The sequence below is a fragment of the Triturus cristatus genome, chromosome 6 (assembly GCF_964204655.1).
Source record: "Triturus cristatus chromosome 6, aTriCri1.1, whole genome shotgun sequence".
NCBI lineage: Eukaryota > Metazoa > Chordata > Amphibia > Caudata > Salamandridae > Triturus > Triturus cristatus.
This window is the reverse complement of record NC_140589.1, coordinates 327,306,347-327,450,525: the sequence shown is the minus strand read 5'-3', so window position 1 is coordinate 327,450,525 and position 144,179 is coordinate 327,306,347. Positions and strand designations below refer to the sequence as shown.

Below are 144,179 nucleotides of genomic sequence, written 5' to 3'. Positions count from 1 at the left end.
CCGTTTCATCTCCTTGACAGGGTACATGGTGAACAAAGGTCGCTACGAGGTTTAGGAGATTTCTCGCACATGCGCAACTCACTCTGCGCCTCATGAGACAGTGGCCACTTCGGCGTGTGGTGACAGCGGCCATATTGGATTTAGGCCCAGATGCCAATTTAAGCGAAACAAACACAAAAGAATAATTCATTCATAGAAATGGTGATTCTAATGTTAACCCCTTGCTAATCCCTCTATGTGATTGTATTTATCTAGCATATAGCGACATTTAAAGCAAGTATATTCACCTTTTTCGATCCTCCTCGAGGGTGCAACATCACAAAGCAACATATATCATATGCAGTATTCTATTACCACATATACTATTGTTAATATGCGTACAGATTTTAGTTATAAGAGTTATTTAGCCATGCAAATAGCAATCCCATGTGTAGTTTAAGTTTTAATAATGTTGTTTATTATACATGCAATACTCGTTTAATAATATTATAGTTAATAGATTATATAATTAGTATTTTCATGCAAAAATAGAGGAGGTATACAACATTTTGCACTACCTGTTCCATCACAGCGTTAGCGTGGCGATATATTCCAGCGATAGCAGGCGATAATTATTTTCGCGCTAAGCGCGCTCTGCGATGTTTATCGCAGTTTCTTGCTAATATGGCCCTTAATTTGTGTGGTAATGATGGCCATTTATTTAAATCATGCTCAAAAGGCAAATTTTCATATGCATCTACTGCAGGTTCCCAGAGCAAAAATACCCTTATGGGGAAGGAATCATCTCAGGTTTTAGGAAGGAAGAATTTATCAGATTCACAAATCATTGCTGCTGTAGACGACATTGAATTAAATCTTAACCAGAATCCTGACTTGGAGGAAAATATTGACGGAGAAAAAGAAGAGGAGATTCTACAGCCAGGTGTAAGTGCTTTTCCTAGTATTAGCAGCTACGATTGTACAGGAAGAGCTGGAACGTTTAGAGGCAGAGAAAATGAAGCAAAACATATTAGAAAAAAGAGAAAGGCATAGAAAAGATCAGGCTATTGTAGTTTTAGAAAAATTACCTTTAGAGAGTGAGTCTGTGCCTAGCAGTGGTGAAACTGTAGAAGTTATTGTGTCAAACTCTGAAGAGGTTTCTTTTGAGTCAAAAGGAGGACACCAGCAATATCGTTGAGAGAGCAGTGGAAAACATGCGTCATGCAGCGGAGAAGGTAACAAAAGTACAGGAACATTCAGATGACACGGAACATAGTGGATGGTTGTCGTAAAAGGCAAATAAGAGGAAGGCACGCTCTTTAAAACAGGTAATAGACGCCACACATGTATCTAAATCTAAAAGGTGTCAGCATTCTTTAGACAGTAGAAAATTGGGGGCAGATTAGATGCCCTAATTTGAGACCTCTCTGATTCCGAGGAGGTTCCAGAAAGTGACACTTTAGTGGAAGAGGTGGCAGCGAATCAAGTAATTGAGTTGGAGGATACCCCTAACCTAGAATCATGTCCGGTAGAGATATTTGTAGGGGATGGCATCCTAAATGGAGGTCAGATCAGTTTTCTTTATGTCTGTCTCAGCTACAATTGCCACATGCAATGTAAGAGGCATGGGCAGTGGGCTTAGAAGACAAATGGTAATAGAAAATTGCAAAAATGTGCAGGCTGACATTATATGTTTGCAAGAATGTCATTTACCCTTTCGTTTAAAGTACACTGATATGTGTGAACTATGGCATAAAGGACCATCGGCATGGTCAGGAGGTAGCAATAAAAATTATGGTGTAGTCATACCTTTACAGAACAAACATTGGCAAATACTGGAGGAAAAAGTCATATCTCCAGGTAGAGCTTTAATTTTAACAGTATTAATGGACGGTATTCCTCTAAAGATTTGTAATATCTATGCTCCAGTGCAAAAACAAGACAGACATGAGCTTTTTGATATGCTTCAACCCTTTTTAACAGGAGCAATGCCAATCATTTTAACAGGTGATTTTAATTGTATTATTCATGCAAAAGACAGACAGGGTCTTCAAAGTTCACATGCATTGGTTATCTCTTCCAAATCACTATTGACTATGGTACACGATCTGAGCATGTACGACGTGAGCAGAAATTTTTCACCTCCTGGAACAAATTTCACTTGGGAAGCAGACAATGGTAATACTAATTCCAGATTGGACTTTATTTTTGCGTCTAATCAGGTATGTGCGGAAAACAGTCTATTGCAACCAATTCCTTTTTCTGATCATAAAATGTTAAGTGCAACTTTATCTTTCAATCAGGACAGTCAACGAGGACCAGGTTTTTGGAAATTAAACTGTAACCAGCTTCAGGATGAGATCATAATTAAGAGGTATGAAGTTTCTTATGCTAAATGGGTAAAGCAAAAACACCGCTTTTCATCAATTTTCCAATGGTGGCTGTGGGTCAAACAAAAGAAACGTTCCTTCTTCCAGTCACAAGGAAAAGCAAAGCAAAAAGAGAAATGGGAAGCCTTTCAGAAACTACAACGTAGATTAGTTCTTTTGACTCAGTTAGAAAAAACAGGTACAAATGTTAAAGAGGAAGTGAAGCAAGTTAAGAATTCAATTAATGAGTGCTTAATGCATAAAGGGAAAGCTACTGTTTTCAACTCTAGAGTCAGACATTTTAAAGAAGATGAAAAATGCACTTCTTTTTTCTTTAAGAAAGCCAAAACTTTTCAAAAACTGATGACTGTCTTGCAGAACAAAGATGGTGTAAGAGCTTCAGGAGTGCTTGCTTGTAAATCTGTAGCACATGATTTTTACTCTGACTTATACAATTCTTCTAGAGTTGAACCTTCGGAAGAAGTCATTGAAGGCTACTGTGCCGACTTGCAAGGAGGTTTGACCAAGGAGCAGCAGGATTTCCTGGGCAGTCCTTTTGAAGAGGAGTATTTTTTAAATGCATTGAAGCCAGCACCTGAGAGATCCAGCCCAGATTTAGACGGTTTGCCTTGGGAGTTTTACTCCTGATTTTGGCATTTATTGTGTGTAGACTTCATGGTGATGGTAACAAGTAGCTTTCAAAACAAAAGTTTTACGCAAGACTTTACTTTAGGAGTAATCACTCTAATACACAAGAAAGATGAGGAAACAGACCTCCAAAACTGGCGACCTATCTCACTGTTAAATGTAGGATACAAGTTAGTAACAAAAATCTTTGCACGACATTTTAGTATAGTCCTGAAATCATGTATAGAGTGATCAAACATGTGCCATCAGAGGAAGATCCATTGTTGGTAGCCTTACAATTATTATAGATATCATATTTTACAATCATGAAAGGAGTATCCCAATAGGAATTTTAAGTCTTTACTTTCAGAAAGCTTTTGACAAAGTTTCTCATGTCTTTTTGTTTAAAGTACTGGAGCAATTTTCTATTTCAGCACATATCATAGACATGATTAAGTTGTATTCGCAAGCCTTCAGTAAGATAAATATTAATGGCTTCTTAACGGACAGCTTCCCGATCCAGTCAGGGGTAAGACAAGGTTGCCCTTTATCTCCTGCTCTGTTTGTATGTGCCTTGGAGCCTTTCCTATGTAAGTTATGGAAAGACAAGTCCAATCATGGTGCTTTTGAACCTGGTGGTGCAGAGATACCAGCAAAGGTGGTGGCCTACATGGACGATGTTTCTGTTTCATGTGCAGATTCTCAATCTGCACGGAAGGCAATTCAACAAACAGGTAAATTTCATGATGTGTCTGGTTTACAATTAAATACAGACAAAAGTGTGTGTTTGACTGTTGGAGTATGGGATACTTTGTCACATTTACCTATTCCAGTCACCACTGACCCACCAAGATTCTGGGAGTTTGGTTTAAGGGAAAAGATCCTGACGTCAAGAATTGGGAGGAGGTAATTATGAAGATCCAAAAGAAAATAGATCTATGGAAGTGTCGTAGACTTACTTTAGAAGGCAAAGTTCTAATTATAAAGGCTGTTCTTTTGCCTATTCTTTATATTCGACACTAGTTTTCCCTCCTAAACCCCATGCCTTTACAAAATGTTGCAAACTGATTTTCACATTTCTGTGAAATTCCAAAATGGAAAAACTCGAGAGACTATGTCTGTAGGTCTTGCAAACATGGAGGTAAAGGAATGCCAGACTTACATACTTCCTTGTTTTCTAAATACTTCTCTTTTAGTATAAAAAAAACTGAAAATGATTTAACATCTATAGCAAGTTGTTTCACAAAATACTTTGTTGGAACCACGTTACGCGTTTTAGATTTGTATAAAGGCTCAAACAGTGCCCCTCTCTCTCAAACCCTGCCTCCCTTTCATGCCATCCTCCCTTCTTTACTTAAAATGCCAAAGTTTCATTATTTGCCTAGAGAGACTTTTATGAACTCAAAAAAACTTAAAGCTGAACTGGTAGCAAACGAGCAACCTATTACGATAGGGTCCTTATCATAAGCTCAATCTGTTAAAACATGGACATTGGTCAATCATAAAGAGCTTACCCATAATCAAAAAGATATAGCATGGATGAGTGCACATGCCTGTTTACCTGTTAAATCTTTCCAGCACCGTAGAGGCCTTGCTCGGACAGCTGTTTGTTCTAGAGACTCTTGTTTGGTAGAAGAAACTATTTATCATCTCTTTTTGACATGCCACTTTGCACGTGAACTTTGGCAGCATTTAAAACCTTTCCTAAAGTACATGGCTGATGTTCCCATTTTGTCCTATGATATGGTCATCTATGGTGCAGCTTTACCAAATCATGTGTCCAAGTCCATTACTGCTTGGCGAATAATAAACTGTGCTAAAGAATCTTTATGGGAGTCTAGGAACATTTTGCTTTTTAAGCATAAAGACATTGACTCAATTGCTTGCAGAAATTTATGTTTGGACAAACTGATGACCTATGTACATATAGATAAATCTCGTTTAGGAGAACAACAATCACTAGAAATTTGGCAAATGGCAAAGTGGCGAGATTGGATAACTTAAAGTTATGTAAATAGTTTCTTTATTAGCATGTTTAATGTCTCTCTCTTGGTCTTACACCCTGCCACCGGCAATTGGATTGACATTTATATAGGCATTAATAAAGTACCCCCTTTTTAAGGGGCTAGTTATATATGACCCAGCCACTGGGTAATTAAGATTGGCATTTATATTGGATTAAAAAAACTATAGTTATACGTTTTTTTAGAAACGTTTAACATGTAGGCCATAATAAAGTCTCCCTTTAAGGGGTTAGTCTTTTCTGTCTTGAAGGTGCTAGGACATATTTTAACAATGTTATTTATATAGAGTATTTAATAAATACCCTAATGAGGGATGTAGGTCATAATAAAGTTCCCCTTTTAAGGGGTTAGTCTTTCCTGTCTTGTAGCTACCAGGAGATATTTTAACAATGTTATAAATACCCTAATGAGGGATTAGATTTTTAGAATTTAAAATGTAGGCCAAAATAAAGTCCCCCTTTTAGGGGTTAGTCTTTTATTTTTCACCCTGCCACTGGGTAATAAAAATTGGCACTTGTATAGTTTATAGTTTTAACTACACTTAAAAAAAATATTCGTACAATTTTCCATACATAGAGTTTATTTTTAAATTTGAGTATGCCTTGAAAGGAAAAAGCCTTTAATGTTTCTGTGAACATATATGAACCTTTGTATGTTTTTCCTCTATATTCAAACGTTTTGGCTTTTTATACAATGTACATCATGTAAAATATTTTTTTTTGTACATGTACCTTTAATTTCAATACAGCTTTTCAAAACAAAAAAAAAAATCTGTTCTTATCAGTTTAATATCTGATACGTCCTCTATCTGGGGACCATATATTAAATTGATTTTTGGAACAGGGAGATGGAATAGGAGCTTGCTCTGTCCACTCCACGCATCAACCTGGTATTGCAGTACCTCCAGCAATGGTGCACTTCCCCACCCGGGGAAAACAATGCTGTTGAAAGATAGATGAGAAAATGAAAGTAGCGCTTCACAACCAAACCCTGTAAAGTGGCGCTACTGTGTTTGCGTGAGAATAAAGCCAACCTGGTCACCATGTCTTCCTTTATTTATTTTATTTGTCATGTTTTTTTAAACTTTATTTTTCCTTCTTGTTAGTAATGGGGGTCTCTAGTTGGTAATGGCTGGCCACTGTCCAAGTAGGGACCCTTCTTCCTAAGTCAGAGTAAGAGGGCTACACCCTTTGATAACCCCTCCTCAACCCTGTGGTAACATAGCATGAGCAGCTAGGCTTATCTCAGAGGCAGTGTGTGAAGCATTTACGACCATACACAGTAACACAGTGAAGAACATTACAAACAGACACTACACAAGTAGTTATAAAAAATAAGTATCTTTATATATAGACTTAACATAAGACCAATAACGATAAAAAGCCACAATACTGTAAAATAGGATTACTCTTGAAATGCTGCAAAAATAGTTCAAAGTGTGCAAAGAGGAGTTCAGTTCAAAGCAGTAGTCTCTGCGACCCTTTTACTTACAAAGTACCTGGATTCCGTAGCAAAACCACCAAAATGTCGCAAAGAAGCTGTAGCGATGATTTTCTGCACACAAGGCCGGCGATGTGATGAATCCTTGCCGTGAGGGAGGAGACGATGCGCTGATCTGCTGATGCGTGCGGGGACAAGGCGACAAACTTCTGCACGCTAGGCCGTTGATGCGATGACTCCTTGCCGTGAGGGAGGAGACGAGGCGACGATCCTGTTGCGTGTGCGATCGGGTTGCGATGCGAAGAGATGGCGCTACGCGAGGGAGTGACGATCGTGATGCGATGCGATGAAAATGGCGGACGCCCGGCGTCCGCGGTGCGATGTCGTGATGCGATGATCTTGATGCGATGATCTGTGGGGTTAGCGAGCACTTGGCAGCCCGCAAACATGCGATGATCTTTGGTAGCGAGCACTCAGCGGCAGCAGTACAATGATTTTCCGGTGCGCTTTCAGCTGTGGCGGCTCGCAAATGGGCGTTAACGACATATTTCAGCACTCTCTTCTCTGGGGCCGATTCCGATCCGGGTCAGAAAGCACTCCGACCGAGTCGGATCCGGAGTGTATTCTGACCGAGCCGGACCCCTACAGTCCAACCGAGCGAGTACGATGCGCACGTATGCTGTCGGACTCGGCTCGGTCGGACTCCAATAATAGTCAATGGGAGCCAGTTGTACGACACGTACATGCGCTCCAATGACTGAATGGGTACGTCTCGAACAAGTGCGCCCCCTACAGTGGGTACACGTCGGTGCCATGCCTGTGTTGGGGAGACCCATAGGTCTCCCCTTGTGTCCGAGTCATAGGGCTGCGGTTGTCAGGGGGTCCGACGCGGATATAAACTTCACTAAAAGATGTATTTTAATATTTTGAGCTCAGGCATACTAAATTCGTTTTTCTACCATGTTCCTTGGGTCAGTTAGGACTATAGAATGTAATAGTCAAACTGCCCATTCTGGCCTATGGACAACAGGTAGTGGGAGAGCTGCATGTGAGTCGCTTGGACACTGCAGCATCGTTGCCGTGACAAAAGCACAGCCGTGTGGAAGACGAGGTGCTGATTCCCAGCTCGCACTGACAGCTGTTTTTTTCTCTCACTCTCTTAATCTTTAACTCTTTCGCTCCCCCTTCTTTTCAATTCTGCTCCCTTAGTCTGTTTCAGGATGTCGTAAGGAGGTCATAAGGAGGTCCTAGAGCAGACATTCGAAGGCACTTTTGCATGAGCTTAACAGTCAATCAGGAGTTCATGTCTGGTGAGAAAAAAGTTGAATATGTTCAGAGCTGATTTTGTACAAATACATTTGCAAAAAATTTTGCATATTGAGGCTAGTGATTTATTTTGTGTAATTGCGCTACATGCTGGCAATGGGTGGGATGTAAGTTTTCAATCTGTTGCATGTTTAAATCATTTTTGGTCAAAGTTGGAAACTGAAAGAGGGAAAACGTATTGGCTTTTTTCAATGTTGATGGTTTAACTGATCTAAGTTCTAAGATTGTCATTATAAAAGTGTATAATGAAACTGAGTGAGCATGATATATTGATGTGGCTTAAAGGAAATCGCGAAAATGTTCAAAATTCGGAAAAAGTGCGTGAAATTTTGGGCATATGGAATAGGTCCTGGCGAATTTCAGTCAAGCTAAGATTGGATCAGTCTGGGGTGGGGGGCCTCCGTCTTTCATGTTGGGGTCCCAATCGGATTTTGTTGTTCTATGCTGGTCAACCAAAGTTGTGTAGAAGGTGCGGAGCCAGGGAACATGTCTGAATGCACAAAACTCATCTGTTCTAACTGTGGAGGTGAAGGGCATGTGGCCAAAGACTGTGTTGAGAGGCGTCTGTGTAATCTGTGTGGTAAAGGCCACCTTTATCGAGGTTGTCCCTCATCCTTTGCCAACAGATTGAAAAACCCCCAGAGAACTTTCACCAAGTCTGGCACTAGTGATATCATGGCTGGATTACAGAGCACAGTATTAAGTGATACAACTGTTGATGAAGAATTGGTAAGGGTAGAGAAGGAGAGCACAGCTGCTGATTTGGCACACAACACACCAGTTTTTGAAAAAGAACGTGCTAAAGAGGTGGAGGGACAGGATGTTCTAGCAGAGGGTCAGACTCCCCACCGTGAGGGCACTGAGGGAGGAGTGGGTAGTTCCCAAGGTAATGTAGCCTGTAAAGCTTTAGACAACGGTGATGGAATTGATGCACAAGACCTACCAGACATAATTTTTGCAAAATTGTCCTCTGATGGTGTCAGGGGGGACCAAGACGCTGAAAAGGTTCCTGAGGCGCACGTGCAACTCATAGAAACAGTGAAGGGAAAATTCTGGAACCCATTGTCCTCCAATGGGGAGGATTCCATGAATGAGGCTGAAATTGATTCTCTCCCACCCAGTCAGGTCCAGCAAGATTCTGAGATGGTGGTTGGTGAGGGAGAGAAAGACAGTGAGGGTATGACACAAATTGAACAACATATTGCAGAAATTGAAGGTCAGCTGGTGGCCAAAAAACTGAAGTTGGAGCGGAAAATGGAGAGACAGAAGAGCTTAGAAGAAGGAGAGGCAAAGGAAATCGTGAAAAAGAAGAAATTACAAGCGACATCTGCAGAAGGAGACATGGATTCATCTCTTGATACAGGCACCATCAAGGGTAAGGTGAGGAGCGGCAAGGGTCAGGATGCAGGGTCCACAAATAGGGTGCACGCTACTGACAAAGGTGAAGGGTTGGTGAGCCAGCAATCTCGGATTCCAAAAAATGCTTTACCACAAAGAGTACCGGTACCTGTGGGAGGGAGTGTAAGAACCATGAGGGGGAGGAAGCCTGCCTTGGAGAAGGGAGAGGGTGCATCACAAAAGAAAGAGAGCAAATCTTTAGGTAAGTAGTTAAGCTCAGAGAGTAGCAAAAGTGGTTCAGGAAAGAACAGAAAGTTGGGAGCACAAAGTAGTGACATAACCAAAAGTGATTCAGGAGAGAAACGAGATCAAGAAGTTGATACTTCTGGACTCCCAGGTAAATAGTGAAGATGATCTGTTCATGGTTGTTGTCTACTCCGTCTAACAAGTAAGTATGGCTAAAGATTTTCATTTTTCACATTTCTGCTTAGTTTTACTAATGGCTTTACAGATTGTTTCTATTAATGTCAGAGATGTATGTAGTGCGGAAAGGAGGGATAAAGTGTTATTTTGTTTAGGAGAAATGAAGAGGGTGGATGTTTGTTTGTCTCCAAGAATGTCAGATTGCTTTCAGGAAAGACTACTCTTGGTGGCGGCAAGCTTGGAAGAAGGGCCTTTCGTTTTGGTCTGGAGAAGACAGCAATCGGAACAGTGGAGTGGCAATTTTGGTGGCGAGCAGGAAGGTGAGCATTATTGACTCCACAGTTCTCAAACCAGGGAGAGCACTAAGAGTTTAGGCACTTTCCCAGGGAGCTCCCTTTATTTTACTAAATACATATGCTCCTGCTGATAAGGAAGAACAAATGCATATCTTTGAAAATGTTTTCAGAAGTGCATGTTTGACCAGAGGGAGTTTAATTTGGGCAGGAGATTTTAACACTGGTTTGACATGTAAAGATACAGGGAGTAGACGCCCTAAAGATAAAACAGGTCATGCTCTCAAAGATATTGTGGGTGACTTTCATCTAACTGATGCTTTTTTACAGGCAAATCCTGGGAGGAAGACTTGGACTCAGGCTGGGGGAGACGGGAGTGGGGATGAAGTAGGTTTTTTTACCTGGCATGGACCAGACTTATTATTGAGGTCCAGGATTGATTTTGTGTTTATCTCAAATGACTTGAAATGTTCAGAATGTGCACTTGAGCCGCTTTTCTTTTCAGATCATATGGCACTAAGGGCAGAAATAGTTTTGGACAATGTGAGAATACATGGCAAAGGTGTTTGGAAGTTGAATGTCTGTCTTTTAAAGGATTAAAGGCTGAAGAGGCTCTTTTCTGAACGTTTTGAGGGTTGGAAAACTTTGAAAGACTTTAATAGTTGGACTGATTGGTGGTTATGGGTTAAGGTGAGAATTAGTGATTTGTTTTTAGAGAGGAAGGTAGAACGCTGGCAAAAGACAGGGTGCGCTATTTGAATGTGTTACAGGGACGCTTGCAGAGATTATATGGCATGGTCAGATTGGGCATGAATGTAGTGAATAAAGTGCGAGACTTGGAAGAAGAGATTGAAAATATATACTTGCAGCGTCTGGATATAGTTAAGTCCCTTGCCAGAGATGAATGGATGGATGGAAATGAAAAATGCTCACACTATTTTTTTATGAAAGTGATAGAGGAACAAAGAGCGGCTGATGGATGGAAGGACAGTCAGGGACGGTTGCAGACTACTAAGGAAGGCATGGGTGAAATGTTGACGGAGTTTTTTGAGGACTTGTATTCTGAAAAAATTGTCAGTCCCTCCGAGTCAGCGGCTTCACTGGCAGTGATCAAAGACACACTGACCTTGGAGCAGAAGCAAAGCCTAGTGAAAGACTTCAGTGGAGGAACTTGATATAGCTATGAGTGCCTTTGAAAATGGAAAGTCGCCCGGTCCAGATGGACTTCCCATTGAGTTCTATAAAGAGCTCTGGCCGATTTTCAAGGACTCAGTACTGGAAGTCTGTCGAAAGCGGAAAGTTCTTTGTGAAACTCCCAAGAAATTCTGTGAAGGAATCAATGTTTTATTGCACAAGAAGGGTGATAGAGTTGAATTGAAAAATTGGCGGCCGATCACCCTGCTCAATACGGATTATAAATTGTATATGAAGCTGTTGCCTCGGAGGGTGGGTGAGATTATTTCTGATCTCATTTCTCCAGACCAAGTGAGAGCTGTTAAGGGGAGGCGAGTTTCAGATTGTTTGGCTCTCATTAGAGATTCTATTTGATTCCAAGTAGACAGGAATTCCCCTTTGGCATTGTTGAGTCTTGACTTTGAAAAGCTTATGATAAACTTTCTCATAACTTTTTATGGCAAGTATTGGCAGCAATGGACTTTCCTTTATTGTTCATCCAATGGCTGCGATGGATATTGAGGCTTCTACCAGTAAAGTGTTATACAATGGTTGGTTCTCCAGGGAATTTAATGTGAAGAGTGGAGTGCAGCAGGGGTGTCGTATGTCTCCCACACTATTTGTTTGTGCTATTGAATGTCTCAGTAAAATGATTCAGGGGGATACACGCATTTCTGGGGTACATATATCTGGGAGCGGCGGACAATCTGTAAAAGTACAACTATATATGGATGCTGTTACACTTTTATGTACCAATAGATTATCTGTAAGAACTGCTTTGGATAAAGTTGACACTTATTGCAACAGTTATGGCTCTAAACTCAGTCTTAATGCATGCTTTATGGGAAGTGGGATGAAGATCTTTGTCCAGAAATTAAACAGATGGAGGATGCTGTCACAGTGCTGGGAGTCAAGTTTGACATAGAGGGCCAAGGAAAGAAGAACTGGAAGGAGAAGATTCCACAAGTTTCCAGGACTATTGGATTATGGTCATTGAGGGCCTTTTCTTTTGAGGGGGGGGGGGGGGTAGGGGGGGCTTGTATTAAGGACTGTGTTATTGCCCAGTTTGTTTTACTTGGCTGCTGTGTTTCCTGCACCGCGATGAGTACGAGTGATCCTGGCACGGAAGTTCGCGCTTTTCTTCTGGAGAGTCGCAATGGAGCCATTGGCTAGAGACATTCTGTACAAGCCAAGGAGTGCAGGGGGAATGAACTTACATGATCTGCGACATATCCTTCATTTGTATTTTGTTTTTGTTCATTTACACATGTTTTTCTTTGCCTAGTCCAAAGCGGGAACTTTTGTGAAATATAACCTAGGTTTTGTTTTAAGATCCCTGAAAATGTGGACACCAAAAGATGTTTCCCCCCTTGCCTTTTCATCGCCTGAATGTTATGGTTTTGTAAAAAAAAATTTGACTTCTTATCAACCTGCAAATGCTAGAATCTTTTTGTTAGAAATAGTTTAAGATAGTGTCTGCTTTTGTGTCCAGCAGGTCACCGGTGACTACATTGCCAGCCATGGCAGAACCTTTCATTTGGATATGTAGCGGCCAGTCCCAGCCGCGGAAGTGCCCCGCCATGTTTGTTGGCCCCGGGGTGTGAGAAAGACAGCACCTACATAGCAGGAGGTATTCCGTGCTGTCGGCGGAAGAATGCAGCCGTTGCTGATCGTAACCTGCCACCAACCCACTGAGGTATTTCAAATGAAAAAGAACTTTGATAAAGAGACGTACCCATTAGTGGTTATTAAAATTAAACTTCAAGTACCAGAGGGCTGTGCGGGCCACGCCCATTGTGGCAAGATACATTTAAATGAAGGACTATGAACTGTCTCAGATGCAATTGAAACGCCATTGAGAAAGGGAAAGAATCCTGAAACGCGTCTGGCGTAAAGACATGTCGGTGGAAAGTGTCGATTGTGCACGTCTGCAGCCGTCAGTAAATTATGGAGAAAGTTTTACCTGTGTGGCACTTCCTTCTTTGGGGCAACCTTTCATTTGGATATATATATATGTTAGATCTGGGGGTCTCTAGTTGGCAGGGTAGGTACCACTGTCCAAGTAGGGATCCTTGCTTCTAGTCAGGGAAAGGGGGATACACTGTTAAGATAACCCCTGCTCACCCTCTAGGTAGCTTGGCCTGAGCAGTCTAGGCTATCAAAGGCAATGTGTAAAGTATTTGTACCAACACTCACAGTAACACAGTGAAAACACCACAGATTTACTCCACACCAGTTTTAGAAAAATAATGTATCTTTACTAAAAACTTCACAAGACCAAATACTACAGACAAACCAACATATAATTCAAAAAGGTTACTTTAAGGATAGTTCAAGAGTTTGCAGAAAAGTACTCCAGGATGGCAAAATCAGTGTCCTGCACAGTGCGACTCTCAATGCACAAAATGCGACACTTTCGTGCCCAACAGTACCTGTAGTTGCGATAAGGTTCCCAAAAGCTATAACAAGGAAGATGGCAAAGGCGATGCGATGCTCCTGAGATCCTGGGGAGGCTTTGCAGCAGCCCTGCTTCACGCAGCAGAGGTGGATGCGCCGGCTCCGATCTGTAGGGGGAGGATGCGATACCTTTGGCTTTCGTTGCGTAGGTTTCTTAGGGGGAAGCTTCACGCACAGGTTCGATGCGACACTCTTCGATGTGGTGCGATGCGTGGCGCAGCGTTGCCTTCCGGCGCCGCAACTCTCGATGCGCCACGGAACGGGACTCTGCGTCGACGCACGCAGCGATTGGAGACTTTTCACGCACCGGCAGTGGTGCGGCCCGCAAACTGGTTCTGCGACAACCCTCGCAATGGCAGGAAGCTTCACGCTTCGGGACGATGCTCGACGCACTCGGCGATGCGGAGACCCTGCGTGTTGCGATGGTGCCGCGATGAAATTTTCCACGCACTCTCGTCTTGCGACACGCAATCGGATGATGCGTTGGGTACCAGTCACTCTTGTTCACGCTTCTGCTTCCCAGCTCCCTCAACACAGCAAAACGACCTCCTGAAGCCCCAAGACTGGGCAAGCACTCCAAGGCAGGTCAGAACTCTCTCAGCAGAGTTCCAGGGGAGCTGGTGGTGAAGTCCTTTTGTTCCTGGGACTTCTTAACAGGGAGCCAGCTCTTCTCAGGCCCTTGGAGATCAGAATCAAAAGAAGGGGACACAGCAAAGTCCTTCCCCTCTCCTTGGCAGCAAAGCAAAACAGCAAGCAGGCAGTCTTCTCCTCTTCAGTTTCTTCCAGCTTTCTCCTTGGCAGAGGTTTTTCCACAGTGATCTAAAGTTTTAGGTGTCTGGGGTCCTCTTCTTATACCCCTCCAAGTCTTTGTCTCTTGTGTTTCAGTGGGGGGATTCCCCTGCTCAAACCGGTTCCTGGGTGTGCTCTGCTCTGGAGCACCTGGTTCCTTTCAGAGTGAGGGGCAGGGTCGTTAGACGCTCAGCAGGAGGTGGAGCCTTCTTTGTGCCAGCAGAGGCAGAGTCCTCAGCCTGGCCAGCAGGGGGTGGAGCCAGCTTTGTGTTTGTCAGGGGCAGCCCTATTCAGACCCAGGGACTACTCCTCCCACCCATCTAAAGCAGATCTCCCTATTCACCCTGCTGCTGACTCATCCAGGCTCCTGGAGCCACCTAGCACATCACCTGACACCAGTCAGCCAACCAGCACACAGGAAGGTTAAACAGGAGAATAGCTACTTTCTAAAAAGTGCTATTCCCACACAGTGAATTTAAAAACCATCTTGCTAAAAAGATGTATAATTAAATTCTGAACACAGAGATACCAAACTTGGATTTTCTATCTTGCCCCTATGGGAAGATAGGCATGTAAACAGCCTTCCCCATTCTATCCTATGGGCAAGATAGCCTCTCAGCAGTGAAAAACGAAAATGGCTGTAATTCACTACCAGGGCATGTTACACACGTCAGTACATGCCCTACCTTTCAGATACACTGCACCCAGCCCAGGGGGGTACCTAGGGCCACCATAGGGATGCCTGACATGTACAGAAAGGGAAGGATAAGGCCTGGTCAGTGGGTGCACTGGCCAGGTCGACATGGCAGTCCTGGACTGCACATAGGCACTGCAGGCAGGCCTAAGACATCATTTTAGCGCTACTCCTGTGGGTGGCACAATCAGTGCTGCAGCCCACTAGTAGCATTTGAATCACCAGCCCTGGCACACGCAGTGCACTTTACTAGGGGCTAACAGGTGAAACAAATATCCCAATCATGGATAACCAATCAATACAACAATTTACCAAGGGAGCACTTGCACTTTGACACTGATCAGCAGTGGCAAAGTGCCCAAAGCATCTAAACCAGCAAAATCGGAATCCAGCATAGCATCAAAAATACAGGAGGTAGAGGCAAAAAGTCAGGGGTAACCACGCCAAAGATGCCAGGTCTAACACGTGTCCCCTCCAGCTGAAAGTGGGGAGAACTACCCACCCTCTTGGGAGTTCTCATCGCTAAGGCGGAAAAACCTGGACAGACCATCAGCGTTGGCGTGTTCTGTACCGGGGCGGTGTTCCACCGTAAAGTCCATCCCCTGTAGGGAGATGGACCACCTCAACAGCTTAGGATTCTCACCCCTCATCTGCATCAACCATCTGAGGGGCCTGTGGTCCGTCTGAACCCGGAAGTGAGTCCCAAACAAGTAGGGCCTCAGCTTCTTCAGCGCCCAGACCACAGCAAAAGCTTCCCTTTCAATCGCACTCCACCTCTGTTCCCTGGGAAGTAGCCTCCTACTAATGAAAGCTACAGGTTGGTCCAAGTCCTCATCATTTAGTTGTGAGAGCACCGCTCCCACTCCATGCTCAGAAGCGTCTGTCTGCACTATGAACTCCTTGGAGAAGTCAGGCGCCTTGAGTACAGGTGCTGTACACATGGCCTCCTTCAGGGCATCAAAAGCTTCTTGGCAGGCACTGGTCCAAATCACTTTCTTCGGTAACTTCTTGGAAGTTAGTTCTGTCAAGGGAGCCACAATGGTGCCATACCCCTTGACAAAACGGCGATAGTACCCGGTGAGTCCTAAGAACGCTCTCACCGCTGTCTGGGTTTTGGGGGGTTCCCAAGCCCGGATGGTATCTATCTTGGCTTGTAGGGGCGCCACCTGGCCGCTTCCTACCTGGTGTCCCAAATACACCACCGAACCCTGCCCTATCTGGCACTTACTGGCCTTGATAGTGAGGCCTGCACTATGCAGAGCCTTCAACACTGCGCAGAGGTGTTGCAAGTGTTCTTCCCAAGTGGAGCTGAACACAGCGATGTCATCCAGATATGCGGCGCTGAATTGCTCCAGCCCGGACAGTACCTGGTTGACCAGTCTCTGGAATGTGGCAGGGGCGTTCTTCAACCCAAAGGGCATGACACGGAACTGGAAGTGCCCCTCTGGCGTTGAAAACGCAGACCTCTCCTTGGCCCCATCAGTTAAGGCAATCTGCCAGTACCCAGAAGATAAATCAAACGTACTGAGGTAGTTGGCAGCTCCCAACCGATCCACGAGCTCATCAGCTCTGGGGATGGGGTGTGCGTCAGTCTTCGTGACAGCATTGAGCCCACGGTAGTCCACACAAAACCTAAGTTCTGGAGTGGCACCTGGCGCAGCAGCTTTCGGTACAAGTACCACTGGGCTAGCCCAGGGGCTGCTGGAGGGCTCAATCACCCCTAGCTCCAACATCTTAGAAACCTCCTTCTTGATGCTGGCCCTGACCTTGTCAGCCACCCGGTAAAACTTCTGTTTCACAGGCATGCTATCTCCCGTGTCCACGTCATGGACACACCAGTTGGTGATACCGGGGGTCAGGGAGAACAGAGATGCAAACTGACCCAACACATGGCGACAGTCCCTCTGCTGTTCTGGGGTCAGGGTGGGCGAGAGGACCACTCCATCCACTGACCCATCTTGCTCCTTAGCTGCCAGGAGGTCAGGAAGAGGATCACTATCCTCCTCCATACCTGCATCTGTAGCAAGTAGCATTGTTATTTCAGACCTCTCAAAATGGGGTTTGAGGCGGTTCACGTGTAGGACCCTCATGGGGTTCCTGGGAGATCGCAAGTTGACCAGGTAGGTCACCTCACTCTTGCGCTCCACCACCTCATATGGCCCAGTCCACTTGTCCTGGAGCGCGCAAGGCTCCACTGGCGCCATCACCCACACCATCTGCCCAGGTTGAAATTCCATCAGAGTGGTATGCTGGTCATACCACCTCTTCATCTCATCCTGGCTGGCTTCCAGGTTCACCTGAGCGAGGGCCCGGAAGCGCTGTGTCTGGTTGCGGATGGCCAGCACATAGCTGAACACATTCTGAGGGGTTTTCCCCGGGGATTTCTCCCAACCCTCCTTCACCAGACTGAGAGGTCCTCTAACAGGGTGCCCGTACAAAAGCTCAAAGGGACTGAACCCTAGAGACTTTTGTGGTACCTCCCTGTAGGCAAATAATAGGCATGGCAAAAAGACGTCCCACTTCCGTCTCATGGGCTCTGTCAGCCCCATGATCATGCCTTTCAGGGTCCGGTTGAACCTTTCAACCAACCCATTTCCTTGAGGGTGGTAAGGAGTGGTGAACTTATAAGTTACCCCACACTCCTCCCACAGAGACTTCATATACCTGGAGATGAAGTTGGTACCCCGGTCAGATACCACCTCTTTGGGGAAACCCACACGGGAAAAGATCCCTATCAACGCACGGCCCACCACCGGGGCTGTGGTTGTCCTGAGAGGGATAGCCTCCGGGTACCGGGTGGCATGATCCACCAGGACCAGGATGAACCTGTTGCCTAAGGCGGTCCTGGGGTCCAGTGGCCCCACAATATCTATTCCCACCCGCTCGAAAGGGGTGCTCACTACCGGAAAAGGCTGGAGAGGGCCTTTGCATTTTCCTCCAGCCTTGCCACTTGCCTGGCAAGTCTGGCATGATTTACAAAAGGAAGCGACGTCCGTCTTCATCCCGGGCCAGTAAAAGTGGGTGGCAAGCCTTTGTCGGGTCTTGTCCTGCCCGAGATGTCCTGCAAGCGGCACGTCGTGAGCCAGACCCAGTAGGAAGTCTCTGAACCCTGCGGGTACCACCAGGGTACGTGATCCACTGGGCTCAGCAAACCTAGGCTCACTGTACAACAAGTCATTCTCCCAGTAGAGAAAAAAGTTCTTCGGATCAGCACCTGCTGCCTGGTCTGCAGCCTGGTGCCGCAGACCTTCAAGAGTAGGGCATGTCTTCTGCGCACGGCAGAACTCCTCTCTGGAGGGACCACCCTCTTGCTGCCAATGGGTCAGCTCAGGTATGACTCCCAGCTCAGCGACCTGTTCCCCTGTAGGCTCCAGGGCATCCCCCGTAGGTTCTGCTCCTTCCTGGACCGTGGGAACAGCGGGGGTGGACGCACCACGCCCCTTGCCCTTCCTCTTTCTGGCAGGGACCTGGGCCACTGTTTCAGGCTCCAGGTCTGCTTCACAACCCTGTCTGGCTGCCATGGACCGGGTGGTCACACAGACCCACTCAGGCAAACCCAACATCTCCAAATGAGCCTGGCGTTCCACCTCCTTCCACGGGGAACTCTCCAGGTCATTACCTAGCAGACAGTCTACTGGCATGGATGGACTCACAACAACTTTGAGAGGACCTGAGACCCCCCCCCACTCAAAGGGAACATGTGCTACCTTGCAAAGGCGCACAGAGTTGTCAGCTGACACTACTGGGTGAAGTACGTCTGGAATGATCAGCTCCTCAGGGACCCACTGACACCTGACCGTAGTCACACTGGCTCCAGTGTCCCTGAGAGCCTCCACCCTCCTCCCATTGATGGTCACCCACTGCCTGTACTTCTTAGTGTTATCAGGGACAGGGGTTTCCTGGACCATCTCTGTGTCTCCTAAAGAGACAAGGGACATAACTGCTAAACCCTCCAAATCACTAGAAAGTAAATCCCCCCCAAAAGCTACACTAGCTATACCCGGTGTTGGAGCACCAGTGGGTGCCTGGGATTTCTTGGGACACACAGGAGACTTGTGACCCAATTCCTGACAGTGATAACACTTAATGGGACCCTTTTTATCCGACCTGCCCTTAGGGGGCCAGGTTGGTTTGGGTTTTGACTTGGGGGGCTGGGACTGGTTACCCTGGGAACTATTTTGGGGCCCTTGTGAGAACTCCTTTTGGTTACCCTTGTCCCCCCCACTCTTCTGCTGGGGACCCTGCCCACCTTTGGCAATGGTACCCACAATTCCTCTGTGGACCCTGGTACTGCTCCAGCGGTCCGCCTCCTTAGCAAGCTCAATGGGGTCCGTCAACTTGCTATCTAAAAGATGCTGGCGCAGCTCTGGAACACATAGACTACTCAAGTGCTCCCAACTAATTAAATGTAACAACCCCTTATAATCAGTTACTTTGCTGCCCTTCATCCAACCTTCCAGTGCCCGCGAGTACAGATTCACACACTCCATCCAAGTCTCAGACTCTTTCTTCTTGGAATTTCTAAACTGCAGTCTATACTGCTCTGGAGTAAGTCCATACCTGAGACATAGGGCCTCCTTCATATTGGGATAGGTCATGGCACCTGCTAATTCTAAGGGCTCTAGAGCACTCCTCCCAGAAGCCTCAAAATGTTTCCACAGGCCCGCCCCCCAATGCTGTTCAGGCACCCCATTCATCCTCAATGCAATTTCATACGATGTGAACCAGGCATAGATATCCTCACTCCTATTGTAATTCTGTACTAAATCTTTGGGGATATATACTTTACCCCCCTGCACTGGCTGTGCGCTGCCACCATTTGAACCGGACTCCACCTGCTTGGCCTTGATGTCCAGTTCTCTCATGCTCACTTCATGAGCCAGAAGCAATTTCTTCTCTTCCAAGGCACGGGCATTCTTGCTCTCCTCCGCCGCCTTGTCCTTCTCTACTTCCAATTGCTTCATTTTCATTTTCATCATTTCCATTTCGTGGTTTCTCACCCTTTGATTCTCCTCCAGCTCCTCTGGCGTGAGCCCCCTACTGGAATGGGAGCTGCTAGCCCTTGAGACTGGTCTGCCCACAGGCAGATCTTGGGGAACAAAACCCTCCTCTTCATTTGCATCACTTTCCTCCTGGGCCTCCCACCAGGCCTTCAGGACTCTTTGTAGCACATCTTTTCTAGCTCCGCTTTTAAAAGAGCAACCACGGTCTTTGCAGAATTGCTTGAGATCTTCAACTTTGTATGAATATAAATCCACAATGGAAAACTCCAATTCTGCCTTCTCGCTTGTTGCCACCTGAGACATGATGCTCTTGAAGAGTTACTCAAAAATAGAATCAAAAATATAGTATGTGGTTGTCTATTGGTCTGCACTTAAACTAGTGATGTACACCAATTACTGTGGGTCAAGTACAAATACAAGTTCAATCCTCACCGCTGACCACCAATGTTAGATCTGGGGGTCTCTAGTTGGCAGGGTAGGTACCACTGTCCAAGTAGGGACCCTTGCTTCTAGTCAGGGAAAAGGGGATACACTGTTAAGATAACCCCTGCTCACCCTCTAGGTAGCTTGGCCTGAGCAGTCTAGGCTATCAAAGGCAATGTGTAAAGTATTTGTACCAACACTCACAGTAACACAGTGAAAACACCACAGATTTACTCCACACCAGTTTTAGAAAAATAATGTATCTTTACTAAAAACTTCACAAGACCAAATACTACAGACAAACCAACATATAATTCAAAAAGGTTACTTTAAGGATAGTTCAAGAGTTTGGAGAAAAGTACTCCAGGATGGCAAAATCAGTGTCCTGCACAGTGCGACTCTCAATGCACAAAATGCGACACTTTCGTGCCCAACAGTACCTGTAGTTGCGATAAGGTTCCCAAAAGCTATAACAAGGAAGATGGCAAAGGCGATGCGATGCTCCTGAGATCCTGGGGAGGCTTTGCAGCAGCCCTGCTTCACGCAGCAGAGGTGGATGCGCCGGCTCCGATCTGTAGGGGGAGGATGCGATACCTTTGGCTTTCGTTGCGTAGGTTTCTTAGGGGGAAGCTTCACGCACAGGTTCGATGCGACACTCTTCGATGTGGTGCGATGCGTGGCGCAGCGTTGCCTTCCGGCGCCGCAACTCTCGATGCGCCACGGAACGGGACTCTGCGTCGACGCACGCAGCGATTGGAGACTTTTCACGCACCGGCAGTGGTGCGGCCCGCAAACTGGTTCTGCGACAACCCTCGCAATGGCAGGAAGCTTCACGCTTCGGGACGATGCTCGACGCACTCGGTGATGCGGAGACCCTGCGTGTTGCGATGGTGCCGCGATGAAATTTTCCACGCACTCTCGTCTTGCGACACGCAATCGGATGATGCGTTGGGTACCAGTCACTCTTGTTCACGCTTCTGCTTCCCAGCTCCCTCAACACAGCAAAACGACCTCCTGAAGCCCCAAGACTGGGCAAGCACTCCAAGGCAGGTCAGAACTCTCTCAGCAGAGTTCCAGGGGAGCTGGTGGTGAAGTCCTTTTGTTCCTGGGACTTCTTAACAGGGAGCCAGCTCTTCTCAGGCCCTTGGAGATCAGAATCAAAAGAAGGGGACACAGCAAAGTCCTTCCCCTCTCCTTGGCAGCAAAGCAAAACAGCAAGCAGGCAGTCTTCTCCTCTTCAGTTTCTTCCAGCTTTCTCCTTGGCAGAGGTTTCTTCTTAGTTCCACAGTGATCTAAAGTTTTAGGTGTCTGGGGTCCTCTTCTTATACCCCTCCAAGTCTTTGTCTCTTGTGTTTCAGTGGGGGGATTCCCCTGCTCAAACCGGTTCCTGGGTGTGCTCTGCTCTGGAGCACCTGGTTCCTTTCAGAGTGAGGGGCAGGGTCGTTAGACGCTCAGCAGGAGGTGGAGCCTTCTTTGTGCCAGCAGAGGCAGAGTCCTCAGCCTGGCCAGCAGGGGGTGGAGCCAGCTTTGTGTTTGTTAGGGGCAGCCCTATTCAGACCCAGGGACTACTCCTCCCACCCATCTAAAGCAGGTCTCCCTATTCACCCTGCTGCTGACTCATCCAGGCTCCTGGAGCCACCTAGCACATCACCTGACACCAGTCAGCCAACCAGCACACAGGCACACAGGAAGGTTAAACAGGAGAATAGCTACTTTCTAAAAAGTGCTATTCCCACACAGTGAATTTAAAAACCATCTTGCTAAAAAGATGTATAATTAAATTCTGAACACAGAGATACCAAACTTGGATTTTCTATCTTGCCTCTATGGGAAGATAGGCATGTAAACAGCCTTCCCCATTCTATCCTATGGGCAAGATAGCCTCTCAGCAGTGAAAAACGAAAATGGCTGTAATTCACTACCAGGGCATGTTACACACCTCAGTACATGCCCTACCTTTCAGATACACTGCACCCAGCCCAGGGGGGTACCTAGGGCCACCATAGGGATGCCTGACATGTACAGAAAGGGAAGGATAAGGCCTGGTCAGTGGGTGCACTGGCCAGGTCGACATGGCAGTCCTGGACTGCACATAGGCACTGCAGGCAGGCCTAAGACATCATTTTAGCGCTACTCCTGTGGGTGGCACAATCAGTGCTGCAGCCCACTAGTAGCATTTGAATCACCAGCCCTGGCACACGCAGTGCACTTTACTAGGGGCTAACAGGTGAAACAAATATCCCAATCATGGATAACCAATCAATACAACAATTTACCAAGGGAGCACTTGCACTTTGACACTGATCAGCAGTGGCAAAGTGCCCAAAGCATCTAAACCAGCAAAATCGGAATCCAGCATAGCATCAAAAATACAGGAGGTAGAGGCAAAAAGTCAGGGGTAACCACGCCAAAGATGCCAGGTCTAACAATATATATATATATATATATATATATACATACTGTTTATATTTTAGAAGCGTCTCAGAAACATGCAACTGATGGGGGGGGTCGGCGCAGCCCTTAAGGGACATAACAGTCGTCCAGAACAACAGAAGCGGCGCAAAAGGCGTGAGTAGGAGTGTACGCCAGGAGAAACTCTCTACGTACAACACCCCAAACAACAGGTTGAATATTCTGCACAGGGGCGGGGTCAACACCGGCGGAGTGCTTACAAGCACAGATAACAAAGGGGCGGGTCTGTGTAAAACAGCTACAAAGGGTCTGAGCCCTCTCAGGGTATTAAAAGGGAAAGGTGTCTCAATCACAGACCTCATTAAGAAGGAACATAGACACTCTGAGAACCGACCCAACCCGTTAAAACGTGTGAAGTCCATCAAGGTATTCACAGAGCCCCAATCCGAGCCCTTAAACCTCAGGAAGACAGCGCAGGTGCTCCCAGAGGTCCAAGCCACGCTCTTAAGCCCTGAGAAGAAGAACCCGCGGACCCGTGAGCCCCAAGATAGCCCCTTAGACTTATCTGTAAAAAAGGATGCTAAGCCCCTGAATGAGGTCTATACACCCAAGAGACCCATGGCAGCGATAGATGTACCGGAGGGTGTAGAAGAGGCGGCGCCGCCGCAACCCCCTAAAACAACGCGCCTCTCAAGAAAATATCTGAAGCTGAAACCGGGGGTCCCTAAGTTGCAGATAGCCGCGGTCCTCAGCAACCCTGAGGCTACGGTGGTGCCACCCTGCGTCCTGAAACCCCAGACATTGGCAAATCAAATAACTGTCCCTGTAGAGGTGCACACCCCTGAGCAGACGCCAAAGCCGTTTGTAAGTGTTCAGGCCCGGCCAAGGGTCTCAACAGTGGACAATACGCATCCCCCTAGAAGGTCCTTCTAGCACGGATACCTACGCACTCACGCTGATGAGGGGGTTGGTAGACAGCATAGGTAGAACCCCAGAAGAGGCGTACCAAGGGTCTTTGAGCACAGAGGGTTTACAGAACACCGGTAACCAGGCACAACACCCTAACACAGACATTTCAGCGAGGCCCCAGGATTACAACGACAACTCCTCACGATCCTCATACCCTTTGTCCCCTGGTACCCCACCGGGAGCATACGACCCTACCAGCCCCACGGCCATCCCCTTGTACAGTCCTGTGTCCAGCCCCGTGGCCATCCCCTTGTACAGTCCTGTGTCCAGCCCCGATGCCAACCCCTTGTACAGTCCTGTGTCCAACCCCGCTGCCATACCCGTGTACAGGCATGTGTCCAGCCCAGCTGCCATACCCGTTTACAGCCCTGTTTCCAGCCCCGCGCCCGCTATTGGCAGTATAGCTGGTGCTGCGGAGTTGCCGCCATTTATATGACCGCGCAAGGTGTGCCCCCCTAAGCAGGGACAAGATGTGTCTGTAAACGCAGAAGATGTATTCAAGGCTCATGTAAAAGAGATGCAGATGGCTGTTCGAAAATTAAGGCGTCAGGGGAGCCGCGCAATCATAAGAATGGATATGGGGTTTTCCAAGCTCTGTAATAAGAGGGAGGCCCAACATCTGATCGCTGCAAGGACTGGGCTGTGTAAAAATGGGGTCATACAGATGTGTCAGACAACTGTGGCCGACATACATGGTATACAATGGTGACTAAGACAAGACCAGCCCCTAAAGACCCCCACAGCGACTGGTGCTCATAAGCGGCCTCTAAAATATAGCCGTCAGGTCCAGAGGTTAGTGACAAAGTCTGTACGCTTCTTAAAACTGCTCAAGCAGCGCCCATCTGCTGCCCCACACCCCCTCAGACAAGACCCCACTGTTTCCCCACATCCCCTCAGACAAGACCCTGCTGTTTCCCTAAAACCCTTCAAACAAGGTACCGCAGCTTCAACAGCAACGCCTGAAACACTTAAACCAACACTTCACCACTGACAATACATAGGGTCAGGGTCTAACATACCGAGGGTCGGCCATTTGAAGGGGGTAGGGGGGCTGGCTTTAAAACTCCAAACACCACAGCATTCAGAAGGACCATGGGGTGGAACTGTAGCGGCGGCCTCCATGAACAAGGCGACCAATGGCTGAAGAAGGCTCGAATATGCGCTACCCGCAGGTTTACAAGGACCCCTGAGACAGATCCCACCCCGACCCCCCGAAATGACACATCAGAGAACACCTCCACAAATCACACTCCTTTTTTTTTTGTGTCCTTATATATGCCGCCAATCTATACTCTAGATGGAAACCCCATATGCCTCTCACATTGTCTGTTGGTACCGCCCTGGACTCAATGTGTGGCATTAAAGGTCGCCCAGAGGTAGGCTGTTTCCCTGTCCCACTCCCCTGTCCTACGATAGAATATCCTAGGGCTGGGGAGGACCGGATCATAACAAACCTCTGGCGTAATCATTGGACCGTTATGTCGACAACCAGGCCACCAATGCCGACCACACGTTATCTGAATTCTCTTTATGGCACGCCATATCCATCTTGCTAACTTCTATAATAGTTCGTAAGCAGTCAGTAAACCTGGGGGAGGCAGTTGACTTCCATTCTTTGCAAATCTCTCTCCTGGCTATAACCATCACATAGAATATAAATTGTGTGGAATAATTGTTCACGTTATAACCAGGTGGTAAGCCAAAAAAGACTACCCTTGGAGAACATATAATGGTAGTTGGTAAAACCTTCCGCAGGAAGTCAAAAATTTCCTGCCAATATTCGAGAATCTTTGGACATTCTAAAAATATATGTATGTCATCGGCTAACAAGAGTTTGCAGCGCGGGCAGCAATAACTCACACGTGTGACCCTGGACAATCTAGCGGGGGTCCAATACACCCGATAGACCGTGAACAGATGATTTCTCCTTAGACTAGCCGGTTTTATTAAACTCTGAGACAGAGAAAAAGAGTCCGTCCAGATCTTACTTATCACTTCAGGGCTATCTGATATCGGATTACCCCAGAGACTAACCAACTCACTGTTTAACATTTCAGTTGCCCCCAGTAAAGCCTTATACCAAAATGAAACCTCACGTTTCCACCCTCCTCCCCTGGAGACAGATTCAAGTATCTCAAGGTCTCTCGGTCGCTGTACCGTCTGTCTTGACCACCAGGCGGAGAGTTGGTAAAACTTAAATCTTGTCAAAGATCCATTTGTGAGTGAAGCTAAGGAATCCCAGTCCAAAAGGCCCGAGTTGCCCCAAAGATCTCCTCATCTCCTCACGCCGGCTGTTTTGAAAGGTTGGGACAACTGGTCCTGAAGGCACTCCGGGGTGCCCGGGGAGTCCCAGACTGGGGCATTAGCATGGTAATATGGGATTCCCAGAGCCCTCCGGACAAATACCCAGTTCCTAAGGGCAGCCTGCAGGATCTTCAAACGGACTTTCTTGTAAAATTTCTGGTCGCCAAATTTAAACAAAAAAAACTCCTGTCCCTGTGGTAGATCATGAAGCAAAGCCTGGAATAGGCGGCCCTGTGAGGTTGAATCCAATTTGTTGGTCAGTAGTCTAAAATTTTTAAAGTGAAAGGCGTGACAATATGTGAATAAGTCAGGTAAGCCTAAGCTCCCAATCCTTAACCCTCTTCTTAGCTTTTTCCAGGCTATCCTGGGAGATTTACAAGCCCAAATAAAAGAACCGATCTTACCTTGAAGGTACTTAATCTCTTTTTGTGGAAATGATAAGGGGATGGAATTGTATAGAAAAGTTAATTTGGGAAGAATGGACATTTTAATAAGGTTAACACGTCCGTAAATGTTAAGTGGCAGATTATCCCATTTTGTTAATGTTTTTGTTATTTCTTTTACTACTATCTGCCAGCTCATTTTCGAAATATTTTTCAATTCTTGGGTTAAATTAATTCCCAAATATCTCATTCTATGTTTTACATTTTGTATAGGTGTAATATTATTCCATCCCATTATTTCGGTCTTTTCTCTATTTATTTGGTATCCCGAGAGCCTTCCAAATTCTTCCGCTAAATAAAACAACCTGGGTATGGCTTCCTCATGATTAGAGGTATATAAAAGAAGGTCGTCCGCATAAAGAGCAACCTTTAGCTCTAAATCTGCTATCTTAAAAGGTTGAATTACATTATCAGCCCTTATACCACAAACAAAAGGCTCAAAATAAATGTCAAACAAAAGAGGGGACAGGGGGCAACCCTGTCTCGTACCACGGGATATCTGAAACCAATCAGACAAGCCGTTGTTGACCAATACTTTTGCTCTAGGGCCCTGGTAGAGTGATTTAATTCCCTCTATAAAAATTGAAGGGAACCCAAACCCAGCCATGGTGGCCCACAGATAATTCCAGTTTACTTGGTCAAAGGCCTTGGCGGCGTCTATTGCAATTAGGGATAATGGAAGCCCTCTGTCTTCTGCATAATCGATGGCACCGATCGCCTGGAAGGTCAACTCATTCAGCTGCCTCCCTGGAATGAACCCTCTTTGATCCTGATGTATTATAGATTTTATAATTTTGGCAAGCCTAGTTGCTAGGACCCCCGAATAGAGTTTCAAATCAGAATTTAAGAGAGAAATGGGCCTGTAGGACTCACTTTTTTTCGGATCCTTATTAGGTTTTATAATCAGGGTGATCGTCGCTTCCGCCCAAGTGGGGGGGATGCTCTGGCCAGAAATCAATAAGTGGTTAAAAAGTAAGGTAAGGACAGGTACCAATTGCTCTGAACAGTCTATATATACTTCACTTGGTAACCCGTCTGGGCCCGCCGCTTTCCCCCTCTTTGTTCTCTTGAGTTGAGCTATTACTTCCCCTTCCCTAATCTCACTCTCTAAATAGTTCTTATCAATTTCTGAGATTTGGGGTAAATTTTTCTGGCTTAACCAGGATTGGACATTCTCTAGCTCGACACTCGTATCTTCCTTATATAGGCCTTGCATGAACCCTCTCGCTTCCTCCCTGATGTCCCCATCCTCCAAAATTGATATACCTGTCTCTCTCTGAGTTAAAACTTTAATATTGTTCCTAGATCTTTCCTCTCTGGATTTCCAGGCAAGAAGGGCCCCACATTTCTCCCCATATTCAAAATTCTTTAGCTTACTAGTTTCCCATTTTTTCCGAGTGATCTTTTCTTCGCTAGCCTTAAAAAAGATAGTTGTAGTTCTGAAAGCTCCTTTTCTAATTTTGGAATCTTCTCTCTATCTAAAACAGTGGCTATTTGTAGTTCCAAGTCCTTTTCAGTAATCGCTTTCAACTCATCCTGTTTTTTATTTTTAAGAATCTTTCTATTGTGGGCCATCAGGGAACTCAACATGCCACGTAAAAAAGCCTTATAAGATTCCCACACCATCTGAATGGTAGAGGAGCCAATGTTAATATTTAGAAATTCAGTTGTTAATTTCCTCATTTCTGCCTTCACTTGATCCTCTAAAAGTAGCGTCCTCTCCAGTGTCCACCTAATGACAGGGGGTCTAGAACTTAGTGAAAAGACCATTTCAACTACCGCATGATCGGATATCCCTACTGGATATGGGAAAGAGAGATTATATCTGCTAGCAAATGTTGATCTACTAGGAAGTAATCAATTCTCGAATAATTTTTATATTTTTTGCTGTAAAATGTAAACCCCCTGGTAGAGCCGAACTTGGCTCTCCAAACATCCAGTAAATTAAAGTCTTTCATCATAGCTCTCAGGGCAGACAGTGATTTAGAAGGGGCATGATATTTAACCTTTGAAGTCCTATCCAGATTAGAATCAAAAATAAGATTAAAATCCCCCCCCAAGATCACAGGACCTGGGGGTGCTAATAGACCTGCTGCCAGTTTCAATAGAGGACCGGGGTCATCATCGTTTGGGCCGTAATATACTGCACATGTGTAGTGGATGCCGTGAATAGTGAGGGCTGCCACGATCCATCTACCGGTCTGGTCAGACTCAAACTTTATCAGTCGTATCCCCCTGTTTACCCTAACAATAATAGCAACCCCCCCTGGTCACCCCCTTCTGTCTGGAGCACACTATCTCCTGCACCCACCCCAATTTTTCAAAAACTAGCTTGCAAACATTCAACACAAGGTGTGTTTCTTGTATAAACATAAGGTCGGCGCCGGAGTTTCTTAAAAAATCACAGACCCTAGTCTGTTTCCTCTTGTCGCCGATTCCGTTCAAATTCCATGAGAGGGTTTTAATACTTATCAATCTACATACGGCCATACCACCTTGAAAGCACCTGATCTCGTCACAAATCACACTCCTACTGATGAGGGACCTGAGCCCTTGTTTTTAGAGAGTGTTAGAAGTTACACTCGCGAAGTAGAGAGGTTTAGGGCCGTAGAACACTATGAGGAGTTTAGATTTGTTAACCTACACCAAATAACATCAACCACTCATGGTGTTCTAGCTATACATCAGGCTGTGCAGGCGCTCATAGAAAGGTTGTTACATGATGTGGGGCCTAATGACTTTTTTCAACTCCGCTTCCAGGGGCAGGGTTTTGACACTCCTTTGATCACCAGGCGGAAGACCCCAGATGTTTTTGACGCTGTGCAATTTTTAGAAAACCTCTCAAGGCTTTTACAGAGTAAGGCTGAACTAGTCGCCTATGGCACTTTTAGAGTCATAGCCCTTATTGTACGGGGGCGAGAGGGAGGAGGTGTTTCCAGACCCTTAAAGAGCATACTATTACAGTAAACTAATTGGTAAGAAACAGAGGTGGCTGCTCAACTTTAGCAACGCCTCGGCCAATACATGTCTGGCGGCCAGCATCGTGGGGCTGCTGATGGATCGCAAGACCCCTGACGCTGTCATCATGTCTAGAGCTGCTGAAGCCCATGAGGTTCTTGAAATACCTCCTGACCGAATGGTCTGCTTTGGCGATATAGGTCTTTTTGAGAACTATTTCGCCGTGACGGTGAAAGTTCTTTATCACAACGGTTCCTGGAAGTACTTTACAACCGGGGGACCTGTGAGAAACAAGACCGTATATGTCCTCCACGTTGAAAATCATTTTTACGGCATCTTGAACCTTAAAGGTTTTCTGGGAGCCAGGTATGTGTGCACCCACTGCGACCATATATCCACCAATAAAGCATGTCACCAGTGTGAAATGCATTGTAAGATGTGTCAGAGGGTCGGTTGTATAGAAGACGCCACCCTGAAGGTGAGGTGTGGCACATGTAGGATGTTTTGTCGCTCGCAAAACTGCTTGAGCATACACGAGAAATCTTACAACTGCGTCCCTAAAAAGGACTGCACCGAGTGTGGGCGATATGTGGCAGTGGATCACAAGTGCAAAGGTATGATATGTCCCCGCTGCCACGTGTCTTACAGGGCCGGCACCAACCACCAGTGTTATATGGTTAAAGGTCCACCGCAGACCAAGACTGAAGACTATATAGTATTTGATATAGAGTGCACACAAGAGACGGGGGTACACCAGCCTAACTACATTTACGCACACCATCTAACCTCCGACGACAGTTGGGAGTTTGAGGGCCCAACGTGTGTTGGTGATTTCCTAAGCACTTTCATTCAAGCCAAATTCCAAGGATATACCATGCTCGCCCACAACTCAAAAGCCTATGACTCCTTCTTTATTCTACGCGACATGATTCGTGAAAAGATACAGGTGGAACTCATAACCCAGCGTTCTAAACTGATGCTGATGACAGTATGCCCTTTAAAAATACGGTTCATAGACACCCTGAATTTCCTCCCCGTGAAATTGAGCATGCTGCCAAAGGCCTTTGGGTTCCCAGGCTGTAAAGGTTATTTTCCACACTTTTTTAACACCTGGGCTAACCAGAATTATGTGGGACCTATGCCTCCTCCTGACAGCTACGGGGTTGAATACATGATGCCTGATGAGAAAGTGCGCTTTCTACAGTGGTACTCTGAAAACCGTGAAAAGAAGTTTCATTTTCAAACAGAGTTGAAAGCTTATTGTCAGGCTGATGTAATGATCCTCCGGCAAGCTTGTAACCTCTTCAGAGATGTTGTGGCGTCTATGACGAAAGAAGTCATGGTCTTGAAACCTAAGACACTGCCTAAGAAAGTCAAGGCCTTGACATCCAAAAACCCTAAAATACAACAAGCGGTCGAATACATAGACCCATTTCAAAACGTCACTCTGGCATCCATGTGTATGTCCATCTACAAACACATGTTTTTAGTGCCGGAAACTATAGCTCTAGTACCGCCAGACCTCTATAACGGTAAACAGAAACGTTATTCAACCCCCTCTATCCAGTGGCTCATGCACATCTCTGAGAAAGAAGACATCCAGATTCAACATGTCTTACAGGGTGGTGAATACCGCTTGGGACCCTATTACCTGGACGGGTACTCTTTAATTAAGGGTGTGCCGACAGCCTTTGAATTCAACGGTTGTTTTTACCACGGCTGCCCCAAGTGTTACAAACCCCACGAGTATAACAAAATGCTGGGTGCCAAATTTGAACACTTATACAGACGTACTCTGACAAAGGCCCAGTATGTTGAAAATCAGGGCTTTGCTATGAGAGTTCTTTGGGAGCACGAGTGGTTAGACATGTTAAAAACTGACACAGACCTCTGCTCGTTTCTTAAGACTCATGATTTACCCACACCTTTGGAGCCCCGAGATGCCTTATTTGGGGGGCGTACAAATGCCATACAACTGTACAAGGCCGTTGGCGAGGGTGAGAAAATACACTACTATGACTTCACCAGTCTGTACCCTTTTGTGAACAAAATGAAGTTGTGCCCACTGGGTCATCCCACCATCATCTATAGAGATTTTAAGCCCCTATCCGAATACTTTGGGCTTATCAAATGTGAAATCTATCCGCCTAAGCAGCTTTACTTCCCTGTGTTACCATGTAGAGTCGATGGTAAGCTGATGTTCCCCCTCTGTCGAACATGTGCGATGTTTAAAGAGGTTGTGGGGTGCAGACACACCGATGAACAAAGGATGCTCACAGGGACCTGGTGTAGCAACGAGGTACAAGCTGCCTTAGAGAAAGGGTACAGGTTAGGTAGAGTACACGAAGTGTGGCATTTTAAGAGCACTACAACACAACTCTTTGCCCCCTACATTAATTTGTTTCTCAGAGACAAACAGGAGGCCTCAGGGTATCCTGAATGGTGTACTAGTCAGGGTGCAAAACAGAAATACATCGCCGACTACTACGCTCATGAGGGTATCTGTTTACGCCCCAACCTGATAGAGGTCAATCCGGCACGCCGCCAGTTAGCCAAATTCTGTCTCAACTCCTTATGGGGAAAATTTGTACAGCGCACAAACCTTTCAAATACTACCTTAATATCAGATCCTGATTAACTGTTTAAGTACCTGTTTGCCCCCTGTTACGAGGTGTCCAGCTGCGATTTTATCGATGACGATACCGCTGCTTTGTGTTGGAAATATGCCCAAGAGTACCCCACATCGAGTAACAACATAAACATTTTCATAGCCTGCTTCACGACAGCCCACACTCGTCTAGAGCTTTATGGGGTTATGGATAAGCTCCAGGATCGCTGCTTGTATCACGATACAGATTCAGTGATTTTTCTGAGCAAGCCTGGGGATGAGATTATCTGGGTAATCTAACCAGTGAGCTAGATAAGGATGAGTGTATAAAAGAATATACTTCCTCAGGGCCTAAAACATACAGTTACCGTACCGACAAGAACAAGGTGTGTATGAAGGTCAAAGGGATAACATTAAATGTCAGCAACACCCTAAAAATCAATTTTGATAGTCTGAAGAATCTGGTGCATGAATACGCTACAGCAGACGATTCTGAGAATGCTAAAACCATAGTCGTGAACCAGCCCTGCATAGTCAGATCCAAAACGAAGTGGGAAATCACAACCCAACCTCTACATAAAACATTGCGAGTTGTTTTTGATAAAAGGGTTCTGACCAGCGACTATAAAAACACTGCCTTATGGTTATTAGACCCATTAGAGAGACAACCGCCACAGCATGGACACCAGGTTACAGCATCCGTTCTCCTGCGTTCTAGCAGGCCCCTCAAACTGCGGTAAAAGCTACTTTATAAAAAAGCTCTTAGAAAATGCAGACTCTGCTTTATCACAAACCCCTAACAATATTGTATGGCTTTATTCATGCTGGCAGCCTCTTTATACAGACTTGGGCCGTCGGTCCCCCATATCAAATTTATAGAGGGTATACCGAATAACCTCAACGATGATGAGCTACTGCCCCCAACCCTTGTAAAAATTATAATTGTTGATGACCTTATGCGTGAAGGGGGTGATCATCCCGAGTTAGAGAGAGCTTTTACTCAATATTCACATCATCGCAATCTAAGCATCTGCTACATTGTGCAGAACTTGTTTTACAAGGGCAAGAACAGTCGGTCTATAGCTCTCAACGCTTCATACCTTGTTTTATTTAAAAACCCCCGTGACAAACAACAAATATCCGTCATAGCTAAACAGATGTACCCCGGAAACACACACTTCTTCATGGAGGCCTTTAGCGACGCTACATCAAAACCCCACGGGTACCTGCTGGTAGACTTAAAAAATGAAACTCTAGAAGACTATAGACTAAGGGCTGATATTTTTCCCCCAGAGCTCCCTGTAGTTTACACCCCAAAGCCCAAGACTAGGCCCTATAAAAAGCAACGCTGATGTCTTTTAGAGCCATTTACAGTTCAGCCATTATAACACTCAGTGGTGACCATGTCTGCCCGCCTACGTCGCAATCTAGCGCTCCTGAAAATGCTTGCTACAGCCAGCCCCCAACACAGAAAGGCCATCCTGGGCGCCGCTTCTGACGATTTAGTGTCTGCCATTTCAGAAATAGCCCTAAACACCCTAAAAGGCAACGTTCCTATATCAAAGCGTCAGTTACAGGTGTAGAAGAAGAAGAAGAGGGGTCTTATCAGGAAGCTCAGTAATAAAAGGGCCTCGCTCATCACAAAGAAGAAACTGGTGAAACAGTCTGGGGGTTTTATAGGTAACTTGTTGGGCATTGCTATACCTATAATTACAAGCCTCATCACGGGCCGGTGATGGAACATGCCACAAAAATGTATCTGGTACCTAGGCAGCAAATGGAGCATCTGGGGTCTTCCTCGGACAACGCCTGGGATATACGTAGAAATGAGACTCTACGCCTGGATACTGAAATTCAAGACATTTTGAGCAGGACCGATCTAAATCCCTACAACAAGGCTAACCTTTACACAGCCACTCTCAAAAAATTCTTACATTCATACACCATGTGGAATACCGAGAAAAACAAGCTGACTCTATATACCTCAGACTCTGAACAACCACCAGCTCCAGCCAACGCCCCGCAACCCATGCAGCCGCCTCCCGATCTTGCAACTTCCTCAGATACCTTTGTTGGCGATCTCTTAAAAAATATAAGCCAGAGGCACAGAGGGGCTGCGCAGATAATAATGAGTAAACTCGCAGCTTCTAAAGACCTAACCTCCTGGAATGAGCGAGGTGAATTTCTCTACAAGGGACACCCGGTTGCAGGGTCGCACATGTACGATCTAGTCCAAGGTCTCACGCATCCCAAAATCCCGACGCCTCAAAATGCGCCTCGTGGTTGGGAGCAGTTTCTGCAAGCCGCTGCTGAACTCAATATACCCTCCACGCTCGTTGGGAATAATGAACACCGGCGCCTGCTAGAAAATTTGAAGGACCCCCTACTACCATCGCCTACAAGTTCTGAAGTTCGAAGGCTATCCCCGACATGGTCGACCCCTGCACCAGCGGTGCCACCCCGCAAAAAGACTATGCCCAAACCCCTCACGTGGATCACGCCTTGATGGTTCCACAGACTTTTTGAATAATTGTGTGTATTATATGTATAAACGTTCCTGGCTTTTTCTACTTCATTTGTTTCTTCAATAAAGTTTGTGAAACTAACAACCCAACTACCAACCTGTTTGTAATAAACACGTTATAACTTTTCAATCCGTCTCAGTCGTCTTTTAAAACATTTAAGATGTATGTATATTGAAATACGGAGTCTGAATACATGTTTTTTTTAAATATAATGTCTTTATTTTACATGTTCAACATTAAGCATACGACTGTTATAAACCCTTACAGTTTTGACAAGCTGCATATTCGGTTTTCACAGGTCTGACCGACGACCTTGTGTTTTCTTTTACATATTTCACAACTATACTGTCATTGTTAACAAGATCCCTTGAATATAGATTTAAGAAATTTCTAAACGAAACACCCTCTGACATTTTACTGATAAAATAAATACAGAGTTCCCCGCATGTGATTGCCATGGAATCCTGCACCCTCAGCTTGTTATACTCCACCACCGCTGCAGCTTTTTTCACAAATTTGAATATGGGCCGTGTATAGATACTGTGTTCAGGGAACTCTGCTGTACTGTCAAACACTGTAACCTTGTCCCTAGCTATAAACAAGGCGGCCCAGTGTGTCCCACCCTTGTCATGAGGGTCGGTGTTAAAGACTAGGGTGCTCGGTCTTTCTGGCCCTATTTCGGTTGGTAACCCATCGCTAGGGAAAACCCCTAAAAAGTATTTCCTAGCGTATTTATGCCTGTTTAAGAAGTCCCGTATCTGCACAGTGTCCATTTCACAAATGTTTTAAAGATAGTCAAACAAATTCTGTCTGGTGTGGTTGATCTGTATGATGCTGTCGAATACCGAGAATACGACCATGTTCACATTCGCCCTCAGCGGTTCGGCGAAACGTATTTCAGCTTTTAGATTCCCGTTTTTTACCAGGTTGTAGTGATCCCCATCTTCCATGTCGGGTGTCAGGTCGAATGCGAACAGCGTGTATCCGCTCCCATAACCTTCTCGTGACACGGTCACACCACAGTGCCTTTGATGCTTCCCGGTTATCGAAATCAACCCTTGATATTCCCTGACGTAGTTGGCGGTTGTAAAACTGGGTGTGTAGGGTTTTGCAGGAATCACGTTGCCCTCGTGGACCAGCGCCGCGTAGTTGATGTTGTAGTGTTTAAAATTGAAGGGGTTTGAGGCATAGGTGCCGCTAAAAGCTGTATTGTCCACAAAACCTATGATGATGAGTTTGGGTAGCTGTCCCAGAAATAAATTCTGCTGCTCTGTTAAGCGGGTTCCTGTAGGTATACTGAATACCTTCAGAGATACTCTTTCCACAGCGTACTTGGCGTTGGATATTTGTAAAGCTTCGGCGTGCGCTAACCTGACGCTCGGTGACACTTTCACTCGCTTTACAAACAGGCTCGCGTCCTGGATGCTCAGCTTGTAGTGTTCCGCATCCCCGCTGATGAGGCAGAATGAGTCCTTGTTGAGATTGAGCTTAAGATCAATTCCATTGATGAGCAGTTTATCTTGGAAGAAGAGGTCTGAATGTATGCGACCTAGAAGGTCAAAGGTACGACTACTTGTCGCCTGCCCTGCTCTTTTTATAAAACCCTTATTGGCTCCATCCAGAGCTGTGATTTCAAACTGTCCGTATGTATCCCTGTGAAACAGACCCGCTGAAAGTTGTGTGTCAAGGGCATCGCTACTGTAATTTAGAATGCTCTCGATGTAGGCTCTGTAGGCGTACATGTTATCGTTCTGGGTGATGAGTCGATCACCCAAGGTGATGTCCACTTGGTTAAACAGGGTAGCTAGAGGGTAAGCGATCGTTGCCACTTTAGCATCGTCTTCAATGTCGGTCCCAACGGCTTTGACGATTTTACACATAAGATGTAGCAACGTGTTGTTGAGATCCAAATACATATCCGTGGACCCTGACACAAAAAACTCTATGGGGGACAGTGGCGTCAATGCTGCTAAAGGTGATACCTCCATGAAGAAGCTGTTTTCGATGCTTGTCTGCGTGGGATTTAGAGTAAACAAGTCTAACTCTGATTTGGCGCACTCTCCTGATCCACAATGTACGAAGGCCATAGTGCTGTTAACGAGGCTTTAAAAAATATTTACTTTAGAGCCGTTTCGCTTCTTGGCAGCTCTCTTCCTTCTTGGGGCTCTTCTTTTCTGAGTGCGTTTTGAAGAGCTCCTCCTTTTTTTATAGGGGGCCGGCGGGCCCCTGCGTCTGGAAACCCCACGTTTCCTTTTGACACTCGTGCGTGGCTTATACAGCAGCCCCGCTCCTTCTTGCGGCTGTTTGTTCATGCGCACTGCAACCGCCGATGTAACAGACCCCACCATATCCGGGGCAATGCTCGTGGCGGCCATCTTAACATGAGGTTTTGCAATTTCATAGCCTCTTCTCAGGAAAGGCATAGCTCTTCTAAACAGACTCCTAAAGAATCCCCCTAAGCCAGCCCCGTACACAACTGGTGAACCTTGAAAGTACGGGGGTCCCCCATAACCGGCTTGACTTCTGTAATAGTCCCTGTACATGGACGGGTCCCCGTATGTTTTCATAACCACCATTCCTGCTGCTTAATATCCCCTGTCGTGTCTAGGCCTTAAATGAAGTTTGACAATAACTTTCCTGTATTTAAAGGCCACCGGCTCAGACTGATCATCGTAGATCATAATTGAAATAGTGTCAATATAGTTTTTAGAAACTGCGACGTAGTCAGGTTTGTTAAATTGGATGTTGACCATGGTATTATTATCACCCTGTACATGAACACATCTTAACAGCGGCGAGTAACTATCCCCGATCCTCTGAGCCTCTACAATATCACCATACACATAGAGCGTGTAGAACCCCCCGTTAATATCGGGGCACGTGTGATCTTGTTCCACCAGACTTTTCAAATGTTGTACTGTCCCAAAAACCCTTTTTAATTTATCGGAGCAGTTAAACAGGGTATTGCGATTTATGGATTTGAGAAACACCTTCCTTCTAACGTTATCTAGCACCAGATGAATATTCGGCAGCGGTTCTATGCCCGCTATGGATTTGTTGATGGCTTCGACAACGCTTGAAACGCTTGGGTAGTAGCCGTGAGGGAAGGATACGTTTCTGACCTTGGGGTCCTGTTCACGCTTGAATTGGAACTTGGTTTCGGCCGCTGTAAAGGTATTCCATGTTCTAGGGTACTGGATTTCTGTTAGGGCAACCTCCCAGTCCCCTTTCAGGTCCACAGGCTTAGCCAATTTGACGGTGTAATTAGAAATCTGATTGTTGGGGAACATGTCCTTAGAGGCGTTGGATGGTAAGGTTATATAAAAGGGTTTTGTCTCCATCGTATCAGCTGTTTTGAGCTCACACACCCTTCAGGGATCTGGCCAACACCCAACTGTTAAATTTCTCAGGCCATCCCCGCCATTTGACATATGCCTGGCTCTTAGCCCCGCTACCTTTCCTTTTCAGAACCTTTTCAACCCTGTACACCCTGTTCGGATCATCTGACACTTTTTGTAACTCTTCCTTGTAAAAAACCCCAGACACCGTTTCCCCATCGTAGTCCTTTAACCTGTAAATATACAGCCCTTCCTTAAGCTCCACACTTTCCACTATAAATATTTCATCGCTAAAAGTCTGCTGGTAACCCTTCGTGAAGACTCCTTTCAATTTTGAAATCCTTACATGATCACCTTTTTTAAAAACAGGCTTCTTCACCTTTGTATCGAAATTACGACCATACACATTTCTCCAAACAGTTAACGAATTACTAGGTGTCACATCTTCGGGGGCCCTTTTGATGGTCCTATGATAACTGGCATTATATACAGCTAAGGGAGCCTGCAGGACATCCACGTATCTGTAGGTGTTGTGGGCCGTAAAATACCTCCACATCTTAGACTTAAGGTTCTGTTAAACCGTTCTACAACAGCTGCTTTTACCTCCGTGTGTGTTGCAAAATGTTGAACATTGTGTTGCTTTAATAATTTCTAAAATGCCTTGTTTAAGAATTCTTTTCCGGCGTCTGTTTGTAGTTTTTGAGGAATACGCCCCTTATCGAAGAGGGCTTTAAAAGCGGCTGTGACGCTAGCCCCACTTTTATCACGCAGCGCCTCTGCGTAGGCGTACTTGGACAACACATCTATGACGGTTAATATATAACAAGATCCGTTGTTATGTTTTGCTATATCTTGTAGACTTATTATGTCCGCTTGCCATTGATAATCTATTTGCGCATGAACGATTGTTGGGCGTCTCTTAAAATGTCTTCTGGCCGGTTTATGGAGTGAATACGCCTCCTCGCCTGATAACCAAGTCTTCACAGCTTCTCTGCTTACCGACTCCTTTTCATCCACAGCCCTTCTATATAGAGCTTCGGCGCTGCCCAAGCTACCAACTTCCCTAGTATCGTAATAAAGTTTCCTTAACACGCCCCCCTGCATGTTATCAGTCGTTTCACAATGCAATGAATGACGCTTGTTTTGTGTAAGAACATTTTATTAAAAAATAAAGACTATTAGCAAAATCATAGACATTGGTTTCATATCTTTTCACATTCTGCATAGTACGACTTAACACAGCGTCACCCTTTTGGGTTTAACATTCTACTAGTTTGTTCTAAATACACGCTATCATGTAACGTTACATAAGAACCTGTTTAAAACAGTCTTCGGGGGGGCCAAAGACCCTGCTTGTCTATTTGTTTTATACACATTACACATACGCCTTGCTATGAGTCTTTCTATCATCCTTCTATTGAAAGCAGTGTCCATTCCCTGCATAACGGTTAGTTTTGAGCTCGGGTCTAAGGCGTATCGGATCTCATTGAGATCATCAACATATCGGGGTGGACATATTTATTTTCATTGTACAAACCATACACAACCCTTAGCAGTTTATATACCTTGTAAGGGTCTAGCAAAGTACAAATATAACGTATTGTTCTTGTTCTGTATGATTCACACAAGCATTCGTGCGCCGCCAGCTGAGGATCTTTGATTTGATGACCTTGACAAAGGCTGTAATAGTCCCGTTTGACACAATTTAGTACCACCGACGCGGCGAAAGCCTTAACTGCCTGTCGGTCGTCGTCGGTCAATCCTGGCTCTTCCTTTTCACACGCGTCAGCGCAGCATACACACTTATCGCAGCCCTCACGGTTTTGACATGTGGAACTTGCAGCTTGTTTTGAACACCACAGACAATTGAAAATTACATTGTTCGCTTTTGCAGGTCGCCACCCTGACACATGCCTCCACTCTGTAGCAGACCTTTTTGGGGTTTCTCTCTAGGTTCAAAAGCAGAGAGAATGACAATACGTTAGTTGAAGAAATAAAATACATCATTTTTGTAACTACCTGTTCATAACATTTTCCTACTAACCTCTGCATTATCACAGCCCTCTGCTGCGGCTCTGAAATCTTGCGAGTCGTTAATGTCCTGCGAGGCCCCAACATCTTCGACGCTTGTCCCAGGCTGTTGCAAACCGTCCTTCTCAGCAGCCGTATTCTCCTGAAGGTCCATGTCTTCACAGGCGGGTGTGTTAGGAGGTGCTACAACTTCTTCAACGTCCTCCATGTCCACTGAACTGAGGCCAGCAAGCACACTGTCACTACACGAGCCCTCACTTTCGCTGCTGTCGCACTTAACCGGGACCATCCGGCATCCGTAATCCTTGAGCCTAAGTTCTTCCAAAGGCCTACACAGGCCGGTGCCAAAACCAGTAACGTCGCAGCCCCTATCCCTAGGTGTTTCTTGTTGAGCATTCTCGTCCATTACCAGAGGTGTTAAGCTGCGGTAATATCTATTGATAAGGGTCATCCACCCTGGCGCTTTTCACGAACGGGTTGTATCTCTTCTTTTTGGCTGTGGGTCACTTTTCGTATTCAAACGTCTGCTTGCTGTACACGGCTCTTGCCACATGCTTATAAGAAGTCACAACCCCTAAAAGAGGCGTACACCTCTACAACACAACACGGTCATGTGGCCTCAGGACTGCGCCGCAGCTGTTCACCCACCATCTGTCTGCAACCCCCCCAGTTTTAAAAGATGCCCAGACATTTCCTCCATGCACTCACTTTTCTGCGCAATTTTAAACATATACACAACTATCCATGTTTTGCAGCCAGACCTGCCACTTTTAGGACTACCCCTACATGTCACCCCCTTTTAAAACCAGAGTTATTAAGGACAACAGTTTGCGGCCAGCCCTGTCAAATTTAAGGCCAGGAGTTTGCTGCCAGCCATGTCCATTTTTGCTGTCAGGCCTGTCAAATTTAAGGCCAGAAGTTTAAGACTAGACCTGTCAAATTTAAGACCAGCGTTTGCGACCAGACCTGTCACTTTTGCGGCCAGGATAGTTTGATGGAAGCAATACCCTCTTACTACTGCTGTCTGCTTGCGTGCTTTTGTTGGAAGCTATCCTGCTGAACTCTGTTGGACTTTGGCTGCCTGTCTCTGACCAGAAAAGTGCAAGAAGATGTTGACTTCAGTTTTTATATCCAGAGAACAAAGACTTCACTTTGATATGCTGTCAGTAAGGGGTAAAAGGGCCTTCCCTCCTGAGTTCTCTCACTCATTGGCAGGAACAAGATTACTATGCGCAGTCTGTTTTTCTTATTTCGTAGACCTTTCCTGGGTGGTATGCAGTCGCTAGCGCGGTGCTCTGCTATGATTGTTGGAAATTGGGGCTTCTTGATTGCTACTCGAAAATGGCACTAGGCCTGGATGTGTTTTTATTTTGCTTTTGATAGTATTCTTGATGTTTTTCCAGTATTCTGCTTTGGGAAGTTTTTGGATATATTTGTAATTTTTGATGACCTGTTCTTGATTTCACAACATGTGCTTTTCTTCAGATGTATTACTCTAATTGTCTTCCACAATGTCGTGGAAATGCCATTGTACACTCATGTATTATTTAGGGGTCGCCACATTCCCCTCTTTGTTTTTCTGTATGATATGTAAATATTTATTCCCTTGTATTATACTTGATCTTCCATAAAATATATTTTTAAATTAAATCTGTTCTTTATATCTGATTCTTCCTCTATCTGGGGACCATATATTAAACTGATTTTTGGAACACGGAGATGGAATAGGAGCTTGCTCTGTCCACTCCACGCATCAACCTGGTTTTATTTATTTTTACCGTTTTCTTGTTTTTAATTTTTTTATTTCCTTCACCATCCAGACGCTGCACGTTGAAAGAGAAAAATGTCAGAAGAAGACTGCTTTTCCAGCAACAGAGTTTCATTCGTTTTTGGATCCATTTCACTGGGGAACGAATGGAGGAGGTTTTCCAGCAAGTCAGTAGGATCGAGGTATAGACAGAAAGAGATGAGGAGAGAGAGAGAGAGAGAGGGAGGGAGGGAGGAGGGAGGGAGGGAGGAGGGAGGGAGGGGGAGGGAAGTGGACACTGCCCTTGGCTTCTCTGAGCAAAGAAGAAAAATACAGAGTCCTTTTTCTTCTTTGCCCGCCCCGCCCGTCCCCGAACGTCCCCGAACGGCCAAGCCTTATCTATAGGCCTTTGGCTACAGGGGGGCAGTGTATCGGGCAGGCGAGGGCGAGGAGCCGGCCACTTCCTGCCGGGGAGCTGTCCAGGGCATCCTGGCCTGATTCCCAGCATCCACCGGCTGCCAGGCTTTCCGGCCAGCCGGCTGGAAGCAGTGGACAGGAAGGTGCCGGGCATGCAAATACTAGAAAGAGGACAACGTGGGTTTGCTAAGTGACGCCTAACGAGGCAAGAGCCGAGGAGGACTCTGGGAGCAGGGAGAAAGCAGGAGGCCAGGGCCTCCTTTCCATGGGCACATGCTGAGCTCTTGCTAGGAATCAGAAAAAGAGGCGAAAGGGCCGCAAGCAACGGTGCAAGGGACGACCCCGGTCTGGGTCAGCCAGGTAGATTGCTTCGGGAGGCGTGAATTCTGGCACCATTCTAGTTATCGCTTCTCGGCCTTTTGGCTAAGATCAAATGTAGTGCTTGGTTGGTGCTGAAGGGCTAGAGGTGACTCCTGATCCCTGAAGGGCTGGGCCTGCGTCACTCTGGCTTGACTGGAGCCAGGCTGCGTCACTAAGGGTGAAGGGTGCTTGGAGACAGAACTTCTCCTGTTTTGCCTGTCCTAAGGATTTGGGCCTTTGTTCCCTAGCTTGCCCGGGGCAAGGCTGACATCTCTGGGTGTGGTAGACAGGTCCGAGCTTTCTACCTGGGGACCCCTCGGTTTCCCTAAGGCGGAGGGGCTGGGCCTGCTACTCCTGGGACCTGGCTGATGCTCTGAAGCTGGTGGGGGCCCAGCACGGCTTTCCCTGCTGCTTGGGCTGAGAGGAGCCTGCCTGGCATTCCTTTCTTTCTGGGCGCTGGTTTCGTGCATACATTGTTGCAGCTGTGGATCCATCCTGCTGGAGAGCAGACCTGTGGATACATCGTTGCAGCTGAGAGGCCTTCCGCCCGGAGAGCAGACTTCGAGGTTACACTGTTGCAGTGGAGAAGCCTTCCTGCTGGAGCGCTAACTTGCCAGCCCAGGCCGGGCTTTCTGTTCACTCCTGCTCTGTGAGGCTGCTTTCTGTGCTGCTGGCAGAGAATACATCGCATCAGAGGCGGGGGTGGGGTGGGGCGGGGCGGGGGAGGAGGGGGGGGCAGTCCCCCTGTCAGTGCCTGCTCCAGAGCAGGTGGGGGCTACAAGAAGAGGGGCAAACAGGCGGCTGCCTTTGCGAGCGTGTCTGGCTTGCATTGTGACACCTGGCGGCTGCCTTAGTGTGTGAACACTTTTCCCTACCCACGGAGGTAAGGCAGAGACCTTTTTTTCATTTTTCTTGTTACTGCATCTTACATTAGAGACTTGAAGTGGCAGCAGCCTCTTCCTTAGAACATTACGAAGAGACTTGGCTCTATTTTCTTTTTGACTCCCGCAGATGTACCTTTAACTAGGAGCTATGACAACCTTCGAGGATGTCGGAGGATTCGAGGGCGTTTGATTTTATACCTAACTCAGTTCGAGTTGAGGTTGCAGTAGCGCACAGGAAGGAAAAAAATGTGCTCTTTGTTGAACATTGTTATCAAGAAAGAATGTGATATTGCAGAAAGCGCCATAGAATGGGTTGACTTTTCAAATAGAGATATCTTTGACATTATATTTGCTAGTGATTCCATTTGCCAAAGTTTATTGCATAATGGACAGGCACGTCGTGATTGTGGGACTTTGCAGGGGCTCACATTTACGCCTATGTTTTCACTCAAGGATGTTACGTTAGTAGTGCACATGTCCTTACACTGATCCTCGCCTCACTGAAGTGTTTTGGCAGAGATATTGTGCTACTATCAGAGGGTGTCAAAAAATTAAGAATATTTGAGGCATTTGGTATGGCAAGAGAAAATATGTAGTGTCTTTTAAAGAAGACTCTAGCGGAGTGTGAGGCTAGGCTCACCCTCCACACACTTTTGCAGTAGGCGCTAACAAGGGCTTCCTGGTTTATTCTGGTCAACTATTATTTTGGAGATTGTGTCAGCAATTTGGGCACGGCTTGATTTGTAGGAACTGTGGGGGTATGGACCACAAGGCGCAGGAGTGTAATCTGTTTGGCAGCGAAGATCATCTCTTTAAAGCATGTCCCAAAAGTAAGCTCTCATATGCGTCAGCTCCGGGGTCGCATGGACAACCTTCCCATACTACCCCTCCCGCTACCTCTGCCCCTGCTCCATCATCTGCTGAGCCATCTACATCAGCACAGGCTGAAGTCACTGATTCAGACATTTTGGGTGTATTTGAAGGTATGGAGATCCATAAGTGTAGTGTGGCTGAGGGGGAGGAGGAGGAGGAGGAAGAGGGAAACTCTGAGATTGCGGCTGCCCCTTCTTCCCAACCTGAAGAGCCTGACCCTGAGCAAATCCAGCAGGAATTAGAACAAGCAGAAAAAGATAGACTTGAGGCAGAGCAAATGAAGCACGCTATCCTGGAAAAACGTGCGTGCCGTGAGGGGGCAAAGCAACGTGACTCATCTCCTCCTTGTGCTGAAGTTCCAAACCTGAGCCTATCTGCTGAGCCCTCCTACAGTGATTCTATTAATCTATCTAACTCCATTATTCCTCCTACAGGTCATGAATCCAATGTGGCTGGCGCAGTCAGGGATCTGCGCAAAGTAGCGAAAGACACAGCCGCCTCTTTAGCCTCAGCTGTAGTGGTCTCTAGTGCAGAGGCTGACATAGAGCATAGTGGGTGGACCACTCATAATTCAAAAAAGCGTAAAGGTTTAAAACAAGCAGTGGGTCCAGTTCAAAAAATAAATACAAGACGCCGCACATCCTCCGTGGGTCACCCAACAAGAAGGGGGAGGTTTGACCCCCTCCTTAACCTTTTGGACTCCGAGGAGGGTATTGAGAATGTTGCTCAAGTTATAGAAGTGCAAGACAATCAGATTATTGATTTGGAGGCTTCACCTAACCTCGAGGCTTTGCTTTCACAGGCTTCGTTTGAAGGTGCAGACTTCACAGTTTTCATGTGCTCATCCTGTTGTGGTACCTGAATCACAAGAATTGTAACATGGCTGTTGTTTTACCTATTCTACTCATGGCAGTAACAATTGCCACTTGTAAGGTTAAAGGTATGAGTGGAGAATTACGACAACATATGATCCTTAATTATTGTAAAAATGTACAGGCTGATGTCATCTGCTTACAAGAATGTCACTGAGGTTTTAAACCAAATTATTTTTCTTACCAAACCTTGTGGCAAAAAGGATCCTCTGCATGGTCGGGAGGGGGCAATAAGAATGACGGGGTTGTTATTCTTTTTCAGAATAAAAATTGGCAGATACTAAAGGAGAAAATACTATCTCCAGGGAGAGCAGTTCTTCTGTCTGTACATATGGACAGAATCCCTTTAAATGTATGTGTAGTTTATGCTCCAGACCATTTTTATTTCCTTCTCCATCCAGACGCTGCACTTTGGAAGAGAAAAATGTCGAGGTAGAGACGGAAAGAGACGAGGAAAGAGAGGGAGGGAGGGAGGGAGGGAGGGAGGGAGAGAGGGAGGGAGGGAGGGAGAGAAGTGGACACTGCCCTTGGCTTCTCTGAGCAATGAAGGAAAATACAGAGTCCTTTTCCTTCTTTGCCCGCCCCGCCCGTCCCCGAACGGCCACGCCTTATCTATAGGCCTTTGGCTACAGGGGAGCAGTGTCCCGGGTAGGCGAGGGCGAGGCGCCGGCCACTTCCTGTCGGGGAGCTGTCCAGGGCATCCTGGCCTGATTCCCAGCATCCCCCGGCTGCCAGGCTTTCCGGCCAGCCGGCTGGAAGCAGAGGACAGGAAGGGGCGGGGCATGCAAATGCTAGAAAGAGGCCAACGTGGATATGCTAAGTGACGCCTAACGAGGCGAGAGCCGTGGAGGACTCTGGGAGCCGGGAGAAGGCCCGAGGCCAGGACCTCCTTTCTATGGGCACATGCTGAGCTCCCACTAGGAGTCAGAAAAAGAGGCGAAAGGGCCGCAGGCGACGGTGCAAGGGAAGACCCCGGTATGGGTCAGCCAGGTAGATTGCTTCAGGAGGCGTGAATTCTGGCACCATTCTGGTTATCGTTTCTCGGCCTTTTGGCTAAGATCAAGTGTAGGAGTACACTTGAGATTAACCAGAGGGCGCCTGAAACCTCAGGACCTGTTGGTTTCTGGGCCTTTGCTCCTCGTCTTATCTGTGGCAAGGCTGTGTGATCGACAGTGAAAGGGTTAAGGATCAGGTGGAAACTCTTCTGTGTTACCTGGGGGTAACTGGGCCTTCGTTCCATGGCTTGTCTTTGGCAAGGCTGCGTGGATCCCAGGTTGGCACGACAAGAGAACACCGGCACCTGGAGAGATACCCCTTGCAACATGAGTGGAGGGACTGGCTGCGGACCCCTTGCTTGTCCGGGACCCAGCTGATGCCCAAAAGCTCGGGCATTTTTTGGAGAGTCCCCGGGCGCACTGACAAAGTGCTCGGCTCGGGGACACTCACTCACGAGAAACCCAACTTAGGAACACCTGTTCCCGTCAGGACACAGGTGAGCAGGGCAGGCACCCCACGAAGGGGGTGGGGGGAATACTTCACAAAAGACGTCTTTTTGTGGGAGAGTCCCTGGGCGCACCGAGGCGGTGCTAGGCCCGGGGACACTCCGAAATTCCGATCAAACTGACCAAAAGGACGATAGGGGACATGACGCCCACAGAAAAACACGCACCCTCATCACAGACGGGTAATCAGCAAGAAACACGAGCCCCCAGGTGCACCGGATGGTGCTCAGCCAGGCGGCATGCAGCATCTGCAAAAGGACACCCCTTTTTTTAGCACCTGACCAGACGGCCGGGACGCGACACCCACAGAGGTACACGTCCCTGCAAGCCAGGACCAGATAAACACATTTTTCCGCGAGCCCCTAGGCGCACCGGACGGTGCTCGGCCAGGGGACACCCAACATCTACAAAACCCATTGCCAGCAAATCTGACCAGAAGGACATGACGGTAAGTCCACCAGAATATACGTCCCTCAAGCCCCAGATGAGACATCCGCATTTTCGCGAGCCCCCAGGCGCACCGGACGGTGCTCGGCCAGGGGGCATGCAGACGCCAAAGGAAAGCACACTAGTCAGAAAAAGCGAGCCCCCGGGCGCACCTCACGGTGTGTAGAAATCAAAACCTTCTCAGGGGCTTCACTGATACACCTGGTCCTTTTAAACCAACAAAGAAGAGATTGGCACAGAAGCTGTAATATAGAAGACATCTTTTTATTTAATCTCTGAAGAGGGAAAAAATGCGTCACACAGTATTCTCAAATCACTGTATGAGACATTTTCTAAGGAGTACAGAGAACAGGGGCATTATATACCCACACAGGGGCTGAAAAAAGGCGGTACAAGTACACATGAGAAGAGTTATGCACATAGATGGTCATACAGAAACTGCACAGTCAACAAGTAGGAGGAGTAATAAGTTGCTGACATTAGTTAGAACAGCCTGACAGTTCTATACTAGGAACAGGTGCACTCTACTAGCTAAGCACATCTGAGCATGTGCAAGACTCTGGGAGAGGGAAACAGCAAATGGCCAGCACATAGCTAACTAAAATGGCTGCCAAGTACAAAATGGCTTTCAGCTCATGCTAAGAGATTAATGCAATCTTCAACAGGTGCACGGCCTGGGGGCACGCCCAACTACAACAGATAAAGGAGTTTTTAAGCAAAGCGACCCCCCAGGCACATCTAACAGTGCTCGGCCAGGGGGCTTGCATCCAAAAGCACAGAAGTCATCTACGGCATTTTCGGTGAGCCCCCAGACGCACCGGCTGGTGCACGGTCAGGGGGCACACACGCCAACGAGGACACAGGATGGCTGCCCCAAGATCGTACGCAGCCCCAGCAGGAAACGGATACGGAAAAGGGCATACCAACAAAGACAAGAGCACAGAGAACAAAGGTAATATACCAATCTCCAACATCAGATTCACTGTGTGCATAGAAATACTAGAGGACGCTAAGGACAAATGTAATATCAAATACTTAATGGAGGTAGTCATGAAACAGGTTTTTAGAAGAAAACCGGCACACACAAAATGTATACAGGATTTTAGGAAGAAAGGGATTTTTTACATTACCCTGTCCTCCGAATCGGACTACCAAAGTTTTTTGTACGATTACAATGCTAATATTAACCACCCTAAAATGATAGGATATAAGGTCACCCCTATTGCAGTCCCCAGGGAGATACCCTTGACTGTACATATATACAACCCTTTCGCCCCAGCACACGAAATTTAACTTTTTTTACACAGATACTGTGATAAAGTCAGGGGCTTGAACACTTGAAGGTGCTGGGCCTACGTTCCTTGGCTTGTCCGAGGCCAGGCTGCGTGCCGACGAGTGAAGGGAGGAGGGGTCCAGGGAGAACTCGGGTGAGGCCATCTAGGGGGCTGGGTCTCGTATCTGGCTTGTCCAGAGTGAAGCTGCGCTACCTTGAGAAGCCAAACCTAAGGGACACCTGCATCATTTGGACAGCTGGTCACTGCACATAGCTGTAGGGACGAGAGGATCGCGAGCCAACCCACTTTCACCACAACCAGGAGCCCGCCAGCTGGCTGGGCTCCCCCACCTCTGAGGGAGTATCGCACCTGAGCACCGAACCAGGGGCATGCACGTCTACCCACCCGCCCCCATGCCTGCCACACCACTATCACCACCTATGCGACAACACCACCTCAAGGCCCCGTCTGCCCTTGACCCGCGTGACCAGACAGGTAAGAGCACCACTCCAGCCTTCGATTGCTGTTTTTTGTCCCCCATCACAAAAATCGAACGCACGCCCATCACCCCCATTCAAGCTCCAGACGACCAGGAGCTCCACAGTGAGAGTCGGGATATCAGACCTCACCAACGTCGTTTGATTTCTTCTTTTTTCTGTCTGGCGCACACAAAGGGTGCCTCCTGCGAGACACCCATCCATCTCCTTTTAAAGGGAAGGAGGCTTCCATAAACGAGAGCAGGGGTGACAAAGCAAAGCCCACAACCTCCGCTTAATCCAACGAGCAAAAGGCATTACCAACCACAAGGCCCTGCTCGCGCCCGCACCCGAGATTCTCGTGGGCAGAGCAGCAACGTGGAACGGGCACACACCCACATCCTGCAACTCGTCTCGGAAGGCACGCTGGCATCTCCACCACCCGGCGGCCACCAAGAGTACTGCAGCAGACAAAAAAAGAAAGGATTTCACACCCATGAAGCAGAGGTAAAAGAACAAGGTGCGTCTGCACCCCCCCCCTTCTTCACAGCGCGGACGTCCTCTCATGCCCTGAGCACTCGGGGAGCTGGGGCAGCACCGGATTTCAGGCAGGCACGGCGCTTGTTAGCAATAACTCTTCCCAGCCTTTTCTTAAGCACACCAGCACAAACGGTGCCGCGGGGGCTTTTCACCATCCTTAGTTGGTCACCCACTCTCTTCCTCCCTCCTTTACAACAACGATGACTATGTGCAGTGACTGATCAAGCAAGCACACAGGAAATTATTTCTCCCTGGGAGATGGCGCCAGCATGGAGCACAATGGGCACAGGCCCGCAATATAATAAAACCGTGCCAAAGCAAGGGCACAACACAATTACATTTGAAGTGAATGAGGAGGAAAGAAATGTTAAAGGAATACAATACATTGTCTTTGAAATACTTGAGAAATTATTTAAAGTAGGAATCGAACAGCTAAGTTGTATAAGGATTATCCCAGTAGGGGAGTATATGAAATAAATTTTAATAACGAAGTAAGCAACAAAAAAATGAAGCTGCTATGAAGGGAATAACCATGACCAATGCAACCGTGATGAAGGAAATCCCAATAACAATCCACATGTATAACCCATATATCCCTGATCAAGATGTTGAGCTTTTTTAGCGTAAGTACTGCAAAAAAATCCGAGGGGGGTGGCACCTGAAAAATTACTTGGGAGTGTGGAATGGGAAAAGGAGGTACCTATGCACACTTAAACAAGATGAAATAGGCATGGGGAACCTCTGACACCCACCAGCTACCTTTTCCATAGGGGCAAATAAAGGTTTTCTTAACTATCTCAACCAACCTACCTTCTGTAGATCCTGCCAAACATTTTGACACACCAAAGAAAATTGCAACAAAGAAGTATGTAAGAACGGCAATGAAACAGGGTACAAAACCTTTGAATACCGCAAACTAAAGAGATGCAATATGTGCGGGAGCGAAAAACACTTGTTCAATTCATGTAACACGAGGAAAAACTCCTACGCCCAGGTAACCAAAGACAAAGGAGAGAGCGCATCAACAAGCAAAAACAACTACCCTTTCAATCTAATAGATCAAACAGATGGGGCCAAACAAGACCAGGAAATAGACAGACTCTGACCATCTAAAAGCATTTGTGAAACTCAGTGAACAAATCATGAAAGAGACAGAACAAAACCAACAGGCAGACCCCACGAACAGTGAAAGCAATAACACAGAACAGCTACAAGGAAATTACTCCCAAAGACAAGAGACCAAAACGAACAACACAACCCAAGAACCACAGGGAAACAACATACCTTCAGCCTCCCAAATTGTGCTAGCAGTTCAACAGATGGAGTCAGTCATAGAAAAAATAGCACAAGAAAAAGGAGAAAACAGAGTGTAGTGTAGTTCTTATTTCCCTGATAGGCTCTGCACATTGGAATAATATACACTATAGTTTTGACATAGGACTGAGGTCAGTATGTCTCTATCGAATACATTAAACTTAATTACTTGTGTGTGTCAGCTAACTCAAAGGTCACTAGAAACTTCTTGAATATACAAGAAGGGATTAGTTTCTGACAACCACATAAACATGACAACTTTGTTTCCCTTAGAGTCGGAACAATCTCAGAACCGTGGAAACAATAGATAACAGTTTCAATCAGTCAATCGTGCATGCTTCGTTTCTACAGAGTTGCACAGAAATAGAGAGACAGGCGTTTCAATAAAAAAGGGTTTATTGAATAGTCTTATTTCTCATGCAAGAGATATGAACTGCTACAATCGTAAGACAGGATGCGAAGTACAATACGTACAGGGTTAGCAGTAAGATAAAATAATACTGCAATAGCATGGTTTGTAGCTATGACATATATTCATAAAATACATACATAAATAACACAGGCTAAAATGTGAATACTCATCTGATGCTTCTAAATAGTTCTACCCCAGTGTACCTACCCTATATGTAGTACGAGGTAAGAAGTAGGTGCTGTTTTCTAAATTATAGCTACCTATAGTCTTTGTTTTGCCAAGAGTTGCCAAAATTTTCTTTAGGTTCTAGTCTGCTCAATACCTTAGAATGTGTAAGGTTGGATTCTCTTTACGGGACTCGATATCTAACATCCGGCAAGGGGAGTCTAAAACACTGGAGCTGGATTCTCTGCGAGGAGGATGACAGCTTCTGGTCAGTGCATCAGGCGGGAACTCGATCTCGTTCCGAACTTGTCGTGGCGAACCGCAAGTAGGCAGTCAAACTGGGCCGTATCGGAACCTTGGTTTGCCAGGGCAAGTGCAGGTATATTTATACCTTGAAGGTGTTTAGGAACACCTGTATTGGCATCAGAACGTCATGAATGAACCCCTAAGGAATATATGTTCATGCATAATAAATGAGTTCTAGGAGAAATCAATATCCAAGCAAGGGAAATTCCTAAAGGCTTAAGAGTGGTTTTCCAAGAACTCGTTGTGACGTGGATTGACGGATGTAGGAGACCATGCCTGTATTTGGTTAGCATGGACAATGCCTAAATAAGGGATGGATTTTCTATGCCTAAATAAGGGCAATATGAATTGTACCAATATAAGGGCATAAATCGGGAAACCTATATACGGAATCCAAATCTACACACAACACCTACTAAAGTTTCGTATGAACGACATTACTAAATCCCAAACATACTAAACATATCTAAAAGTGAGTATCGCATGATTAGCTTAAACATGCTAAAACAGATCTAAAAACATATGTCCTAAAACTGCATTAAAAAACCATTGCTATGCATAAGGTGCTGTACATATTAAAAGCAATATTTCATTCTAAGCATATGTGTGCATTGGAAATGCTAAAAAGAAAGAACCAGAAATGTATACACATGATGAAATGGCTCGTTAATACAGAAGAAAAAGGGCCCAAACCATTTCATATCAGGTTAACACAAATCAATTGTTGATGGGAAAATGTGGCATAACGTCCCTGGAAGATTTTCAAAGAATTCTGTTCTCTATGAATAGTTCTACTATAAGCAGATTACTGTGCCAAAAAATGAAAAAAATACAAATTTGGAGAAAAAAAATGTATCATAAGAAAAAAAATCCAAAGTTAGTCCTTTGTCTGTAAAGAATGAAGGCCAAATTCAGAGTCTCATCGGAACACTGTGTGCCTGAATCAAAAGTCCGTGTGTGGGCCTGGAGAAAACATGACATTTTCTAATCCTGTAGACAAAAAGTCATCTACCGTTGTAGGTGAAAGTTGGAATGCCTTGTTTAGACGATTAACTGCACATAGATGTGAACTATCGCCTTCAGCATTGGTTGCATCAGCAATGTTCGAAACGGATGTTACCTGCATGCCTGTTGTTTACTCTCGCACCTCAGCAGTAGCAATTTGCGTCTGTGAGATCTCAATGAATGCCGTCATCAGCATTGGTAGCCACTGGGGACAACACAGAGCATGGGCCGTTACCGTGTCCAGCAGGGTATCGATATCCGTAGGCATGACTGATGGGAGTGTTAGACAGATATCTAGCACGCATTCTTCACCGCAAAGCAGGCAGCGTACAACAGGTAAGATGCAATCTTCCCAGATTGGTCTGAATGACAGAAACCATGTGGTGTTTAATTCTCGTAGACGAGGTAAACCAAAATTTGGACGATGCGCTCACGACACTTCATCTCCAATAGAGCTCTCTCTATGGTGCTGGGAGTGGTGCTAGTGATTTGGCTTGCCATATCGTAGCAGTAGGAGCAAAAATAGGATCTGTGCAGCAAGTGCTAAAAGGAGCGGCAGTCCACCAAACAGAGTGCACAAAGTTTGGAAATATGCAGAGGACTGCTTGAAAAGGTGCTAACAGTCCTGCACATACGTTCTTAAATATATGAATAATACAGCTCGTATCAGACATGTTTAAGATACGACCTAACATTTATGAGAAATGTACAGGGAAGTTTGTATACAAAAGGGTATTTAGCTCGGCAGAAGTCCTTGCGACTTGTAGATCATAGCTTTCTCTGGCCGTGGTCAGTGGCACTGTTTTCTGTAAAAGAATGGCTTTCATTCTGCTTAGAGTATTAATTCGTATAGAAGAGATGTTCAGTGAAGGCCATAAAGGCAACTCCCTGACTGTGTCTATTTGTGGAAATAAGACTTGCATACAGCAAGGGACCATGGATGTAACCGTAACTAGATATGGAATACCTGGCAACATGCCACAGCAGCTGTGATCATTCAACATAATGTAACTCCCATAAGAAAGTTGGCCAAAAATTGGATTAATCACTGCAACCGGTTACCCTTGCAGGTGACAGGATAAGTTTGTCGTGGAACCATCACAGTCCCCGTGTAAGTTAATACCCTGACAAAGGAGAGAACCGCTTGGTGCGTGTTCACAGTTTTAGCCGCTAAGAAACACTTCACGTTCCCCACTCCAACATCTATGTGTGTAAGGTAAATCCCAGGATGTCTTGATGTATCCTTTACCCAACCTTTCATATTTGCCTACTGGTATATGTTTTAGGCAATACTGAAAATGGAAAGTTGTAACAGGCAGAGTAATTTTACCATGTATGAGCCATTCAGTAGATGATTTTTGTGCCCCTGTGAATGGTAATTTTTCCAGTTTTTCAATACTCAGCACAGTGTAGTCTGCTCCCCTTTGTGCCAGTTTGATCTGTTTATCAGTGAGATTGAATTCTGAAAACAGTGACGTAGTGTTGATTAAACACCAAGGCACATAGCCTGCACACACGATTTGTAGCGTCCACCCCAATAGCATGATAGAACATAGCTGAGACTGACCATGTTGCAACATGACCAAGTCCTGTTCCATGATGTCTATGATAGAAGACACAATGCTGTCCAATTAATATATTCTGGATGACAGAGTCGTTAACCCATTGTCTACTACAGAGAGTTTTCTCTAAATTAATACGATCAATTTCTCGTATTCGTTCTACAGTCTCTGCTTGGGTAACATTCCATGCTTCATTATAAGCAGCGTAGATACCGGCATATATGAAACGTTTTTGACGCGGTTTTCTTGGTCCTAACATGAATTCCCTAAGGTCTGCGCCTTTTTGAAGTAAAGTTAAGTGTTTTTTTACATCCTTCAGTGTAGCTTTCTGAAGCCAATCAAGGCAGAGTTTCCCTACACTGTATGTTGTTACTACCCCTGGATGCGGTCTTTGAACATAGCGTGGGTCTGGCCTATTGATAGTGAAACCCTGTGTTTTGTTCAGGAATCGATCTTGACAGTTATTCGTGTCTGTGGGCCAGAGCAAACCATTTTTTCCATTCTGGATCTGATCTGTTGTGATGCAAAATATTATGTACGTCGACCTCCCCCCGTGTAGTGCTATTACTTGCAGGTATAGGTATGGTCGGTGTGTTCATGTCTTTGATCTTGGCTAATCCAAGGCAAGACGTTTGTTGGACAGTGTCATTCAAAAACATAATTTGCTCAGGGATGATACAGGCTCTAAACAAAGCTTCTACCCTCTGTACTTGCCAATCTTTTGTACCCCAGACAGATTTTGTCTCAATGTTGTCTTTCCAAAAGTCTGCAGAATAAATCTGTTTCGTATTGGTTAACATATTTTTCGTTCCTATCTTGTTTACATTTTTAAAGTAAAACGTTTCTTGATTAGACAAATTGTAGCCTGAAAAATATGGAAATTTCATTGCAAATGTTTTTGAACTACCCTTTGGAAGTGTAGGACAATGTTCCCATTGGTTATACATAAATACATTTGTAGGTGTTGCAGATTTATGCAAGAAATGATGACCATAGTGGTTATAACAATACATTTGTTCATAGTCTGATGAACCCTCTAAATATTCATGATTTGTGAATACTGTAGACATCTCTAGATCAGACATCATGTTATTAACAGTCTCGAAGTCCCAATCATCAGAAAAGGTACTAGAGGTAATAAAGTCACTTAATGAAATCTTACATAAATGTGGAATCTTCAAAAGCTCCGACGGGGAAAAAATGTCATTTTCCGTTTGGTCCCAAACTATACCATCATGTATAGGAACGGCTGTGATGTTCACTGCTGACAAGTCTCTTGCTTCACGATGGGATGATTTGTGCGGCTGGAGAAGTAAGTTCACTCTTTTACTTGCTGTGTCCATTTGAATATTTCTTCCACTTATCAGCATACCCCGAGTTATTACCATAGCTAACCATAGCAGAAAGAAAAATATTCCCAAAACAATCCATAGTTCAATCCATGGTGAAAACAGATAAGTCTTTTTCAGGAGATGAAAAAAGTCTGTTGCTTGTTCTTTGAAAGTTCATTGTGCTGGGGTCGTTTCAGGTTCACCAGGACCCTCAGAAAACGTATCAAAGTTCATGAAATAGCCAGAGGCAGTTCTATCAATGGTTGGAATTGCATCAGGATTTGTTGAATTCGCTGGAACCAGTTGATCAGTTGTTACTTCGTTGTAGACAGGTGTATCAGGACGAACTGTTATTTGGGTTTCAAGAGGGACAAGTTCCAAAGCTTTGTTGCTTAGTCCTTCATTTCTCACTGCAGAATCTTCAAACGTGATGAGTCTTTCAGTTTGAACCTCTTGGATTGTAGCTAGAGGAGTGCGTCTGCTACATTGCCGGAGTCCACTTGCCCTACTGCTTAGTATCGGCCACATAGTGTGGTTTGATCAGGTCGATGGACACAAATCTTTTCTCCTTTTTACCAGCAAGGGGCGGCAAAAGTACTGTTCTTGATCCGTGGATTGCTAGGACAGGTACTGGTTGTCTGTAAGAAGGCCCAAATTCCTTCTTGTCCGCGATCTTTTCTCTGACTAGATCACCAAGCTTTGGGTTCCAGACAGGCCTTGCGGGGACGGACGTTTTTCCCCCAGTGATGGTTGGCTTCAGGAGCATGTTGCTTTATTTCGTTCTTAGTTCATTTAAGTCCTGTAAAACAGCCAAACTATCTTTGATATCAAACTTTTTATTTTCCATCACTGTGCCTTGCATATCAAGGTCTGGTACCAACATTCTAGTTCCAAATAGAACTTTATATGGAGTGACACCCCCTAGACAACTTCTTGGCAAGTTGTTAAGTGCGCGCTGGACCCCATAAAGGTGTTTGACCCACCCATCACCCGAACCTAATACCCCAGCTGTTATAGACTGCTTTATGTCCCGGTCTTTTCTTTCCACAACAGAATTTCCCTCAGGATGGAATGGAGAATAATACCGCAATGCTACGTCCAAACTGGCCATGGCTTCTTTGTAAGTTCGAGAGCTAAACGCAGGACCCTGGTCAGAATGTAGTGTGCCAATTGCATATGTGCCGATAAAGACTCGCAAATGTTTTATAATAGTTCGAGCCGCAGCCGAACGCTGAGGCAACATCCATAGGAACCTAGAGCACGAATCCACTGCGACCATGATATATTTATAGTTACCATCCCTTTGTAAGGGACCGCAGTGGTCCAGGTAAACACATGGTAATGGTTTATCTGAAATTAACAGGGGCGCCTGCGCATGACGTTTCACAGTAGAGACTTTCATCTTCTGCCATATTTCACATTCCAAAACATAATTCCTGATCTGTTTCCTAATGCCTGGCCACCAGTGTAGGAGAGTAGGGTCTGCTTTCTATGTTCACCCCCACTTTTTGCTTTTGCTTTACTGGGTTTCGACTTAGATGTGGCTGCGGGCCTGCTAATCAGACCCACAGCCCTGCTGTTCTCTCTCTAAATTAATACTATGTACTTTAGGTGCATAACCCATTTGGATAGGATCACCTTATTGGCCCCTGTACAGTGTACCTTAGGTACCCAGGGCATAGGTGTACCCTAGGCCTACCAGGGGCTGCAGCATGTATTATGCCACCCCTGGCCTGGCCTTCCATTATGACACAACTGGCTGATCACTCAGCTGGGGCAAGGTCGTGTAATCACTCCTTGCTTAGGTGTAGTATTCCTATACCTATCTTACATATAGACAAATGTGTACCTATCAGCCACTCCTATGGCAGGCCTTAACAATCCTGGAGGCAGAGTGCTTGGTAACATGTAAGATGGTGCTCTAGCATGAGCTGAGCCTGTCTGCAGCTTTCGGAACCATGTCCTTATAGCTGTTCTATGATATAGCCTACCATATACTCTTAAAGTGCCTTATAATCTTAACGGTTATGGTAACTATGGTTTGGCTTTATCAAAACATGTCGTGTAAGGTGTCTAACACTTTGGAATAATACCCCCATCGCATTTCTGTGGATGTGATATTATCCCTCCCTTCTAGAGGGAGAAGACATGTTGAAACCTACTTACCCGGTTAAAGTTAACCAGATCCCCAGCATCACAAAATGGATGCTGCTGCCACGACACAAGTCTGACCTCCTGCTGCTGGGAGTGATCCCGGCACGGGAGGCTTGGACAATAGGTTTCCTGCCTTGGGAGGTGCGAGCACCACCCCAGACAGGCCTTAGTGTATTGGGGCAGGGAGGGATGAATGAAACGAGACACTGCCTGGGGCACAAAAGGTGTCCCATGCATAGTCCAGTTCAAACCGGTGCTGGGGCACACCAGCCCCAGTCCTGGCGCGAAACTGGACAAAGGGAAGGGGGTGTAACCACCCCCCTCCCAGGTCCCACCCATAAGGCATGACCTAGCAGGCAACCCAGCCCCCCAGATTAGTATAAGAGTGGTAGCGGGGCCTCGGGAGATTAGATTATCCTGAACCTGCAACTTGAACAGAAACTCTGGACCTTCGACATTCGATGAAAGAAGAAGACTGAAGAATCTCCCTTGTGGCCAAGGAGTGGCTACCCTGTGCAAACAGGCACCATCAAGAGACTTACCCTTTGCTTTGCTGAAGTTCTACGAGGGACCGACTGCAGAGCCCGACCAGAGCCTTGACTTCCAGACTTCTCCGACCCTGATCCACATCCACAGCCGAGCTGAGATCCGTGGAGGCGACGAGAGACGTGGGACCGGCTACCTGGGAAAAGAGGCGAGTATCTTCCAGCGCAGCTTCTGAGGTACCCTCGAAGTTGTGCACCAGGGATTGAGAAGCCCCAACCCCAAGCACCATCTGCACCGAAGATCAGCCCCCCACACTCCACGAGTCCTGCGTGGGGCCCTTCGGCATTTTCCTGCTTGCCGCGTCTGTCCGGTTGCTTGCCCGTTGGCTAGCGGCCTTTGTGACGACACACCTTCGAATCTTCACTGCTGGTTTGGCTCCTCCAGACTGGCTCCCGCTTCTCTGCAAAAGAGAAGCACCCCAGACCTTCCTGGTCTGCACCAGAAGCAAGTCCTCCATTCTTCGTGGGTTCCGCTTGCCAAGGCTTGGTGAGTCCTAGTTCGACTTCGACGCCGCCGACAGCAAGAGCCTTCGTGGGACAGCTCGCCTCCTGGTCCTGGTCGTACTCGACGTCTCCTGGTACCCGTGGCTGCTGTGACAAGCTTCACCTCTTCACCTGCAATCATCACGACATCGCCTGGTTCCTTCCTGGTTCCACGTGGTCACTGGCTAGTGACCTTGACTCTGTCCCTTCTGCTTGCAGGTACCCTTCCTTCTTGATCCCGGCCTTGGGATCCACCGGACACTCTGCACTGACTGCCTGTCAGCAACTTTCCTTCAGGCATCCATAGACGAAACCCGATGCAAGTTCACACCTATGCACCGCAGCCTGTGGGCTAGGTAACTTGGGTACTCCGGTGCTCACAAGGGTAGTGACTATCCTAGGGTCTAGTTTCCGAGTCTCGACTTTCTAGCTACTCCAGAAGTGTCCTAAAACTGCTTATTTCAGAACTGTACTATTTCTATCGATTATACGCATTACGTGTGAGTGTTTCCACTCTGCACCTGAATCCCGTGGGCCTCCCACTTCCTAACTGTTGGTAGTGTAGTGTAGCCCCAGCGATTCCCTAGGCCTAGGCCTATTCTATTTCCGTGACAGTGGTCCTTATACCACTTCTTTAGTAAATGGTTTGCGTGGCCCCTAGGGCCTAACTGTATTACTTACCTGTGTGACTTAATGTATGCTTGAATAAGACTGTGTTGTACTTACCTCTAATCTCATAAAGAGTGCTGAGGGTTTGACTAGAATAAATACACTTTATTTTATATATATATATATATACATATATATATATATATATATATCTGTTGTGGTGTCCTTTCATTTGGTATTCAAGGGATTATATATGGTATCACAGCTGGCTTCACATGCCATTCAGAGTTTAGCCTAAGACTGCTCTTGTCCATGCTACCACTAGGATAGCTGGTCTATAAGGTTGACTTTACAACCAATCACCATAAGGGTTGTTTGGACTGATATAAGGTGTACACTAGAACTAGTGACATCATACATCAGGCCAACTTCTCACAACCAGTATCTCTGTTTTAATAACGATACTGTGGCGGAAACACCTGCATGGGCAGAGGCGATCCCTTCATGTGCTGCTAGGATTAGTCCTAATCTATGTTCCATGTTTAGTATTACCCTATCCCCCACTCCAGGGATTCGAGCAAACGGAACGCTTCTCGCATCAATTATATATGAGTATTTGAGTGGAAATATTTTAGGTATTTTCGTTTTTGAACGACTGATTGCAGCTACGGAAACCGTTTGCACAGCCCCTTTCGCGGCTTCATCAGCCAATGAATTCCCTTCAACGTGAACGCCATCACGTTGATGACTCAGCGTGTGTATCACATGAGTGTTTTGTAGTCCGTTTCGCGACTGAAGTACTTGTTCCCAAAGCATTTTATGCTTGATTGTGCGACCTTTTGCATCTTTGAAACCATTTTGAAGCCAATTCTGTAAATATTCATTGTAAGATAGAACATAGTAAAAAGTATCGCACACTATGAGTGTGGGGAATTCGCGACCCGTGTTTTCAAGTGCCATCTTGTATGCTTGTAGTTCAGCTCACTTAGCTGTACAATCTCCTAGAGATTGCGTTTTTGTAACCATTGGTCTGAATTTGCCATCGCGCACACAACCTTTAACGATCGCGTCTGCTGCACTGTAAGCTTGTTTACTCCCCGTAAAGGGTTGTGCAGATCCATTAGTATAAATTATAAATTCGTACTGATCAATAGGGAGAATTTCAGTAGGCAGAGGACATTCGTGTTCATATTGCAGGAATGCTTGTGTTTTTAAATAAGGATCAAAAACATATTCAACATCAGTTGCAGCAAGATAATTAGCCCACTGTATCCATCTTGGAAGTAAAGCTTTTGCATTCGGAATACTCGCTTTTGTAACTGCCTCTAAGGCTGATACAGGAGTCATGACCATAATGCGTTTCCCCTGTGCTTGGGCTCTTTCTTTTGCTCCAGCGGTTTGAACTGCTGTCAGAATCTTTTCTGTAGAAGTGAATTTTATTTCTGCTTGTGTATACAAGTGTGATTTGTATGCAATTGGTACTTTTTCACCTTTGTTAAAAGTTAAGTAGGTGAATCCGCATTGACCCTGAATGATTCGGATCAATAAGTTGCGTACATTTACGTGTGTTTGCAAGTGTTTAGTTGCTAACATGTCTGTTTGAAGTGAACGCAGAATTTCTGTGTGTTCTTGTGTCCAAGTTGTGGCTTTGAAATCAGATTTGATTAATTCGTAGAGAGGTTTACCCCTCTCTGCGTAGTTTAGAATGTATGTTTTTCCAAAGTTCAGGAAACCTAGAATCGACTACGTTTTTCAGCGTTTTTGGAAGTTGGAACAGCGCACACTTTTCTAAAAAGTTGGCTGCCAGGCTTTTGCCTTCACTTGAAAGTTAATATCCTAGGAAAAGTACATTGAGATGGGCAATTCTGGATTTTTAAAAGTTGAATTTGTAACCCTCAGAGGCGAAGCGCAATATAATGGTGTTCAACCTGTTCAAGTGTCTGTCCAGGTCATCGTCTGTCAGATATATATCATCGACATATGACAATGCCTCGTCATCATAAATCTGTAGTAACTCCGTTACTCTTGCTGAGAATAACCCCGCGCTGTTTTTGAATCCCCGTGGGAGTCGACAAAATTGACACTGGGTGCCCATTATTGAGAAAGCGGTCAAATATCTACTGTCAGGTGCAATATTTTGACAAAAGAAACCGTTAGAAATATCTAATGTGGTTTTCTATGCACAATGTTATTCATTAATGCTATACTATGTGCATTTTGCACTGCAAATGTTTTACAACAAGAGTTTAGGTGTCTGTAAACCAAAACTAGACGATATGTATTGTCTGGTTTGGAGACAGGAAACAAAAGATTGTTCATTAATGAGGTGCATGTTTCAATCACCCCTTGGTATTCAAGTGGATCCAAGATCTCCCTGACCTGTTTTTTAGCTTCTTGCTCAACCGGGTACTGCCTTTGTGCAGTTGGTTGATTTTTTAACTGGATTTTGTGGTGAGGTGAGTCCTCATCCCATCCTACATGATTTTTGTATAATGCTGGTGCTTGGGCCACTGCCCATTTCCTGGCATAAGTTTATTTTATATGTACTGGAACATGGTTAGAGAAGGCTGGCATAATGATGACTTCGCCATGTTGGCACTCTCTGACAAATTCTGGTGGCCAGACTTGTTCTGCTAGAAGTATATCATAACCCTTTGGAAGTCGCTCCCAAAAGAGTGCGTTCACTTTTCTTGGTATGTCTCCCTCTATCCGGAGTGTTATTTCATATAACCTATGCAGAGAACTAACCCTGGTATCTGCAGTTTCAACTTGAATGCCCTCATTCAAGTCCACTGTCTCAAGACGCCCCTTCAGGTTATGGCGAGCTACTGTAACTTCTGCTGCTCAACATTGTCTGAGCCCATTCTCTGTTCTTGAGTTGTGTTCTCAGAATCCTCTGCATGTCTGATCTTCAGACCGGCTACCTTCTTTTTGGAGAATTGAGGTTTTGGTTTGTTTTTCTGAACGTGTTGATCGTCTTTGGACTTTACGCGTTCTTCTTTGTTCTCTGACCGTCCTCTTCTTTCGGTTGTCTGTGACGATATCGGAGAGGTACGAGAGGAACGTGTATCAGCATCTTGATACCGGTCAGGTTTTGTCAAATTATCCCTATTCCTGACGTTATACCTCCTTTCAGAGGGCTCCTTTTGAGGAGACCTACCTCGGGATTGAGAATCTTTTTCTTTTGAATGTTGTTTGTTATTTTCCCACTTCTTTTTAGAAGAGGTAAGAGTGTTTTTAGGAAAGACCTTATCAGGACTTTCAGACAGTTGTGGTTTAACTGGTTTCCCTCCCAAACTGTCTCTGCCTAATTCTTCATAGGATTTTTCAATTATTCTGGCTAGTTCTTGTGGTTGTTCTGTTACATCAAATTCCCTTAATTTCGGGTGGATTGCCACTGATGATGTTTCTCCTTTAATATTAGATAATATCATTGTTGAGACCTGGTTGAAATTTTTAAGTACCTTCATATCTAAATTCAGAGCAGGCTCTGCCCCGTATTCGTTTTGAATCTGTTTCAGGACATCAGGTATTACCGCCATAGACGGAACACCATGTGTTTTAGTGTAGATAGCATCAAAGACTGTGTCCCAAGTGGTGCAGTCTTCCAGATGTGGTGTGATCCCCATTGGTAAACAGATTGTTAGAATTCTGTGTTTCTCATAAGGGCTAGTATTAGGAAATAATGCTTTGATTTGAGTAATTTTTTTGAGCTATCCAGAATGGAATTTGTTCATGTTTTGTGGGCATTTTACCCATGACTTTGTGTAAAGTTTGTGGAGTGATTTTTAGCGCATTCCCCTGGTGAGAAGTTTGTCGTGGAATTGCTATTATTGGTTGAACTGTGAAAGTCCTCATGACATATTGAACAAATTGTCTATAAATTTTGATTAACTCCTTGAGTTGAGCAAGTAATTCTACGTCTGACATTTCTTCAATGTCAGGATGAGGTGTGTAGCCGGCTAAAATCGGGCCATGTTGCTCCTGGTCTACCTAGTGGACCGAGCCTGGTAATGTGATTGTAATGTTTTAGGGCACCTTTAAACCAGAGATCATGCTCCTGGTATGTGAGTGGAATTCCAATATCCTCCAAAGGAATATTTTCCTCGGGTAGTTTATCTTCTTTGTAGAAGTGAAATGTTTTAGTTACTGGATTCGATTCTGGGAATACTATCCATGAATAGAATACCTCTGTCTGGTGAGGTTCATGTGCCTCTATCACAAAAACTGCCCTACCACCTCTCGGTGTTAGACCATGTTTTATAAGTTTTAGAGTGATGCCTTTCCTTAAATTAGGATGGATGTTTATAACACACTCATCGGTTTCATCAAAACCTGTATAATCAAAAACTGCTGCAACTTCAACTGTGCGGGAGAAATAATCGGCGTTCGCGATCACGACGGCTCCCGGCCGTCGTGCGCACACGCCCACTGTAATGCACGACGGCCGGGAGCTGTCGTGCGCACACAAGGGGTTAACATAATCAAATTGTTCCTTACAGGTCCTCACCCTATCTTCCTAGTAGGGGATATTAACTGCATTCTAATAGAAAAAGACAGAATAGGGAAAGGAACTAATTACAATTTAGACATATCAGCAAAAACACTGCACACTCTCCTCAAAGACATAAACTTAAAAGACACATACAGAGACAAACACAAGCCAGGCTCACACTTTGATGGTGCCTTTGTCTGAGTGCCATGTACATATTGACTTCATCTTTTGAAACAAAAACATCAACACCACACAATACCACATCACCTCCGCATCCTTCTCTGACCACTCCTTGATAACCGCCACCTACCAGATACAAGCAAACAAGAAAAGAGGGAAAGGGTATTGGAAATTGAATGTTGCCCTCCTACAAGAGGAAGATGTTGTAAAGGAATTTGAGGCAAAGACCTAAGGGAAAACAAACCACATCACACATCCATGGCAGACTGGTGGGTGCAAACAAAAAAAACACATAGCCGCCCACTTCAAAACCATTGGGAAAAAAAGAAGCGCACAAAAGGCAGAACAATTTGACATCTTACAAGACAGGATAGCCCTTCTACACAAGTTAGATGGTCTAGGGATGAAAATACAACAAGAAATGACAAAAGCAAAAGAAGAAATGAACACATGGTTACAAGAAAAAGGGAAAGAAACTATCTTAAACGCTAGAGTTAAACACTACGAAGAGGGAGAAAAATGCACCTCCTTTTTCTTTAAGAAAAAACACAAGTACAGAAAGAAATTGAAGAGCTGATAGATGCCGACGGGAAAGTCAGGATGGGAGAGAAAAATGTAAAAAAGTGGCAATAATGTTTTATGAAAAACTGTATCAAAAAGGAAATGAAAGCCATGACTTCATGTCCCAACATGTTGACCTAATTGAAAATTCTTTGTCATCAAATGAAAGTGATTTTTTGAAGAAAGATCTCACAAGGGAAGAGTTCTTGCAAGCTCTACAGAAATGCAACAAGTTATCTAGCCCGGGGGTGGATGGGCTTCCATGGAAATTCTAGAAAGTTTGCTGGCCCATCATTGCCACCGATGTAATTGAAATGTTTAATGAATGTGTAAGGAACAACTCCATCCCAGACGGTTTTGTCATGGGATAATATCTCTGATCCACAAAAAAGGACCAGAAAAAGAAATTGGTAACTGGAGACCAATCTCCCTGTTAAATGTAGACTACAAACTTCTCACAAAGTTTCTAGCCAACAGGTTGAAGAAAGTATTACAAACCGTAATACACGAAGATCAAACCTGTGCAGTCCCAGGCAGACAAATCTGGGACAACCTTATAACACTGAGAGATACAATTTGGTTAGCTAAAGACAGGAAAGAAACAGTCGGCATCCTTGCAATAGACTTCAATAAAGCCTTTGACAAAGTAGCACACACTTTCCTCCTCAAGTACTAAAGAAGATGGGGTTCCCCCACGTCTTCATACAAACAGAAATGCTATATACAAATGCAACCAGCTGTGTAAATATAAATGGATCACCGTCTAACCCCTTTTGTATCCAGACAAGAGTACGTCAAGGCTGCCCTTTATCTACAGCCCTCTTCAGATGCGCCCTGGAACCTTTACTGATACAGATCAGAAAGGATAAAAATCATAAGAGGGACACTAATACCAGGGGCAAAAGGGCTTGAGGCCAAATGCATTGCTTACATGGACGAGCTCACATTAATCTGCAAAACACCACAAGCAGTGAGGAGAACTATCTTGCATGTACAAATTTTCAGCCAAGCATCCAGCCTAACCTTAAACGAGGAGAAAACAACTGTTCTCATCATGGTCCAATGGGACAACCTAACCAAGCTACCAGTCAAGACCACTACAGAGCCCACGAAGATATTAGGTATCCATTTCTCCCAAGACACCGAGGGGGAAAAAAACTGGCAAGAAGCTACAAAAAAAGTCACAAACAAACTAGACCTCTGGCGCACAAGTAAGTTAACCCTAGAAGGGAAACTTTTGTTCACAAAAGCAGTCATATTACCGATTTTTTTATACATAGCTGTGGTTTCCCCCCCCAACCAAAGCTATGCTACAAAAACTGAACAGCTTACTCTTCACCTTTCTATGGAACTCAACAGCAGAAAAACTCAAAAGTGAACTCATCTGCAAATCCCACGACAAAGGAGGGAAGAAAATGCCAAATGTCGAAGACTTCTTGCTCACTAAATACTTCATGCTATACTACAGAAGCCTGCACAACAAGAACACAAAAAGTGCCGTGTACATCAAATTCCACTCAGGATTTCTGTTCCACCGATTCAAACTCTATTCAGTAATAAACAAAGTTTTTGACCTCATCACACCCCCAATGTATATATGCCTAGAACCCTTCATGGTGAAAAACAGAGCACTACTACAAGACATTGGGGAGGAAACTACGGCGAGACAACTGAGCACAGACCTTGAAAATCAAGCAACAATGAACACTATCACCAACTGGACAGAAAAAAAAGACAGCTGAAAAGTGGAAACAAGTAAGCTGGAAACACCTGACCAACGAGCAAAAAGACTTAGCCTGGATGGTTGTCCATGAATGCCTCCCCACCAGACAATTCCAACACTGCAGAGGGATGGTGAGAACACCAAAATGCCCCAGAGAAAGCTGCCTACACGAAGAATCAACAACTCATCTGATATGGAACTGCCCTTATGTGCAAAAACTATGGAAAAAGCTGAGGAAACGACTGAAACATATCACCATCATGACAAACCTACAACATGAGAACATTCCCTATGGCCTGGGACTACCCTCCCTAGACAAGGAGTTTGCATGGAAAATAATCAATGCGGGGAAAGAAACCCTGTGGGCCTCCAGGAACCTACTACTCTTCTCGCACAAACAGCTGACCACCAATGAATGCTTAAAGTAGTGTTTTTTCCCCCTGCTTCCTCCTCCCCCTCCCTTCTCCCTTCCAAAAACAGCGGCAAAGGCAGAACGAGAGCGGTAGTGGTAGCCATGGCTACCTACTCCAGAGTTGCAGAGGCTCCCAAGGCTTCTGGCTTTGACTTCGTGCCCAACTCGGTGTTAATTACTGTTGAGGAGAAATATCGCCGGGAAAAGAATGTTATTTTTATGGTAGATGAAGTGCTTAAGAAAGAATGTAATGTGGCAGAGCGCGCTATTGAATGTATCCAGGATTTTTGCAATAGGGGCATTTTCGATATCACTTTCTCTAGTGAGTCCATATGCCAGATGGTGTTACAAGCAACACAGAAGAATTGTGAACATAGGGCGCTACAGGGGCTCTCTTTCACCTCCATGGCAACACCGAAGGACAAGGTACTTGTGGTCCATATGTATAACCCTTAATTGGCCCGCATCTCATTGAGGTCTTCCTTGAAAGATACTGCACCACAATCCGAGGGGGAAAGAAAATTAAAAACATATGTGGGATATGGAATGGCAAGCGGCGCTATTTGGTCACCTTCAAGCCAGCCCCAGAAGGAGTGGGAGATTGGCACACCCGCCACAGACTTTCACTCAGGTTTTCTTGTATATTCCGGACAGCCCCTTTCTTGCAGGATATGCCAGCAGTTTGGGCACTCGAAGGACCAATGCTCAGGATTAGTGTGTAGAAATTGCAGGGGTACTGATCACAAGGCTGCCCGGTGCTCAGCCCCCAAGAAATTTAACCTTTGTGGCAGCAACTCCCACTTGTTCAAGGCCTGTCCCAAGGGACGTTTCCCCTATGCCACAGCAGCAGTCTCCGAAGGCATGCCCCCTTAGTCTGTCTGCAAATGGCAAAGTGGCGAGATTGGATAACTTAAAGTTATGTAAATAGTTTTTCTTTATCAGTATGTTTAATGTCTCTCGCTTGGACTTGCACCCTGCCACCGGTAATTGGATTGGCATTTATATAGGCCTTAATAAAGTATCCCCTTTTTAAGGGGCTAGTTATATATCACCCAGCCACTGGGTAATTAAGATTGGCATTTATATAGGATTCAAAAACTGTAGTTATGGCTTTTTAGAAAAGTTTAACATGTAGGTCATAATAAAGTCCTCCTTTCAGGGGTTAGTCTTTTCTGTCTTGAAGCTGCCAGGACATATTTAAACAATGTTTTTTATATAGAGTATTTAATAAATCCCCTAATGAGGGATTAGATTTTAGAGTTTAACATGTAGGCCATAATAAAATTTCCCCTTTTAAGGGGTAAGTCTTTCCTGTTTTCAAGGTGCCAGGAGATATTATAAATCCCCTAATGAGGGATTACATTTTTAGAGTTTAACATGTAGGCCATAATAAAGTTCCCCTTTTAAGGGGTTAGTCTTTCCTGTCTTGAAGTTGCCAAGGGATATTTTGACAATGTTATAAATCCCCTAATGAGGGATTAGTTTTTAATTTAAAATGAAGGCCAAAATAAAGTCCCCTTTTTTTAGGGGTTAGTCTTTTCTTTTTCACCCTGCCACTGGGTAATAAAGATTGGCACTTGTATAGTTTTATAGTTTTGACTACACTTTAAAATATGTTAGTACAGTTTTTCCATACATAGAGTTTATTTTTAAATTTGGAGTATGCCTTAAAAGTAATAAGCCTTTAATGTTTCTGTGAACACATATGATACTTTGTATGTTTTTTCTCTGTATTCAAAGTTTTGCCTTTTTATACAATGTACATTTTGTTAAATATTTATTTTTGTACATGTACCTTTAATTTCAATAAAGGCTTTTCACAACAAAAAATCAGTTTTTATCAGTTTAATATCTGATACGTCCTCTATATGGGGACCATATATTAAATTGATTTTTGGAACAGGGAGATGGAATAGAAGCTTGCTCTGTCCACTCCACGCATCAACCTGGTATTGCAGTACCTCCAGGAATGGTGCACTTTCCCACCCGGGGAAAACAATGCTGTTGAAAGATAGATGAGAAAACGAAAGTAGCGCTTCACTACCAAACCCTGTAAAGTAGCGCTACTGTGTTTGCGCGAGAATAAAAACCACCCTGGTCACCGCGTCTTGTTTTATTTATTTTATTTATTTGCCGCTTTGCGGTCATTGCGCCGTGCTTTATTTATTTTTCAAGTTTTTTGCACTTTGAAACAGAAAATTTCAGAAAAAGACTGCTTTTCCAGCAACAGAGTTTCATTTGTTTTTGGATCCATTTCACTGGGGAACGCATGGAGGGAGTTTTCCCAGCAAGTCAGTAGGATCGAGGGGGGGGGGGGGAGCGAGAAAGAGAGAAAGAGAGAAAGAGAGAGAGAGAGAGAGAGAGAGAGAGAGAGAGAGAGAGAGAGAGAGAGAGAGACACTGCCCTTGGCTTCTTTGAACAAGATGAAAAATACAGAGTCCTTTTCCTTCTTTGCCCGCCCCGAACGGCCAAGCCTTATCTATAGGCCTTAGGCTACAGGGGAGCAGTGTCCCGGGCAGGCGAGGGCGAGGCGCCGGCCACTTCCTGTCGGGGAGCTGTCCAGGGCATCCTGGCCTCATTCCCAGCATCCCCCGGCTGCCAGGCTTTCCGGCCAGCCGGCTGGAAGCAGAGGACAGGAAGGGGCGGGGCATGCAAATGCTAGAAAGAGGACAACGTGGATATGCTAAGTGACGCCTAACGAGGCGAGAGCCGTGGAGGACTCTGGGAGCCGGGAGAAGGCCCAAGGCCAGGACCTCCTTTCTATGGGCACATGCTGAGCTCCCACTAGGAGTCAGAAAAAGAGGCGAAAGGGCCTCAAGCGACGGTGCGAGGGAAGACCCCGGTCCGGGTCAGCCAGGGAGATTGCTCCGGGAGGTGCGAATTCCGGCACCATTCTGGTTATCGCTTCTCGGCCTTTTGGCTAAGATCAAGTGGCTCAGCGCTCATGCTTGCCTACCAGTCAAAGCCTTCCAACATCGCCGGCGGCTAGCACCTACAGGACAGTGCCCCAGAGACTCCTGCCAACACGAAGAGACCATCTACCACCTGTTTTGGACTTGCGCACACGCCCGGGCCTGCAAAACATTGCGCATATTCCGTCATTATCCTTTGAAATGGTGTTATACGGCTGGTCCTTGCCAGAACAATATCTTTTGACTGCATGGCGCATCCTGAATTGTGGCAAAGAGACACTATGGGAGGCACGCAACGCCCTACTTTTCCACCATAAAACATTGCATCCTGTTGCCTGCAGAAACATTTGTATGAGCAAACTGTATACATATGTTCACATTGACAGCACTCGCTGTGGGGCAGCCCAGGCTAGAGCTCTGTGGCATGTGTCGGACTGGAAGGGTTGGGTAACTTGAGAACACTAAGATAAGTATGCCCACATTGTTACTGATCGTCATACCTAGCCCCGGGCTTGGACTATGCGGCCTCCTTTCAGCGGAGCTCACTAAGACACTTCTGCAAGACACTCGAAACTTCTATGAGCCCACATTGGTAATGCTCGCTATGGGCCCCCAACCCAGGCTTGAGCTCTGTGGCGCCACTCAGACTGTAAACCAGGAGGGCACGGACGATATAACCGGATACATACCGCCCTGCCACCGGGCATCAAAATGGATTGGCACTTGTACAACCACCCCCCCCCCCCCCCCCTATATGTACCGTCTCCGGCTTTCGAAATTTCACATTACTTATGTAACGACCGCTTGGAATGAGTCTTTGCACTTGTAATATTTCTCTGTAACTGTACCTTTTAAACTAAATAAAGGTTTTCAAAACAAAAATCTGTTCTTATCAGTTTAATATCTGATACGTCCTCTATCTGGGGACCATATATTAAATTGATTTTTGGAACAGGGAGATGGAATAGGAGCTTGCTCTGTCCACTCCACGCATCAACCTGGTATTGCAGTACCTCCAGGAATGGTGCACTTCCCCACCCGGGGAAAACAATGCTGTTGAAAGATAGATGAGAAAACGAAAGTAGCGCTTCACTACCAAACCCTGTAAAGTGGCGCTACTGTGTTTGCGCGAGAATAAAACCACCCTGGTCACCGCGTCTTGCTTTATTTATTTATTTATTTATGACATTGATCTGCCGCAAACGAGCTTTATTTATTTATATATTTTTCACGTTTTCTGGAACTTTTTTTTATTTTTATTTCCTTCTCCATCCAGACGCTGCACTTTGGAAGAGAAAAATGTCAGAAGGAGACTGCTTTTCCAGCATCAGAGTTTCCTTCGTTTTTGGATCCATTTCACTGGGGAACGAATTGAGGAAGTTTTCCAGCAAGTCAGTAGGATCGAGGTAGAGACGGAAAGAGACGAGGAAAGGGAGGGAGGGAGAGAGAGAGAGGGGGGGAGGGAGAGAGAGGGAGGGAGAGAGAGAGAGAGGGAGGGAGGGAGGGAGAGAGAGAGAGGGAGGGAGGGAGGGAGGGAGGGAGAGGGAGGGAGGGAGGGAGGGAGAGGGAGGGAGGGAGGGAGGGAGGCAGAGAAGTGGACACTGCCCTTGGCTTTTCTGAGCAATGAAGGAAAATACAGAGTCCTTTTCCTTCTTTGCCCGCCCCGCCCGTCCCCGAACGGCTACGAACGGCCACGCCTTATCTATAGGCCTTAGGCTACAGGGGAGCAGTGTCCTGGGCAAGCGAGGGAGAGGAGCTGGCCATTTCCTGTCAGGGAGCCGGTCCGGGTCAGCCAGGTAGATTGCTTCGGGAGGCATTAATTCTGGCACCATTCTGGTTATGGCTTCTCGGCCTTTTGGCTAAGATCAAGTGCCTCGGTGCTTGGTTTTGTCTAGGGCTGCTTGGGTTTCCTGCAGCTCTGTAGTGCTGGGCCTTCGCATCCTGGCTTGTCCGGGGCAAGGCTGATGCTCTATGGCTGTCACGTGGTGGGGAAGGCAGCTCTTAAGCGATTACAATTGATAGCGTTTTGTGATTCGTGCACTGTACCTTTGCGTATTGTATATTCTGTCCTTTCATGTCTGCAGGTGTCTTCTGACGCAGATTGACAGGTGCAAGGAATTTCAGGCAGCTGCATCACAACCTTCAAGACCGGGACAGTTTCCTCCATTTTTCTCCTCTGTGCCCTGCTGGTATGGGCTCTGGCAGTGCTTAATTTGTAAAATATTAAGTGCCAGGGCTCTGACCAGGAGGCCACTGCAGCTTGCACCACCCAGCGCCCCTGTCGTCACTGCCAAAACAACTACTAATCCCCTCTCTCGCATTTAAATGCAACAGTAAAGATTATTCCGGGTCCCCAAAGCTAAAGGAATGGCTGGGGGAGGCAGGTATTAGTGATTTTTTATGTATAATTTTTCCCTAAACAGCTGTTATACTGCTCCTCTCTAAATTACATGAGCAGCGCCACCTTGTGGCAGACTGCTTTAAGTGCGGTGTTGACAATTAGGTGCCGGTGCCAAGCACCGGAAACCAATTAAGTGCCGGTGCTCAGCACCGGAAAGCTCCGGCTCAAATTAAGCAGTGGGCTCTGGTCTCTCAGCGCCTCGACGCTGGGGGGCTGGGGTCCGCGCTGGTGGGGTACGAGGGAGTCGGAGAGCTGCGTGAGAGTCATGTGGACACTGAAGCATCGTTGCCGTGACAACAGCACAGCCGTGTGGAAGACGAGGTGCTGATTCCCAGCTCGCGCTGACAGCCGTTTTTCTCTCACTATCTCTAAATCTTTAACTCTTTCGCTACCCCTTCTTTTCAATTCTGCTCCCTTAGTCTGTTTCAGGATGTCGTAAGGAGGTCCTAGAGCAGGCATTCGAAGGCACTTTTTCCTTGCTATTCACAGTCAAGCAGGAGTTCATGTCTGGTGATTAAAAGTTGAATATGTCCAGAGTTGATTTTGTACAAATAATTTTGCAAAAAATGTTGCATATTGAGGCTAGTGATTTATTTTGTGTAATTGCTCTACCTGCTGGCAATGGGTGGGATGTAAGTTTTCAATCTGCTGCATGTTTAAATCATTTTTGGTCAATGTTGGAAACTGAAAGAGGGAAATACGAATTGGCTTTTTTCAATGTTGATGGTTTAACTGATCTAAGTTCTAAGATTATCATTATAAAAGGTATAATGAAACTGTGAGTGAGCATGATATACTGATGTGGCTTAAAAGAAATTGCAAAACTGTTCATAATTTGGAAAAAAGTGCGTGACATTTTGGCCATATGGATTGGGTCCTGGCGAATTTCAGTCAAGCTAAGATTGGATCAGTCTGGGGTGGGGGGCCTGTGTCACTTACCTCCATCTTTCATGTTAGGTCCCAATCGGATTTTGTTGTTCTATGCTGGTCAACCAAAGTTGTGTAAAAGGTGCGGAGAAAGGGACCATGTCCAATCTGAATGCACAAAACTCATCTGTTCTAACTCTGGATGTGAAGGGCATGTGGCCAAAGACTGTGTTGAGAGGCGTCTGTGTAATCTGTGTGGTAAAGGTCACCTTTATCGAGATTGTCCCTCATCCTTTGCCAAAAATTGAAAAACCCCCAGAGCACTTTCACCAAGTCTCACACTAGTGATATCAGGGCTGGATTACAGAGCACAGTATTGAGTGATACAACTGTTGATGAAGGATTGGTAAGGGTAGAAAAGGAGAGCACAGCTGCTGATTTGGCACACAACACACCAGTTTTTGAAAAAGAGCGTGCTAAAGAGGTGGAGGGACAGGATGTTGTAGCAGAGGGTCAGACTCCCCACCGCGAGGGCACTGAGGGAGGAGCGGGTAGTTCCCAAGGTAATGTAGCCTGTAAGGCTTCAGACAACGGTGATGGAATTGATGCACTAGACCTACCAGACAGTATTTTTGCAAAATTGTCCTCTGGTTGTGTCAGGGGGGACTAAGACGCTAAAAAAGTTCCTGAGGCACACTTGCAACTCAGAAACAGTGAAAGGTAAATTCTGGAATCCGCTGTCCTCCGATGGAGAGGATTCCATGGATGAGGCTGAAATTGAGTCTCTCCCACCCAGTCAGGTCCAGCAAGATTCTGAGATGGAGGTTGGTGAGGGAGAGAAAGACAGTGAAGGTATGACATAAATTGAACAACATATTGCAGAAAATGAAGGTCAGCTGGTGGCCAAAAAACTGAAGTTGGAGCGGAAAATGGAGATACGGAAGAGCTTAGAAGAAGGAGAGGCAAAGGAAATCGTGAAAAAAAAGAAATTACAAGCGACATCTGCAGAAGGAGACATGGAGTCATCTCTTGATACAGGCACCATCAAGGGTAAGGTGAGGAGCGGCAAGGGTCAGGATGCAGGGTCCACAAATAGGGCACATGCTACTGACAAAGGTGAAGGGTTGGTGAGCCAGCAATCTCTGATTCCAAAAAATGCTTTACCACAAAGAGTACCGGTACCTGTGGGAGGGAGTGCAAGAACCATGAGGGGGAGGAAGCCTAACTTAGAGGAGGTAGAGGGTGCGTCACAAAAGAAAGAGAGCAAATCTTTAGGTAAGAAGTTAAGCTCAGAGAGTAGCGAAAGTGGTTCAGGAAATAACGGAGAGTTGGGAGCAAAAAGTAGTGACATAACCAAAAGTGATGCAGGAGAAAAACGAAATCTCAAGGAGTTGATCCTTCTGGACTCCCAGGTAAATAGTGAAGATGATCTGTTCATGGTTGTTGAGTCTACTCCGTCTAACAAGTATGGCTAACGTTTTTCATTTTTCACATTTCTGCTTGGTTTTAGTAATGGCTTTACAGATTGTTTCTATTAATGTCAGAGGTGTATGTAGTGAGGAAATGAGGAATAAAATGTTATTTTGTTTGGGAGAAATGAAGGGGGTGGATGTTTTTTTGTCTCCAAGAATGTCAGATTCCTTTCAGGAAAGACTACTCTTGGTGGCGGCAAGCTTGGAAGAAAGGCCCTTCATTTTGGTCTGGAGAAGACAGCAATCGGAACAGAGGAGTGGCAATTTTGGTGGCGAGCAGGAAGGTGAGTATTATTGACTCCACAGTGCTCAAACCAGGGAGAGAACTAAGAGTAAAGGCACTTTTCCAGGGAGCTCCCTTTAATTTTCTAATGTCATAAATGCCGGCGAGGAACGTTGTCGGCTCCTCGCGCGCCTGCCCGACGGGAGGAAACTACACTTCCCGGCGGGCAAGGCGCGCACACGGGAGACGTTGTGACGGCATTTCGGGCGTTGTGACGCCGTTTCCAGCGCCACACCCGTAAAGGTGGTTCCGAAGCAGAAGACGGAGCTGGATATTCCTTTTGTGTCCTGTGAGCCTGCGTCCGGAGAGCCTTAGTTCAGAGATCCTTGGTCCCGAGTACATTAAGGGTGCACACGCACCGAGACCTCCTTTCACCATAAGGTTACTGACAGAGTGAGCGTGGAACTGTAAACAGCCCAGGGCATTCCACGTTCGTGCATTGAACGTCGTGGGGGTTTCGAGCAGGGGGAGGCAATGCTTGGCAAATTCAGCTAAAATGCAAACACGAGTTGTGTGCCCTGAATCTGAGTGAGTGCGGACTTGGAGTATGAGAGGTCAGCAGTGTTAAAGTATTGGCCGTGCCTATTTGTGTATCTAACACTGCCCGCACCACAAGAGAAAGCTTGTAAACAGTAAAGCACTTCTGGGTGGAGCACTGAGAGCCGAAGCCGGGTTTCGAACCGGCAATGAGATAGTGCAAACAATATTGAGATTGCCGAAGCCGCGTTGAGAAACGGCGGAGATATCAAAGCACACCTTGGTTTATGTTCTTTGGAGGAATGAGTGTCGTCAACTTGTTATACTCTACGAGTATTGTCTGTTCTATGTACTGTCGTGTATGACCTTTTGTGTTTTGAGCAATAGGGGCTAGCTTAGCAAGGCTCGAGACTCCTGGTGAGGCATCGTACTCTGAAGCTTAGGGTATCTGCTGGCCGTGACAAAGAATAGAACAGAACCTCAGCCTATTCATGAGATAAATGAAATCCGGTGTTTTCTTTTCTTTTACAGGTATGAAAAACACAGGTTAGGATATACCTAGAGTTCCTGTACTGTAGCCAGAAAACAAATAGGTGCAGTGGTCTAATTGTGTGTTTCTGTTTGCAGGTCTCCCCCCCCGCAGTCCCCATCCTTTCCTTCCCTCACTTGATCCGATCAACCTTCTGTGCTGTCATAGCAGTCGGAATTGAGACGATCAAGAGGTGGAACCCCTTGTGCAACGAACCAACTCCGAAGTATCCAGCGGACTCCACGTAAGAGCTATCGGAGCCAACATCTAAATACATATGCTCCTACTAATAAGGAAGAACAAATTCATCTCTTTGAAAATGTTTGCAGAAGTGCATGTTTGACCAGAGGGAGTTTAATTTGGGCAGGAGATTTATAACTGGTTTGACTTTCATCTAACTGATGCTTTTTTACAGGCAAATCCTGGGAGGAAGACTAGGACTCAGGCTGGGGGAGACGGGAGTGGGGATGAAGTAGGTTTTTTTTACCTGGCATGGACCAGACTTATCATTGAGGTCCAGGATTGATTTTGTGTTTATCTCAAATGACTTGAAATGTTCAGAATGTGCACTTGAGCCGCTTTTCTTTTCAGATCATATGGCACTAAGGGCAGAAATAGTTTTGGACAATGTGAGAATACATGGCAAAGGTGTTTGGAAGTTGAATGTCTGTCTTTTAAAGGATGAAGGGCTGAAGAGGCTCTTTTCTGAACGTTTTGAGGGTTGGAAAACTTTGAAAGACTTTTTTAATAGTTGGACTGATTGGTGGTTATGGGTTAAGGTGAGAATTAGTGATTTGTTTTAGAGAGGAAGGTAGAAAGCTGGCAAAAGACAGGGTGCGCTATTTGAATGTGTTACAGGGACGCTTGCAGAGATTATATGGCATGGTCAGATTGGGCATGAATGTAGTGAAAGAAGTGCAAGACTTGGAAGAAGAGATTGAAAATATATACTTGCTGTGTCTGGATATAGTAAGTCCCTTGCCAGAGCTGAATGGATGGATGGAAATGAAAAATGCTCACGCAGAAAGTAATAGAGGAACAAAGAGCAGCTGATGGATGGAAGGACAGTCAGGGAAGGTTGCAGACTACTAAGGAAGGCATGGGTGAATTGTTGACGGAGTTTTTGGAGGATTTATACTCTGAACAAAATTGTCAGTCCCTCTGAGTCAGCGGTTTCACTGGCAGTGATCAAAGACACACTGACCTTGGAGCAGAAGCAAAGCCTAGTGAAATACTTCTCAGTGGAGGAACTTGATATAGCTATGAGTTCCTTTGAAAATGGAAAGTCGCTCGGTCCAGATGGACTTCCTATTGAGTTCTATAAAGAGCTCTGGCCGATTTTGAAGGACTCAGTACTGGAAGTCTGTCAAGAGCGGAAACTTCTTGGTGAAACTCCCAAGAAATTCTGTTAAGGAATCATTGTTTTATTGCACAAGAAGGGTGATAGAGCTGAATTTAAAAATTGGCAGCCTATCACCCTGCTCAATACTGATTATAAATTGTATATGAAGCTGTTGACTCTGAGGGTGGGTGAGATTATTTCTGATCTAATTTCTCCAGACCAAGTGAGTGCTGTTAAAGGGAGGCGGGTTTCAGATTGGTGGCTCTCATTAGAGACTCTATTCGATTCCAAGTACAGGCATTCCCCTTTGGCTTTGTTGAATCTTGACTTTGAGAAAGCTTATGATAAACTCTCATAACTTTTTATGGCAAGTATTGGCAGTAATGGGCTTTCCTTTATTGTTCATCCAATGGCTACGACGGATATTGAGGCTTCTACCAGTAAAGTGTTATATAATGGTTGGTTCTCCAGGGAATTTCATGTGAAGAGTGGAGTGAGGCAGGGGTGTCCTATGTCTCCCACTCTGTTTGTGCAATTGAATGTCTCAGTAAAATGATTCAGGGGGATACACATATTTCTGGGGTACATATACCTGGGAGTGGCGGACAATCTGTAAAAGTACAACTCTATATGGATGATGTTACACTTTTATGTACCAATAGATTGACTGTAAGAACTGCTTTGGACAAAGTTGACACTTATTGCAAAGGTTCTGGCTCTACACTTCATGGTCATACGTCTCAATGCATGCTTTATGGGAAGTGCGATGAGGATTCTTGTCCAGAAATTCAATGAATGGAGGATGCTGTAACAGTGCTGAGAGTCAAGTTTGATACAGAAGGCCAAGGACAGAAGAACTGGAAGGAGAAGATTCCACAAGTTTCCAGGACTCTTGGGTTATGGTCATTGAGGGACTTGTCTTTTGAGGGGAGGGTTTTTGTATTAAGGACTGTGTTATTGCCCAGTTTGTTTTACTTGGCTGCAGTGTTTCCTCCACCGCGAAGAGTACAAGTGATCCTGGCACGGAAGTTCGCGCTTAGCTTCTGGAGAGATGCAATGGAGCCATTGGCTAGAGACATTCTGTACAAGCCAAGGAGTGCAGGGGAAATGAACTTACATGATCTGCGACATATCCTTCATTTGTATTTTGTTTTTGTTCATTTACACATGTTTTTCTTTGCCTAGTCCAAAGCGGGAACTTTTGTGAAATATAACCTAGGTTTTGTTTTAAGATCCCTGAAAATGTGGACACCAAAAATGTTTCACCCCTTGCCTTTTCATCGCCTGAATGTTATGGTTTTGTCAAAAGTTTTTTGGCTGCTTATCAACTGCAAACGCTAGAATCTTTTTATTGGAAATAGTTTAAAATAGTGTCTGATTTTGTGTCCAGCAGGTCACCGGTGACTACATTGCCAAACATGGCAGAAGAAAGATCCAGAGCCGCTTGGCTTGGAATGGCCCATCCAAAGATTTTAGGTTTCCATCGAGATCGCCATTGGAGGGCGGCACATGAGGTATTACCAACGAAGAGAGCCTTGCACCGTAGATCCTTAGCGTTATCTCCAGGCTGTCCTAGGGAGGGATGTCGAGATGAGGAATCAGCTGCGCATGTCTTTTGGGATTGCCCTTTTGCAACAGCAGTTCTCTGCAGTACCTGACACATCATCTATTGGAAGAACAGCTGACATATCGTTTGGTGATGCACGCATCAGGCATGGGACCTTGGCACCCAGAACAATGGAGAGTGGTTTGGTACATTATTTCTGCTGTGAAGACTGCTCTTTGGGATGCTAGAAACGTGATGGTGTTAACAAACAGACACTCTCTCACCAATTGCTGTTTGGAGGATTGCTCAAAAGGCAGTTAAAGAGTACTTTGAACAGGATGTCAAAAGGAAGAGTATGTCTTGGGCCGCCTGTGTTTGGGTCTTTCGTCTACCCTGAGAGGCGTTTGACCCCTGGACCGCAGGGGTAGGGACATAATCTATTCTCCTCCTGATTTTCAGGGCTTCATTGCGCCTGGACTCTTGATACTCTCTGTAAACCTGCATGTAATGTGCTTATGTTTACATTATCTTCCAATTGTTTCAGCTGAACTGTATGTTTCAAAACACCTTTGTACTTCTGCACAGAGGCAAGTGCTGTGCTTTGTACCTTTTTAGTATATGTTTGCTTGCGTACTTTTGGTTGGAAGCTATCCTGCTGAACTCTGCTGGACTTTGGCTGCCTGTCTCTGATCAGAACGGTGCAAGAAGATGTCTTCAGTTTTTATATCCAGAGAACATAAACTTCATTTTGATATGCTGTCTGTAAGGGGTAAAAGGGCTTTCCCTCCTGAGTTCTGTCACTCATTGGCGGGAACAGGATTACTATGCGCAGTCTGTTTTTCTTTTTTCGTAGACCTTTCCTGGGTGGTAAGGAGTTGCTAGCGCGGTGCTCTGCTATGATTGTTGGAAAATGGGGTTTCTTGATTGATACTCTAAAATGGTGCTAGGCCTGGATGTTGTTTTTAGTTTGATAGTATTCTTGATGTTTTTTCCAGTGTTCTGCTTGGGGAGTTTTTGTATATATTTGTAATTTTTGATGACCTGTTCTTAATTTAACATGTGTTTTTTTCAGATGTATTACTCTAGTTGTCTTCTACAATGCCGTAGAAATGCCATTGTACACTCATGTATTATTTAGAGGTCGCCGCATTCCCCTGCTTGTTTTTCTGTATGATATGTAATTATTTATTCCCTTGTATTATACTTGATCTTCAATGAAATATATTTTTTAATTAAATCTGTTCTTATCAGTTTAATATCTGATACTTCTACTATCGGAGGACCATATATTAAACTGATTTTTGGAACAGGGAGATGGAATAGGAGCTTCCTCTGTCCAGTCCATGCATCAACCTGGTATTGCAGTACCTCCAGGAATGGTGCACTTCCCCACCTGGGGAAAACAATGCTGTTGAAAAATAGATGAGAAAATGAAAGTAGCGCTTCACTACCAAACCCTGTAAAGTGGCGCTACTGTGTTTGCGCGAGAATAAAACCACCCTGGTCACCGCGTCTTTCTTTATTTATTTATTTATGACATTGATCTGCCGCAAACTAGCTTTATTTATTTATTTATATATTTTTCACGTTTTCTGGAACTTTTTTTTATTTTTATTTCCTTCTCCATCCAGACGCTGCACTTTGGAAGAGAAAAATGTCAGAAGGAGACTGCTTTTCCAGCATCAGAGTTTCCTTCGTTTTTGGATCCATTTCACTGGGGAACGAATTGAGGAAGTTTTCCAGCAAGTCAGTAGGATCGAGGTAGAGACAGAAAGAGACGAGGAAAGGGAGGGAGGGAGAGAGAGGGAGAGAGGGAGGGAGGGAGGCAGAGAAGTGGGCACTGCCCTTGGTTTCTCTGAGCAATGAAGGAAAATACAGAGTCCTTTTCCTTCTTTGCCCGCCCCGCCCGCCCGTCCCCGAACGGCCACGAACGGCCAAGCCTTATCTATAGGCCTTTGGCTACAGGGGAGCAGTGTCCCGGGTAGGCGAGGGCGAGGCGCCGGCCACTTCCTGTCGGGGAGCTGTCCAGGGCATCCTGGCCTGATTCCCTGCATCCCCGGCTGCCAGGCTTTCCGGCCAGCCGGCTGGAAGCAGAGGACAGGAAGGGGCGGGGCATGCAAATGCTAGAAAGAGGACAACGTGGGTATGCTAAGTGACGCCTAACGAGGCGAGAGCCGTGGAGGACTCTGGGAGCTGGGAGAAGGCCCGAGGCCAGGGCCTCCTTTCTATGGGCACATGCTGAGCTCCCGCTAGGAGTCAGAAAAAGAGGCGAAAGGGCCTCAAGCGACGGTGCGAGGGAAGACCCCGGTCCGGGTCAGCCAAGGAGATTGCTCCGGGAGGTGCGAATTCCGGCACCATTCTGGTTATCGCTTCTCGGCCTTTTGGCTAAGATCAAGTGTCAAGTGTAATTCACTTGGATCTGGTTAGGGGGCAGCTGAAACCGAGTTCCCTAGAGATAGCTGGGCCTTCGCTCTACGGCTTGTCCGTGGCAAGGCTGCGCAGTCTCAGGGGTGAAAGGTGACAGCAGGTGCGCGGCTCTCAAGGGACACCTGGGGGAGACTGGGCCTTCCTCAAGGGGTCCGCACCAAAAATCGGCAAAATCGGAGAAATCACCCGCACATAGCTGCGCGGTAATTTTTGATTTGGAGATCGGAAAATCGAGAGACCCTGGGTGCACTTACACAGTGCTCGGCTCAGGGTCACTCAAACGGGCTGGCACAGGTGAGCCATTTTCACAGAGGGAGCAGCGGGCGGACGGCTCCCCCTTCGTATTTCACGCTTCGCAGCTTGGAGATACCCCGGGCGCACCAGGCAGGTGCACGGCCCGGGGACACTCCGAGGATCGGATCCGCCTTTTACACATTAGAGGCATCCTTTAAAGGGAATTTGTGAGCGTACAGCTAAGCCTTTAGCGACCCAAAGCTTGGAGACACCCCGGGCGCACCAGGCAGGTGCTCGGCCCGGGGATACTCCAAAGGGCCGAATTATTTACTTTTCGTAACGTTTATCGCGGCAAAGATAAAAATTTGCCTAAAACGAGATCGCGACTCGAATCACGTCGAAAGAGGGGCCCCCAGGCACACCGAACGGCCCTCGGCCGGGGGGGGCACGCAAAAAAGGAATTATAAGCATCCTCCCACACACGGAGGAAAACAGGAACTCAAAGAGCAGAAGAACGACAAGGGGAAACAGATCAGGATAATCGCGAGCCCCCAGGCGCACCACACGGTGCTCGGCCAGGGGGCACGCAAAGGAGAAACTGAGGCACATCCCCTCCCATTTTGGAGACACCCCGGGCGCACCAGGCAGGTGCTCGGCCCGGGGACACTCCAAAGAGGCAGAAAATTTGTTTTGACGCGGCGCAAAGGAAAATTTCGAAATACAGGCCAGAGCTGCACCCAACAACACCCCACCCTCACGTCACTGAGCACGAAGAGGGGGGCAGCAGCAGGCCGGCATTCACATCGCGAGCCCCCAGGCGCACCGGACGGTGCTCGGCCAGGGGGCACGCACACATAAAGGCGAGATGGCGGCGGCGGCAGCACCAAAATCGTACGCAGCAGCGGCCGGTGACAATACCTACTACGCCAAAGATGACGCAAGGATGAAAGGTAACACGCCAATGTCCAACATTAGGTTTACGGTTAGATTTGAAATATATGAAAGCGCACAGGAAAAACGCAGCATTAAACATTTGATGGAAGTAGTGCTGCGCCAAATCTTTAAGAAAGAGCCCGCACAGACAAAGTGCATACAAGACTTTAGAAAAAAGGGAATTTTTGACATCACTTTAGGATCAGAAACAGATTACCAAAGCTTTTTGTATAATCTAAACACGAACAGAAACCACCCAGAACTGAAAGGTTATATAATCACGGAAATAGCAGTGCCCAGGGAAATACCACTCACGGTCCATATGTATAACCCCTTCGCACCAGCAAGTGAGATCGAGACGTTTTTACACAGATACTGTAGTAAAGTCAGGGGAGGAAACGAATTACGTAACGAATGGGGGGCATGGAATGGGAAGCGAAGGTACATGGTGGTACTAGCCCCGGACAGTTTGGGTGTGGGGGGGACAAAACACCCACCCCTGAATTTCTCTATTGGCCCAAATAGGGGTTTTTTGTACTACCCAGGGCAGCCAATCTTCTGTAGACAATGCCTACAGTTTGGACATACAAAGGAAATGTGCACAGGGGACATCTGTAGAAATTGTGGAATAAAAGGCCACAAAGCCCAACAATGTGAATCTGCGAAAAACTGCAACTTATGTGGGACAAAAGACCACCTTTACAAACAATGCCCTTTAAAAAGACAGAATAGCGCACAGACACCCTCTGACAAAACAAACACAGAAGAAGGAGGGAAAGACAAAGAGAGCACAAATAGGGCAGAGGAAGTCAGCCCACACCCAAACACACAAACCGGAAAGGAGAGAGACAACCAAACACTGAGTAAAGACACACACCCAACACACAGCAAAGAAAGAGAGGCAACACCCACACAAATAGAGTCGAATACCAGCGAACCAGAACTAACCCAAAGTGGCGCCACAACATGCATAGTACAGGAGACACAGGAAAGTCAGCAGCCAGAGGTGATTATCATCTCACAGCCACTACCACCACAACACGACACACAGGACAGCGACGCAAGCACACACATGACACCATCAACACCAAATAGAGCGGAAGAAACAAGAAACATAGAGGAGGAGTGGGAAAAGTCCCTATCAAACAAACAGAGGAAATCAAGAAGGCTCAAAAAACAAATAGATATGGAATTGGAACAAAAAGAGCAGGAAGAGGACGAAAATAAAATGTTAGAGGAGACACCTACCAACGACCAAATAGCAGCAGAAAAAGAATATAATAAGATATGCGAACAGAACGACAGACAGCTCCAGAGAATCCAAAAAAGAAAGATACACAAAAATTTACAATATACTGAAGAAGCCATACAGGTTAGAAACAAAAGAAAAAGCTCCACTCAGATAAAAGACAACCCCTTTGAAGGACTGGAGGGCCTAATCGCCTTTGACAGCACTTCAAATAGATTCAGCAGCCTGGCAAGCCTAAATGATGCAGAAGGCATCAACTTGTCAGGCCTGACTGAGGCCCTAAAACAAACCCTATCATCTCAAGAAAATGAGATGGATACTGAAGACCTACTCATTCTTCTAGGAAGTGAGGAGGAGATAGGCAACCCCATCCCAAAAGGGGAGGAAATGCAAAATACACCTTTGAGAGGAAACAAAAACGAAAACAACAACTAAAACAAATATGTTTCACACCCTAATAAATATAATGGCTATAGTTATAGCCACACTAAATGTTAGAGGGTTAAAGCAAACTACCAAAAGAGCAGCAGTTCTAGAATATTGTAAATTAATTAAGGCAGACATCATTTGCCTGCAAGAATGTCACCTTCCTTTCAACTACAACTATTCCTTCCTTCAAGAAGAATGGGACCTAGGACCCTCCATATGGTCAGGGGGGGGAAATAAAAATGCTGGTTTAGCCTTTCTGTTTAAGAACCACCATTTCTCCATTACACAACAAGAAGACATAGAGCATGGGAGAGCAGTCATGCTACACATAATGTACCAAGGACAATCTTTCCGCATCTGCAATATTTATGGTCAAACGGCAAAAAATGAGAGACATGAACTTTTTGAAAACTTACAGCATTTCCTTTTAGGCTGCACCCCTACGATAATACTAGGAGACTTCAATTGCATACTACATCCAGATGACAGAGTAGGACTAAACCAAAGATATACTTTGGATAAATCCTCAAAAAAACTACTGGAGATAATACAAAACCTAAAACTAAAAGACTCTTTCACATGCTGCAACCCAAATACCACGGGGTACACTTGGATCTCAGACGATCAAAACACTGTGTCTAGAATAGACTTGATACTAGTCTCACAACACATTCAATGCATCAACTCGGAATTACATGATAGCTGCCTATCAGACCACCAAACTCTGATGACAGAAATCTTAATCCCTAACATGACTAAAAAAAGCAGCACCTACTGGAAAATGAACACCTCACTACTTCAATCCCAAGAGACTCAAAAAGATTATTTACAGAAATATGAGATATGGAGAGAACAAAAAGGAGAATTCACATCACTGCAAAAGTGGTGGGAATATGTCAAAATACAAACAAAAAAATTCTTTTCACAAAAAGGAAAAGAATTAGCAAAAGAGAAAAGATTTGAGTATAAGGAACTACAAGACACCCTTGCAAACCTTAGTGAACTACAAGATGCAGGGGTACAAGTCTCAGAAGAAATCACCAAAACCAAAACGGACATCAGAAATTGGTTCACCAAAAAAGGAAAACAGACTATCTTTAATTCAAGAGTCCTCAAGTTCGAAGAGGACGAAAAGTGCAATTCTTTCTTTTTTAAAAAAGCACAAAAAAATCACGCACTCATAGAAGAGCTGGTAGACGAAAAAGGGAATACATCCAATAGTCAAAAGGAAATGGAAGAAATAGTACACACCTTCTACTCCAAACTTTTCGACAAGAAAAGCTCTGAGGAAACAGCGAGCGATGAACTATTGGAATACTACGATAAAGGTCTATCCCAAGAAGAACAAGCATTTTTAAAAAAACCTTTTACAGGGGAAGAATTCCTAGATATCATACAAAAAGCACCAAAAAACTCCGCCCCAGGCCAAGACGGCCTACCATGGGAGTTTTATAAAACTTTCTGGAGAGAAATGGCAAGAGACCTAATGGAAACAATCTCTCAGGGGGTAGAACAAAAAAATTTTCCACACACTTTCACACAAGGATCAGTAAAACTAATACACAAGAAAGGAGACTTAAACAACATCAAAAATTGGAGGCCGATAACTTTGCTAAATGTGGACTGCAAAATATATAGCAAAGCTATCACAAACAGAATAAAGAGGGTTCTAAAAACTTTAATTGAACCAGACCAGACCTGTGCAGTCCCAGGCAGGAAGATCTGGGACAGCCTCATCACCATCAGAGACGCTATCAGCAGAGCTACAGAAGAAGATAACCCGCTAGGAATACTATCACTGGACTTACAAAAAGCCTTTGATAGCGTCTCACACACCTACCTTTTTAAAGTGCTAAGGAAAATGGGTTTCCCAACAGAATTCTTGGAAATGATTCGAAGGTTATATGAAAACGCAACCAGCAAAATTATAGTTAATGGGTCACTAACTGAAGAAGTGCACATAAAATCGGGAGTACGGCAGGGCTGCCCCCTGTCCCCAGCTCTTTGTCTGCGCCTTGGAACCACTACTTTGCAGGCTAAGAAAGGACAAGATTATTAAGGGTATTTTTGTACCGGGGGCGGATGGGAAACAAGCAAAATGCATCGCTTACATGGATGATGTCACAGTGCTGTGCCCAGACCCTCCCTCGGTCAGACGTGTACTCCTTCATACACACTTCTTTGCGCAAGCTTCAGGTTTACTCCTTAACACAGAGAAAAGCACATGTCTCGCAATTGGGAGATGGAATCACCTGGCAAAATTGGAAGTGAAAGTGACAACACAACCCACAAAAATCCTGGGAATTACTTTCTCCCAGGATCCAGAAGGGAAAAATAATTGGCCATCCGTCCAGAGCAAGATAAACCAAAAGCTAGGGTTATGAAAAACAAGAGCCCTATCCATGACCGGGAAAACTATGGTTATAAAAGCGGTCATCCTACCACTCATCCTTTTCTTCTCTGTAATATACCCACCGGACAAGGAAACACTTAGACAACTGCAAAAGAATTTGTTCACTTTCTTTTGGAACTCAAAAATGGAGAAGGTGAAAAGAACCATGGTCTTCAAAAACACAAAGAACGGGGGGAAAGGGGTACCAAACTTGTACTTATATATTTTCACGAACTATTTTTGCCTCTGCCTAAAGGCAATACGTGAGAATAGGAACATTGCCGCAAAATATGTACGCTATGGCGCAGGAGACATCTTCTACAAACTCAAGATATTAAAAAGAGACAATGCATTACCGGTGGCCTTCTTTCCAAACAAACTCTACGCCTGCCTGGAGCCCTTCACAAAAATGTTACTACAGCTAGAAGTGAGTAAGAACTGCTTTGAATCAAGAATCCTGCTGAAGAACGAACTCCAGCACCTGGAAAAAATGGAGATGGTCAACAATCTTTCAGAAAACCTTTCCAGACGAGTTTGGGAGAAGACTAACCACTTTGACATTACAAACGCACAAAAAGACATTGCATGGTTAGCAGTCTCCAATGCCTTACCAGTTAAAGCGTTTCAACACAGGAGGGGTCTCGCCAAATCAGCCCGATGCCCGAGACCAGGCTGCCCAGGAGAAGAGACAATAAGACATTTTTTATGGAGTTGCCACTTTTCAACAGAATTTTGGGATAAAATGCAAATGTTTATTAAACACATAACCACTATTGAATGTCTGAATTATGAACTCATATTGTATGGAATAGGGGGAAATCTGTCAAAAAATAAAGACAGGACCCTATGGCAAATAATTAGCAGTGCAAAAGAGAGCTTATGGGGTGCAAGAAACTTACTACTTTTTAAACATAAAGCACTGGAAATAAAAGATGTAATACACATGTGCCTAGACAAAATCATGCTATTCTACTATGTTGATAGCAAACACCAAGGGAAAGACATAGCAGAAAAAAGATGGAAACAAAAGAAATGGGCAGAATGGGTCGCATAAACACAGATTCACTTGAGAATAAAAGTGAGAGTCATTATATGTAATATTTCGATGGAAAACCGGTAGGCAGGTGCCTGCGTGCACCCCCTACACAGGGTACACTGTATGCCACCCAATGGGATTGGTTAAAATGTATATATGTTCTAACAAATTTTAAATAAAGTATATTTTTCAAAAAAAAAAAAAAATCTGTTCTTATCAGTTTGAACGCGCAATTTTTGCGCAAGTAAAATTTGATTTTAACAGTGCTATGACTTCGACTTGGAAGTGAATAAATGCTGGAGGCCTAAAAAACCTCCTAACACCCTTCACAGGCCTGTACAGTACCCAGACCTCTGGTAAGGGGATTTATGCTTAGGTGGCCGCACCTATAACCCTGCCTTAGCTCTAGGGAGCGACTGGACAGTGTTTCTTTGCACTACAGACCATTGTGGTCTGTTGGGAGACACCCCAGGCATCCAGGCGGAGGATCCAAGGTAAAACGGTAAAACCCGGCGGTAACCCAGAAAAATTACCGGTAGACCCAAAAATCCTCCAAGATGGAAGAAATGGACACTGGAGCCCCAGTGAACATCCCAGACGGCATCCCCTCACCGGACGCCCAGAACCCCAACCCCCTGCCCCCTGGGGAAAGTGGCCCAAGGGCAAGTAAGGACGCACCTGCAGAAGCAGGCACCAGCGCTGGGAAGGCTGGTGCCCCAAAGGCCTCAGGGCCTCAGGCCTCAGGGCCAAAAACCCCCGGACCCAAAGCCCCAGGGCCAAAAACAGGTGCACCTGAACCCCCCAAAGCTGCTCAACCAGGGACCGGAGGGAAGGGGGAGGCAGGGACCAGGCAAGGGACAGCCCCCGAACCCTTCAATGGGTACAACGTCACCCACAGGCACGCCCAGGTCATGCGGTGGGAGATGAAAGATAAGGCAGGGGCCAGACTGGAAAGATCCACGTTCTTCAGTAAAGTTCTCCAACCAGCGGGGGTCCCAGTGGCAGACGTACTAAGCTGCCAGGCTTCAGCCTCAGGCATGATCTTTCTCCTAAGCTTTGTCACCCAGGCCCTCTTCAGGAAGTACTGGGATTTCTTCCAGGCAAAAGAGAAAGAGGCACCCTACAACAGGTTCACCCTGACAACAGGAGTAGCGCCAGAGACCTCAGAGAAGAGGGTGACGGTCGAGATGACCAACCCACACATCCCAGACAAGGACATCGCGTCACTTCTCATGAGGTACGGCACCCTCCAGGCGGGCCCCACAAAGGTCAGAGACGCCGACGGAGTCTGGAACACGACCTGGCGAGCGACCATCGACCTCCACAGAGATCCTAAAGGGAGGGATGGATTAAAGCACCCACCGGCAACCTTCTACCTAGGCGCGGACGAGGGGAGGATCCGTTACACGGGACAACCTTTCACCTGCAGGAAGTGCGAGGGAGTGGGACACGCCGGCAAAGACTGCCCAAAGAAATTTTGCAGGATCTGTAAGCAGTCTGGACACGACGCAGGCACATGCAAGGGGATCAGGATCTGCAACCTCTGCGGAGGGGAAGGCCACTCTTACTACCGATGCCCCAAGTCTGACCTGCCAAAGAGTTACGCAGCGGCCGCCTCATGGAACCCAACCTGGAGACACACCAGACCAAAGGTCTCCCCGGCAGCCAACGCACGACTAAACACCCTCCTGACAGAAGCCAGAAACGAGGCTGCAAAACCAACAGCAGCACCCAGGAAGGGAGACAAAGAGGGCCAAGTTCCTGTGAACCCGATACCCACAGGAACAGGCCCGACTAACCCAGAGGACCCCAAGGCGGGACCAGTCGCAGCGGAGGACCCAGCACCACCAACTGAGACGACACCGCCCCAGGAGACACACCAACCCATGGGAGGCCCCGAGGACGGAGCCCCACAAAGAGCCCCGCCAGAGGAAGCCCCAGCAGAAACAACCCCAGCGCCAGAACCAGAGGTCAAGGAAGTGGAGACGGAGGTAGAAGACTCTGCAAAGGCAAAAGGGAAGCAAGAGAGGAAGAAGAAGAAAAAGAAGAAAACGAAGGGGAAACCCGAGGACAGCAGTGGAGACGAGGACGACAGGCTCCAGGAATCATGGAACCAAGTTCGATCCCAGACGCTGCACCAGAAGACCACCAAAGACAGGGAGGAGGCAAAGGAGCAGAGACGCACCAGCGCCAGAATCCACAAGGCGGCCTCGCACGGAACACCGCAACCCGGGCCAAAGGCGGAGACGTTGGAGGAAGGGGCAACACCGGAAAAAAACCCCCAGTGAGTCAACGCCCAAAAAAGGAAGATGCCAACCAGATAAGAATTTCTGGTCAGCAAGAAGGTGAACACAGCGGGCACCACCGAAGAAGAGGAGGACAACGCCGACGCCGTCATCCTCGTGAGCGACACCGAGAGTAACGGGAACAATGCAGAAATGGAGGACGAGGATGAAGACAAGGAGTTAGAGGAAATCCATTCGGTTCTCCAAGAACTCCACCATCACCTCTCCATGGTGGCACCACCACCGGAGGCAGCACAATGGACCCCGGAAGTAGGAACAGAAGTGTCCATTGAGAGCACCGAGCATGCCCCGGAAGACGGGGGAGAGCAGGGCCAACAAGGGGGTCCAGGACCCAAGTAAAGCACCCCAGGGCCTTCAACCCCAGTAGGTTCAAAACCAGATACTGACCGATAGCGAGGAGACAATGGCGATATCATTGCTCACCCTAAACGTCAGAAGCATGAAGGATCAGGTCAGGCGGGTCGGCACGTTGCGCTTCCTGGCCACCCAGAACCGAGATATCTGCTTTCTGCAGGAATGCGGGATTCCGTACGCCCAGTCGTACAGCCAGCTCGAACGGCAGTGGACGCATGGGCCGTCTTTCTGGTCTGGAGGAAACGATTGCAAATCGTCTGGAGTGGCCATTCTAATCAGGGGAAGGCATTTCACCGTGGACAAGGTCACCGAGCAGGTCAACGGCAGAGTGCTGGTCGTGGACGGCTCGTGGGCTGGTGAGCCCGTTAGGCTCATCAATGTCTATGCCCCCCCGGAGAAGAATGAGCGACTCGAGACGTTCAGGGTGCTCAGGATGCAACTCGTGACCTCCAGAACCATTCTGATGGGTGGTGATTTCAACTGCATAGTAGAGCTGGATGGACGTAGTGGGTCTGGCTCTGCAGGGATGGACGTGACGTCCAGGCTGTTGGTGGAGATGATAGGCGAGGCGTCCCTCCAGGACGCCATCGGGTGCATGGGACCGAACGCCAGGAACTATTCCTGGAGTAGGCCGGACGGATCCGTGCGTTCACGGATCGACTTCCTATTCACCTCCCCAACAGTAAAGCCTGGGCGAAGCTCCATGGTCGCCGTCCACTTCTCTGACCACAGAGCAGTCAGTTTCGAGGGGGAACTTACAGGGAAGTTCCCCGCCGGCCCAGGATCGTGGAAACTGAACTGCTCTTTGTTGGAAAACGAGGAGTTAGTGGCGAACCTCAGAACCGCGTACATAGAGTGGAGGGACATGAAGGACCTCTTTCACTCCGCCGGCGAGTGGTGGGAATGGGTGAAGGACAGGTTCCGAAGCTTCTTCCAGGATGCAAGCAGAGCTGCTGCACGGGAAACGAAGAGGACGTTCAGGACACTGCAGAGCAAACTGCAACAACTGTACGAACTCGAGCTTGGGGGATGGGACGTGAGTGACGACTTGGAGGACACCCGAAAAGAGCTCGCAGAGCACTTTAGGGTGGAATCTAAGAAAATCATCTTCCGGACCAGAACCGAGAACCTAGAGAAGGACGAGAAATGCAACTCATTCTTCTTCAAGAAACTTCACTCGACCCACACACCGCTGGTAGAGCTTCGGGACTCGGAGGGCAACCTCCATGGGGAGAAGGAGGAAGTCATGAAAGTCGTTACAGACTTTTACGGCGAACTCTACTCACCAAAGTCGTCAGAGAGAGACCAGGCGGACAGTTTCCTAGGGGGGATCTCGAAGACACTGGGTCCGGAAGAGAGAGAGGGCTTGAACGCGCCCTTCACCCTGGAAGAGCTGCACTTGGCCGCCACGACCTCCAAGAGAGGCAAGACACCCGGGAACGACGGTCTCCCAGTGGAACTTTATGTCGAACTGTGGGATCAGATCGGACCGGACTTGCTAGACCTCTACGAGGAGATGGTGGGCAAGGGCAGTATGCCGCAATCCCTGCGTGAGGGCATGATAACACTCCTGTACAAACAGAAGGGAGAGAGAGAAGACCTCAAGAACTGGAGGCCCATCTCTCTCCTCAATGTGGACTACAAGATTCTCGCAAAGGTGATGGCCAACCGCCTAAAGAAAGTGATAGAGAAGATAGTCCACCCTGACCAGTCCTGTGGGATACCGGGACGGCAGATCGCGGACAGTCTGGCCCTGGTCCGGGACACGATCGAGTACGTCAAGGGCCGCAAGGTCCCGACGGCCTTGGTCAGCCTAGATCAGGAAAAGGCGTTCAACCGCGTCTCCCACGAGTTCATGGACCGGACACTCAGAGCTCTGGGACTGGGTGACTTCTTCTGTGACGTGGTGAAAACAATGTATAGAGACATCTCCAGCACGGCATTAGTAAATGGCTGGAGAACCGACCCGTTCCCCGTCCTGTCAGGAGTAAGACAGGGCTGCCCGCTCTCCCCCCTTCTGTTCATCTGTGTGATCGAACTCCTCGCCGAGCGCATCTGACAGAACAGGAACATCAGAGGAGTAAAGGTACCAGGGAGCGGAGGACGAGGAGAAGTAAAGTGCTCCCTCTACATGGACGACGTCTCCGTATTCTGCGCAGACGGACCGTCGGTGAAGGAGCTAGAGAGGACTTGTATAGAGTTCGGGAAAGCGTCTGGAGCAAAGATTAACAGCGCCAAGTCAGAAACCCTGCTCTTCGGACACTGGGCCCCCGCCCGAGACCCACTGCCATTCCCCATCAAGCAGGACTTCCTGAAGATCCTTGGAGTCTGGTTCGGCGGAGACGGCGCAGCAGAGAAGACCTGGGAGGAAAGACTAGCAAAGACAAGGCAGAAACTGGGACTCTGGAGCCTCCGGAAGCTGACGATCGAAGGGAAGTCTTTGGTCCTGCGGAACGAGACCCTGCCAGTGCTCCAGTACGTCGCTCAAGTATGGCCAGTACAGACCAGAACAGCTAAGGCCATCACGAGAATGATCTTCTACTTCATCTGGAGCTCGAAGATGGACAGAGTGAAGAGGGCGGTGATGTTCAAGACCCACGACAAGGGAGGCAAAGGAGTGCCAGACATCGCCACCATCCTGAGAGGGACCTTCGTGTGCCACTGCGTGAGGAACACCCTGAGGTCCAAAGATGAAAGTCACGCCGGCTTCCTGATGGCCCGCTTCTTCCTGCTGCCAACATGGAGGCGCCTTGGATGGGCAGAGTGGGTGAGCTCCGTCCCGTACAACTGGGAGACCCCGTGGTTCTACAAGGAAGCGGAGAAGTTTGTGCGAGAGTATGACTGTGTGGCAGTTCGCCCCGTCATGTGGACTCCAAAACTTCTCCAACGCCTGATACGAGCAAGAGAGATCAGTGAGCCGATCGGCTCCCTCCCTTCAGCCACAGCGGATCACGTGTGGGGAAACGTAGCATCCAAGCGCCTGACAAACCAGCACAAAGACATAGCCTGGATGGCAATACAAGGGGGACTCCCCGTGAGGGCCTTCATGCACGCAAGGGGGCTCAACCGATACAAGTCCTGCCCGAGAGGGTGCACCGTAGACGAGACAACATACCATCTCTTCTGGGAGTGCACGTACGCGCAGGACCTGCTGAAGGCCCTAGGCACGGAGCTTAGGGCCTGGATACCTACGACCTACATCACCGCAGACTCTGTGATGTATGGACTGTTCCCAGGGACACATGCACTAGAAAACCTCCGGGGTTGCTGGAGGCTCCTGTGTTGTTTTAAAGATGTTCTCTTGTTTTCCAGAAACCGCCTGGTGGTGGGGAAAAAGGAGACATCGACCCTGGCATGCCGTAAGATGATCCACAGCCTCCTGCGAGACTACGCAGCACTGGACAGATCAGATGGAGACAGCGACGACGAAACCTGAGGACCCAAAGGGGTCCCCTTGTACCCTTACACGGGGGGGGGCCCTGGAAGGCTCGGGCAACGACGGCAAAGACAGCGGACCCAAAGGGGTCCCCAAACCCTTAAATGGGGGGGGGCCCTAGAGGGGCCACTAAACCGTTTTTCTTCTTTTCTTCCCTTCAATCCAGGAACCGGTCTGGCAACGGGAGAGAGGAGAGGAAAGATGAAGACAGGTAGAGTAAATGAAAAAATTTACTGTATGTATTTGACTAACGTGACCTTTTCCCTTCACAGGTTAAAGGTCAACGGGATAGCTTGCGCACTTGTTGCCAAGTTTGTTACCAATGACTGACGAGCAAAAAGGGTGTTGTGGAAGGTGACGATTGATGTATCTGAACCAGAAATGACGCCCTGACAAAGAAAAAAAAAAAAAAAAAAAAAAAAATACACGGAGGAAGGACACCAGAGTGCTGGTGCCTGTTTGTTCACTAGGAACACAAAATAGAACCCCCAAGGACCTGTGGTCAGCGTTAGAGCGTAGGTAACGTTACGCACTCTCGGCGTTTGGGTGGACTAATGCTGGAGGCCTAAAAACCTCCTAACACCCTTCACAGGCCTGTACAGTACCCAGACCTCTGGTAAGGGGATTTATGCTTAGGTGGCAACACCTATAACCCTGCCTTAGCTCTAGGGAGTGACTGGACAGTGTTTCTTTGCACTACAGACCATTGTGGTCTGTTGGGAGACACCCCAGGCATCCAGGCGGAGGACCCAAGGTAAAGCGGTAAACCCGGCGGTAACCCAGAAAAATTACTGGTAGACCCAAAATCCTCCAAAATGGAAGAAATGGACACTGGAGCCCCAGTGAACATCCCAGACGGCATCCCCTCACCGGACGCCCAGAACCCCAACCCCCTGGGGAGAATGGCCCAAGGGTAAGTAAGGGCGCACCTGCAGAAGCAGGCACCAGCGCTGGGAAGGCTGGTGCCCCAAAGGCCCCAGGGCCTCAGGCCTCAGGGCCCAAAACCCCCGGACCCAAAGCCCCAGGGACAAAAACAGGTGCACCTGAACCCCCCAAAGCTGCTCAACCAGGGACCGGAGGGAAAGGGGAGGCAGGGACCAGGCAAGGGACAGCCCCCGAACCCTTCAATGGGTACAACGTCACCCACAGGCACGCCCAGGTCATGCGGTGGGAGTTAAAAGATAAGGCAGGGGCCATACTGGAAAGATCCACGTTCTTCAGTAAGGTTCTCGAACCAGCGGGGGTCCCAGTGGCAGATGTACTAAGCTGCCAGGCTTCAGCCTCAGGCATGATTTTTCTCCTGAGCTTTGTCACCCAGGCCCTCTTCAGGAAGTACTGGGATTTCTTCCAGGCAAAGGAGAAAGAGGCACCCTACAACAGGTTCACCCTGACGACATTAGTAGCGCCAGAGACCTCAGAGAAGAGGGTGACGGTCGAGATGACCAACCCACACATTCCAGACAAGGACATCGCGTCGCTTCTCATGAGGTACGGCACCCTCCAGGGGGGCCCCACAAAGGTCAGAGATGCCGTCGGAGTCTGGAACACGACCTGGCGAGCGACCATCGACCTCCACAGAGATCCTAAAGGGAGGGACGGATTAAAGCACCCACCGGCAACCTTCTACCTAGGCGCGGACGAGGGGAAGATCCGTTACACGGGTCAACCTTTCACCTGCAGGAAGTGCGAGGGAGTGGGACACGCCGGCAAAGACTGCCCAAAGAAGTTTTGCAGGATCTGCAAGCAGTCTGGACACGACGCAGGCACATGCAAGGGGATCAGGATCTGCAACCTCTGCGGAGGGGAAGGCCACTCTTACTACCGATGCCCCAAGTCGGACCTGCCAAAGAGTTACGCAGCGGCCGCCGCATGGGACCCAACCTGGAGACACACCAGACCAAAAGTCTCCCCGGCAGCCAACGCACGACTAAACACCCTCCTGGCAGAAGCCAGAAACGAGGCTGCCAAACCACCAGCAGCACCCAGGAAGGGAGATAAGGGAGGCCACGTTCCTGTGAACCCGATACCCACAGGAACAGGCCCGAAGACCCCAGAGGACCCCAAGGCGGGACCAGTCGCAGCAGAGGACCCAACACCACCAGCTGAGACGACACCGCCCCAGGAGACACACCAACCCATGGGAGGCCCCGAGGACGGAGCACCACAAGGAGCCCCGCCAGAGGAAGCCCCAGCGGAACCAACCCCAGCGCCGGAACCAGAGGTCAAGGAAGTGGTGACAGAGGTAGATGATGACTCTGCAAAGGCAAAAGGGAAGCAAGAGAGGAAAAAGAAAAAGAAGAAAACGAAGGGGAAACCCGATGACAGCAGCGGAGACGAGGACGACAGGCTCCAGGAGTCATGGAGTCAGGTCCGATCCCAGACGCTGCACCAAAAAGCCACTAAGGACAGGGAAGAGGCGAAGGAGCAGAGACGCACCAGCGCCAGAATCAACAGGGCGGCCTCGCACGGAACACCACAACCCGGACCCAAGCCGGAGACATTGGAGGAGGGGACAACACCAGAGAAAATCCCCCAGCGAGCCAACGCCAACAAAAGGAAGATGCAGGCCAGAGAAGACTTCCTGGTCAGCAAGAAGGTGAACACAGCAGGCACCACCGAGGAAGAGGAAGACAACGCCGACGCCGTCATCCTCGTAAGAGACACCGAGAGTACCGGGAACAACGCAGAAATGGAAGATGAGGAGGAGGACAAGGAGTTAGTGGAAACCTATTCGGTTCTCCAACAACTCCACCATCAGCTCTCCATGGTGACACCACCACCGGAACCAGCATAATGGACCCCAGAAGTAGGAACAGAAGTGTCCATTGAGAGCACCGAGCATGCCCCGGAGGAAAGGGGAGATCACAACCAACAGGGGGTCCAAGACCCAAGTGAAGCACCCCAGGGCCTTCATCCCCAGTAGGTTCGAAACCAGATACTGACCGATAGCGCGGAGACAATGGCGATATCATTGTTCACCCTAAACGTCAGAAGCATGAAGGATCAGGTCAGGCGGGTCGGCACGTTGCGCTTCCTGGCCACCCAGAACCGAGATATCTGCTTTCTGCAGGAATGTGGGATTCCGTACGCCCAGTCGTACAGCCAGCTCGAACGGCAGTGGACGCATGGGCCATCTTTCTGGTCTGGAGGAAACGATTGCAAATCGTCTGGAGTGGCCATTCTAATCAGGGGAAGGCAGTTCACCGTGGACAAGGTCACCGAGCAGGTCAGCGGCAGAGTGCTGGTCGTGGACGGCTCGTGGGCTGGTGAGCCCGTTAGGCTCATCAACGTCTATGCCCCCCCAGAGAAGAATGAGCGACTTGAGACGTTCAGGGTGCTCAGGATGCAACTCGTGACCTCCAGAACCATTCTGATGGGTGGTGATTTCAACTGCATAGTAGAGCTGGATGGACGCAGCGGGTCTGGCTCTGCAGGGATGGACGTGACGTCCAGGCTGTTGGTGGAAATGATAGGCGAGGCGTCCCTCCATGACGCCATCGGGTGCATGGGGCCGAACGCCAGGAATTACTCCTGGAGTAGGCCGGACGGATCCGTGCGTTCACGGATCGACTTCCTTTTCACCTCCCCAACAGTAAAGCCTGGGCGAAGCTCCATGGTCGCCGTCCACTTCTCTGACCACAGAGCAGTCAGTTTCGAGGGGGAACTTACAGGGAAGTTCCCCGCCGGACCAGGATCGTGGAAACTGAACTGCTCCTTGTTGGAAAACGAGGAGTTAGTGGCGAACCTCAGAACCGCGTACATAGAGTGGAGGGACATGAAGGACCTCTTTCACTCCGCCAGCGAGTGGTGGGAATGGGTGAAGGCCAGGTTCCGAAGCTTCTTCCAGGATGCAAGCAGAGCTGCTGCACGGGAAACAAAGAGGACGTTCAGGAAACTGCAGAGCACACTGCAGCAACTGTACGAACTCGAGCTTGGGGGATGGGACGTGGGTGACGACTTGGAGGACACCCGAAAAGAGCTCGCAGAGCACTTTAGGGTGGAATCTAAGAAAATCATCTTCCGGACCAGAACCGAGAACCTAGAGAAGGACGAGAAATGCAACTCATTCTTCTTCAAGAAACTTCACTCGACCCACACACCGCTGGTTGAGCTTCGGGACTCGGAGGGCAACCTCCAAGGAGAGAAGGAGGAAGTCATGAAAGTCGTTACAGACTTTTACGGCGAACTCTACTCACCAAAGTCGTCAGAGAGAGACCAGGCGGACAGTTTCCTAGGGGGGATCTCGAAGACACTGGGTCCGGAGGAGAGAGAGGGCTTGAACGCGCCCTTCACCCTGGAAGAGCTGCACTTGGCCGCTACGACCTCCAAGAGAGGCAAGACGCCCGGAAACGACGGTCTCCCAGTGGAACTTTATGTCGAACTGTGGGATCTGATCGGACCAGACTTGCTAGACCTCTACGAGGAAGTGGCGGGCAAGGGTAGTATGCCGCAATCCCTGCGTGAAGGTATGATAACACTCTTGTACAAGCAGAAGGGAGAGAGAGAAGACCTCAAGAACTGGAGGCCCATCTCTCTCCTCAATGTGGACTAAAAGATTCTCGCAAAAGTGATGGCCAACCGCCTAAAGAAGGTAATAGAGAAGATAGTCCACCCTGACCAGTCCTGTGGGATACCGGGACGGCAGATCGCGGACAGTCTGGCCCTGGTCCGGGACACGATCGAGTACGTCAAGGGCCGCAAGGTCCCGACGGCCTTGGTCAGCCTGGACCAGGAAAAGGCGTTCGACCACGTCTCCCATGAGTTCATGGACCGGACACTCAGAGCTCTGGGACTGGGCGACTTCTTCTGTGACGTGGTGAAAACAATGTATAGAGACATCTCCAGCACGGCATTGGTAAATGGCTGGAGAACCGATCCGTTCCCCGTCCTGTCGGGGGTGAGGCAGGGTTGCCCGCTCTCCCCCCTCCTGTTCATCTGCGTGATCGAACTCCTCGCCGAACGCATCCGGCAAAAAAGGAACATCAGAGGTGTGAAGGTACCAGGGAGCGGAGGACGAGGAGAAGTGAAGTGCTCCCTCTACATGGACGACGTCTCCGTATTCTGTGCAGACGGACCGTCTGTGAAGGAGCTAGAGAGGACTTGTATCGAGTTTGGGAAGGCGTCTGGAGCTAAGATCAACAGCGCCAAGTCAGAAACCCTGCTCTTCGGTCACTGGACCCCGACCCGAGACCCACTGCCATTCCCCATTAAGCAGGACTTCATGAAGATCCTTGGAGTCTGGTTCGGCGGAGACGGTGCAGCGGAGAAGACCTGGGAGGAAAGACTAGCAAAGACTAGGCAGAAGCTGGGACTCTGGAGCCTCCGGAAGCTGACGATCAAAGGGAAGTCTTTGGTCCTGCGGAACGAGACCCTGCCAGTGCTCCAGTATGTCGCCCAGGTATGGCCAGTGCAGACCAGAACAGCTAAGGCCATCACGAGAATGATCTTCTACTTCATCTGGAACTCGAAGATGGACAGAGTGAAGAGGGCGGTGATGTTCAAGACCCACGACAAGGGAGGCAAAGGAGTGCCAGACATCGCCACCATCCTGAGAGGGACCTTCGTGTGCCACTGCGTGAGGAACACCCTGAGGTCCAAAGATGAAAGTCACGCCGGCTTCCTGATGGCCCGCTTCTTCCTACTGCCAACATGGAGGCGCCTGGGATGGGCAGAGTGGGTGAGCTCCGTCCCGTACAACTGGGAGACCCCGTGGTTCTACAAGGAAGCGGAGAAGTTTGTGCGAGAGTATGGCTGTGTGGCAGTTCGCCCCGTCATGTGGACTCCAAAACTTCTCCAACGCCTGATACGAGCAAGAGAGATCAGTGAGCCGATCGGCTCCCTCCCTTCAGCCACGGCGGATCACGTGTGGAGAAACGAAGCATCCAAGCGCCTGACAAATCAGCACAAGGACATCGCATGGATGGCCATCCAAGGGGGTCTCCCCGTGAGAGCCTTCATGCACGCAAGAGGGCTCAACCGATACAAGTCCTGCCCGAGAGGGTGCACCGTAGACGAGACAACATACCATCTCTTCTGGGAGTGCACGTACGCGCAGGACCTGCTGAAGGCCCTAGGCACGGAGCTTAGGGCCTGGATCCCTACCACCTGCATCACTGCTGACTCCGTGATGTATGGACTGTTCCCAGGGACACATGCACTAGAAAACCTCCAGAGTTGCTGGTGGCTCCTGTGTTGTTTCAAAGATGTTCTCTTGTTTTCCAGAAACCGCCTGGTAGTAGGGAAAAAGGAGACATCGACCCTGGCATGCCGTAAAATGATCCACAGCCTCCTGCGAGACTACGCAGCACTGGACAGATCAGATGGAGACAGTGACGACGAAACCTGAGGACCCAAAGGGGTCCCCTTGTACCCTTACACGGGGGGGCCCTGGAAGACTCAGGCAACGACGGCGACGACAGCGGACCCAAAGGGGTCCCCGAACCCTTAAATGGGGGGGGGGGCCCTAGCGGGGCCACTAAACTGTTTTTCTTCTTTTCTTCCCTTTCAATCCAGGAACCAGTCTGGCAACGGGAGAGAGGAGAGGGAAGATGAAGACAGGTAAAGTAAATGTAAAAATTTACTGTATGTATTTGACTAACGTGACCTTTTCCCTTCACAGGTTAAAGGTCAACGGGATAGCTTGCGCACTTGTTGCCAAGTTTGTTACCAACGACTGACGAGCAAAAAGGGTGTTGTGGAAGGTGACGATTGATGTATCTGAACCAGAAATGACGCCCTGACACAGGAAAAAAATAAAATAAAAAAATACACTTGGATCTGGTTGGGGGCAGCTGAAACCGAGATTCCTGGAGATAGCTGGGCCTTCGCTCCACGGCTTGACCGTGGCAAGGCTGCGCACCGTGGAAAGGCTGCGTCGATCCCAGTTTTGTCCTGAAAGGGGCCACACTTACATCGGAGGAATCACCCGCACATAGCTGCGCGGTGCTTTTGGAGACTTGAGGGGTGCACTAGCATAGTGCTCGACCCAGGGTCACTCAAACGGGCCGGCACAGGTGAGCCTCTATCACAGAGAGAACAGCGGGCAGACGGCTTTCCTTTTTCGTTTCGAATCTTGGAGACACCCCGGGCGCACCAGGCAGGTGCTCGGCCCGGGGACACTCCAAACACCGGATTTGGTTACCTTTTCGTAGCGCATTCTAGCGGAATAAGGGCACAGTTTGTCTTAGATCCGCATCGCGACAACGACCACGAAGGAGGGGCCCCCAGGCACACCGAACGGCCGTCGGCCGGGGGGGCACGCAAAAAACGAAAGAAATCTCTCCTTCCATCTACGAAGGAAACGGGCCACACAAATACCGAGAGGTCAACGAGGCAGACCCGATATTTACAATCGCGAGCCCCCAGGCGCACCACACGGTGCTCGGCCAGGGGGCACGCCACGTAGAAGCAGAGGGCCACCACTTTCCATTTTGGAGACACCCCGGGCGCACCAGGCAGGTGCTCGGCCCGGGGACACTTCAAAAACCAGAGGCATTGATTTCACGCGAAGCACTGCAGTTATCCAAGAACGGGCTAAGGCTGGCACAATCCACCCCCCCCCCCCTCACGTCACTGAGCACGAAGAAGGGGACAGCAGCAGACCCGCATTCCGCAAACGCGAGCCCCCAGGCGCACCGGACGGTGCTCGGCCAGGGGGCACCCCACAAAGAAGCAGAGGCTCACCCCCTTCCTTTTGGAGATACCCCGGGCGCACCAGGCAGGTGCACGGCCCGGGGACACTCCAAAAACCGGATTTATTTATTACCTTTTTTACGCACCGGATTATTGCAAGAATCACGCAGGAGGGGCCCCACAGGCACACCGGACGGCGATCGGCCCCCAGGCGCGCACGGCGCTCAGCCAGGGGCCACACACACACATAAGGCGACATGGCGGCGGCAGCACCAAGATCTTACGCAGCAGCGGCCGGTGACAACACCTACTACGCCAAAGACGACCCAAGACTCAAAGGTAACACGCCAATGTCTAACATTAGGTTTACAGTTAGATTCGAGATTGATGAGAGCGCTAAGGAAAAACGCAGCATTAAACACTTAATGGAAGTAGTGCTGCGCCAAATCTTTAAGAAAGAGCCTGCACAGACAAAGTGCATTCAGGATTTTAGAAAAAAAGGGATTTTCGACATAACGCTAGGATCTGAAACTGATTACCAAAGTTTCTTGTATAATCTAAACACCAACAGAAATCACCCAGAAATGAAAGGTTACATAATCACGGAAATAACAGTGCCCAGGGAAATACCACTCACAGTCCACATGTATAATCCCTTCGCACCAGCAAGCGAAATAGAGATGTTTTTGCAGAGATATTGCAGTAAAATCAGGGGAGGAAATGAACTAAGAAATGAATGGGGGGCCTGGAACGGAAAGAGGAGATATATGGTAGTACTAGCCCCGGATAGCACAGGTGTAGGAGGGACAAAACACCAACCCCTGAATTTCTCTATTGGCCCAAATAGGTTTTTTTTATACTACCCAGGGCAGCCGATATTCTGTAGGCAATGCCTCCAATTTGGACATACCAAAGAAACGTGCACAGGGGACATTTGTAGAAATTGTGGAATAAAAGGCCACAAAGCACAACAATGTGAGACCGCCAAGGACTGCAACCTATGTGGTACAAAAGACCACCTCTATAAACAATGCCCGTTAAAAAGTCAGAATAGCGCACATGCGCCCTCTGACAAGCCAAAGAAAAAAGAATGGGAAAAAGAAAACACAAACAGGACAGATGAGGTCAGCCCACTCCCAAACACACAAACAGAAGGGGAAGTAGACAACCAAACACAAAGGAAAGGTGCACACCAAACACAGGGCAGTGACAAAGAGGCCACACCCACACAAACAGAGACGAATACAAGCGACACTGATATAACTCAAAGTGGTGCCACAATAGACACAGTACCAGAGACACAAGACAGCCAGCAACCAGAGCTGATAATAATCTCACAGCCACTACCAATACCAACACCACACAGCACACAAGACAGTGAGACGAGCACACACATAACACCAACTACACCGAATAGAATGGAAGACACACACAACACAGAAGAAGAGTGGCAAAAAGCACTACCAAACAAACAGAGAAAATCACGTAGGAACAAAAAACATATAGATATGGAGATAGAACAAAATGATCAGGAAGAAGAAGAAAACAAAATGATAGAGGAAACCCGTACAAACGACCAAATAGCAGCAGACAAGGAGTATGAAAAAATATGTGCGCAAACAGACAGAACCCAACAGAGAATCCTAAAAAGGAAAACTAACAAAGCAATGCAACATACAGAAGAAGCCTCACAGATCAGGAGCAAAAGGAAAAATGCGTCACAAAATAACGAAAACACATTTGAGGGACTAGAAGACCTCCTCCCCCCTTGACAACACAACAAATAGGTTCAGCAGCCTAGCAAGTCTAAATGATGCGGAAGGCATCAACTTGTCAGGCCTGAATGAAGCCCTGCAAAAAACCTTATCGTCTCACACCAGTGAGATGGATACAGAAGATAGCTTATTTTTAGACCCCTTTCTAGGTAGCAAGGAAGAGATAGGCAACTCCAACCCAAGAGAGGAGGAAAGACAAAGCGAAATCGAAAAAAGAAAGGAAAAAACAAACTAAGTTTGATGATGACCCACACCGTATATATACTCATGGCTATCGCAATAGCCACACTAAACGTGAGAGGTCTGAAACAAAACAACAAAAGGGCAGCCGTACTAGAATATTGTAAACTACTAACCGCAGACATTATTTGCCTGCAAGAGTGCCATCTACCTTTCAACTACAACTACTCCTTTTTACAGGAAGAATGGGACCTGGGCCCATCCATATGGTCAGGGGGTGGAAACAAAAATGCAGGGCTAGTCTTCCTTTTCAAAAGCCACCTTTTCTCCATTTCTAAACAAGAAAATATAGAACATGGAAGGGCAGTTATGTTACACATAAACTACCAGGGTCAAAATTTCCGTATCTGCAATGTCTACGCACAAACCACAAAAAACGAGAGATACGAACTTTTCGAAAACATGCAACACTTCCTGACAGGATGCACACCTACCATAGTGTTAGGGGACTTCAACTGCATACTACAAAAAACAGACAGAGTAGGACAATGCAAAACCTACTCTTTAGACAAGTCCTCAAAGAAACTATTAGAAATAATCAACAACCTCAACCTGCAAGATTCTTTCACATTGTGCAATCCAAACACCACAGGCTATACCTGGATATCAGACGATGGAAACACAATATCTAGAATAGACCTCATCCTAGCTTCAGAGAACATCACATGCATCAGCTCTAGTTTGGAAGATAGCTGCCTATCGGACCATCAAACACTGATATCGAGAGTCTCAATCCCTAATATGGCAAACAAAACCAGCGCATATTGGAAACTCAACACCACCCTCCTAGACACACAAGAGTTACAAGAAGCCTTCATAGGACAATATGAAATATGGAAAAGAGACAAAAAGAACTTCCCATCATTACAAGAATGGTGGGAAAACATAAAAGTAAAATCAAAAACATTCTTCACAAGAAAGGGGAAAGAAATTGCAAAAGAAAAAAGAATTGAATATAATGAGCTACAGGACACCCTCACAAACCTTTTAGAACTGCAGGATGCAGGAATACAGGTCTCAGAGGACATAAAAAAGACTAAGGCAGATATCAAAAACTGGTTCAACAAAAAGGGAAAGGAAACTATCTTCAATTCACGCGTCCTCCAGTATGAGAACGATGAAAAGTGTAACTCTTTCTTTTTCAAAAAAGCCAAAAGCAACCACACGCCCATGGAAGAGCTGGTGGATGCACAGGGCACCACGACAACAGACCAAAAAAACATTGAACACATCGTTCACAGCTTCTACTCCAAACTATTCGCACAAAAAAACTCAGATACAAAGGCAAGAGAAGAGCTACTAGAAGGCTATGATAAAGGCCTATCCCCAGACGAAAAACAATTCCTAAATAAACCCTTTTCAGGAGAAGAATTAATGATCATAATACAAAACGCGCCAAAAAACTCCGCCCCAGGCAAAGACGGCCTACCCTGGGAGTTTTATAAAACTTTCTGGAAGGCCATAGCAAGAGACCTGATGGAAACAATCGCAGAATGTGTGGGAAAGAAATCCTTCCCACAATCATTTACACAAGGAACAGTCAAACTCATCCACAAAAAGGGAGACGCAAACAACATACAAAACTGGAGACCTATTACCTTGCTAAATGGGGACAGCAAAATCTACAGCAAGGTGATCACAAATAGAATTAAAAGAGTCCTAAAAACGGTGATCGAACCAGATCAGACCTGTGCAGTACCAGGCAGGGAGATCTGGGACAGCCTCATCACCATCAGAGACGCCATCAACAGAGCTTTAGCAGAAGGTAACACACTAGGAGTTCTATCACTAGACCTGCAGAAGGCCTTTGATAGTGTCTCACACACCTACCTCTTCAAAGTCTTAGACAAGATGGGATTTCCAACTGAATTCATTGAAAAAATACAAATGCTATACGAAAATGCAACCAGCAACATAATTGTCAATGGGTCACTAACCACAGAAGTACACATAAAATCTGGTGTACGCCAAGGATGCCCCCTCTCCCCAGCCCTTTTTGTGTGTGCCTTGGAACCACTCCTCTGCAGACTAAGGAGGGACAAGGTAATCAAGGGCATCTTTGCTCCAGGAGCAGACGGAAAACAAGCAAAATGCATAGCATATATGGATGATGTAACCGTGCTATGCCCTGACCCACCATCGGTCAGACGAGTGCTACTACATACTCATTTCTTCGCACAAGCATCAGGTCTGGTGCTAAACACGGAAAAGAGCTCATGCCTCACAATGGGAAATTGGAACAATCTCGCTCAACTAGAGGTAAAAGTCACAAAACAACCCACAAAGATCTTGGGAATAACATTCTCACAAGACCCAGAAGGAAAAGAAAATTGGCCTCCGGTCCAGAGAAAGATCAACCAAAAGCTGGGGCTATGGAAGACGAGGGCCCTATCCATGACCGGGAAAATTATGGTCATAAAAGCATGCATTCTTCCTCTAATCCTTTTTTTCGCAGTAATCTACCCACCGGATAAAACAACACTCCGACAACTACAAAAATGCCTGTTTACCTTTCTCTGGAACTCAAAAATGGAGAAGGTGAAAAGAACCATGGTATTTAAACACCCACGGAATGGGGGAAAAAATATGCCCAATCTGTACTTGTACATCTTTACTAACTATTTTTGCCTCGGCCTCAAAGCAATACGGGAGAACAGAAATATTGCAGCCAACTACATTCGCTACGGTGTTGGAGACATCTTCAACAAATTCAAAATACTGAAAAGAGACAATACATTACCAGTGGCCTTTTTCCCCGAACAAGCTCTACGCCTGCCTGGAACCCTTCCTAAAGATGCTAAAAATTTTGGAGATTGATAAACACTGTTTCGAGAACAGAACACTACTGAAGAAAGAGCTGGAACAATTGGAAAAAATGGAGATGGTAAACAATTTATCTGAAAAACTCTCAAAACTGGTTTGGGAGAAAACAAACCATGCAGACATTACAAATTCACAAAAAGACATTTCATGGTTGGCAGTCTCCAATGCCCTACCGGTGAAGACTTTTCAGCACAGGCGGGGGCTAGCAAAATCAGCAAAATGCCCAAGACCAGAATGCCCAGGAGAAGAAACAATAATGCATTTCTTGTGGAACTGTAAATTTGCTAAAGATTTTTGGGTCAATTTACAAATGTTTATTAAACAAATAACCACATTAGAAAAATTGAAATACGAGATTGTATTATATGGCATAGGAGGCACACTGTCACAAAATAAAGACAGAACCTTGTGGAGAATTCTCAGTTGTGCTAAAGAAAGTCTATGGATAGCTAGAAACCTACTGCTATTTAAACATAAACAACTTGAAATTAAAGACGTAATTCACATATGTCTAGACAAAATTATGTTATTTTACTATGTAGATATTAAACGGCAGGGTCAAGAAATAGCAAAAAATAAATGGAAACAGGAAAAATGGGCAGAATGGGTCACGTAAACACTGCTTCACTTCAATATAAAAGTGAGAGCCTTATGAATAACATCTCGATGGAAAACCGGTAGGCAGGTGCCTGCATGCACCCCCTACACAGGTTACACTGTATGCCACCCTATGGGATTGGTTAAAATGTATATGTGCTCAACAAATTTCTAAATAAAGTATATTTTTACAAAAAAAAAAAATCTGTTCCTTGGTGTTGCTAAAGGGAGCCTACACTTGCAACTCGGACGGACCTTTTCACCCGCACATAGCTGCGTGGCGAACTTGGATTTTAAACGCAGAGAGACCCCGGGCGCACTGAAAAGTGCTCGGCTCAGGGTCACTCTACACCCCGCAGACCACCTCGACCTTAGGGACACCTGGTCACCCGACCAGGACAACAGGTGAGCAAAGGGGGGCGGGGGAGGACCGGCCCGCAGACACACCTGAAACGGTGCCAACCCGGAGAAAATTACCACGAGGAGAAACGCGAGCCCCCAGGCGCACAAAGCAGTGCACGGCTAGGGGGCACGCAAAAGAGAGAGCAGCAGCCAGGGACGACAACGAGCCCCGAGGACACAACGGAACGAAGCCCAGCCGTACCAAACACCGCGAGGGCACCCACAGAACCCGTTTTTCAAACGCGAGCCCCCAGGCGCACCAGGCGGTGCACGGCCAGGGGGCACGCCAAACAAAGAGGGAATCGAAGAGAGCAAAGAGGAGGGGGAAACCCTGGGCGCACCTGCAGTGCTCGGCCCGGGGACACCCCCCCCCACCCCCCCTATCATCCCGCAAACCCCAGAGCAGAGAGGGAAAAAGCAGACGGGAGTTGAAAGAAACCGCGAGCCCCCAGGCGCACCAGACGGTGCTCGGCCAGGGGGCACGCCAAAGGAGGAAAACACACACAGCCACTGAGGTCCCCTTGTCGACACCACCGTGAGGACACCAGAAAGGCACGCAGGTTAAAAAAGCGAGCCCCCAGGCGCACCGGACGGTGCACGGCCAGGGGGCACGCACGCACCGCCGTAACGAGCTGAGGCAGACGGGCAACAAAAGCAAAGGAGACAAAAAAGAAGTGAGCCCCCAGGCGCGCATTGCGCTCGGCCAGGGGGTACACACCACATCACGCCATGGAAAACGGGCGAAGCTACGCATCGGCGGCTGGAAGGAGACACCAAGGAGGAGGAGGACCACTACCAAATGGCAACACAAACGGCAGGACGACCCCCCCAGGCATCAAGCACTCCGTACGATTTGAAATACAGGAGGAGGAAAAACATAGGAGGAATCTCACCCACCTAATGGACAATGTCCTCAAAGAAGTTTTTGAAATACAGCCAACAGCAGTGAAATGCCTGCAAGACTTTAAAATAAGAGGACTATTTGATGTAACTTTTGTTAATGAGGACATTTATCAAAAATTTCTTTTCGATCTCAATGAAAACAAAGGCCATGCAGAGTTAGAAGGGTACACCATTACCCCCTTAGCAACACCCAGGGAAATCCCAATCACGGTACATATGTACAACCCCTTCGCATCCCCATCAGACATAGCAAACTTCCTGAAAAGGTACTGCCAGTCTGTAAGAGGAGGGGGGGGGACTACAAAATGAATGGGGAGTTTGGAATGGGAAGAGGAGATTCATGTGTATCCTAGAGGCAGATGAGGAAGGGATAGGGGGAACAAAACATCCACCCCTCAATTTCACAATTGGCCCAAACAGGGGTTTCCTTTATTACCCGGGACAGCCCAATTTCTGTAGGGCATGTTTTCAATTCGGACACACTAAGGAATGGTGCCCAGGGGATATATGTAGAAACTGCGGTAGGAAGGGACACACAGCCCCAAACTGTACCGCACCCAAAAAATGCAACTTATGCGGCGAGAGCAACCACCTATATAAAAATTGCCCGCGCAGAGAAAGGCCTAGCATAAGAGAACCATTAGGAGAAAAAGGAAACCAGAAGGACAAAATAGAAACTGAAAAACCAAAAGAAGCAGAAAAAGATAGAGGGGAAAGCAAGGGAACTGATAGAAAAAAGACAGACACCCTGGAACAACAAGTCACATACCCACACATAGACAAAACACCCCAGACACAAGAAAATGACACACAAACACAAACAATCCAAGAAACACAGAAGGACGACCAAACCAACATAAACATCATAGTACACCACGAATTAGAAGACATAGAAATTGCAACAATAGACATCACAGACACAGAGGAGACACAACAGGGAACAATAGACGGAACCTTAGAAGGAGAGAGTCAAGAGAGCCCCCGCACTCCCAGCCCAGACGCAGGGAACACACACATCAGCCAGCCCAGCGAACCCGAACCACAAACTGAACAAATAAAGGAAGGGGAACAGACTCAGAGTCAGATCCAGAGAACAGAATAAAGACCCAGACACCAGGAACAGCAAAAAGGCCCCCAGGGAGACAAATAGAAAAAAAGCTAAACAAACCTAGAAACAAAAATAACAAGCCAGAAATGTCCAAAACAAAGCAAAAAATTCAAAGGCTACAAGCATTAGGACTCCTCAACGACAATAGAGTGTCACCAAACAATACACCTATAAAATGTTGACTTTGAACTGAGAAATGCAATATTTCAATGGAAAAACTGATAGGTTTGCCTGCGTGTACCACCTAGTCAAGTTTAAATGTACACCACCCTGAATGGGATTGGTTAAACTGTATATGAAAAACACAACATATTTATAAATAGACTATTTTTACAAAAAAAAAAAAAAAAAAAAATCTGTTCTTATCAGTTACAGCTTGAGTCTGCTTAAAGGTTGGGAAGAGACGCCCGAACGGCTGGGCCTGCGGCCTCTGGCATGTCCGGAGCCAGGCTGCGCAACTAAGGGGGACGGCGCTCGGACCTAGGTCACCGCCTGCGTTGCTGGACCTAAGGGGCTGGGCCTTCGCTCCCTGGCTTGTCCGGGGCAAGGCTGCGCTTCTAGGGACAGTGTACCAGCTGGCTTCTTTTAGGGGCACTCCTGAAGTGGACGGGTCGGGCCTGCGGCACCTGGCTTGACCGGGACCAGGCTGAAACCCCTGACACTGAAGGTCACCCTTCTTCGCTGTTGGGATTGTGAGGACCAGAGACCCCCCACGGGAGAGCAGAGACCAACGACGCTTGAACCCCCCCGGAGCGGCTCCGGCCGTGCCCTTGGGGCTGCAGGAGAGTCTTTCCGGACCCGCGCATTGCCTCTCCCGAGGACCGGCTGGTCATCGGGACCCCTCTGTCACCTTCCCGAGGAGACGCGAGTCCGCACCACCGAAAGCGCAAAGGAAAGGCTGCTCGCATTTATCGCGGCAAGAGGAGAGAGCGGGGGCTCATCCCCCGCAGCACCTGCTGCCTCCGTGAAGCGCCCGGCAGAGATTCCTGGAGGAGCCGGTTGCAACATTGTAGCGGAGGTAAGCCGGCTGACTCACGGAGGCCCCCCTGCCCCGGGGCTTTCTGTCTTGGAGTTAAGCTGTACTGGAGCATTCTCGGGGGGGGTGGGGGGGGGGAAGAGACAGGGCCCGGAGCGGGGAATCGTAAGCTCCCCTGGGCGCACCCCCCTCTCCTCCCCATTTGCAGCTCATCACTTCCTCTTTTTGGACTGAGGGGAGGGCGCGATTTGAACCAAGCGCAGTGGCGGCTGCCTCCGCTCCCACCTGCCCGTTTGTTTTCTGTTAAAACTTAAAACTTTGCCATCCTATACCGCCAGTTGTTAACGTTACCCATCCCCCGCTTTGGCAGGATCGCGTGGTCCTGAGCCACGACGCCATGCTTTTGGTGGCAGTATGACCACCTTTGCCACAAATACGGGGATGAATAAAACTGACTATATACCTAACACAGTCAGGATAGACATTGAAGAGAATTTACGAAAAGATAAGAATGTTATTTTTGTGGTAGATGAAGTGTTAAAAAAAGAATGCGCAATATCAGAGCGCGCGATAGAATGTGTTCAAGATTTCTCACAAAGGGGTCTGTTTGACGTTACCTTTTCGTGTGAATCCATTTGCAAAGAAGTTTTGCGCATTGCAGATGAGCGCAGGGGCCAAGGGGTATTTGAAGGAATCAGGCTTACCCCACTGTTCGCCCCTAAAGATGTTGTTCTGATTGTTCACATGTACAACCCGTACACAGATCCAAGATTCATAGATGTTTTTCTATCTAGGTATTGTGCATCGGTTAAAGGGGGTCAAAAAATAAAAAATATGTGTGGTATATGGAACGGCAAAAGAAAATATCTGGTTACCTTTAAAGAAGACCCGACCGGTGTGCGAGGCTTGGCGCACCCCCCCCAGACCTTCACACTAGGGGCAAACAAAGGTTTTTTGGTATACTCAGGACAACCCCTCTACTGTAGAATGTGCCACCAATTTGGTCACGCAAAGGAACAGTGTTCCGGACTGGCCTGCCGCAACTGTGGTAGTCTGGAGCACAAAATGCAGGAGTGCACAGTTCCGAAAAAGTGTAACCTATGCGGTAGTGAACAGCATCTATTTAGAGGGTGCCCTAGAAAGAAGTTCTCTTATGCATCGGCAGCGGGAGGCCCTGGCCAAGCACCACCGCAAACAGCCCCCCCACCACAACCGAGCTCACAACACGCATCTGGCAGCCCCGTGCCCCCCCAACCTAGTGAGGACCCCCCCGAAACAGAAGTAGTGGGCATAGTGGATGGGATAGAAATCCGCAGAGGTGCAGGACATACAGACTCTAAAGATAGGGAAGATCTGATAGAGGAACCCCCCGAGCTGCACATTGACCTATGGAGTGAGGTAGAGGAGGAAGTCACGCCAGGTCCCAGCGCAGAAGAAGTGGCAGAGCAGGCGGAAGCAGCGCGTCTTAGACAGCAGGCATGGAGGCGCAAAGAACTCCGAGCAGCGCGACCCCAACCCTCCCCCCCAACCACAGGATCGGCCTCTGCGGCGATGCGCTTCCCTCCCTATCCCGACACTAACCCAGGGACACCCCCAGCTGGACAGCATCCTGGCACAGACACAGAGGGCAAAGCGAAACGTGTGGAGGAAATGGTAGAGCAGGTGGTGCATGAGCTAAGGCAAAAAACGACAAGTAAGGGTACACACCCTGTGCAGGGGACATCAGCGGAGGATGGCACGCAGATGGAACATGGCGGCTGGCAAACGAGCGCATCTAACAAACGCAAGTTTAGGGAGACAAAAAATATAAATACAAGGGCCTCCTCTGTTAAAGCACGTAGGCGCATATCCTCCCTCGACAGAGGCTCCAGGGGGAACAGGTACGCCCCCCTATCCTCCCTCTCGGACTCCGAGGAGGGTCTTCTAGACCTAGATCTAGATGTAGCACAAGAAGTTGTGGCGCCCAGTACTCAGGCCACAGACTTAGAAGCCACCCCGGATTTAGAAGAGCTCCTCACCCAGGTTCTATATCCTCCTCCGGAGAGTGATTTGGTGTCGCAAGACGACAAACTGATCAGTTCTGAGCCCACCCTCTCTCAGTTGTAAATATGTCGATGTTGGTTTTCTTTCTTCTTCACATTGTAATGACAGTCACTGTAGCATCCTGTAATGTACGAGGTATGAATACAAATCTCACAAGAGCTATGGTAATTGACTATTGTAAAAATGTACAAGCGGATGTCATCTGTTTACAAGAATGCCACATTCCTTTCCAGCCCCGCTATACATCCTTACAAACCTGCTGGTCTGCAGGCCCATCTGTCTGGTCTGGAGGCCCCGGAAAAAACGATGGTATAGTAGTGCTTTTTCAGCGGAGACCTTGGCAGATAATAGAAGAACGAGTATTAGTCCCTGGGCGAGCAGTCCTACTTTCTTTACTGATGGATGGTATACCGCTCCGGGTGTGCAACGTATACGCATCCCCGCACAAACAGGCCCGAGCGGAATTGTTTGACCTCCTTAAGCCTTTACTTACAGGGTCTACCCCCTTGCTCTTAGTAGGGGATTTTAACTGTATACTCCGTGTTAAAGACCGGCAGGGGCAAACATCCAGCTATACATTGGACCACACCTCTCACCTCCTCTCTAAGCTGATAAATGACTTAAGCATGTATGATACATATAGGCGTTGCTTCCCTCCAGGTACAGGTTTTACGTGGGAAGCGGATCATGGAGCAGTTCGATCACGGTTGGACTATGTGTTTGCTTCCAAGGCTCTTGAAACTGTCTCATGCTCGATAACACCTGTCCCCTTCTCTGACCACCAGCTGCTATGTGTCTCTGTAAACACATTACAACGCCCGCAAAAAGGCCCGGGGGCCTGGAAGCTTGGCAGCCATCTTCTGCGCAACCCAGACATTACAGCCAAATACCGAAAACATTATGCGAAATGGGCCAAGTTAAAACCCCGCTTCCCCTCCCTTTACCACTGGTGGAAATGGGTAAAAGTTCAGACGCGGTTGTTCTTCCAGACGCAAGGGCGATTAGTGCGCCAGGCGGAATGGAAGGAAATCCGCGCCCTACAAAACAACCTGGTGTTGGTTCAGCAACTGGGGGCGGCGGGGAAGAATGTGGTGGAGGATGTGCGAGCCATAAAACATGAAATGTCTGCATGGTTGGGGAGAAGGAGCAAAGCTCTTATGTTTCAATCACGGGTGAAAATCTTTCCAGAAGATGAGAAATGCACGTCCTTTTTTAAAAAGGCGCAAAGCACACATACTTTGCTCACCACCCTCCAAGATGCCACTGGTAAGAGTCAACATGGGGTATCAGCATGTCAGGAAATTGCTCGAACCTTTTATACAAACCTGTATGCGGCACCTGTTAACCCCCCTTCACTTTCAGATGTGAATGAATATTGCGCAGCAGCGGATGTAGGTCTCAACAGAGACCAGCAGGACTACCTACAAAGACCTTTCACAGGGGAAGAATTCCTCGCAGCACTTGGCACGGCCCCACCAGGCTCCAGCCCAGGACCAGATGGTCTGCCCTGGGAATTTTATAAGACCTTTTGGGAACTTATTTGTAACGATTTTTTAGACATGATAACCTCTGCCTTTTCCCTCAACAGTTTTACATCGGAGTTCGCAGCAGGCATCATCGTACTCCTTTACAAGAAAGGAGAAGCGACCTCCCTACAGAATTGGAGGCCTCTTTCTTTGCTTAACACGGACTACAAGTTGATTTCCAAGGTTCTAGCACGCAGGTTTCGCATGATTCTAGGCTTTATCTTACACACAGACCAAACGTGTGCTGTGAAAGGGAGATCGATAGTTGATAGTCTTACCACTTTGCGAGATGTGATACAATATTACACAGACCGACACCTATCATTAGGAGTCCTAAGTCTGGACTTCCAAAAAGCCTTTGATAGGGTGTCTCACACTTTTCTCTTTACAGCTTTGCAGCGTCTAAAAATCCCGGATGCAGTATTGAACATGCTGCGCATTATGTACGCCAAGGCAAATAGTGTGGTGAGTGTCAATGGGTACCACACGCAGCCATTCCCTATACTGTCAGGGGTACGCCAAGGATGCCCCTTATCTCCGGCCTTGTTTGTCTGTGCATTGGAGCCCTTCCTATGCCATCTAAGGAAGGACAAGATCATCCGCGGAGTCTTTGTGCCAGGAGGAGCAGGCACCCAAGCGAAATTGGTGGCATACATGGACGATGTCACCATCCTCTGCACGGATGCATCCTCGGTCCAAAGGGCCCTCACCCATGCCTCTGGTTTTCAGGAGGTGTCTGGACTGCGTTTAAATGTGGACAAATGCATATGTTTGCGAATGGGCCCGTGGGACACACTGGCTGCTCTACAGGTACCAGTCACCTCGGACCCCATCAAACTGCTAGGGGTCATGTTCGCGGAACAAGCGCCCACCCAACGGAACTGGGATGAAGTGTATGGCAAAATGGGGAAAAAGATAGCCCTATGGTCCACCCGCACACTCACATTGGAGGGTAAAGTGCTCATTATTAAAGCTGTGTTGCTACCTCTAATGTTATATCTTGCTATGGTGTACCCCCCGCCCGCACCCACGCTGGCTAAATGTACAAAACTGCTTTTCACTTTTTTGTGGGGTTCCAGAATGGAAAAGCTAAGCCGCATAAAAATCTGTAAACACTGGCGAAAGGGAGGGAAGGGTATGCCAAATGTATACACTTTCTTGATGTCAAAAATCTTTTGTCACACAATGTCTAGGGTTGAGATGTTAGAACCCTCACATGCGGCCTCCTATGTCAAATACTATGTGGGGGCGTCCTTTCGGCATATTGGTTTGATTGCACCTTCCAACCTTTCCCCTTTCGCGCAAGATGTACCTACCCATTATAAACTTTTGCTGAAGTTTATGGACACTTTGGACATTAAAACTCTGACCCCGAACACTTGTCGCCAGGCCAAGCTGCTCAAAGTGGCTTTGGATGATCGAGTCCAGACTACCCTACTGGGTCCCTTCTCGGAAAAGCAGTCCTCATCTGTTTGGGAGCTCGTGGGTCATCGGAGCCTGGCTCATAGCCAACGTGACCTTGCCTGGCTCAGCGCTCATGCTTGCCTACCAGTCAAAGCCTTCCAACATCGCCGGCGGCTAGCACGTACAGGACAGTGCCCCAGAGACTCCTGCCAACACGAAGAGACCATCTACCACCTGTTTTGGACATGCGCACACGCCCGAGCCTTTTGGGCTCTGTTGTCCCCCTTCCTGCAAATCATTGCGCATATTCCGTCATAATCCTTTGAAATGGTGTTATACGGCTGGTCCTTGCCAGAACAATACCTTTTGACTGCATGGCATCCTGAATTGTGGCAAAGAGACACTATGGGAGGCACGCAACGCCCTACTTTTCCACCATAAAACATTGCATCCTGTTGCCTGCAGAAACATTTGTATGAACAAACTGTATACATATGTTCACATTGACAGCACTCGCTATGGGGCAGCCCAGGCTAAAGCTCTGTGGCATGTGTCGGACTGGAAGGGTTGGGTAACTTGAGAACACTAAGATAAGTATGCCCACATTGTTATTGATCGTCATAACCAGCCCCGGGCTTGGACTATGCGGCCTCCTTTCAGCGGAGCTCACTGGGACACTTCTACAAGACACTCGAAGCTTCTATGAGCCCACATTGGTAATGCTCGCTATGGGCCCCCAACCCAGGCTTGAGCTCTGTGGTGCTACTCAGACTATAAACCAGGAGGTCACGGACGATACAACCAGATACATACTGCCCTGCCACCGGGCATCAAAAATGGATTGGCACTTGTACAACCCCCCCCCCCCCCCCCCCTATATGTACCGTCCCCGGCTTTTGAAATTTCACATTACTTATGTAACGACCGCTTTGAATGAGTCTTTGCACTTGTCATATTTCTCTGTAACTGTACCTTTTAAACTAAATAAAGGTTTTCAAAACAAAAAATCTGTTCTTATCAGTTACAGCTTGAGTCTGCTTAAAGGTTGGGAAGAGACGCCTGAACCCCGAACGGCTGAGCCTGCGACCTCTGGCATGTCCGGAGCCAGGCTGCGCAACTAAGGGGGACGGCGCTCGGACCTAGGTCACCGCCTGCGTTGCTGGACCTAAGGGGCTGGGCCTTCGCTCCCTGGCTTGTCCGGGGCAAGGCTGCGCTTCTAGGGACAGTGTACCAGCTGGCTTCTTTTAGGGGCACTCCTGAAGTGGACGGGTCGGGCCTGCGGCACCTGGCTTGACCGGGACCAGGCTGAAACCCCTGACACTGAAGGTCACCCTTCTTCGCTGTTGGGATTGTGAGGACCAGAGACCCCCCACGGGAGAGCAGAGACCAACGACGCTTGAACCCCCCCGGAGCGGCTCCGGCCGTGCCCTTGGGGCTGCAGGAGAGTCTTTCCGGACCCGCGCATCGCCTCTCCCGAGTACCGGCTGGTCATCGGGACCCCTCTGTCACCTTCCCGAGGAGACGCGAGTCCGCACCACCGAAAGCGCGAAGGAAAGGCTGCTCGCATTCATCGCGGCAAGAGGAGAGAGCGGGGGCTCATCCCCCGCAGCACCTGCTGCCTCGCGGAGCATCGGACACCGGCTCCCGGGCCTTTTGAAACATTGTTGCATCCTGCCTTTGCCTGGAGGTAAGCCAGCTGCTCCGGGAAAGCCCCCTGTCCCAGGGCTTCTTTGAACTTACAATCACCGGCGCATTCCGGAGGGGGGGCGAGGCCCGGAGCAGAGATCTGGGAGCTCCTCGGCCGCGGCCCCCTCTCTCCCCATTCTGCCCTGTATTTCCCTCATTTCTGGCTAAGGAGGAGGCGCGACATCGAGCAGGCGCAGTGGCGGCTGCCTCTGCTCTCGCCTGATCGCGCCTCCTGATAGCTTTACTGCATTGCTATTCCCACTAGTTTTTCGCCTCGCTTTAACAAACACGGGCATAACGGACCCCTAGAAAAGGCTACCAGACATTGTGTGGCATTATGGCCACCTTTTCCTCAACTGCAGGGGTGAATCGAAATGATTATATACCGAACACGGTTCGGGTAGACATTGATGAGGGTTTTCGAAAGGAAATTTTTTTATTGTTCTTAGTGGATGAAGTGCTCAAAAAAGAATGCGCAATTTCTGAACGTGCGATAGAATGTGTACAGGATTTCTCCCAGAGGGGTCTGTTTGACGTTACTTTCTCTAGTGAATCTGTCTGTAAGGAGGTCTTGCGCATTGCAGAAGAGCGCAGGGGTCAAGGGGTGTTTGATGGAATTAGATTCACCCCTCTGTTTGCACATAAAGATGTGGTTCTGATTGTCCATATGTACAATCCTTATACCGACCCAAGGTTTATTGATGTTTTGCTATCCAGGTACTGTGCCTCAATTAAGGGAGGGCAAAAGATTAAGAATATGTGTGGCATTTGGAACGGAAAGCGAAAGTATTTAGTCACTTTTAAAGATTACCCAAATGGTGTACGGGGCCTAGCACATCCACCCCAGACTTTTACTTTGGGAGCAAACAAAGGTTTTCTTGTATATTCTGGGCAACCGCTCTTCTGCAGGATGTGTCACCAGTTCGGACACGCAAAAGAACAGTGTTCCGGGCAGGCCTGCCACAACTGTTGAAGTCTAGAGCACAAGGCACAGGAGTGTACGGTGCCGAAAAAGTGTAACCTATGTGGCAGTGAGCAGCATTTATTTAGAGTGTGCCCTAGGAAAAAAAATTCCTACGCCTCAGCGGCAGGTGGCCCTGGTCACGCCCCCCGCACGCCGCACCAGCGCCAAGCACGGAGGCGGCACCAGCTGACCCCGCAACATCCGTCTAGGACAGACCCTCCCGAACCAGAGGTAGTGGGTATAGTGGATGGTATTGAGATACGCAGGGGTAGAGGGCCTGTTGACCCTGAAAGCGAGATTGTACCTGTTGAGGAAACCCCTGAACCCCGTCTTGGCACAAGGGATAAGGTGGAGGATGAGGTAGAGCCAGGGCCCAGTGCGGAGGAGTTAGCAGACCAGGCAGAAGCAGCGCATCTTTGACAGGGTGCATTGGCGCGTAGAGCTGCCCGTGCAGAGAACCTTCACCCCTCTCCTCCGGCCGCGGGGCCAACATCGGCTGCAATGAATTTCCCTCCCTACCCTGGTCTTTCTCAAGCGCCAGTCCCAGCCGAAAGCAGTCCTGGTGTGGTGGCAGAGGGCATAATGGAAGGTGTGGATGGCGCTGTTGCATGAGTGGTGCGCGACATGCGATTGACTGTGGCGAGCAAAGGTGTGACTCCAGTACGAGTGATGAGAAAAGACGACGGTGCAAGTATGGAACATAGTGGTTGGAAAATGTGTGCATCGAACAAACGCAAGTGCAGAGACATGAAAAACCCGAATACTCGGGCCTCCTCTGTTAAAACGCGCAGGCGTGTATCCTCCCTTGACAGGAGCTCCAGGGGGAACAGATATGCGCCCCTTTCCTCCCTCTCGGACTCCGAGGAGGGTTTCCTAGATCTAGACTTAGATGTAGCACAGGAGGTTGTACCCTCCAATAGCCAGACCTCGGAGCTGACAGCAACCCCGGATCTGGAAGCACTACTCACACAAGTTTTGCACCCCCCTTCGGAGGATGACCTCGTGTTGCCGGACGACACATTGGCAGGATTAGGGGTGGCCCCTTCTCAGTAGTAATCATGGTTGTTATTCTCTTTTCTTATATTTTGATGGCAGTCACCATTGCTTCCTGCAATGTGAGGGGTATGGGTACAACTCTCACGAGAGCAATGGTGCTTGATTATTGTAAAAATGTGCAGGCAGATATTCTTTGTTTACAGGAATGTCACATACCCTTTCAGCCCCGCTACGCATCGCTGCAAGCCCTCTGGCCCGTGGGCCCATCAGTCTGGTCTGGAGGCCCTGGAAAAATGATGAAGTAGCGGTGTTATTCCAGTGCAGACATTGGCAAATAACTGAAGAGCGAGTACTGGACCCTGGGCGAGCAGTTTTGCTCTCCCTTTTGATGGATGGCATACCACTCCGGGTATGCAATGTGTATGCATCCCCACACAAACAGGCCCGAGCAGAACTCTTTAACCTAATAAAGCCTTTCCTCACAGGTGCCACCCCTTCTACTGGTAGGAGACTTCAACTGCATATTACACGCTAAAGACAGGCAAGGCTGGCGTCTAGCTATACTTTGGACAGCACTTCTCATCTTCTTACAAAAATGGTGAAATACCTAAGTATGTATGATACCTATAGGCATTGCTTCCCACCAGGCACAGGTTTCACCTGGGAGGCAGAGCACGGGGCAGTCAGGTCACGGCTGGACTATGTTTTTGCCTCCAAAGCGTTTGAAACTCCTTCCTGCTCACTGGAACCGGTGCCCTTTTCGGACCATCAGTTGTTATGTGTCACTGTAAATACCCTGCAACGCCCGCAGAAGGGCCCCGGGGCCTGGAAACTTGGCACCCACCTTTTGCGTAACCCTGCCATCGCTGCCAAGTATCGCAAAAAATACACCAAATGGTCTGCTTTAAAGTCCCGCTTCCCTTCCCTCTACCAATGGTGGAAGTGGGTAAAAACAAGAACAAGGTTGTTTTTCCAAACGCAAGGGCGCTTGTTACGCCAAGCGGAATGGAAGGAATTCCGCGCCCTGCAAAATCACCTGGTGTTGGTTCAACAATTGGGGGCAGCGGGGAAGAATGTGGTGGAGGATGTGCGTGCCATCAAGCGAGAAATGTCCGCTTGGTTGGCAAATAAAAGCAAAGCTATAATGTTCCAATCACGAGTGAAGCATTTCACGGAGGATGAGAAGTGTACCTCCTTTTTTAAGAAGGCGCAACGCTCACACACATTGCTAACCACCCTCCAAGACACTGATGGTGTAAGTCAACATGGGGTCTCAGCATGTCAGAACATTGCTCGTGCTTTCTACCAAAACCTGTATGCTGCACCTGTTAACCCCCCTTCATTTTCAGGTATAGACTCTTATTGCAAGGCAGCGGATGTGGGCCTCAACAGGGATCAACAGCAATACCTGGAAGGTCCCTTCACAGGTGAAGAATTCCTTGCAGCATTGAGCACAGCACCTCCCGGGTCTAGCCCAGGCCCTGATGGTCTGCCTTGGGAATTCTATAAAACTTTTTGGGACCTTCTCTGTGACGATTTTATGAACATGATAACCTCTGCTTTTTCCCCTGAACAGCTTTACATCAGAGTTCTCCGCCGGCATCATTGTGTTGCTTTATAAGAAAGGGTATGCTACCTCCTTACAGAACTGGAGGCCTATCTCCCTACTTAACACTGATTATAAACTAGTCTCCAAGGTATTAGCACGCAGATTCCGCACTATCTTAGGCTTTATTCTACATGGCGACCAAACATGTGCGGTGAAAGGGCGGTCTATTGTGGATAGCCTGACCACCCTCAGAGATGTGATCCATTACTATGCAGAGCGGCACCTGTCACTGGGGGTCCTGAGCTTGGATTTTCAGAAAGCCTTTGATAGAGTGTCGCACGCTTTCCTTTTTGCAGCTTTGCAGCGCCTCAAGGTACCCGAAGCGGTACTGTTCATGTTACGCACCATGTACGCCACAGCTAACAGTGTGGTGAGTATCAATGGGCATCATACACAACCATTCCCCATCCTGTCTGGGGTTCGCTAAGGATGCCCGCTGTCTCCCGCCTTATTCGTTTGTGCCTTGGAGCCCTTCCTCTGCCATCTGAGGAAGGATAAGATCATCCACGGAGTTTTTGTGCCAGGGGGAGCCGGCACTCAGGCAAAGCTAGTGGCATACATGGACGACGTCACTATTCTTTGCACAGACGCACCATCAGTCCAGAGGGCTCTCACCCAAGACTCCATTTTCCAAGAAGTGTCTGGGTTGCGTCTAAATGTGGATAAATGTGTATGTTTGAAAATGGGCCCGTGGGACACATTGGCCACTTTAAAAGTACCGGTCACCTCTGACCCCATCAAACTCCTAGGGGTGCTGTTCGCTGAACAGGCGCCCACTCAGCAGAACTGGGAAGAGGTATATGGCAAAATGGCAAAGAAGATCGCTCTGTGGTCTACACGCACACTCACACTTGAAGGTAAAGTGCTGATCATTAAAGCTGTGCTCTTACCCCTAATGCTATACCTTGCTATGGTGTATCCCCCCCCCCACGCCCACCTTAGCCAAATGTACCAAAATGCTTTTTACTTTTCTGTGGGGTTCACGAATGGAGAAGTTAAGTCGCACGAAAGTATGTAAGCATTGGCGGAAGGGTGGGAAGGGGATGCCTAATGTACTAGCCTTCCTAATGTCCAAAATGTTTTGTCACAATGTTACTCGGATTGAGATGGTCACACCCTCCCATGCAGCCTCATATGCCAAATATTATGTAGGAGCACCTTTCCGGCATGTTAGTTTGTTTAAGGCCACCAACCTCACCCCCTTTGCAGAAAACATCCCGGCCTATTATGCAGCACTGTTAAGTTTCATGGACACTTTGGACATTAAAACCATACCCCCAGGGGCCTGTCGCCAGACAAAGCAGCTCAAGATGGTCTTGGAGAACCGAGACCAACCCGCCCTTCTGGGCCCCTTTTCGGAGCAGCAGTCTTCTTCTGTTTGGGAATTGGTGGGGCATCGGGGCCTCGCCCATAGCCAACGGGACCTCGACTGGCTCAGTGCACATGCCTGCCTGCCGGTAAAGGCCTTCCAGCACCGCCGGAGGCTGGCACCTTCTGGGCAGTGCCCCAGAGACTCCTGCCCACACGAAGAGACTGTCTACCACCTGTTTTGGGCATGTGCACACGCCCGAGCCTTTTGGACTTTCTTACAACCTTTTCTCCAGAACATTGCACACATCCAGACTTTGTCTTTTGAAATGGTGCTATATGGCTGGTCTCTACCTGAGCCGTACCTCCTTACAGCATGGCGCATCCTGAACTGCGGCAAAGAAACATTGTGGGAAGCACGCAACGCCCTTCTCTTCAATCATAAGGAGCTGCACCCTGTCGCGTGCAGGAACATTTGCATGGACAAAATGTATACCTATGTACATATTGATGGTGCGCGCTATGGGGCACCCCAGGCTCGAGCTCTGTGGCATGTTTCAGACTGGAAAGGTTGGGTTACATGAGGACAACAAGATGTACTCAAATATGCTCACATTATTGATGCTTGCTCTGGGACACCCCTGGTTTGAGCTCTGTGGCATCTCTTCGACCAGACCAGCTGACCCACCTAAAGACAGTGATATGAACTCACATGGGATCACATTGATGCTCGCTATGGGACACCCCAGGCTTGAGCTCTGTGGCCGCTCTTCGGCGAGAACAGATGGATCACCTAAAGACAGTACTATGAACTCCTATGGGCCCACATTGACGCTCGCTATGGGACCCCCCAGGCTTGAGCTCTGTGGCATTGCTTCAGCAAGATCAGAAGGATTGCCTAAGGACAGTGATATGACCATGCATAGGCCCACATTGGTAATGCTCGCTATGGGTCCCCCCAGGCTAGAGCTCTGTGGCGCCACACAGACTGCGAACGATAGATCGCTGGATGACACAGTCACCGCCATAATACCCAGCCACCGGGTACGAAACGGATTGGCACTTATAAACTCAATTGTACATGTGTATGCCTACTTTTCTGAAACTCCCGCTGCTTTTGTAACACCGCAGCTAGGAAAAGCATTGTGTCTGTAAATATTCTGTATATGTACCTTTAATACTAATAAAGGTTTTCAAAACTAAAATTGGTTCTTGCAGAGGGTTACGAGGTGTCCCCTGATCCCTGACGGGCTGGGCCTGCGTTTCTCTGGCTTGTCCGGAGTCAGGCTGCGCCTATAGGGGTGACGGTCTCTTTTTGTTTTGGGTGCCTTTACGTTTGCTCTCCTGTGTCTCGGGGGGCTGGGCCTTCGCTCCCTGGCTTGTCCGGGGCAAGGCTGCGTTCCTGGGTGCGGTGGGCAGGCGGGTTTTATTATTTTTATTTCTTTAATTTGTGGTGTGTCATTTATGGACTTTGCTGAACCGGACATTTCCTTGGAGGCCGGCGGACCACCGGCGACTCCCTGCTGCCTTGTGTCCACCTGGTTTCCCCTTCAGGACGGCTGGCCGGAGTGCACCAGGGGCGCGGCACGAACAGGACTCCCAGTCTCCACTGGACATCGCCTGCCGCATTCCCCGGACTTTGCGCCCAGTGCCTGCTGGTGTAGTGTCCCCGTGAGGCACGCGCCCCCTCCCCTGGCCTCGCCTCCTGCGCAGGCCCCCTCCTTGCGGAGGGAGAGGGAGGGGGTCAAGGAAGCCATCAGCACCTGATTTTTCACTCGGCATTATTTCCTGCTACGTGCCAGGCTTTCCCTACCGCCTGGCACAGTTACGGTAACTTTTTTTAGGGAGGGGCTTTGTTGTGTTTTGTTATTGTGTCCCTGCGCGGACACTGTATTGCGTGCGCACTTGGGTGTCACCTCTGGGCACCCGTACAGTTAGTGAGGTCACCAGCCGTCAGCTGCCGTTGACAGTTGACAGCTGATCACCCTGCCACCTACACACGCTGTTCTGCATCCAGGACGTTCCCCCTGGACCCCGTGTTGGCATATGGAATAAATACTTCTGATCACCACTTTTGCTTGGCGTTCATACTTTACAAAGTGGCGACGAGGGCCAGCGGGACTCCCACGCGACTGAAGTTTATTTAATAATAGAGTTTATATTGAAGACGTTAGAAGAAACATACACTTCTATGTGAACTTTGGCGTTGACGTACAAATAACGAAGAAGTCGGATTCAGCGGTGTACTTCTTCGTGGCAGGTTCGCTGTTAATATTCTTGAGGGAATCTCCGTATGTATTTATCTCTAGCGGAGTTTCGAAATTGACTGCTATGAACTTATTGAGAGGTTGGTGATTACTACCAATTTAATTCTGCGGACTACACCAATTTAATTCTGCGGACTACACCAATTTAATTCTGTGAAGAAACGGAGGCGCAAAATTAAAACTTAAGTGTATAAAGGAGCAAGAAGGTACTATCTAATTTCAGACCAACGGAAAAAACGAACTGTCAACTGTCACTGTGAACAGCTGAACTGCGCGTCATCTTTGAAAACCCAGTGACGTAGCCACGCACTGAAGACAACGTGGCGGCCATTTTATGTGCAAACCTGAGGGAAGGTAAACAAACAACACCATGGCAACGACGCGTTGAGGAGCAGAGTATGACTCATGCAGCGTCTGTTCCGGAGTGAGCGCGTTTGTTCAAACAAAGACGACAACGAGATAACAAGTAACAAGCACTATACAATTTCGCATCTCGCAGGTAAAATTAACAAAGTGGCAATAACGAAGTCCACATTACAGCTGTTTAAAAAAAAAATAATAATAAATAAATAAAAATAAAATTAGAAAGACCAGGACAGCATGAGAAATAAGGAACCTTAAAAAAAAAAAAAGGATTACACAAAAAAAAAAAAAATGAACTTCCTTTAATGAATAGAGATTACATTTATAAAACACATTTCTTATATTGCTAATTCCATTCAGTTGCTCGGCAGCACAGTGAAAATAAAACATACACTTTAAAACATCTTAGGAAGTAAAATGGCTACAGGATGCATATGGAATCTATCTCCACCAGAAACATTTTTACGTGGCGGTGGAGAACCGACACTGAAATGGGAGGAATGGAGAGAATATTTTTTAAATTATATCTCAACCTTGGAGGAGGATGACGAAGTTAAACCTGAAAGAAAATACAAGATGTTGATGCATTGTCTTGGGGCAGGAGGCATAAAAGTTTATAATTCAATAAACAAAAAAATTAGGGCAGAAAATGAAGGGGATGTATTCTTGAACGCTATTGACGATCTGAAAACATACTACAAACCAACGGTATGTGTGGGAGTGGATCGTTACAAGTTCTTCCATCGTAAACAGGGTAAAGATGAATCTATTGATGACTATGTCTCTGTGCTGAAAAATCTAGCGATAAACTGTAGATTCGGAGCGCTCCATGATGAATTTATAAGGGACCAGATTGTGATGCAAGGGTCGAATGAGAATATTCAAGACAACTTATGGGCGAAGGGAGAGTATCCGCTACAGAATATAATCGATATAGCACGCAAGGCAGAGCTAACAGGATGTTGCGCAAAGGCAGTTCTAAATGAAAATAAAGACAAAAAAGAGGGTGATAATATTAACAGAATTTACGACCACAAAGCGAAAACAAATCAGAATTGGAGGCAGAAAGAATCCAAGCCACCGTTCACGAGAGATGAAAAACAAAAGTGGGGACAATGTTACAGATGTGGCAGTAGTTCACACCTAGCTAATGACTTGAAGTGCCCGGCACGAGATGCAAAATGCTCAAATTGTGGCATCAGAGGTCACTTTTCAAAAGCATGCAATAGGCGGAAGTCTAAGCAAATAAGAATAGTAGATGGTACCGACGAGTATGAACAAGATGAAACAGATGAAGAAAACATGAACATGTTCATCTTAAATATTGATGAGGAACAAGACGTAGGAACTAATGATGGGAATGTAACGAAAACGAAAAAACCGATTTGTAATATGACTATTGGTGGAATACAAATCAGCATCGTTGCAGACTCAGGGTCGCCCTACACAATAATAAATGAGAAAGTATGGTTGGAAAAGTTCAGAGATGAAATTGGAGGTCATCTGAAGAGGCCAGATATAATCATAAAATCTTTCACAGGTGAGAGAATAGATGTTTGTGGATACAGAGACTTAAAATTTGAATTCAAAGGCAGAGAAACCGCAGGAAAATTGTATGTTGCAAAGGTGGGTCCGTCAGTCTTGGGGTGGAAAGACCAGGGAAATTTGGGTATAATGTTAGATCCAACAAAGAGTGACCCAGTACTGAGCGTGACGGAACTCAATGATCCTGCAAGTTCCCTTATGAAAGAGTATCCTAAAATTTTCAGCGGTAAAGTAGGAGCATTGGTGGGATACCAACACAGAATAAGACTTAAGCCAATAAATACACCGGTGGTGCATAAAGTGAGAAACATACCCTTCACTGTAAGAAAAGAGGTGAAAGACCAACTAGATAAACTTCTTGAGGAGGGAATAATTGAGATAGTGGAAGCATCAGAGTGGGTTGCACCCTTGGTGATTGCCAAACGAGCTGATGGTAAAATGAGGCTGTGTGGACCTTTGTGACCTGAATAAAAGTATAGTAGTAGAACAATACCCGCTCCCAAAGATAAATGAAATGTTAGCAACGACAAAAGGAATAAAATGGTTTTCAACAATAGACTTAAAGTCGGCCTATCACCAAGTGCCACTCCACCGTGAAAGTAAGAAACTAATGACATTTGTAATACAATTTGGATGTTATAGGTTCACACGTGTTCCATTTGGCCTCGCATCTGCGGCCGCGATGTTCCAGAGGCTCATGAACAACATATTTGAAGGTGTGCCAGACATCCTAATATTCCAGGATGACATCTTAGTCATGGGTAGGACTAAGGTGGAACACGACAGAAGAGTACATCAAGTACTCCGCATTTTGGAGGACAAAGGTTTAACTGCTGAGTACCGAAAATGCAAATTTGCGTGTACATCTGTTAATTACCTTGGTCATTGCATCACAGGGGATGGCATCAGTCCAAAGAGAGAGCTGCTACTGGCGATTAAAGAGTCACCCACCCCCACCAACAAGGATGAGCTGAGGTCATTCTTGGGGATGGTGGAATTTTACTCCAAATTTATAAAAAAACTTTTCACAAAAAACACATGAACTAAGACAGCTCATTAAGATGAGAAACAAATTTGTGTGGACAGCAGAATGTGAGGAAAAGTTCAAAAGTGTGAAGGTTGACTTGTGCACCGCACTTCCCCTTCAGGGATTTGACTCTACCTTGAAAAACTTTGTAACCACAGATGCCAGCAGCAAGGGTCTGGGGGCAGTGTTGACCCAAAAAGACACCAGTGGAAAGGACTATACTGTGGCGTTTGCTCACGTTCACTCACCCCTGCCGAGGAAAACTTTTCAGTCATCGAACGAGAGGCCTTAGCTTGTGTGTGGGCCTTGGAACGATTCAGACATTTTGTGTAGGGCAGGAAGGTGACATTATGCACGGATCATAAACCTTTGACGAAAGTGCTAACAACAAAGGGTTTATATACTGCGTCTTCTAGACTGGCTAGACTATCGGTGCGTTTATTCGATTTCATGTACGAAGTGGAATACGTTCCTGGAGTTAAGAATGTTGTAGCCGATTTTTTGAGTAGGATGCCTGCAGATAAAGCAAGTGAAGATGAAGAAATTAAAATGGAGGAAAGTGCCATTGCTGGCGTATTGGATCAAGCCGGCGGAATCACCAGGGAGGAATGGTTAAAGGAGCAGGAAGAAGACGAAATACTGAGCAATGTTGTACAGATGATCAAGACGGGTTGGATGCAAAAAACAAAACTAACTGATGAAAAAAAAACGTTCTGGGAAGTAAAGAATGAATTATCACATGAAGACGAATTCATTTTAAGAAATGGAAAGTATGTTCCACCTTGCACAATCAGGGGTAAAATACTGAAGATGTGTCATGAGGGACATTTAGGGATTGTGAAAACTAAAGGAAGAGTAAAAGAAATGTACTGGTGGCCTGGCATAAATTTGGACATCGAAAGAACGGTAAGGGAATGTACCTTGTGTGTAAACTAGGGGTGGGCGGAATTTGCGGAATTAACCTTCGCAAATTATCGCGAGAATGTTTAAAATTATCGCAAACAAGCAGAAATATCGCGAAGATGCGGAAGTTTTTTTCCGGCATGTTCGCGCGATTTTCTGCATGGTTGCGGGTCGCCAACTTACCCATGTGGCTGCTTGCGGGCGCGGCCATCTTGTTTTGAGTTGTTCTCGCGGTGCATGATCGCGAGAAGAAAGACGTGATCGCGCGACGCATGACGTCACTGCGGGCGCGAACTGTCGCGAGACAGCGCAAATGGCTAAAAACAATACAACATCTCATGGAGAACGCGACCGGATCAAGAAAACTTGTCGGCGAACGCAGGGATTCAGGTAAGGCGATCGCGCGCGCGCGAGAATGTATCATTTTACAGCGCGAGCAAGAAACAAATTATCGCCAAGCTGCGGAAACCGGAATTTTTGACATTTTCGCGCTCTCCGCGGAACGCAAAAATGTCAAATTATCGCAATTTCCGCGAACGGAACGAAATTTTTGCCCAGGCCTAGTGTAAACGCAGACAAGTCACAAGTGACCTACCGACCTCCTTTGCAGCTATTAACCATACCGGGAATGCCATGGGAAAGAGTGGGAATCGATGTAATGGGTCCCATTCAAGACAACCATGAAAAATGGTACGTGTTGGTAATGATTGATCACTTATCAAAATGGCCTGAAGTGAGATTCACTAAGGATCCGATATCTAAGAACATCGTGAAGTTCATGGATGAGGCCTTCACCCGGGAGGGTTTACCGAAACACATTGTGAGCGATAACTGCACTCAATTTACCTCTGAGCTGTTCCAAAGTTACATCAAGAAGAATAGCATTGTCCATAAGACCACGTCGGTGTATCATCCTGCTGGCAATGGGGCAGTGGAGCGATTTAACAGAGTCATAAAGGGTGTAATTCAGATAGCCAACAGCAACAATCTGGATTGGAAGCAGGAAATCCTAAAGACTGTTTGGGCGTACAGAATAACCCCGTGTGAATCTACTGGCCTCAGTCCTTTTGTAATGATGCGTGGTAGGACCCCATTGTCAAGAGACAATGTAGGTTGGATAAGAACAAGCAAGAGAATAGACTGGTCAGCTCCGCAGGTTTTTCAAAAACTCAGACAGTCGCAGGCTTCCGCTAAAGGCTATTATGACAAAAAACACGGGAGTAAACCTGTAAGTCTAAAGGAAGGAGATGTGGTTAAAGTAAAGAGAAGTGGGCACATTGCCAAAGGACAGGACAAGTTCACACCTCCGTTAACAGTACAAGAAGTCTACTGCAACTCTGCTCTGCTCACTGATGGTAGAGTATGGCATTTCTCAACTCTTGCACCATCCAAAAGGAACAGAAACATCTTTGCTTTTCTGATGAGGAAACTGATGGTGAAGTAAACACAGAGGACAAACCAGCTAGTAGGCGTGAAGAGAGAGTGAGTACCGAAAATGTTGACAGACCAACACTGCTCACCACCAAGGAAGGGGTCAGACGGATGTTGCCTGCATTACCAGGACTACGTAATGTTGACCCCGTTTCAACCAGTAGGTCTGGAAGACTGTTAGGGCCACCTACCAGGTTTAGAGATTTTGTTTGCACGTAACCAGTTCTTTCAATGTTCTCCCATCTTCTCCCCCACCTTTTCCAAAGGAGGAAGATGTGTTGTGTTTTGTTATTGTGTCCCTGCGCGGACACTGTATTGCGTGCGCACTTGGGTGTCACCTCTGGGCACCCGTACAGTTAGTGAGGTCACCAGCCGTCAGCTGCCGTTGACAGTTGACAGCTGATCACCCTGCCACCTACACACGCTGTCCTGCGTCCAGGACGTTCCCCCTGGACCCCGTGTTGGCATATGGAATAAATACTTCTGATCACCACTTTTGCTTGGCGTTCATACTTTACAGGCTTTTTGCCCTTTTCACGGACTTTTTCATCTCCCCGGTGTGTCTTTTCCCTGCCCCCATTATTTTTGTTTCTTTTTTTTAGTCCGGGGCACGTCTCTTTCAGCCTCCCATAGTGCATTGCACAGCTCATTTGCATGCGTGTTTCCTTTCCCTTTTCTTGCCGCTTTTCCAAGCTTTCATCCACTCGATATTTGTGCCTTGCTGATTTCTGTGCTTTGCTTTTGTCAACACACCCGAGGTTTTTTTTCTTTCATTTTACTCTTGACCTGCATTTTACTGCAGTCTCGTAGTGGTTTTCCCCTGTCCCCTGGCCCTTCACGGGTAAAACCATGGCTCAATTTCCCCGCATGGCGGGCTCTTTTGGGAGATTGGATTATGTGCCACATACAGTGCGTGTAGAAGTGAGTGAGGATGTTCGTAAAGAGAAAAATGTGATTTTTTTTAGTCGATACTATTCTTAAACAAGAATGTAAATTAACCATGCATGCTATTGAATGTATTCAGGATTTTTCCAACAGGGGCATATTTGATGTCACATTTGCTAGTGATTCAATCTGTAAAGAATTTATGAAATGTTTCGCTCATCGTCAGGATACCCCCCTTTTTCAGGGTCTCACTGTTACCTCCCTGGCTGCTCCCAAAGACGTAGTTTTAGTAGTCCATATGTACAACCCTTTCACTGATCACAGGCTGATTGATGTTTTTTTATCGCGCTATTGTGCTACCATTAGGGGTGGGCAAAAAATTAAAAATGTCTGTGGCATATGGAATGGCAAAAGGAAATATGTTGTTACTTTTAAGGAGGATCCTGCAGGTACAGGTGGCCTGATGCACCCTCCCCAGTCTCTCTCCCTCGGGGCAAATAAGGGATTCCTGGTGTACTCTGGGCAGCCCCTCTTGTCGCCTCTGCCTCCAGTTTGGCCACCATAAAGACCAGTGCTCAGGTATGCTATGTCGCAATTGTGGGGGTGTTGATCACAAGGCACAGGACTGCGCAGTTCCCAAAAAATGTAACCTCTGTGGCAGCTCTGCCCATTTATTTAAAACCTGCCCCAAGAGCAAATTCTCTTATGCTTCCGCAGCTAGTGGATGGGGCCCCCAGCTCCTTTCTCACCCTCCGCCTGTGGTGGCCCCCGGATCAGCTGCAGCCCCAGAAGTCACCGACTCTGAGATCCTGGGTATCATCGCTGGTGTTGAAATTCGGCGTTGCGACGTCGCTTCTACCCCAGCTGCTGAGGAAGAGGAGACGGATGAGGCTTATGGGTGGGACCTTTCTCCTGAGAGTAGTGACCCCCTGCCTCCCCCGACGGATGTCGATGTAAAGGAGCACGCTGAAACGCTACGTCTCAAGGCTGCGGCTTTGTCACGGAAGGCCCGCCGCACGGGTTCCTCCCCGGCGGCGTCTGTGGTACCCCTACTCCTGTGCTGGTTTCAGCTCCCTCATCTGTTGCCACGCCTACGGAAGTACCTGAAACTTACCCCTCTGTTATCTCCCCCACCCTTCCTTCTGCCCCCACGTTTGACAAAACTAGGGAAACCACTTGTTGCCTCTCCTGTTTTTCACGGGGCACCCCTGGCAGGGTCTGAACCTCCACTCCCGGATATGGATCATAGTGGGTGGTCCACTTATTCTACTAACAAGCGCAAATCCCGCGCTTCTTCCTCCACCCATGGTTCCACGCCTTCTCTGCGCTCTAAACGCCGCGTTTCCTCTTTGGATCGTTTTTCCGGTGGGGGGCGATATGACCCCCTCCTTTGCCTCTCTGATTCAGAGGTGGCTTATCAGGAAGTTGCTCAGGTGCTGGAATTGTCGGCTCAGCCCGCTCTTGACTTAGAGGATACCCCGGATCTGGAGGCTCTCTTCTCGGCCTCTACCGTCCCCAGCGTGGATCCTGGTTCCACCTCCCCGGGGGATGCTTTGGAACAGTCAGTTACTTCTTAGGCACCGTACTATGGCCCTCTCTTTTCTTTTTTTCATAATGGCCCTTTCCCTGGCCTCTTGCAACGTGAGGGGTTTAGGGACCGACTTACGTTGCGCCATGGTTTTGGACTATTTTAACAACTCTTCTTTTGATGTTATTTGCCTTCAAGAATGCTATCTTCCTTATCAACCTAAGTATTCTTCCTTTCAGCGCCTCTGGAGTTCTGGGCACTCGGCTTGGTCTGGGGGCGCCAACAAAAATGATGGGGTAGTGGTTCTCTTTCAAAACAAGCATTGGCAAATCCTGGACGAAAAAATTCTGTGGCCCGGGAGGGCCATCCTGCTGTCCCTTGTAATGGATGGCCTTCCTTTAAAATTGTGTGTGGTTTATGCTCCAGCCACTAAACCAGAGAGGGAACAACTGTTTCACACTCTTAAGCCTTTTCTTACGGGAGCCACGCCTACGCTCCTCATGGGAGATTTCAACTGCATTCTCCATCATAAAGATCGCCAGGGCACGCAGGGTACTTATTGTTTAGATGTCACCTCCAAACGGTTGTTGTCCCTAATCCATGATTTAGATCTTTATGATATTTATAGGAAGCACCATCCTCCAGGCACTGGCTTTACGTGGACTGCTGATCATGGGAATGCCCGCTCCCGCTTACATTTTGCTTTCGCATCCAAAACCCTGAGTGCCGATAGATGTAACCTTACACCTGTCCCTTTTTCGGACCATGCTATCCTAGAGATTGGGCTCCGGGGTCCGGGTTTTTGGCGTTTAAACAATGACCTTCTCCAAGATAACGCTCTCTGTGATAAGTATGCTGCCCGTTATCGTGTCTGGGTGACCAAACAGCCTCATTTCCTCAATAAATACCAATGGTGGTGTTGGGTGAAGAGTAATTCTAAGCTTTTCTTTCAGGAGCAAGGCCGTCTCAAACGGAGGTCGGAGTGGGCCGCTTTTCAGAACTTACATAGGCGTCTCCTCCTTCTCCATCAGTTAAGAGAGGCCGGCAAGGATGTTCAAGAAGAGCTTCGTTTGGTCACTATAGCCATGAATGACTGGTTGACACGTCAAAATAGGGCTGTTGTTTTTCACTCTCGTGTCAAATGTTATCAGGACAATGAGAAATGTACTTCCTTTTCTTTTTAAGAAGGCGAAAACCTCTCACAACTTGCTTACTAAGTTGCAAAATGTTCAGGGCGATATTAAGCATGGTGTTCTAGATTGTCAACAGATTGCTTATGACTTATTCCCGGTTGCATGCTGCCCCCACTAATCCCTCTTCTTTGCTGGACTTAAAAACCTATTGTTCTGGTCTAGAGGGACGGCTGGATGCATCCCGGGTGGCCCTTTTGGAACAACCTTTTGATGGTGAAGACTTCCTATTGGCCCTTCGCACCTCTCCCAGGGGGTCTAGCCCCGGCCTGGATGGCCTCACATGGGAGTTCTACAGAAGGTTTTGGGTTTTGTTCTGTGTTGATTTTCTCGCCATGATTCAGGAAGGTTTTTCTCATAATTTCTTTTCTCCTGATTTCTCTGCTGGGGTTCTCTCTCTCTTATATAAAAAGGGTGATGAAACCTCCCTCGCCAATTGGCGACCTGTGGAAATGTGGATTCTCCTGACCAGTTATGTCCCCTATCTTGGACCCCAACGGTTCTATATGCATGTTACAAGTACATGTATGTTCCCTCCAGTTCCAGTTTCGAAGACGCAAACACATGTGCGTCCACCGTTAACATGTCCTCTGTCAGATCCGCCATGAATGGGCTGGATATTCGATCCCTAAGTATGAAAGGCCACCGACTTTATATGGCTAAGTTACTCCATTTTTACAGTTCAGGCAAGTAGGCCCGATTCTGTCCTCAAAGCCTTTCCCTGCTCTCTGCCTCTGACAGCTTCAGCTTGAGCTTGCATCTGTGACCATGAACTTTGTCTCATTCTCTGCGCGGCTCACGAAGCCTGACATCAGCCTATTCTCTGCCAAGAACTGTATTTCACCTTCGAATTATCTGCTTCCCCCTCAGCCGATGCATTCCTGCCTAGTAGTTTAAGTAAACATTCTTCCAGTTACCAAGCAAAAGGCCCGGCTTCTCTGTCCTCATGCAAGTAATTCATAGCCCTGTTACCATGGAATATTCCTACCCCCTCGCATTTAGTGTAGACACTTAGACGCTTGTGCACGCACACACAGTCAGTATAGAATAGATTCTGTCCGAGAGCCCTTCCCTTGTGGATAACATAGTTCTTTAAACATAGGATATTAGATATGATTTGGGATTAGGTTGACATAACCCCAGACTTTTTGTCTCCACATGTAGAGCTAAATGTCAAGTCCCCTTCACCCTCTAGTTGCGCGTCAATCACACGTCATGCTGCTGCGCGCGCATCTCTGCCAAGTATTTCTGCTGACATTGCGAAATCATCTCCAGGTATCCACCCACACATGACAATTTACCCATTATCATCAAGTGGACGCCCACATGGACGCCCACCTTCACGCCTACTTACACGCCCACATGCTCTTATCTCATTCTCTCTTGCTCTCTTGCTTACGTACAATTGAGAAATGTATATATACTGTACTCTGTGAATAATGTTTTGAGAATATTGAGAATACTTTTCAGCCCCGTCCAGATCCTTTTTGGTGATGGAGATATTCTCCCTTTGACTCGAGTTATTGGAATAAAGCCCTTTATGTATCTGATACCACAGACTCAGCCTCTTGCTTTATGCATGATCTTATTGATATCTGAAAAATTATGACAGCGTGATATTTTATTTACCACAGAATGGCGCCCGAACAGTTTAATCTCTTTCCCCACACGCCGGAGATGAAGGTCCAGTTTTGCCCCCTTCCATAGCCGTGATGGACTTCAAGCGTGCACGTCGCGGGTTTTCTCGCCAACTCCCTCAGGCCACCGAAGGGGACAGACTGCGACCAGGCATCCATACGAGGCGGTGAGGAACGCAGATTGTCTACCCAGAGCCCACCTGCGAGAGAGCTGCGTCCGAGGTATACAGAGGCCCACCAGGTTTTCAAAGTCCCGATGTCCAGAGGGTCCGATGTCCGCAGTCGTCGAGTCCAGTCCATTCTCTGAGGCCTTCCGTTTCAAGGAGCTACTCGGTGAGTACCATCGCCAGGGAGGCGTGTTGACGCGCACATAGGTTGTGCCGGTCAAGACGGATTTGGGTACACAAATCCGGTCTGCACTGTTTAGCAGTGTATATGTACTGTTTAGCAGTATATCAAGTATTCCGAAGTATCTAGTTATTGTCAAGAATTCTGCTTGGTGATTAGTTATGCAGACTGTCATCATTGTTGGTCATTTTTAAAGGTTAAAATGTTTAATGTTTAATGTTTAAAGTGTTCAAATATTGTGGTATGAATGATTGTTCATTGTTGTGCTTTTTGTATTAAGTGTGTTCAAGATTAAGTATCAGATCAGTTGTCAATAGGCTGCTCTTTTCGAAGTTAAGACAGATTACTACTAGAAAAGGGGTGCTTGAAGAAGCAGTTCCTATTCCTCCTAGGGACACTACAGGGCACTTTATGTATCACAAGCATGGCTTAGACGCCATATTATTCCTTGATCTATGGGTGGACTACACCAAAGAGTTACCAGAAAGTCAGAGATGGCCCGTAGCTGGGACCTGGGATGCCGAATGTATCATGAAAGTCGAAGAAGAGTTGTGGAAGAGGAAAGCTAGACAGTCACAGAAAGACGCTGTTGAATTATGGCGTAAAGAATAGCATAGACGCACAGAGTAAGCGCTCAGAAAAGAAGAGAAAAGTAGGGAGGATTCAGACAAAGCCCGAGAAAACGTGTTAGTTGAGGAAGGTATACGAGTAAAAGCAGGACAAGTAGATGGACAACGAAACACTCTTATGAAAGAGAAAATGTAGACCAGCTTGGAAGGATGCCATTGAGTTTTTGGCGCACGGAGTGACATAGAAGGACAGAGTAAGTGTTTCACGAAGCAGAGAGAAGTGGACTGGAGTCTGGAAAAGCCAAGGATGAGATGTTACAGGAGGAATTTGAGCTGGTAAAATGAGCGCAGGCTGACAGAAAAAGAAATACTGACGTTGCTGGTATTTATCCCGTCCTTTCAGAGGACCCAGCAAGAGTGGCCCCAGTAAAAAGACCAGTTATAATACATATATTAATTACATAGTAGCCCAAAGGTTCTTGAGCCACCCACCAAATGAACAGCGCATAGCTGGTGTTTACATGGTCCAACATTTGACTACGTTGTCAATAGGAAATTGAGAGGGGTGCAGCTAGAGAAGGAGCAACTCCTGTGATTTGATGACACCCCTAATGTACAAAGTGTTAACGAAAAATAATTAGTGAAAAGTTTAGCTTGAAAAAAGAATTGTGGGTATTTCGAATTTGCAAATTTTTCATGAATACAGGTTTGTGTTCTTGATGGTCCAGTGAGCCAATGTGCTGGGTCAAGTCGGTAAGATTATGACCCCCTGAGTGCAAATTGTATGTAAAAATAATTTTTCAATTGAGCGAATTATTGCAGTTTTTATGGAATTGAGTAGTCTTTTTGTCTTTGACAGCTTCAGAGTGAGGAGAAGGTGGGGGCCGTGTAGAGCAGAATGTGATACAGAAATCGGAGACAGATTCTGACCTTGTAGCCAGTATAGGTGGGGGCCGATGAGAGGAGCAGAACAGGGCACTGCTTAGAAGGCTTCTCTGACATCGCATCTGTGTAATGCCTGCAGCTGGAGAGCCTTGGGGCCAGGAGTAGGAAAAACAAACAAAAGATGGCTGGCAGCCCAGGCTCAGGCCGCGCTGAGGGGCTATTTTTAACTTCTCTGATAAGACAGGGCAGCTGAGAAATGTAAGTCGAGAAAGATTCCCTTGTTCTATTCTGTGCAAAACAAGTGCCCCGAGGAAATGTCTATGGAGAAGATTTGTTTTATTTTTTAGCAATTGTTATATTGCTTCTGGTCAGAAAGTAAAATGTTGCTCTTGCTTGGAATTTTAAGGGCTATGTGCCTATATAAAAACGATTTTCAAATTCAGACATTTTTGAATTGTGGCCACAAGCTGCCACCAGTTGCATTGGATAAATGATCCAGTGGTTACGGGTCTGTGAGGAAAGATGTGAGATGCATCTTCGACTAGGACATGAGGGTACATTGTGTACAAAGAAGCATAGCACATTTTTATAAAAAAAAAAAAAAAAAAAAGAGACAGGTTCGTGTGTTCGTCATTTTTTGATTATTGTTGCTGATCCTGTGTGTCAGACTTGACGCGGTCATCATTGGGATGACCCACTGCCAGATGGGGTTGTATAGGGCAGGTAAATAAGTTATTGATTATAAGCCTGACAAATTAAGCAGGCCAGAATGTTCGCATCTGAGCTGTAGGTACTGTAATTACGCATCGCTGCTCATTTATATATGTTAGTGTAATTATCTATGCTTTCTGTGCCCGGTATACTGATGGCTTGGCACAATTACTAAATTTCACAGACATGATATTACCATTATCATGCTGTCAAAATAGCAGACAACACGTTATCAGTGTATGTCTAATTGGTGTTGGAGATGAATGACACAAAAGAAAAAGGCTATGCAAGACTAAAATATTTTTCACATAACTGCCTTTCTCTTATAGACAGGCAGCCTCGGTCATATGTTTCCAGATTGGACATTAAGGAACAATTATGATCTGTGCACTCGTATTTTAACTCTTGAAAGGCCTGTTTTAAATAAGGACTGCCACCACAGAGTGACAAATAAGGCTCGGTATTTAGGGTAATGAGAAAATATCTGACAGGATTTCCTTTTTAAAGTTTGCTTTAGTAAGCTCATTCTTGTGAGTGGTGGCCCCAAAAGTTGACTTGTTTTTGAATTAGGCTATTTATTGTATAGGTGGAAATTATTGCACATTGACTGATTTCTTTAGCAGATAAATTATTAATTATCAACATTAACAACTGTTCTTAAACTTGGTTTTCCGAATATTTAGGTAATTTAGCATTCCTATTAGGGCCTCCTAGCATTAATATTGACTTCAGGTTGGTGTAGGTTCATGTAATAGGGACATTTGCATATGAGATGTCATTTGGCCAGCTTATGAGCTAACACAATGAGGTTTGTACATTAATTTGAAGGATTTCTCGCCGTTTCACATACGCTGTGTATCTCCTATAATTTTGCTTACGCCCAGTAGCTACACACAGGGATTAATAGTGTTGACAAGACACAGGGTTTGATAGTGTTTGACAGCAGTGAAATCTGTTTCAGATTTCCTCCTGTCAAAAAGGGGGGGAAGGAGGAGAATATTGGCTTTCTGCTGGCCCCTGAGGAGGTTCGCTTCCCGCTAGCCCCTTAAGAAATTAAGCCCCTTAGAAATTAGCCCCCTTAGAAATTAAGCCAAGGAAATAGGTATGGTGTTTTCCCCTTTTCCTCATGTTTTATTGTGATCTTTCAGGGGAATTAGTCCAAGCCCCTAATACAGCTTCTACTAAAGTCCTCCCTTGGACACAAGAACACACTGTGGCATTTGAAGAATTAAAGAGAGCTTTATGTCAAGCACCAGTTTTAGCAAACCCTGATTACAACAAATCGTTTATGTTTTTGTGACAGAGCGGGATGGAACAGCACTATCTGTCCTAACACAAGATCATGCAGGAAAACACGAGCCCTGTGCTTATCTTTCTAGTACATTAGACCCAGTAGCACAGGCTTTGCCTGCGTGCCTAAAATCAGTTGCAGCAACGGCCTTAGCCATAAGACAAAGTGACTCGATAGTGCTGGGCCACCCTCTGACAGTACAAGTACCACACGCAGTAGAGGTTCTCTTGAACCGGACACAAACACAACACCTGACTGTAGCTAGACTGACGGATTATGAGCCAACGTTATTTCAACCACACATAGAGATCAGACGATGCAACATACTGAATCCTGCTACCCTTTTGCCCTCCAGTACAGAAAGCGTTTCACCACACAACTGTGTTGAAGTAATACATACCGTGACTAAACCAAGACAAGACTTGACAGATGTTGCACTCCCAGACCCCGAGCTAACACTATATGTTGACGGCTCATGCATGAGGACAGGGGCGGGAGAATTAGTGGCAGCATATGCAGTGACTGCTGATACTGTAATAATAGAGACTAAAAGAATAGACATATTGTCAGCACAAGCAGCAGAGCTCATCGCCCTGACACAAGCGTGCATAAGAGCTAAGCACCTGAGAGTAAACATTTACACCGATTTTCTGGCGAGAAAGAGGTTTCTTGACCTCTCATGGGGCCAAGATACAGCATGGCCCCCTTATTCAAGCCCTACTGGAAGCAATACATTTACCAACAGCCATAGCTATCCTAAAATGTAAAGCACATACTAGAGCCACAAATACCATTTCCCAAGGCAATGATCTGGCAGACCGAACTGCTAAACAGACAGCTCAGACCCCACTAGACATGACAAAATCACAGATACTATCACTGTCCAAAGCCATGACAGTTAGGGATCCTTCCAGGGATGTACAAGACATTCAGACACATGCTACTGTAGACGAATTAAAGAAATGATCGGAACAAGGAGGGGTACTGACTGATCAAGGTTGGATGACAAAGGGCAAATCCACATGGTTTCTTCCTGATACCATGGTACAAGTGATTATAAATACCGCACATAGTCCTGCACACTTAGGAGAGAAAGCAATGATAGATAGCTTACAGAATATATGGTTCAACAAGCACCTGCGTGCAGCAGCGAAACAAAAGGTCAGAACATGTATGATCTGTTGCCAATTCAATGCAGGTAAAGGCATTCCGATGGAACAAGGTGGATTCCATCCACCTGACCACCCTTTTGAAGTGCTCCAAATGGATTATATCCAAATAAACAGATGTAGAGGTTACAAATATGTCCTGGTACTAATGAAGCAGGTGTCCCTTCTGTTAGGGTATACCTGGAAATTCCATTGTGTGCGACATCCTGAAGCAGCAGGCCTTGTAGAAAGACATAATCAGACATTAAAAATTTGCGCAGACAAAGGTATAGACTGGATGGTAGCCCTGCCGGTTGCCCTCTTTTACATGCGAATGGTAGCTCATTCTAGAACAGGCTTATCTCCCTATGAAGTGGTCTTTGGTAGACCACCAAAATATGTGGGCACTACAATGCCTAAAAGATTACTTATGTTGACAGTAACATGCTGACAGATTACCTGGCTTCCTTGATGTCTGCACTACTCTCTTGTTGTTCGCAGGTTGCTGCCGCCTTCCCTGACAACACCCAGGTCAAAGAATACTCCATCGCTCCTGGATGACAGGCGCCAAAGTCAGTGCTCTGGACCACGGGGACGGCCGTTAAAGTCAAAGTGCACCTTCACCACTCTTTTACAAAGGAAAAAAAACTTTGAACTTGGATTTTGAACAACATTTTCTAGAGGAGAATGCCCAGAAGTTTCCACAAAGCTAAACCTTGATTCAAAAAGTCAGAACCCGTTTGATCAATTAAGTCCACTAGGTGGTGAAGCGGTTGAACATGTATTCTGGCTCGCATAAGATCTTGGACAATAACATAAAGCAAAAATAAGAGAGCTAGATAAGAAGCAAATAGATGTATAGTGACTGTAATTTTTCAATATCTTAAGAGCATCACGATAATATGTATCAGCTTAATACTACATGCTATTTTTCCTCCTATTGCCTCACTTTTACACTCCTCCACTAATGATACCATAAAGCACACATTTAGTGATCTGCCATCCTATGAGCTATCATATCGACTTGCCTTACGCAACAATACCTTTATTCAGATGCTGCACCATTCACATCAGACTAGCAATGCTACAGACTGCTGGGTCTGTGGCCGACTCCCCCCCTATCAGAACTATAAGGGAGTTTTGCCCCTTTATTCTCTATCCGTTCACACACAATGGCTCCTGTGGAGCATGGTTTAGTTTGATTAATTCCCTAGATTCGAATTCCGCAGTTTATCAAGACAACTGGGTATGGGGAAACCTGAATTTAGTTTTTGCTTAAAGTCTGCTACCCTAACAAGGAGGGACTTCCCAAAAGAACAGGAACTGATCTAAGAAATGAAGTATATGGATTAGGTAATTTTACACTTAACCTCATGATCCTGAACGTTGAATCTGAAGCTACACCAATCTTGCCCGCCATGTCCGTATTCCCAGTAAAAGAGGAATTATGTATAAGAAAGAATGGCTCCATACACATGGGCCATAGTAAATGCACCACTGTAATAAAATTCAGTGATCAAGGCAAGTCTACATTTAGAGCTTCTCGTCATTCCTACTTTATATGTGGCCAGACCGCATATATACGCCTACCTCTAGATTGGGATGGTACCTGTTACATAGCATTCCTCCTACCACCTGTTTTCCTAGCTCCTCCTGATTCTCATAGAAATACTCATTTAGTACACAATAGACAGCAGAGAGATCTCCCAATTGTCAATTACACTGAAACAGCATGGGAAAAATACACAGATTTCAATAAAGGTTTCTTTCCCTATATAGGTACAGTTACCAATAGTAAGCTGATACGTAGATTAACCAGAACCCTTGAAGCAGTAGTGAACGAAACTATTCCCGCCTTAGGCAATTTAACAGAAGAGCAGTCTGCTATGCGGATTGTTGTGCTTCAAAATAGTCTTGTCCTTGACGTTATCCTGGCCGATAGGGGCGGAGCTTGTAGGGTCATCGGATCAAGCTATTGCATTTTTCATACCAGAAAATTCGCCATCTGTATATAAAGCCATAACTCGCCTTCATAAGATTGTAAGCCAGATACACCAGAATCCAGGCACCTGGACTTGGTCCGGTTGGTTTTGGAGTGTATTATCTACCTTTGGATGGAGGGTCCTATCCTTCCTAGGTATTGGCCTTCTCATACTATTCAGTTGCTGTCTATGTCTACAATGTGGACCAGCGATCTGTGGTCTGTGTGCCACATCGTGTATTCCACCACCAAGATTTCATTCAAGATCACGGAAGAAGAAAGAAGAACAAATGATGCTATATGAACAGATCAATGGATTGATGAAGATTGATATCTCTTGAAGGGCAAGTAGGGGACAAGGAGGGAATGTGGAAATGTGGATTCTCCTGACCAGTTATGTCCCCTATCTTGGACCCCAACGGTTCTATATGCATGTTACAAGTACATGTATGTTCCCTCCAGTTCCAGTTTCGAAGACGCAAACACATGTGCGTCCACCGTTAACATGTCCTCTGTCAGATCCGCCATGAATGGGCTGGATATTCGATCCCTAAGTATGAAAGGCCACCGACTTTATATGGCTAAGTTACTCCATTTTTACAGTTCAGGCAAGTAGGCCCGATTCTGTCCTCAAAGCCTTTCCCTGCTCTCTGCCTCTGACAGCTTCAGCTTGAGCTTGCATCTGTGACCATGAACTTTGTCTCATTCTCTGCGCGGCTCACGAAGCCTGACATCAGCCTATTCTCTGCCAAGAACTGTATTTCACCTTCGAATTATCTGCTTCCCCCTCAGCCGATGCATTCCTGCCTAGTAGTTTAAGTAAACATTCTTCCAGTTACCAAGCAAAAGGCCCGGCTTCTCTGTCCTCATGCAAGTAATTCATAGCCCTGTTACCATGGAATATTCCTACCCCCTCGCATTTAGTGTAGACACTTAGACGCTTGTGCACGCACACACAGTCAGTATAGAATAGATTCTGTCCGAGAGCCCTTCCCTTGTGGATAACATAGTTCTTTAAACATAGGATATTAGATATGATTTGGGATTAGGTTGACATAACCCCAGACTTTTTGTCTCCACATGTAGAGCTAAATGTCAAGTCCCCTTCACCCTCTAGTTGCGCGTCAATCACACGTCATGCTGCTGCGCGCGCATCTCTGCCAAGTATTTCTGCTGACATTGCGAAATCATCTCCAGGTATCCACCCACACATGACAATTTACCCATTATCATCAAGTGGACGCCCACATGGACGCCCACCTTCACGCCTACTTACACGCCCACATGCTCTTATCTCATTCTCTCTTGCTCTCTTGCTTACGTACAATTGAGAAATGTATATATACTGTACTCTGTGAATAATGTTTTGAGAATATTGAGAATACTTTTCAGCCCCGTCCAGATCCTTTTTGGTGATGGAGATATTCTCCCTTTGACTCGAGTTATTGGAATAAAGCCCTTTATGTATCTGATACCACAGACTCAGCCTCTTGCTTTATGCATGATCTTATTGATATCTGAAAAATTATGACAGCGTGATATTTTATTTACCACAGACCCCTCACACTATTGAATGTTAACTACAAATTGGTGACCAAAATCCTTGCCCGCCGCCTGCGGGGAGTTATGCAGGTTTGTGTTCAACAAGACCAGACTTGTGCCATCAGGAATCGCACTATTGTGGATAGTCTGGTCACTTTACGGGACACTCTCTGGTACGCTCAGGATCATGCCCTCCCATTGGGGGTTCTTAGTCTAGATTTCCACAAAGCTTTTGACAATGTCTCCCATGATTTTCTTTTTCTGGTTTTGCAAAAAATGAATGTTCCTCTTTCTTTTATTGCCATGCTCCGGACTCTTTATCGCAATGCTAGTAGTCAGGTTAATATTAATGGTTTTTTTTCCCCTGCCTTTCCAATTTGCTCTGGTGTTCGTCAAGGTTGTCCCATGTCTCCCATCCTCTTTGTTTGTGCTCTCGAACCCTTTTTGTGTAAACTCCGCCAGGACTCACTCATTCAAGGGGTTTTTGACCCCGGGGGTCTTGGGGTGCAGCATAAAGTCATAGCTTACATGGATGATGTCACCATCTTATGTGCCTCTCCCACTTCCGTGCGCAGGGCTCTTTTACAAGCCTCTTTTTTTCAGGATGTTTCCGGCTTACGCTTGAACATGGAGAAATGTGTTTGCTGGACGACAGGTCCCTGGAATCGCCTGGCACGGTTGCCGCTCACAGTTACCACGGCACCCACGAAGATTTTGGGAGTCTTCTTTGGCGGTCCTGGGTCCATCACCCACAAATGGAGGGAGCTTCAGGCTAAGCTATTGAAAAAGCTTTCTCTCTGGTCCTTACGCAAACTCTCATTGGAGGGGAAAGTTTTGGTTATAAAAACTGTATTGTACCCCTTATTGTTGTACCTCGCCATGGTGTTCCCTCCTCCACGTCACACTTTGCAGAAGATACAGAAAATGCTTTTTACCTTCTTGTGGTCCTCTCGCATGGAAAAGCTTAGCAGAGACAAGGTGTGTCGGCATTGGAAAAATGGGGGTAAAAACTTACCTGACCTCACCTCCATTTTATTTTCTAAAATGTTGTGCTATGTTGTCTCCCGCACCGATGTTACCAATCTTTCTGTCCCGGCTTGTTTTACCCGATATTTTTTGGGTGCCACACTGCTACGTTTTCGACTTTATGTTCCTTCCAACCTTTCTCCCTTGGCTCCAACACCACCGCCCTACTATAAGGGACTTTGTTCTTTTTTGCAGTCCCTGGACACTGATATTTTTGATCGTGATGTCTGCATTCATCCTACTTTGCTGAAAAACGAGCTGCGGATCCAGGAGCACACGCTTCGCTTGGGCATCCTCTCGGAACCTCAATCTGTGCGAGTCTGGAACATGGTGGGCCACAGGGACCTTACTCATAGTCAACGGGACTTGGCTTGGATGGCGGCGCATGGATGCCTTCCTGTGAAAACTTTTCAACATCGGAGAGGTTTGGCCCCCACGGCTGTCTGCCCGCGGCCCAGCTGCGGCCACGAGGAAACTGTTTATCATTTGCTCTGGGGTTGTTTTTACGCCAAGGCTTTCTGGACCTTACTTCAACCTTTTCTCTTGCACATTGCCGGTGTTTCCAACTTGACTTTCTACGCCCTTCTTTTTGGCCAAACCATCTCTGCTCAACGTCCTCCCACCGCCTGGAGACTTTTGAACTGTGCTAAAGAAGCCTTGTGGGACACACGGAACCTCTTTTTGTTTCTT

General features: G+C 47.0%; 1 protein-coding gene, 1 non-coding gene and 4 pseudogenes across 2 annotated transcripts; all 6 read left to right on the top strand.

Moving 5' to 3' along the window:
• The first annotated feature begins 5,743 nt into the window (after positions 1-5,743).
• On the top strand, positions 5,744-5,922 carry LOC146816818 (U2 spliceosomal RNA; annotated as a pseudogene).
• A 62,482-nt stretch (positions 5,923-68,404) lies between these two features.
• On the top strand, positions 68,405-68,578 carry LOC146816817 (U2 spliceosomal RNA; annotated as a pseudogene).
• Positions 68,579-70,351: 1,773 nt separating this feature from the next.
• LOC146816816 (U2 spliceosomal RNA) lies at positions 70,352-70,542 on the top strand. The gene has a single exon (XR_014964921.1). It is a non-coding gene; the product is annotated as a U2 spliceosomal RNA (small nuclear RNA).
• Positions 70,543-79,643: 9,101 nt separating this feature from the next.
• On the top strand, positions 79,644-79,814 carry LOC146816815 (U2 spliceosomal RNA; annotated as a pseudogene).
• Positions 79,815-90,340: 10,526 nt separating this feature from the next.
• LOC146816814 (uncharacterized) lies at positions 90,341-93,220 on the top strand (annotated as a pseudogene).
• A 3,466-nt stretch (positions 93,221-96,686) lies between these two features.
• Positions 96,687-99,566, top strand: LOC146816813 (uncharacterized). Its single transcript, XM_085609577.1, has 2 exons — positions 96,687-97,360; positions 98,165-99,566. Exons 1-2 carry the CDS (start codon positions 96,687-96,689, stop codon positions 99,564-99,566), a joined length of 2,076 nt encoding a protein of 691 aa, XP_085465703.1.
• The last annotated feature ends 44,613 nt before the right edge of the window (positions 99,567-144,179 follow it).

Excerpts from the sequence above, each read along its gene's own strand:
- LOC146816813 (XM_085609577.1), top strand. The coding sequence starts at position 96,687 with ATGATAGGCGAGGCGTCCCTCCATGACGCCATCGGGTGCATGGGGCCG. Across the intron at positions 97,361-98,164 it reads TCGGAGGGCAACCTCCAAGG|CGAACTCCTCGCCGAACGCA; the intron begins AGAGAAGGAGGA and ends CATCTGCGTGAT.